Source organism: Eulemur rufifrons, chromosome 6 (genome assembly GCF_041146395.1).
Source record: "Eulemur rufifrons isolate Redbay chromosome 6, OSU_ERuf_1, whole genome shotgun sequence".
Classification (NCBI taxonomy): domain Eukaryota; kingdom Metazoa; phylum Chordata; class Mammalia; order Primates; family Lemuridae; genus Eulemur; species Eulemur rufifrons.
This window is the reverse complement of record NC_090988.1, coordinates 89,042,848-89,151,438: the sequence shown is the minus strand read 5'-3', so window position 1 is coordinate 89,151,438 and position 108,591 is coordinate 89,042,848. Positions and strand designations below refer to the sequence as shown.

Sequence of the window (108,591 nt, the reverse complement as noted above, 5' to 3'; positions counted from 1 at the left end):
CCCGTTGACCGGTACAGTGACAGTAGGGGCAGTGAGGCCGGCAAGCAGCCTCCGTGTCTACACTCCCCAGTGGGCAGAACCTTCCTGATTAGCGGTGGGTTGGACCCAAAGACCTTCAACTGGGTGAGACCAAGCTCCAGTGAGTCATCGGTTCCCTTCCCCAGCCCTGGTGAGGTCCCTGGGAGGGACAAGGGCTGAAAGGCTTAGGGACTTGATGGGGGGCACCCTTCCCAAGCCCTGGAAGAAATTTTCACAAATGTTCGGCTTTTTCCATGAGCTCTGGGAGCACTCACCACCAAGCCCCCGACCCCCCTAAACCCACCAGTCCCTACAGCCCCGTCTTTCTCCCCACATTCCTACCCCCAAACAAATTTCCACAGCAAACTCCCTGGGAAGGGGCTTTTATATATTAAAAAAGAAAAGCTTTTATTGGGAAAAGAAGTTGGTTTATTTGTTTCTTAGTAATGGTATCATTGTGGGGAAGAACAAAAGGGGGTACTGGGAACGAAATCCCTTGGGGGAGGGGGGCTCGAGCTTCCCAGAATCCCTTGCCCCTCCGGACTCTGGGCACTTGGGCTGGGGGTGGGCAGTGAGCGGGAAGAGGCAGGGCATGATTGATAAAGCTAAGAGTAGACAAAAGGCACTGGTAGGTCATTTCTCCGGCATGCGGGGAGGGCAGGGCCAGGCCCCAGGTAAAGCCAGGTGCTCCTTGGCATCCAGGCCTGGCCTCTAGTCCTTCCCCTTCCCTTTCTTGGCTGTAAAACAAGAAGAAATACCACATTAGCAGTTAGGGTGACCCAGTGGATACTCCCACTACACAAACACTAACATAAAGAGAAGAAAATTCTACCCCCTAGTGGTCTTTGATCAGCTGACCCGGAAGCAGGTGGGCTGGGGCAGCCATTATGGTGCTGGACATTCTCAAGGCCCCCAGGTTCCTATTTTCACTTGAGATCAGAAAACCTTCAAGTTCCCAGTTCCAGTCCTGGTCACAACAGGCTGGACAGCCTCAGGCCCCTCACCTGAGAGGCAGGCAGATTCACCTCTGCCCTGTTGGCTTCTCTGGGCTAAGTCAGGAATGAGCTAGGTGAGGCAGCAGTGAAATCTTTCCTGTTCTACAAAGGGCAGAGGGGACCAAATGCGCCCTCCGGCTGGAGAGCTGACAAAGGCAAGCACTTCTAGGACAATTTTCCTAGCTCTTACGCCAAATGCTCCAACAGAACAGTCTGCATGTGTCCCTCCTTTGGCCAGAGAGGATTTCTCTCCGGAGCACCTTAGTGGGCCACACTCTTGCATGTGCCCACCTCTAAGATTTTTCCACAGACTGGAGTGATGTCAAGAAGTCACTGGCCAGGACCGAAACTTCAGGTTTAACCATTCCCCTCGCAGGTGGGGGGCAGCCCTTTGTGGCAACCCCCCCTTGCCCCCCTTGCTGACCTTTGGCCTTGGCTTTGGTCTTGGGGGTGCAGGGCTTGGTCACGCGGATGGTCTCCTGGCACTGGGCATTGTAGCGCGCCTTCTTCAGGGTGCCTTGGCGGACTTTGGTGCCTGTGCCCCCATCACACGCCCCCCAGCTCTCAAACTTGTACTTGCAGTCGGCTGGCGGAAGAGTGGCCCCGTCAGAGCCCGGCGGCCTGTGGCCTCCCTCCACATGTCTGCCCGGGTTCCCATGAGGCTGTGGCCCCTCTCCTGCCCTCCGCCCGCCCCACCTCACCTCCAAACTCTTTCTTCCAGTTGCAGGGCACCCTGCACCGGCTGCGCTGGGTCTGGGTCCCGCAGGTGCCCTCGCGGAACCCCACGCCGCAGTCCTTGCTGCTGGGGGTGCAGGGCCCCCAGGTCCACTCCGCGCACTCGCTCCCCGGGCCGCCCTTCTTCACCTTGTCTATAAAGCATGGGGAACAGAGCTCAGGACCCGGGGTGGGGCGCGGGGAGACTCCCTAGGGATCGCCTTCCTGGGGTTCCGGGCTCCGGGCCTCACCTGCCCGTCCCCAGCCCTCCTTCAAGCAGCCCCCCATCACCTTTCTTTTTGGCCACCGCGGAGGTGAGCGCCAGCAGGGCGAGGAGGGCGAGGAGGAGGAAGCCTCGGTGCTGCATCCTGGGGGGAGAGCACGGGTCAGAGTCCCTCGCCCGTCCCCTTCCCCACTGGGGGCCAAGTGCCTGGACTTCCCACCCCAGCTCGCTCCATTTTCCAGGCCCAAGAGTGGGACCGCTAAGGGGGCGGCCCCTCGCCGCTAGTTGGGGCGCCCCGCCGGGAGGTGTCTCCCTGGGGGATGCCTGGAGCCCAGGACGCAGCTCAGCCCCCCACCCCCGCCTCCAGGCCCGGGTCGGCAGCGGCCGGGGCCGGCAAGGGGCAGCCGCGCGCCCTCCACCGCCCCGCGCGCTCACTCGCTCGCTGCCCGCGCTGCTTCGCTCCCTCCCGCGCCGGGCCAGTCCCGCTCCGGCCGCCGCGGCCCCTTTTGTCTCCAGAACCGGTCTGAGCCGGTCACATGGGCCCCCGCCCCTTCTCCGCCCCCCACCCCAGCAAGGGCCCGCCCCGCCCCCTCCCCTCAAACCCGCGCCGCCCCCCGACCCGGGCGTCCCCGCCTCTGCCCCCGCCCCGCGCCCCCGGCGCTTCTGCTGCGGCTTCTGAGCGCCTCGCTCCGCCGGTGCCCCCGCCCTCGGGACCCGGGTTCTCCTGGCGGCCCATCCTCTGAGCCCAGCTCTCCCGGGCCCAGGCCTCCGTCCCGGCCCAGCACACGCTGCCTTGGCCCAGTCTCGGGCTCCCCCGGCGCCCGCCCTCTGCCCCCAGTCCCGAGCCGTCCCCTTTCCCTGCGGACGCCAGCGGCCCGGGCCGCTTTTGGGCCGCAGCTCCCCAAGCCTGCAGCGGAGCCTTAGATGGGGGCCAGAAGGGGCACCGAGTCCCGGCGGGTCACAGGCCCGGCGCCCGCGAGTCCCCGGGGCCAGTCTCACCCTGTCGGGGCCCCGCGTCACCTCCCACGGCCTACTTTGCCCCCCAGCGTCCCCTCGGGTCGTTGCATCCAGTGGGCAGGGAGATGCTCTGCTGTGTTGGGGGGAGCTTGGGACCCCGAGCCCCGGAGAAAGCCGGGGGCTGGGGTGGGGTGCAAAGGGCGCCAGCGCTTTCTTGGAGCGCAGGGTGGAGGGGCGGCGGGGGGCGTGGGGGAGGAGCCCGCAGCCTGGAATGGGTGAAGCTTGGAGCTTGACAACAGCCGTCTGAGAAGTTCCAGACCCGGCCTCTGCGGGCGCTGAGCTACCCACCCCCTCTGACCCCGGGGCCTCAGGCCCCACCTCACCCGGTCTCCCTAAGCAGGGAAAGCAGCCGAGGCCTGGGGGAGGGGGCGTGCTCAAGGCCACGGGGCAAGTGGGCCATCGACAGGCCTCGCCCCCGCCCCACCTCTCTTTCACTTTCATTGTTACCGTCCCCACGGGAAGCGGGAAGCCGGAGGAAATCGGCTCCGCCCCCGGCCCCAATGAGCTAGGCAGCCGGGCAGAGGTCAGGAACCAGGCAGGCCCTGGGACCCCACCCCAGGCTGGAACGCCCGCGTCCCCCAGGAAAGGGTCTGGGTCTAGTGTCCAGCCCCCCGCCCTGAGGATAACGCAGCAGCCCCTGCTGCTTCTAGAAGACCTCTGCCACAAAAGAAGAAAAGCAGAAAGGAAAAAAAAAATCCACTTTACTGAGTCACACCCAGCTGTAAACATGTCACCATGAGAGCCCCCCCACCCCAGGCCCCACAGTCCACGAGGAAATGACCGGGTAATGGGGAGGGTCAGGGTGGGTGCCAAGCGGGGCAGCGGCAGGCAGATGCAGCAGGCTTGGAGTTTCCGGGAGGAGCCCTGGGGAGGGTGGGTCGGGCAGGAGAGGGGGCTGGGTGCCCTGAGACCGGGTGCCCTGGGAAGCCTCTTCCTGAAGGCCTCCCTCCCTCTCCGGCCCCTGAACTCCTCCCAGGGCATCTGCTGCGGTGAGGGGGAGGCCACCCTGAGATGGCCCTGCCCTGGTCCCCTCCAAACGCCTGTCCAGCCCAGCCATTTCCTGTTCCCCTGTGAGCCTCCGGGTCCGGCTGGGGCTTCAGGGGGACAGGTGAGACCCTCAGCTCCTCAGAGTCCAGCCCTAGGTCTGGGCGGCTCCTCAGGGGACAGCACGGGGCTCCTTCCCTGGAGCATGGGTCCCCCCGTGGCCATCTGACTGGAATGTGGCAGTGAGGCGGGCAAGGAGGGAGCTCATCCTCTGGCCCGACTGTCCCTCCTGCTGCCCAGGGGCCTCTCAGCTACACGGCTGTCTCCTGGTCCTCCCGCTGGATCATCTGGTAGTGCTGCCGGTTCTCCAGGTAGGCGGCCAGCTCTGTGTCCTGAGCCTTCTCAGCCCGCTGCCGGGGAGTGTCGCCCTGGATGAGGGCAGAGCGGTGGTCAGCAGGGGGCCCGAGTCTTGTGCCCCCTAACAGGCTTCAGAGAGGGCAGGGAAGGCCTCACTGGCCCAGCCCAGCTCCCCGCCTGCCGGCTCAGGTTTCTCTGGACTGTGTTAACGGAAGGCCAGCAGGGCAGCTTCCACTTCCCAGGGGCAGCCCCACCCCAAGTTTGGGAAAGGCTGCCTGCCCATGTCCTGCTCACCTGCTGGTCTGTCTTCATGAGTGAGGCCCCGGCCTCCACGATGTAGTGGCAGATGGTACGCTGGCCCAGGGCCGCCGCCTGGTGCAGACAGGTCTCCCCGCTGCGGGAGCAGGGGCTGGGTGTGGACCCCATCTGGTCCTCTGGGCCCCACCGGCTCCCAAGGGTCATCAGAAAGGGCAGGAAGTTTGGGGCCCAGGGGCAAGGGGAGTGGCCCAGAGGATGAAAGATGTGGCTAGGAAGTTTCCGGGCTCTGACCTGACCAAATGGGAGGGACTGGAGGAAGACAGGATGGTTTCCAGGGTAACCAGGGTCCTGCACTGCCCAGATACTCACTTTTCCTCCACGGCATCAAGGATCTCTGGGGGAGCTAGAGGAGGGGAGGAGTGTTCAGAAAGGCCTGGCAGCCCCCCATCCTCTCGCCTTGCCCCCTGCCCCAGGCCCCAGTAGCACAGCTCACCGTGGTCCAGCAGGTAGCGGACCACTTCCTTGCTGCCGGTGCTGACTGCGTGGTGGAGGAGCGTGCGGCTCCGCTCATCCCGGTGCATGAGGTCACCCCCAGCTCGGTGCAGCTCCTGGAGCTGAGGGCAGGAGGCAGGGCAGGGCTGGGCCTCCAAGGGCCACCCCTCCTCTCCCCCTAGCTCTCACATGGGCCACAGGCATGTACACCTTGTCTCTGGGGAGACAAGAGGCCTCTCTCACCCCGGGGGCCCATGGGCTCCCCTGTAGCACTGACAGCCAAGCCCTGGAGCTAGTGGTTCCTTCTAAGACTCGCTGCTTTCTGAGAACTGGGGGAGGCAGCCCCTACCGGGAGACACCTATTGTGGCCTGGACAGAAACGGGGCAAGGTGGAGTGGGACGATCACTTTGGAGGCCACACAGAGGGCCAGAGCAGACAGATGACAGCACCTGAACAGGTCAGCTCCTGGCCCAACCCAGAGGTCCCACTGCCCAGGACCTGAGGGTGCTGCCAAGGGGAAGAGGCTGGAGCCCTGGAGCTGGTACCTTACAGAAGTCGTTCCTCTTGGCAGCCTCAATCAGCTCTTCACCTGCACAGAACACCTGCCCGTTACTCTGCGGGCGGAGGCCCAGGCTCGTGTTGGCGCACAGACACACGTGGGATACATCACAGGTATGTGCAGAGAAGTGTGCCTGCCAGGGCGAGTGTGCCAGGGCCGGGCTGCCACGTGAATGTGACCACATGGAGCGGCAGCTATGTGTGTGCGAGGCTGTGTGCGGGCCCTGCCCCACCCTGCTGAGCCTCACGCCTCTGACAGGGCGGAATGGGGGGGCCCTGGTGGGAGAGGCCTCACCTTGGGGGGGGGCAGCATCCCCTTGCAGTGACCTGCAAACAGAGCAGGATGAGATGTGACTGGCGACAGCACGGGCCCAGCTGGTGTCCCTCCCCAGCCCCAACTGGGGTGCCTTCATTCTTCCAGCAGTTTATTGAGTGCCTACTACATACCAAGTGCTATTCTAGGCACTGGCCATACAGCAGGGGACAGACAGGTGGAGAACTGGCTCTCACGGAGCTTACAGTCTAGCGCAGGCAGACACGCAAGTCAACAAATAAATAAGGTGTCCTGAGAGCAGAACAGGGCAGTGCAGGTGGACAGTCTTGGGGAGAGTGGCCCCTTCGTGTGGCATTCTGGGAAAGACCTCTCTGAGGGGGACACAGCCCAACTGGGATTGGAATGGAGGGCAGCAGGGACAAAGTCCCAGGGAAGGCCAACCTGAGGTCTCAAAGGACCAAGGCAGGTGAGTAGGGCTGGACTGTGGGGAGGGACACACACCACTCCCAGGTGGCCGGGGGGCCAGGGACAGCCAGGCCCAGGCTGAGCCCAGCGCCGTGACCGGAGCTGAGGAGAGCCCACAGCTGCGGGCTGCTGATGGAGAAGGCTCTGGGCTGGGGAGGGGCCTGGTCCCACCTGCATTTTCAGGAGGCCACAGGGCCAGGGGGCATGAGTGAATGCGGGGATTCCGGGAGCTGGGGCCAGGGCGTGCTGGCTTGGACAGGCTGGTGGCTGTGGGAGGGGGGAGTGCTTGGGGGTAGGGGGAGGGTTGCCGGACCTGCTGAAAGGTCAGGTGCAGGGGGGGAGGAGAGGAGTCAGGCAGGGAGCCTGGGTCTGTGGCCTAAGCAGCAGGGTGAGGTTAGGCCAGGGGCTTATCAGGGAGGGTTTGGCCAGGTTCGGGCTGACGCCATTTAGCCACCTGGTGGAAGGGCTGAGGCTGAAAGCCAGCGGATGGCGGGGCCAGGGCACCAGGACTCACCGGGGTGTGGGAGAGCAGGGTGAGGTGGGGAGAGGGGAAGTGGGGGTTGGGAGGTCAGGCCGGGCTGATGCCCCCAGCAGCTCAGGGTCCAGGATATAAATCTCGTCCTGCGCAATCTCAGTCACATAGTTGAGGTGTTCCTGTGGGGGGAGGTCAGGCTGGGTGTCAGGGTGCCCAGTGGTGGGCGCTAAGGGGCAGCGAGGCTGGCAGACCTGAGGAAGCCCAGGCCGTGAGCATGAACTCGAAGGAAGCAGCCAGGCAAGAGCCCCTGCCCACCCTCCCCCGCTCCTCTCCATTCCTGCCACCTCTGCCCAGTCCTTGGCCTCCATACTGGCCCCTTGCAGCCTCGCCCCACTGCCAAGCCTTCACCCGGGTGCTCTGGCACCTGGCCAGAGGTGCCTTCTCTGTCCACCTGGATGGCACTGTGCTTCAAGGCCCTCCCGCCCACCCAGCAAGCCTTTTCTGGGTACACCAGCTCCCTTTTCTGTTGGCACCATGCCCACACACTCCAGCCTGGAGGGCAGGGCCACACTCTGTCTGAGGACACAGACAAATGTGGATGCGCAACGGGACATGTGGACAGAGGTGAGCCCGTCTGTGGAGCTAACGAGGAAGGCTTCCCAGGAGGGGTGACCCGGGCTGCGGAGCCAGCTGTGGCAGGAGCAGGCACTCACCTGGGCGCGGTCGATCCTGTAGAAGCGGCTGGCAGTGGTGGCTACAGGAGAGAGGGCTGGCTGAGGAGAGAGGTCTCGCCCAGGCCCCCCAGGGAGGGTGCAGGACAGAGCCTGGGACGGCCAGGGGCTGACCCTTCAGAGCATACTCACCATCCAGGAAGCACCACTTAGGGGACAGTTTCTGGCATGTCGGGGACTTGGCTCCAGCACCATCGGGCTCCTGTTGAGAGAAGCAAAGGCCGAGTTGGGAGGGAAGGGAACTTGGAGCAGGTGGGGGCAGCACAGAGGTGGCTCCCAAGGGCAGGCTCACTCCGGGAGGACAAGTCCAGGCCTAGCACCCGGGGAGGCTCCTGCCCCCGCCCCTTACCTGCTGGAGCCTTTCGATGTGGGCGCGGCAGAGCTCCAGGTCGCTGTCTCCGGGGACCACCACAGTGCCCAGTGGCACAGCTGGAGGAGGGAGCAGCTGTCAGGAGTGAGCTGCAGCCACCCCTCTGCCCCCAGGGGACCCTGCAGCTCCTCAGCCGCCACCTGCCCCAGCCCTGCTGCCACTCACAAGCCTCCTTGAGCTGCTCCTTGTCATAATGCAGGGCCTCGTAGTCGTGCATGCTGACCCTGCTCACCTGGATCCGCAGCTGCTCGGGCACCGGCTGCTGGCTGTCGGGCAGGGTCGAGAAGAGGGGACTCAGCAAGGGCAGAGCCAGTCCTTGGCCAGGCAGCAAACCAAGTCCTGAGAGGACGTCCTGCCCACTCCCGACAGCCCTGGGCAAAGAGACTGTCAGCCCCCTTCCTTTTAAGGGTGAGGAAACCAAGGCCCAGTGGGGGCCGAGTCTGGCCTTAGCGCCCACGGCACGTGGCAGCAGGGGCGGGACGTACTCGCTGTGCAGCGGGGCAGCACTCCGCCGCTTGGCCTTCTGCACCATGGTGGCCTGGTTGCGCAGGGCGATGCGAATGCGTGAGGCTGCGAGCTTGCAGGGCTCACCGTCCACCTGCACCGGGATGGCCTTGGACGTGGTGAGCACCACCTCGCGGCACTGCGTCAGCCGCTCACCGTGCCCGCCCACCTGCAGCGCAGCCTGGGGGCACAGGAAGCTCAGGTTAGGTGGCCCCCCAAGCTCTGCTTCTGCAAGGGAGGCTCTGGCCAGAGAACAAAGGTGAGAGTGACCCCTGGACAGAGAGCAAAGGGGAGGGTGAGACCTCAGCTGGGCAGCAGGGGGGACAGAGGCAACGAGGGTGCTTCCCCCTGGACATAAAAAGGAGAGAGGCTGAGAGTCACCCTCCAGTCAGAGAGGGGACAGGCAGAGCAGGGAGGTGACGGTGAACTCTCCCATCCTGGCCAAGGGGGGAAGTGTGGGTGACTCCCCTCCCAGCTCCAGCCGTACTCCGAGGCACTGTGGGCACAGGGCCCACTCACCAGGGATGTCATGGTGAAGCCAATGACCTCGAGGTAGCCGTCATCGTGCCGCTGGGGCTCAAAGTCGTGATGCTCCCCGGGGTGGCCCCAGGGCATGGTGCCTGCGCAGTACCTGGAGGCAGGGCGATGGGAGGGCTGCAAAACAGTCTCTGCAGGGTGGGGACAGCAGGGCCCCCCAGAGCCCTCCCCTCCTCACCTGGGGATGTTCAGGAAAACAATGCACTGGGGTTTTAGGTCCTGAATCTTGGGGGTCAGGTCTGTTCCGTCACACTGGAGGCAGGAATGGGGGAGGAAGTTGGGGGCCACATGTGCCGAGGTGCCTCCCTCCCTGCTAGGCCACCCGCTCTGCCTGCCGGCTCAGCCCTACTCACCACCACCCGGATGTGCTTGGCCAAGTCCTTGGAGCTGCCCATCAGGAAGTCAGAGAAGGCTGTCTGTGGGAGACAAAGGGTGTCACCATCTGGTGACAGAGCTCTTTCCTCACTACCACCCAGCAAGGCTCCTGCGGCCTGGTGCATACAGGTGGGCAGGAGCATGTGTGGTGGAATACAGGTGGGCGTGGGGGGTGCGGGCAGACCCCAGACTCACCCCGGCATAGAACATCTTATTCCGAAAGCGGCTATTGAATTTCTCTGGGTTGGCCTCTGGGTGGAGACAAGCAACGGGGACAGTTAGCCGTTGTCAGCCTACCGGCACCTCCCAGGTTGGGGCAGCGAGGTGGGGCTGGGAGTGAATGACTTTCACTGGTTGGAACGAGTCTGACCCTCCTCAGTCTGACCCACCCGCCCTGGCCTCCCCAGGCCTCAGCAGGAGGCTGCCAACCTCGAGACTCGTGAAACTCCAGGGTGACGTGGGCATCAAAGCCCAGGCTGAAGTAGTTGTTGAAGACATCCAGGGGCAGCTGGAAAAAGGTCATGGGACCACAGTGAGGGCTGGGCCTCACAGATGTCCCCCGCAGAGGGGTCCAGCCTCGCCACGCCCGTTCAGCCCGTCTGTTTTCAGAGGCCTTTCCCACAGTCAACGACATCCACCAGACCTCTGCCCCCAGCTCCTTGGGGTGGGGCTCCCCCAGGTGCCGGTGGCACCTCTTCCCCGCCAGGTCCCCAGCACTTCTTCCCCGCACACCACGTGCTGGGCTCCGTGAGGGGACTCTGTTTTGCTCACTGCTGACGGCAGGGTCTGGCAGGGAGTAGGTACTCAGTAAGGATTTGCTGAACCCAAAACTGTCTCGTGAGGTGAGTATCATCATTCTCATCACGCAAAGTAAGAAGCAGAAGTTTAGAGAAACAAAGAGACTCAGCCAAGGTTCCCAGCAAGTGGTAAAGTGGGGCCCAGCCCAGGCCTCCTGGGAACCCCGACACCCAGACCTCAACCCCCAGCCGACCCACCCGGTCAGTGGCGCCCTCGTCTCGCTCCTCAGGCCCCGCCTCAGGGTTGGGCTCAGCACGGAGGTCCCAGCGGTCCAGCTGCACCACGTTCCCCTCCTCTACGTGGGAGAGGATCTTCGACACGGGCTCGTCTGTGTAGCCCTGCGGGGAGGAAGCAGGGGCTGAGCCTCGGAGACCCCCTGCTGCACCACCCACCCCTCCCGGGGGTGCTTACCCCACCCCAGTTGAGGGTGCGGGCCAAGTCGTTGCCAGTCCCTAGGGGCAGGATGGCGACAGGGGGTGGCGGCTTTAAGCGCAGCTGGTCCAGGGTGGAGAGGATCCAGCCGACCTGGAGGAAGGCAGAGCAGAGGAGCCAGCTCAGGCCCAGCGGGGGCCAGGGCTTCGGCCCCATCCCCACGGCCTAGGTCCACGGGGAGAGCTCACCGTGCCGTCACCCCCGCAAGCCAGGATCCGCAGGTTGTGAACTTTGCGGTACATTTCCAGCCTGGAGTCAGGGGAGACAGGAATTGGGTCAGGGGATGCACACTGTACCCCAAGAGCCAGGCACACCCCCTCCACGGTCCCCCACAACGCCTTGGGCAGTACTTACGCCTCCTTGGGCCCTCCCTGGCTCAGGTCAAAGACTTGTCGGGGATTGAGATACCAGAGGAAGGACTGGATGATCTTAGCGCCCTGTTGGGGGACAGGGAGCCAAGAGGTGTGGGAAGGGGACCAGGGGGCAGGAGAGCAGCGGGGGAGGGCAGAGTAGGAAACGCACAGGGACAAGGCTGTGGCCATGGGACCTGGTCCAAAAAGGGTGAGGGGCAGGGGCGGAAACAGGACTTTCTCAGGATCCCTGGGAAAGAGGGACTGGGGCAGAGCCAGAAAGGGACCCTGGGGACAGCAGCAGGCAGGTGGCTTGACCCCAAGCCCTACCCGAGCTCAGCTGAGAGGGAAGGCTGTGCCTACCTGGTTGCCCCCACTCTTGGGGTTCACAAACACCAGCAGGGGCTTCATGAGGGGGGAAGGGGTGGGCCTGATGATGAAGGGTCTCCAGCGGCCCTCCTTGGAGACACAGAGAGCCTGTGAGGCCCTTTCCTGTCCTGGAGACCCTACCCCCATCCTCAGTAGCCCCCTGGGTGACACTTTATCACCTTGGTACACCCTCGCGTACCAGCTCTGGGTCAGACCTCATGGCAAGCCAGGCCCTAGACAGGCAACTGGGACCTAATCTCCCGCCCTCCTCAAAGGCCCCAGAACCCAAACTGCCCCCCTGAGAGCTGGCAGCACCAGCCCCGGGGGCTCCTAGCTCTGAGAAACTCCCCCCTCTCCCGTTCCCCTTCCAACTCCTGCCCACCCTGGTCTAACCTCAGGCCCTTTCTTGCTAGACTTCCTCTTGAAGGATGCTCGCTTCTTCTTCTTGCTGGCCTTAAGGGTGTTCTGTAAGGGAAGCAGAGGCGTGGTGACAAGTGGGTAGGCTGGGGTGGCTGGCAGACCCCAAGCATGGGGCTTTGTCAAGGGCGCAGGCAGGACTCACCTGGGGCCTGCGGGCACGGAGGATCCAGGTGGGTGGGATGACCACGGCCGCGTGGACGCCCAGGGAGCAGGGCTCCTCTATCTGCTGCAGCATGAAGCAGGACACCTTGCTGTGGTACTGGAGGACAGGGAGGGGCCAGGCTCAGCTGGACGCTTGAGCCTCGGGACCCAGACCCAGTGCGGGGCAGGGGATGGCCCTTGGGGGACAGAGGAGCACACTCACTGCTTGCTTGCACCAGGAACAGCTGATGGCCACAATCTCCTTGCTGTGGAAGGCGAACTTCTGCTGGAAGCCCTGCGGGTGGACAGGACAGCTGGGGCACCAGAGGCCTAGAGCAGCTGTCCTGGCCCCTCTCCTGCTACCAACCTCTGTCCGCCCAGGGAAACTGAGCACATTTTTTTAAATTAAAAAACCTATAAAAAGGTCTCAGAGCAGGGATGCTTAGCCACGGGCTAAGTTAACTGGAAAACACTGGGCGCACACACATTCTGCTGGCGCGTCATAAGCTCACTCCTGCCTAACTCAGATTTTCCCTCCTTCCTGCCCCTCAGGCCTGGCCAGGCCCCCATGTGCTCTTAGTCAAATTGGTTGCTCCTTTAGAGCACCTGTCACATTCATTCCCTGTTCATTCCACCAACTGTCGAGGGCCTCCTAAGTGCCAGGTGCTGTGCTAGACGGGGAGAATAAATGGAGGCGTGAGTCTCTGCTCCCTTTTTTTTTAGAAACAGGGTCTCACTGTCACCCAGACTGGAGTGCAGTGGCACAATCATAGCTCACTGCAGCCTGGAACTCCTGGGCTCAAGTTATCCTCTTGCGTCAGCCTCCCAAGTAGCTGGAACTACAGGCGTGCTCCACCATGCCTGGCTAATTTTTCTATTTTTTGTAGAGATGGGGTCTTGCTATGTTGCCCCAGGCTGGTCTCACACTCCTGACCTCAAGTGATTCTCCCACCTCAGCTTCCCAAAGGGTTGGGATAACAGGCATGGGTTGCAGCCCCTGGCCACCTGTACACCTTTGAGAGCCTCCCCTTACTGAGGGACAAGACGAGGAGTGGACAAAACAACTGTGCTAGGGGAAGGGCATCTGGTGAGTCTGTCTCTGAGTCACACTGTTCTCATGCGATACACACTCAACAAGTATCTGCAGAGTTTAACAAATAAGCAATGCTACATGACCCTCAAAATGGTCACTCGTGACTTCAAAGCAGGCCAGACACACTGCATTAGCAGAAAACTTTCCACCCTGTCCTGCTCAGCCCAGAGACCAAGAGCAGGCCAGGGTGTTTTAGGACTGACTTGGCACCGCAGCCAGGCCGCGCGCAAGTCAGCCCTGGGCTCTGCAGTCTGGGCGCAGTCAGTGACGGACAGGCCATGCTGGACACACAGCATGGGCAACAGGTAGCGATGTCTTGGGCAGGGCCTCTCACCTTCCCACAGTGCCGACACTTGCCGTCCTGGCGTCGCCTGTGGACCCAGTGGTGCCGTACAAAGGTTGGCTGGGGGAGGAGGGGAGAAATATCACTGGGGTGGGTGAGGGGTGGCCGGGGGCACAGCCCTGAACATGGTCTACACCTCTCCGTACATCAGTGATGAGGGCTGGGGGCTGCAGGAAGCTCTCCACAGTCCTGTGCAGAGCTGAGGAGGGGCTGAAGACGTCTCTCCACAGCCGGGAGGGGAGGCTGCGACTCAGGGGGACAGAGAGCTGGGAGGCACAGGCTGCCCCACCCCTCTGCAGGCAGGGCCAGCCAGGCCTCCCATGGAGACCTCAGAGCCTCAGCTGGGCAGCTCTCCCACCCAAGGGCTGCCTGGGAGCCGAGCCCCCTGGTGGCATTCAGAGGCACTGTGGAGAGGTCCACTCGGGAAACTTGGGGTGTCCCTGTCCCTCACCACTCTGGGCACTCACCTCACGGACGTTCCTGGAGCCTGATTCACGGAAGGATGGCTTACAGCGGAAATTTATCTGCAAAACATTGCAGCAACCACCAAAACGTCAGAACCTCCCTGCAGTGTCAGTATATGGGGACCCCTCCAGGAGAGGGTTACCCAGCATCATCCTCACAAGGTAGAGATACCCCCAAATCATCCTGGGAGCCCTCAGAACATAAGACACCTCCTCTCAGAAGCCCTCCGGCATCCCTGTCCTCCCCGCTAGCCAGAAGGAACCTTTCCTTCCTCTGCCCAGGACCCCAGGATGGGGAAAGACTGGGAGTTTCGAGTCTGTCTCCCCACTGAAATGGGGCTGCGGTTAACCCACCCTGCTGGTCCTCCAGCTCCCCCCACCCAGGCACACGCAGCTGATCCAACCCTTCCTTTCAGACTTGTGGCTAATCTGTTGAACCCTGGTTCGATTTTTACCTCAATGATGGGTCTACAATGCTCAGGGCTGCATTTCTTTTTTTTTTTTTTTCTTTGTTCTTTAAAGATGGATCTCATAGGATGCCCAGGCTGGAGTGCAGTGGCCATTCACAGGCATGGTCATAGCTCACCGTAGCCTTGAACTCCTGGGCCCAAGCAATCCTCCCACTGCAGCCTCCCAAGTATTAATAGCGGGGACCACAGGTCCGTGCCACTGCACCTGGCAGGGCTGCATTTCTGTCTCCCATTTCCTAACTGTCCCTACTTCAGCCTTAGAAGAGGTGTCGACTCACTCTACAGTCCAGCAGGCTGGGAAAGCAGCTAGCTTCGCTCAAGCTATTCCTAGTCTCAGGTTTCCTGTGTGCCGGCCTAGGTTCCTGCAGGCTGGGAGCCCTGATCTTCCATGCAAACCCTTCCACCCTCCACCCTGACTCGCCCTCTAGAAGTGCAGCAGACATGTCCCCAGAGGCAGACACGCTGTGGACAATGGTCCTTGGAGAAGGTTTCTACAGAGGCAGCGTGTAGGGGACTAGCCCAGCCACAGCTGAGCTGTGAAGCTTCAGCAAATCAATGGCCTCTACTAAGTGCTAGTGTGGACATGGGGAGATGGTATCATGGCTATCATTCATTAATTCATTCCATCAAGTGATGGTCAGTGAGCCCCACTCTGTGCCAGGCTTGTTCTAGGCGGGGGGCGGTGGGGACATTAACACATGGGGGGAGCCAGGATTCAGATGCAGGCATGTTGGCTCAGGGTCCTTGACTCTCCATCACCATGCATGCTGGGTCACTCCTGGCAGGAGATGTGTGTGCGTGTGTGTGTGTGTGGGTGTGTGTGGGTGCGTGTGCACGCGCGCATGTGCTAAGGGGGCTTGGGTACCCGAAGGGGAGGAGTAGGAAAGGCCGAACAACCACATTCACCTTCTCCAGCTGCTCGATACAGGGGGTGTGCACCACGATCTTGCAGGCTGCGCACTTTCTCCGGGACACTGATTTCTGCTGAAGGACAGAGAGGGCCCCTGAGGCACCACGTAACTACCCCCGACGCTGCTTCTGGGCAGGCTCTGTGTGCCAGGAACCCCAGCCTGGCGCCTGGCATCAGGACAAAGCCCCCACCGCCCTCACCTTCTTGGGGCAGCCCACGGCGGGGCGGCGGTGCTCAGGCCAGGGCGTGTTGCCGCCTGTGGGGAAGGGCTACAGGCTCCACCACCAGGGGGCGGCATGCGCGAAGGGCGCACTCACCAGCATCTTGGCTACACAGTACTGCTCCCCAACATAGCAGAAGTCTCCTGACACGTTGGTCTCGAACCAGATGTGCTCCCCATACGTCGCTGACTCCTACGGCACGCAAGCAGCATACTCAGTGCATGCCTGCCGCCCAGCCCCACCACCTGCCCGCACAAGACAGACCTTCTGCTCCAGACTTTGTCCTGTTTCCCCTACTGTCCCCACTCTTTAAGGCTTGGCTCAAATGTGGCCACCTCCAGGAGCTCTGCCCACGGGTCTTCTCCCAGATACCCACAGCACCTCCACCCCCCACCGCACCATGGCCCAGAGCCCAGCAGAGTTGGTTCCCAGCGCTGTCCAGGCACTGTCCCTCCCACCACCAGCCACTCACGCTCCAGTCCACGGTGCTCCGGATCTGCCGCTCTGACTCGCCACAGGGGGCCCCAGGGGCAGGGGGAGGGGGCGCCAGGTGCGCGAGGCCCGACTTGGTGATGGCTTTCCTACAGAAGAGGAGACAGCTGAGGCTTGGAGCCTGAGCACTTCCTGACTCGACATCCTCCCCCACCACCTGGGATCTCTGCCCTCACCATGACCTCGACCCAAGGCCAAGGCAGGGACAGCAACAGGGAGGGTCCAGGAGCCTCACAGCAGCCCCAGAGGCTGAGAGGACCCTGCAAGAGCCTCTGCCCTTCAGCGTGCGCTGACTTCAGGGCACTGCCCAGAGCTGTTCCTAAGTGGGGTACCCTTGGGCCACACAGAGCTTCAGGGCCCCTGCCCATGCCAGACCCCTCGAAGGCCACACCACTCGCCCTGCTGGTCGCCGCTATACCTACGCAAGCAGGGCGCTCCAGGTCTGGGGTCCGGCTGACTTGCGCCGTAGGGCTACCTGGCGCCTGCGGGACAGCGGACGCACACGGGCAGGCATCACGGGCCCAGCTGGGGTGCCTGAGGCTCTTCGGCCCCCGGGGACAGGTTGCTGGCCTGAGGGTCGACGCTGGCTGAGGCGCCGATAGTAGCCATGTAGGCCCCAGATAGCGTGGTCATATACTGCGTCCGCGGGGAGCAGGTGGGAGGAGCCTCGGCGCAGGCAACGGGGCAGGGGAAGCAGTGGCCAGGCACCCCGGTGTAGGGGTGGCCCTGGTGTCGTGGTGCCTGGCTGGGTGGCACTTGATGTGCCAACTGCCACATCCTCCTCCTGGACGCCCTCCTCTTCCTCCATGCCCGCCAGCCTGGCCAACAGCAGGGGTGCACCCAGAAGCTGGGCCTCCACAGTGGCCAGTTGCGAGGTGGGCACCTCCTTCACAATGAAGTGGGGGTTGCAGGCAGGGGGCACGGTGCTGGAGCGCCGGCGGCGAGAACCCCGGGCCCCCACCCCGCAGCTCAGGAGGCAGCCCTGCAGCTGCGCACTGGAGCGGCGCCGCTGCGCCAGCGAGGCGGAGGCCTGCCCGGCCGGGGAGCGGCGCCGGGCCTTGCCTGTGGGCAGCCCCACGCCACTGGGCCGCCGCTTCCCCTCTCTGGGGCCTGGTGCCTTCCGCTGGAAGTGTCTCCTAAAGAAGGTCTCCATGGCAGGGGCAGGCACGTGGCTGTTGGGCAGAGACCTGGAGCATCAGCAGCTGGCCCGTGCTACACTCATGAGCAGAGAAGGGACACTTGGGAAGTAGGGAGGGGGTAGCTGTGGCCTCTGACTCCGTGAACGGGTTGCTCTCGGGTGCCAGCTGTTGGAACACTGACATTCTCCCCAGTTGCACCCTAGGCTGTCCCAGGAGTCCTAGGGAGGAGGGTGCTTCAGGCTGCCCACCCCACCTTCCCCTGCCCAGGCACCATAATGCACAAAGCCCTGGGCCTGAAGGACTTCGCCCCCCCTTGCCAGAACCCGATCGAAAAGAAAGAAAAGGGAAATTGGGAGTCGAAGCCTGCCTAGACAGACTGTGGGGCCTGGGGCAAGGTTTTCCCTCTCATCGGGCCTTTGTTTTGCCACCCACATCGGGCAGGTCAGGTCTCCCCTCCTGGGATACGGCATAAACCAAGCTATGTTGACAAAGCGAGGTTCTCTGCAAAGGAACTCGGTCCTGACAAGACCCTCATACTCTCTCAGTCCCCAGCCTTGCTCAGGCCAAGAGTGGTGCCCAGAAACGGAGAGGGTCTGACGTCTGGTTCAAAAGTCAAAGGCCCTGGGGAAACCAGGCCTCAAAGAACCGGAGAGCCGCTGGCTCGGCAGGGAGGGGGCCGTGCCAGGTTTGCTTTACTCAGGCGGATGCGACGAGAGGCTTAAGCCACAAGAAAAGCCTCTGGATTCTAGGTGTGTGCACATCTGTACGTGTGAAGGGCTGATGGCAGGAACTTTCTGGTACTCGACCACTCTGTCTCACCTTTCTGAAGGGGCAGAGTATGGACACCCTACGTTTGAAGTGCTGGGTGATGCCTGGAAACCCGTCCCGCTCTGCCGTCGGGGGAGCCTATGACCTGCACACCATCCTGGGCCCTGTTGCTAGGAGCCCCAATGCTCACAATTCCAAACACTGAGCTACCCAGAGCTCCCTCCTGCAGGAAGCAGGAGCAGTGGGCACTGTCCTTGCTGCAAGGGACGACTTGGACCTGCTCCCTTCATCAGCTCATCTCCTCCCTGCCCCTCCCTTCTTCACAGGCCGCAGGCATCGGGCTCCTGTGCCCTCACCTCTCCTAACGGTGGGGGAAGGGCAGGAGGCCAGGTATGATTCAGGGTGGCGACACCCCAGGTGCTGAGGCCCCCTGCGTCCCACATCAGGGGCTCTCCTGGGCCCTGGACCCTGAGCCTGGGGAGAGGCTGATAGAGGGATGAGTCCTAGCCCCTGGCAGCTACCGAGGTTCAAGCCACAGCTATGGGACAGTGCTGCCTGGGGCTGGCAGGAGAAATACTTTGGCCTGCTGAAGGCCTGGCAGAAGTTAGGCGTGATGAGTGGTGCCCTGGGAAACCGTGGGTGTGAGGGAGGATTAAGGTTGAAATGGTAGCTCTAGGAGTCAGGTCAGGGCTGCATGTCCAGCACCTTCTCCTTCCTCCCACCCTGCTCCTTGATTTGCTCCTGCCCTGCAGGCCTGGAGCATGCAGCTTCAGGCTGGGTGCAGGGGTGCTGAGAGTGAGGTGGATGGCCTGCAGCCTCTGCGTGTCGGTGACCAGCGCTTAGGGCAGGCAGCCATGCCTGGGGAAGCAGAGTTTGAGGCGGCCCCGTTATGGGTCTCTGCCTGTTAAGAGTCTCCCGCTGCTGCAGATGACAGGAAGGCTGGGGCAGTGGTCTCATGACTCCAAATGGTGCCCCACTCAAACCAGACCAACTGGGTAGGAGGGGAGCTCCAGGGTAGGAGAGCAGGCACGTAGAGAGTGCTTGGCTTCCTCCTAGAATCAGTGTCATCACGGCTTTTACTGAGCCTACCACGTGTCAGGCACATTTTATAAACCCCAGCAACCCCAAGGACTAGGTACTGGCTTACCCTACATTCCTGACGAGGAAACAGGGATGCAGAGAGGTGACATGGCTAAAGTCCAAGCAAGTCCGTACGGGGCCAGTGTTGGAACCCAAGTCCACCTGATGGCAAAGCCTGCACCTCAGAGGCAGGATGGGGCATGCGGTCTTTCCTCTTGGGCCTCAAGGCCGGGACAGGGTGGGAAGGGAACCGTAGGACAACAATCCCGTGTTCTGAAGCCCTGCTATGTGACCAGCGCTGGGCTAAGCGCGTTGATCCCTATCACAACCCGAGCAGGGAGGACCAGCCACTCCATTACAGCGAGGAGGAAACGGAGGCTCCAAGAGGTGCAGTAACATGCCCACAGCCACATGGCCAGTCAGTGGCAGCGCTGGGACCTGAACCCGGGTCTGCCTGACCAGAGGTCTGCTCTCCACCTGGGACAGAGGAGCCGGAAGGCCTGGCTGCCCGCTGCCGCCACGGTGTCCGCTTTCCCCGCCTGTCTGGTCAGGCCGCCCTGTGACAGCTGCCTGGCCTGGAGGAGATTAGTCACCCGGACACACCGCCTGATGCTAGTGTCACCCAGAAAACAAAAGGCCACAGTGAGTGTGGGGGAGGTGCTGCTGCGCTCTGTGGGTAGTGGTGAGGGCTGGGCCCTGCCTGCTGCCCCAGACACACACTGACAACAGGGCGAGGGCACCCCGGCGACGTGGGGGCCACTCGCAGGTGCTCCCGCAGCACCAGCCCCACGTCCACATCTGTCCAGGAGTCTCCTCAGCTGCCTGACGTGCAGTCCCTGCCAGCAGAGAGCAAGGTAGGCCAGGCCAGGCCAGTGCTGCATGACCACATGCAAAGCCCTCTCCTCACGGGCCTCAGTTTCCTTATGTGTGCAAGGAGGCTGTCAGACTGGGTAATTTGACATTTTATGATTTTATGACATTTATGTCAGGCACTCAGGCCTCTGTGCTCCCAGTGTCCCTCCCCCTTGGCCCCACGTTTCCTGTTCCTCTGGTCTCCATAGAAACTTCTGTCCTCTGGTCAGCAAGTGCCTGACTCCTGACTTCCTATCGCTGCCGGGGCTGCTCCTGGGCCTTGTAGAAGCCCAGCCTGGGCCTGAGGCCTCGCCCGTAGCGCAGCTCTGCACAGCGGCGTCTTCTCACCGCACGCTGTCACCTCCAACTCTCCACACAGTACATGTAAAGGTCACTGGAGGAGGCCCCACAGGGCTCTGACACCAACAGCACAGCAAAACGGCTGCCCCTTGGCCTCCTGGTGGGGAGCCTGTCACACCCCAGGAGGACAGGATGGGAAAGGACTCATGGGCCCCCATCAACCTCCAGGTGGCTACCGGGGCCTGGCAAGGGCAGGGCCTGTGGGAGGCCAAAGGATGCTACGACACAGGCACGGTGGTGTCTGGCCACACACCCCTGAGGGACAGTGACTATGGCTGGGGGGGGGGGCAGTGGGCTGCTGCTTCATCAGCTACTGGCAAGAGCAGACAGGCCTCCTAGCGTCCCAGCCCAGGCCAGCTCACACCCTGTGCTAGTTCAAGGGCTTTGGAATCCCGCAACTGCCATGGCTACCCTGGGCTCCTCCACTAACCTGTGAGCCTCGACTGTCTCATCTGCAAAATGGGAATCATAACAGCTAGCTCAGAAGAGTACATAAGGGAGGTTCTGATGCGATGATGAAGGTGGGTACCTGACAATACCTGGCAGAGAGCAGGGGCACGACAGTGCCCAAATCCATAAGGCATGAGATAGTGCCACCTCCTTGGTTTTGTCTGTCCACAGCAGGGGTGGGAACCCAGAAAGGGAAGCAGGAGTGCCCAATGTGGCCACCACATGAGGAACAGAGCCAGCTGCTGGTGCCACCTGGGTGTCTGCTCGTGCTGCATGGAATGCCCTCTGCTGCTGGTACCGGGCTTGGCCCCCAGGGACTCTCTGCCCCCAGAGGTGCTCTCACGGGCCACCCGTGGGGTTCAACCAGAGTGCTCGTTCCATGCTGCGGGCAGGCCCCCGCACACACCCCGCTCACTGAAGGCTGGGCAGGCTGCACGGTGACCCCACCTCCAGCAGGACACAGCAAGGGCCTGGAGCTGCCTCCCCAGGGGCTGCCGGCCAGAAGCCACCTCTGCTCCCACAGTCCCCGTGGGAGGGAGGAGGTCGGGAAGCGGGAAGAAGGCTGGCACATGCCAGGCCAGCCTGGGGCTGGGGAGGCAGGTGCTGATCTCCCAGGCCTCAACTCACTCTGGGGAGCCGGTCAAAACCAAAACAAGCAAACAAAAACGTACACGGGAACAGGTGGGCCAGGCTGGTCGATAAAGAAGGCAGCCTGCCCAATTAACACCGACCTCAACAGGGTCCGCCCTGGCGTGAGCAGGAGTTCAACCCCTACCTTCCCCTTTTCCATCAGCTTCTGGGGCCTGGCAGAGCGAGAGACCCTCACCAAGGGATGGCGGTGCCTAGGCCCACCCTGACCCACCGGCTCCCCAGACCCACCCACACAGACACAGGAGGGGAAGCAAAGGGCAAGGAGGGGCTGGGGGAACCCCATTTTGACCTGATCTGGAAGGCAGGGCGCAGGTGGGAGCTGGGGTCCCTGTGGGCCAGGCTACGGCTCCAGCTCCGGGCTGCCGGCCTCTGCTGAGCAAGTCCTAGTTTGGAGCGTGAGCTGTAGTGGCTGCTGCTCTGCCCCCTCCCCCTCACCACCCTCCTCCCCCATCCTGAGACAGCCGTTATGAAAATAACCCGATTGGTAACCGGCTGCACTTCCTCTCCCAGAGGCGGCTCCGGCCCCGCGGCAGGCAGGCAGGCAGCCGGTGGGCGGGCAAGCATAGGGCGTGAGCAGCGTCTCCTGGCTCCTCTTCCCAAAGGCCCCAGAGCCAGGCTAAACGACAGCCCAATAGCCTTCCCTCCATCTGGCCCGCTACAGCCCAGCCCATGCCTTGGCTTGGGGGCAAGGTCTAAGGAGGGAGAAGTCGGGGCTGGCCACCAAATGCCCTCTCACACCCATGGGACAGGTCTTCTGGGGTCGGAGGCAGCTAAGCACACCAGCTCCAGACAAAACAACCACAAAAATAAATATCCGTGGAGTGTTTCACAACTTAGAAAGCACTTTCCACCAGCATTATAGACAGGAGGCTGGTGGTCCCCCTCTGCGGCAGGCATTACCGTCCCCACTGAACAGACAGGGCACCTGAGGCTTGTGGAAGCCTGTGATTGCCCGCGACCCAGAAGTAGCTGAGCTGGGACTCCAGAGACTGGGTGTTCTGGCCCTGCCAAGGGGGCCTTTCAGAGCTGGCATGGCCCTGCCAAGCTCAAGAAAGCCCAGGAGAGGCCAGCCCTGTTACAGACACCCTGCCTGGAATGCCACCCCCAGCTCACAGTCCTGCCATGGCTCCCTGGGGTCTAGAGTGGCAGCTGTCAAACTTCCTGATGACCAGACCTCATTATACTTTAAACCTATTACATGTTAACATAAATAACATACTTTTATTAAAAAAAAACCATATTTTCTAAAACAAAAAAATTAACGAAAAGAGTAGCATCGTTTTTACATTTTTTGCAAATCTCTTTAATGTCTGGCTTAACAGAAGAAGGCTGGATTCTCGCCATCTACCCCTGCATTCAGTCTGTGGCCACAGGCTGCTGTGGTTGAAGTACACGAGGAAAATTCTGCCTCACACTGACAGGTAGTTATAAAAGTGAGAACTATCTTAACAGCCTTTTCAGATAATTATAGATCTTCTTCTATGCTACTACACCAGGACAGGACAAGTTAGTTGCAATGTGGCAACTGAAACATCTTAACGGTTAGTTGCAATGTGGCAAATGAAACATCAATGAACCTTTCGCTGGTCTATCTTGCATTTTGAATTTTGCAACATCAAGTATCGGTCACTGGAAAATACTGGTTTACTAAGTTACGCAGACCTGCCAAATGTTGACACATTTCATTATACAATATCAAAAAATCACATTTGCTAACATCACTACTGATCTCATCAGAAAAGTTTTTAAGTCCAGGGAAGCTGTCAGGCTCTAGAAGGTGGATAAAAGGTTTTAAAAATTCTCATTTTCATTCAAAAGCTCAAATTTTATCATTGGCAACAGATATTGATGCTGTTTTTGAAGTCACAGGCTCACTTCATTCATTTTTGACAAAATGCCCAATACCCAAGTCTGGCTAGTTTGTCAGGTGTTCAGGTAAAAATGGTGTTCTTAAAAAAAGCAACTGGTACAGCCTGCAACTACATCACACAAGAGCTTCCCTCATCACAGCTTGGTTTGCAGCAGAAGTGCCTTCTGTATGTTTCACGTTTCTTCACACAAAATATTAAAGAAGACATATACTCAAGGGTCTAGACTTTATAAAATTAATTTTTGCTACTTTAAAAGAAAATGTAAGTATGGAGTAAGGAACACAATGCTGGGGCCACCACCTTGATTCCTGTGGAGGTTGCAGCAGTTCCACCCACCAGGGCTTTTGCACCATCCACACATGAACCAGGGCAGCTCTGAAAATATGAGGATGAAAATAGTTTTGACCTCACCAACTCCCTGAAATGGGCTAGGGCACCCCCAGGACCATACTTGGAGACCCACGGATTCAGAGTGTATTCTAAATCCTCCAGCCTGGCAGAAGTGGCTCCTGCAGCATGGTGCTAACTCAGCTTCCGGTGCTGTGACACAAACCCTTGGTTCTAACCAAGCCAACCTATTCTCTGTCCCCTAGTCTGGCTGTGCCCAGCTCACTGCTGTGCCCCTGCACCTGGCATGTCTTTTGCCCAGAATACTGGCCTCCCTCTCCACCTGGCAACAAAATCCCACCTGCGCGCAGCTGCACCAGCCAATAGCACATCACTCCCACCGAGAGCTCCACCCTACCCATCTGACCCCTCTGCCGCTGGACCCCTGGGACTGCTTCTTCTGAGTTCATGTGTCCTGTTCCTCAACGAGAACATAAGCTCCAGGGGGACTGAGGGCCAGGTCAAGTGCAGCTGGGCACGCCCAGCATAATACCTGGCAGTGAGTTCAGTGTTTACCGCTGATCAGCTCAGGAGGAAGGAACAGGGAATTCCGTGGGGCAGGGGCCAGAGCCTCAAGAGAAGGGCTTCTTCCACCTTCAATACCGCACCAAAAGGCTGACTACAAGGTCCCAGCTGGCCTAGGCCACTTCTCTTTTTGGGTACAGGGGATGGCAACAGCCTTGGTTTTCGTGGCTACTTTCCTCTTCTCTCCAGAGGATCCCAAGAGTGACAGCTGGAGGCCCCTTTCTGGGCTGGGTGCCACCACCCACTCCACATTCTCTAGGGCTTTCCTTATGAAACCTGGACAGCAGGATTTGGTGATATCAAGTCACAAGGTGAGGGTAGGCGACAAGGAGGGGGAAGAAGGGGCTGTCTCAGATGCTTGGGACAGGGCTAGGACCCCAACTCAGAGCTCCTTGCTGAGACATGCTGAGTCTCTTCCTTAGTGTCTCAGGGCCTGGCCCCAGCTGGGCCTTGGAGAGCTGCTGTGGGATGAACGATCATTCCTTCAGCGCCTCCCAGCCAAACCATTCTCCTGCTGCCACCAGAATGCATCCTCCGGCACCCACTCACCCTTTACTGACTCTCCACTGCCAGCTGAGCAAATGCAAAGACCCGGGCCTGGCAGCCGACAGGCGTCCTGGTCCCCTTCCTGTCTTTCATATTTTTTCCATTTTATTTGACGAATACTTAACTCACTCCACCAGACACCGTTCTAAGTGTTTTACAAATATTAAGCTATTAGTCCTCGTAAGAATAGTTGGTATTATCGTCCCCCCCCATTCCCTGTTTCCTCATACTACAGATGAGGAAACTGAGGTGTGCCGAGGTTAAGTAACTTGCCTGAGCTCGCAGTGCACGCCTCAGTCCGTGCTCTCAGCCTCTCACCCTCCCTCTAGATGCTTCTGTCAAACAAAACACGGAGGATAGCTTTTCATGCCTCTGCACTTGGCACCTGTTAGTCTCTCTCTACCTGGAACACCATCCCCTCTTCTGCGGAATGACTTCTCCCTCATCATTCTCCTCTCATCTTTTAAGAGTTGGTTCGGACGCTGGCTCTCCCAGGAGGGTTAGCTGCTGCCACGCTCAGGCCCCTCCTGGTTACTCTGGCCCACCAACACTGGTTTACAAGTCTGTATCCCCCACCAGACTGTGAGCCCCGGGACCTCACAGGGCTCCTAATTGCATCCCCAGGGGCTGGAAGTGCCCGGCGTGGTTTGAAGAATGAATGGAGGGAAAAGCCAAAGGCCCAAGCTTAGCAGTAAGGATCAAGCAGGGGCTCCAGGCAGGCGCAGCCCCTGAGGCCTTCCTGCTAGCACCGGGTGGACGAGCTGCAGCCAGGGCTGAGCTCTTGTGTGTCAGAGGCAACAATGAAACCCATCCCTGATGGGAATGCTGATGTCTCCCTCTGAGTCTGCGCAGGGGCCCTTTTGTTACATGCCCCCCCCAGCCCCCACTCTTCTCTCCTGGCCTTCTCCTGTGTCTGCAGCGACTCCCATTCCCCATCTGCCAGGAGAAGCAGTTCTCCCTTATCCCCTCATTTAAAATTTAACTCCCCACCCCAATCCCCTAAGAGACCTTCCAGGAATCAGCTATCAGATCCCAGGGCCCCACCCAGCCCCCCAGGCTCCCATGCATCCTACACAGGGACAAAGGTCTTTACTGTGGATTTGGACTCAATCAGAGGGGTTCTGCCTCTCACAGCTATATGACCTCAAGCTGAGCCTTTTAACCTGTTTGAACCTCAATTTCTTCATTTGATAAATGGGGCTAACACCCACCAACAATCTCATGGGATTGTCCCAGGTTTGAAGGAGAAAGTATTTTTTCACGGTAACCAATTCTTCAGTTTACCAAAAGTTTAAAGAAAGAAAAGAAAAAAAAAAAAAAAAAACCTCCAGAGGCCTAAAAATTAGGACAACCACTTTGGAGCACAATTTGGCAACATCTAACTAGCTAAAGATATACACACCCTGTGACCAAGCGCTGGCGGATAGAACACACAGGACTGCTTGCAATGGCGAAAAACTGCAAACCACCTAAATGTCCACCAATGGGAGACAGGGCAAATAAGCTGCCGTTACAAAAAAAAAAAGAACGGTTAAAATGGATTCACTAGAGCTCATGGTTAAGATGGTAAAATCTCTAAAACAATGTTGAAGGAAAAAGTAAATTCAGAATGATATGTCCGCTACGCCATTGAAACCAAGGTAAAATCATACAAAACTGCCCTGTGTGTCTCTAGGGATGCATACCTATAGAGGAACATTTTAAACACAGGCACAAGAACAAACGCCAAAATCGGGATTGTGGTTTCCTCTGGGAAAAATGACATGGGGGCCTCCACCTCCATCTAAAGCAAACGTGGGGTAATGATAACATGTGACCAAGCTCCGTGGTGGGTATTATGTTAATCTGTATGCTTTTTAAATTGTAAAATATTTAATGCTTTTAAAAAGATCTCAAAATAATTTAAAAAATGCCCCTAGAGGGAGACCAGCTCCCTAGGGTTGCCCTGGGTCTTCCATGGATAGTTTCAGCATCGATTCCCTATGCCGCCTTCGTAATAGGCAGGCCACCCCTTCGGGGCCGGAAGGAAGGTCTCCCCACAAGGGACGCCTTCCAGAGGTGGGCGGGTGGCAGCAGGTTGTGTCAATGGGGTGTCCGTGTGGGCTGCGGAGCAAGAACCAGCTTGCCCCCTTTCATAACCGCCCCCGCCTCTCTCTGCAAAATGTCAGCAAGCTGGGGAAGGGGGGGCGGAGAGACAGGCAAGCTGTTAACCCGCGAGATGCTGGGGGGCGTGGGCGGTGCAGGCCCCGGCTCCCAGACAGCTATTTTGGTGTGTGCTGTGATGGGCCTCAGCCCTGGCAGGGGGAGGCCTCCACGTGGGAGCTCTGGGCTGGCGCTCTGCCAGGAAGGGGGAGGGCATGAGAGCAGAGGGGGCCAGTGCCAAGCACAAACGAGGCTCTCCCTCTGCCCTCAGGCCACCCACAGACCCCTGGGTGACATTAGGGGCTCCTTTGAACATTTCCCTTGGGCCTTCTGCACCTTTGAAGCAAGACAGAAGGTCACAGACCTGCCCCTCCACTCCAGACCCAGCCGGGGAGCCACAGGACAACCTGCTCCCCGCTGTGGATCCTGGTGGCCATTCTCCCTTGGGGTCCAGGAGCAGAACACCTCATGGGTCTCATGGCACTCACACAGGAGGCAAGAAGCTTTCACTAAGCCCCATGGAGAACCCCATGGAGAACTCGATGCCCTTCTTAGGCCCTGCCAGTTTGGGGACAGAAAATGAAAGAATAGAAGAAAAGAGTGCTAATAAGTAGGGCAGCCTGGTGTCAGGAAAAACCCTTGGGTTGGGCTCCAGGGTGAGCTGGATGATCCAGGGCCAGCCCCCTGACCTTTCTGAGCCTTGGTTTCCACATCTGTAAAATGGGAATAAAACTAACTACAAAGTTGTTGTCAAGATTACACGAAATTGATGGATTTACAAGCTTCTGGCAACTGTTAATCACGAGAGAAAGATGAGCTGGAATATCGCTCACCTGGATGCAGGTGAGTGTAGGCTCATTTCCTAGTCCTCTCCCTCCTGGGCCACAGAGTCCTTGGTCTCATTCAAAGCTGCTCTCACGACCTAACCATGTCTCTGCTGTCTCAGCTGAGGAAGGGGGCAAAGAGGAAAGATGGCAGAATGACAGCTCTTCAAGGGCATTTGGCCACTGCTCTGGCCTACTCTTTCCCACCTGCCACCTGAGTGCCAGGTAGGCCCTGTGCCGAGAACCACAGGGGTGCGGGGCCCCCACATGGCACACAGAGAAGGTGGCTGAGAGCAAGGAATGAGTGCTTGGCACCACCCAGAGGTGCTCCAGGAACAAGGGGAGCCAGGATGCAGGTGTAGCAGCTGGGAGGAGGTGAGGTGGGGGCAGACTGGAAGGTGCCAGACGAGGATTTCTCAGGAAAGCAGGGGAGGCTTGGGGTCCCGTGATGTGGCACAAATGAGCATGGCCCGGGAGGGAGAACACCGGCGCTGCAGTCGCAGTCCCAGACAATCCCTAGCTAGCTGTGAGACCTTGGCTGAGGCAAGGCAACCTGGCTGCCTGCACCTCCATCTTCAGGGAGGACGGGGAGGGGCGGGGCCAGGGGACAAGGAGGCACACACCCAGCCTGCCTTCTGCTGCATTCTGACTGGCTCCACTCTGGCAGCCAGAGTATCAGGTAGCTCACCAGAGGGAGGTGTCTTCGGTCCACCCACATGGGTCTCTGGTGCAAGTGGACTGGCAGGAAGGAGAATCTTCTCCTCCCACAACGGCAGCTGTCGCCCCCTTGTGTCGCTCCAGCGACACTGCAGGGCAGGCTCCAGGGTCAGCGCCTGGACCTAACTCTCTCTTGCCTTAGTGCGATGGAAGGGACCCAGATCCCTGCTTCTCCGAGGGACCAGTACAGGCTAAGCCTCAGGGCTAACCTGCCCACCCCTCCTCCTCTGCGTGGTGAGGTCACTGTGAGTTCTAGGGAGACTTCCAGGAAGCCCAGGAGGGTAGGCTGTTTCTGTCACTCTCCCCAGCCCCAGCTGCCCAGGGCCAAGGCTTCCTCTGACTGGGGGTCACTTGGTCCATCCTTGTCCTTGCCTGAGAGGACACCAACTCTCGTACTCTCTTGTGCCAATTGAGAATCCTGGGCTGTTCCACGTCCTGGATTTGACCTTTTTGGAGTAGGGCATGGAGACAAAATGGCAAGAATTGCCCATGCCCTCCCCTGACGGTGTGTGGCAGTGGAGGGAGAATCCCGGCCTTGGTCCCCAGCTCTGACACCTGACCTTGGTGGTGCACAAACGGCAAGATGAACACAGCTCAGCCTCTAAGGCCCATTTTTCTTTCCCAAACTGGCTGGAACCCAAAGACTCTGGCTTGTACCTGCCTCCCACCGCCACCTGGGCAGCTCCCAGCATCAGCCTGGGCGAAACAAAACACTCAAAGAAGCTTCCTCTTGCTCCCAGACATCCCGGCGCCACGGACAGGGGTTCTCACCCCTGAGTGAGAGGCGTCCCTCAACTCGTCCCTCCCCACTCATTGCAAAACCAACCCAAACAGGGGCTGCTTCTGCCGGGCACCCTTTGCAGCCGTGACTTCAGGGCCTCGTTCACCGGGCCATTCGGCATCGCCTCTAAATGGGACCTATTGTCTCACACCTGTTCCACAGGTGCGTCCCTGCCCTCTGGGAGCTTGTGACTTTGAGCTCAACGAAGGGCAGGGGATGACAGCCCAGACATGCAGGCTCCCAGGGGCTCTGAAGGCCAAGGCTCCTTATGTCTACATGTGCAAGCTGCCAGGTAATTTCTGATGCCCCTGGGGTGCAAAACCAGCTAATCCGCAAGCTGTGTGACCTGCCAGGATCAGGCTGCTGGGACCTGGCCAGAGGAGAAGTGAGTCCTCCCTCCATGTGGGTCCTGGAGGAGAAGACAGAGTCAACTTCCCTCCCACTTATGCTGGCCCAACCCTTAGGTCAACAGAATCTGAATGTGAAGGTCCCACCCACCCTCCTGGCTCAGAACCGGATACCCTGGGATTGGAGCAGGGCCTATACCTCCTCTTCCTTCTCCTCCTCAGGGAGGGGACTGGCGGCTCCCAGCAAGAAGTGAGGTGGGATGGAGTTGGGGGTGGGAGGAATTCACATGCTGGGGAGGATCCTGGCTCAGATTTATGTCTCACTAAGCTAAAAAAAAAAAAACAGAAAAGAAAAGAAAAAAAAAGGGAGATGGCAGACTGCTCCCCAGATTCCAAGAGCATGACGCCAGTTGTTGGGGGCAGAGATGGGCTTTAAGGAAGATGCCACAGAGACTGCTATTCAGAGACTGCTCTACCCAACTGGCCCAGGGATGGCAAACATGTGGCCCATATGCCATCCCAACCCCCTGCCAAGCCCACAGCAGACACTGCTAATTGTCCATGCAACTCTCCCAGTGAGCCAGGATCTGAAGGCAGAATTCTCGACACAGCTTCAGCAGCCTTGATCCCCCCTTCTAGGCACTGGCTATTCACCTGTCAGGCCCCAACTCAGCCCCAAGGTTTGAGGTGTGTCTGTGGGTGGGCACAGCAGGACGGAGCTGGGTTAAGAACAGGCGTGGAGTCTGGGAAAAGATGGAGGGTTGGTTTCAGCTGGGGCATTGAGGACTTTTACCTGAGGCTGACAACCAGCAAACAAAGGTAGCAGGACCAGCCAAGCAGCACTAAAGGGGTCAGAGCCCAGAGCAGGTACACTGTTCCAAACTTCTAGCTCCCCTGTCCCCAATCAAGTTAAGGGGAGGGAGGCCAGCCCCAGTTGGCACTGGTTCTCTGAGCTCCCAGGCCTGTCAGAGGAAAGCCTTCCCACCGCCCCACCCCCGCCCTCTCTTCCACTCTACTGGGTTCCCTGAGTGTATTCATTTCTGAAGGCCCCACTGCCCCCAGCACAATGCTTCCGAACAGGAGATACTCCTTACGTGCTTCCAGAGGAGCACTTTGATTTTCTTCTCACTGGGCATCCCATCAGAGCACTTACACTCTCCAGGGTAACGTAATACTGTGCTGCTCAAACTTGGTAGCACATCAGAATCACCTGGGAAGCCCTAAACAATGCCCAGGCCCCACCTCCAGACCTGATGAGTCAGACGTGCCCAAGGTAAGATCTAGGAATCTGTATTTCTCAAAGCTCCCTAGGCCATTGCGATGTTGTTTGGGACCCTGGCACAGAGAAAGGGATGTGGATTTTGGCATCAGACCAACTTGAATTTGGACCCTATCTCTGCCTCTTACTTGTTAGGTGACTCTGGGAAAATCACTCCTTTCTCTGACCATGTGCTTCTCTCATCTATAAAAATAGAGAAATTACACCTGTCCTGCTTATTTTAGAGAATTACACAAAGGTACCTGTTGGTTCTCTTGTTTCTTGTTCATCCTCCTGAATGTGCCTAAGGCTCATCCCTGTATGCACAAACCTGTGCCCTTCAGAGGGGCATAGCCACAGGTCAGAAGCGCCTGACATTTTGGTGCCCTGTGGGCAGCAACAGGAAGCCTCTGGCGGAGCCCCTCCCTCCCCCTGCAGAGCCTGTGAACACTGGAGGCTACATCCTGCAGAGCTGGGTGTAAACTGCTCCATCTTGCAGGGCTGTGGGTGACAAAACAGAGGTACTGGAAGCTTCGTTCCCTGCCCGGTTTTATATGACATTGAAGCCTGCGTGGCTTCACAAGAGCCCACGGAGCTCCATCTGCCAGTGTAAGGATCCAGATCGCCGTGTGGGCTCAGCGACAGTACAGGTGCAAAGAGCAGAGCCCTGGCTAGGGTAAGGCAGGCAGAGGGCATAGGTCAGCAACAAAGGTATGCACAACAGGAGAAGACCGCTCATGTTATCGGTGGGTAAAGTCTGCCCCGGGAAGGGGCAGGGCAAAGCTCAGGGGAGGCCCAATGCCATGAAGCCGGGGCAGCTGCAGAAAAGTGAGAGGGAGGCCTTGGGCAGACTCCAAGTGGTCAGAGTCCAGTCTGAGGTGGCTCTGGGTCCTTGGCTGATTGGCTGCAAACTCCTCGGCCACCAGAGAGGGGAAGGGGTCAGTCAGGAAAAAGCTCAAGGAGCCAAGTGGGTACTCCTGGGGCCACACCGTCCCTTACCTTACACCAAGGCTGCGAGGACAGGCAGCGGCTCACAGCCAAGACCAGAACACATGCCATGAACCGCCCGCACTCAATCTTTCCACACCCTCCCCCCAGTTCCTCACTAGAGTCCTGGTCAAAGCTCTGTCACAGGCACAAGATGGTGACATTTGAAGTTCTGGGGGAGGGGGCGAGATGGAGCTTGAACAGACAGCACAGATTCCAGACTACAGCCCGCCCCATCCCTTTCCCAGCAAGGACCAGAAGTGGGTAGGGGGAGAGATGCTGACTGCCTAGCAGAGGTAGAGGCTGGGGTCTCCCTGCTAATTAAGAACAAGGTAGAGCAGATGGTCAGGCATCCCCAAGCCCAAGGAGGGGCTTAAAATGCTGAGCAATTAAATCAGTGGCCAGTGCTTGGGGACAAGCCATGTGTCGTGACAGTATCAGCGGGGCCCCGTTCTGCAGATGCCATGCAGTGGCAGTAGGCAACCGGGTCCCACGGAAGCCCAAAGGGCAGCATGATCTCCACCTCAAAGGTGCCAGGAGGCTCACAGTGATCCTGTCCTATCAATGCCAAGAGGTGGGTGACCAATAATGGGGACCCTACCTGCTGGTGCCAGGTGGTTGGGGTGATTCTGTCTCCTTGCTGGAGGGTTGGGAGCTGACCCTGCCACGGTACTACAGGTGAGGCTCACTGAACTGCTGGTGCCAGTGCCCAGGTGACCGGTACCGCCAGTACCCGGGTGGAGGGGAATGACCCCCAAGCGGTGCCAACGCCAAGACAGCCCGTATCGCCGGTGCCAGGAGTAGACTTCCACTCGATGTCAGTACCGAGGTGGCCCGAACCGCCCGTAGCCGAGGAATGTCCCCCAGAGCCAGGCGCGGTGCCCGTCCCGCCGCCGCCCCGCTCACCTGTGCCCGAAGAGCCGCAGCCCTGGGAAGCGCCGCTTGCTGAGGCGCCGCGGAGCCTTGTCCGGCTCGGGACCCGCGTCGCGCTCGGAGCCGCTGGACGAGGCGGAGGCCGACTCGGAGTCGCTGCTCCGGGCCTCGGGGCTGCCGTCCCGCGGCTCCATCCGGCCCTAGCCCCGGCCGGCGGCGGGCCCGCGGGAGACGCCCATGCCGGGCAGGCGGCCGGGGCTCAGCACGCCCGCTCCGCGCCGCCCGCCGCGGCCATGGCGCGCGCTCGCTCCGCCCGCCCCGCGCCGCGCGCCCCCGCGCCCCACGCCCAGGTGCCGGGGAAGCGGCTCCCGCCGCCGCTCCAGGAAGTGCCGCCAGCCGCGGCCGCAGGACCCCGCATAGCTGGCCGGGCCGCTGCCTGCCCGCCGCCGAGCACGCCCCCTCGGCCGCGCGGCGGCACCGGGCCCGGGGCGCCCTCTGCCGGTCGTTGGCTGCGCCGCAGCCCGCCGAGGCGGCCCGCGGGCGGAGCCTAGAGGGGCGGGGCAAATGAGGCCCCGCCTCCCAGCCCAGCGGCGGGTCAGCCTGGATCCCACTGACGCTCCCGGCCTGACAAGCTTGCACTGCGCGCACCCAGACACACGATCGTTCCCTCCTCTAGCCCTCCCCCACCAAACAACCTACATGCTCACGAGTACATCCGCGAGGACGGCTGTCCCCACCTCCCCTCCCACATCCACACACAACGTACTCCGCTCGCCCACACCGCGTGCCGCCTACTCACAGCAGCTCACAATCTCCACCCTTACCCCTGGGCTCTCCCAAATCACACCCACGGGAGCAAGAGTCACACAGTGCTCCCCATGGACACAGAACAAACACACCCCTCACACACAATTATGCTCACGCATTATTCAAACTAACACTTCCCGCCCAGCCTCTCATATTCCGTGTCCAAAGTCACTTAATGACCCTCACACACCGACAAAGAACTCACACGTTTCTCATACAAATTCATCCTTCCGCAGCTATTCTCGATTGTTTCCAACCCTCTCACCTACTCCTAACACATCGCATTTTCCCAACACAATATTCAATGGAACCTATAGATCTCATACTACAGGAATCACCTGCACACTTCTTACACACTCATAAACACACACACATAAGCACAACAGGTATGGACTACCACATTCATTCTTAAATACGCCCCCGAGAGAACATACACATCTTTCCGTGTACAAATACCCCCCAGGACAATGGTTACAGGTTAATGCATCCTTCTCATATACACACATACTCTTATCCAGAAATACACGTCTTCGCACACATACGGACACACCTCCAAAGGCAGCAGCAGTTGTCCCTCTTCACAAGTGCGAGCAATTGGAACCAGAGCAGTTGCCTGTGGGGGCACAGCTATCATTCATGCTTGGGCAGTCTCTGATTGCCCCAGCAGGGATGGCAAAAGGAAACCAAGAAGCTGGACAGTGTGGTCTTTCTCTTCCCCAAACCCTGCCCCTTGGTGAACACCAACTGCCCACTGGTTCTGTTTGTACTCTTCTTTGCTAAGCCACATCCTGGGTCACCTTCACTTTTACCCTCTCTTCTGGTGTTCTGGCAGCCCATTTTCCAGCTGTGGCCAGCCACAAATAGCCAATGCTGGGGGCTGTGACCTGTGGGCCAGACTGTGATTTTGGGGAAACAGCCAGCACCCAGAGGCCCATAGCCTTCTCCCAGCTTCCTTCAAGTTTCCTGCAGGCCTGGAGATGGGGCCCAGCCCTCCAGACAGCAATGGTGCCAGGGTGGCCAGAAGGGCAGAGAAATCACCAAGTAGGCCAGACACTGGCCTCCTGCAGTGCATGGGTCCCTTTGGGGAAGTTTCCCAGTGGTTCTTACTCCAAGCTCTGAGGGGAGAGATCATGGGCAACTAAAGAGCCCACTGAGTCTGCACAAGGCCTTACGGCTGGTTCAGAAGCCTTCAGCATCCCATGCCACACTCTGTGGGAGCTCCTCTGTCCAGATTTTCCCGCTGCTAGCTCCCTCACCTCCTGGCCTCCTGCGAGCTCAGCCCCCCACCACGCTGCCCCCAACAGTCCCAACATCAGTGCTTCCCCCACCCTGCCAAGGACTCCCTTGCCCTCCTCTGTGCCTCTGCAGAGCTGCTGGATAACGGATGGGTCACCCCACTTCTGCTACCTCCTCCCCCAGATAAGGCTCAGAGAAGGATGGAGGTCCCTGTGCCCACTCTCATGCGACCCCCTTGTACCTACTGTGTCTGGGGTGCCTCCGCTGGGATCTGTGGCACGTCCCAGGAACGGTAGCGCCACATCTGCCTCAGTGCCCCCGGCCGCTCCCCTTCTTCCGTTCCCAGCGCCTCCGCTGGGCCCAGAGCTGAAGCCTCATCGCAGCTTCCCCCCGCACTGTGGCCAGCCCCCAGTGCGCTCATCCTGCCCGGCGACTCTCTTCCTCTTTCGGCACTTCCTGACCCAGGGGGCCCTGCTAGAGGCCGGCTGGCCGCCTAAGCAGAGGACCATGGGGCTCGTAGGCGCCTTCCGCTGGCTGGGGCAGGAGACTGGCTGGGGCGAGGAGCTGCACGGGAGGGCAAGGGGCAGGTAGGGACAAGCCCAGCCCAACAGTCAGGAGACAGCCCCAAGAGTCAGAGGCTGCCAGGCAGCCACCAGGCCTGCCTGGGCTGGAATCCACACCTTGGCCCCAGTCTGGTTTTCCTCTCCGCTTAGCCTCTCCGATTTTCACCTCTCGCTCCTGGCTGAGGTCTACCACTTTGTGATAACCACCAGGTACCCTGGCTGGGGGTGCCCAGCCCACATATCGCTCTCTCTGCTTGGCACCTCTATGTACATCACACCGTCTAACACAGGCTTGGGCACACGGAACAGTGGTATATGAACAGAGCGACAAGGATGGAGCCTGAAGACATGGGTTCATGTCCCATTTCTGCCACTTACCAACTGTGTGTCCTGGATTGGGTCATAAACCTCTGAGTCATGTAAATCATTTTTGGAAAGGCAGGCTATAAACAGATCATTAATGAATACATGTGTCAGGGAGCTTTTCTGAGCCTGGGTTTTCTCATCTGTAAAATGGAGCTCATGGAGTTATATGAGAGTTAAATAAGAGCTGAAAGCATTTACAAATTAATTCGTTCAATAAATCCTTATTGAGCATCGTCCGTTCCACAGGCACTGTGTCGGAGAGCGTAGCAGCGAGCAGGGAAGCAGGGCTCTGTCCTCACGGGGTTAGATTCTAGTGGGGAAGACATCCAGGAAACATAATCCACGGACAATATAACGTCAGACATATGGTATAAAGATAAGCAAAGCCGAGAGGAATGAGGAAGAGAGTGATGATGGGAGTGCTAGTTAGGTAGGGAGCTTGGCGAAGTCCCCTCTGGGCAGGTGACACTTGAGAAGGACCTGAATGCATGGAGAGAGTGAGCTGTGTGCCTGTGTGGGAGAACGGCATTCTAGGCAGAAGGAACAGTAAGAGCAAAGGCCTGGGCGAGGAAGGGGCTTGATGTGTCTGGAGAGGAGCAAAAAGGCCAGCCTGGCCAGAGAGCAGGGAGCTGGGGGCTGCCGTGGGAGCTGGAAAGATTTCCAAAGGCCAGACTGGGCTGGAGTTCAAGGCCATCGTGAGGATTTGGTGCATACATACCAAGGCATATACTTACTCTTGGGGTGGGTTCTGGGGAGGAAATCGTACCTTTCTCAAGCATTCTTTAATCAAACTGCTCTATATTTAGTTCTTTAGTTGGATACGTGTTTGTTACCCTAGAAAGGCTGTGACTTTCTCGAGGACAGAAACTGTGTCAGTTCAGTTCAATAAACATTTACGCTACAGAACCTACAGATATAGGATGTACATGAAGCTGTTTGGACCCTTAGAAAGCTCCATCTGGTGCTGTAATCACCTTTGCCTCCCTCATCACTGGAATGTAATGTTTTTCAATAAATATTTGTTTCATAAATGCATGCTGTGTAATGAAATTAATACTCAGGAACAATAAAAACAACAGCTAGTATCTCTTGAACACTTCTGTGCCAGACACCTAACTGAATATGTAAAGTAGCTCATTGAATCCTCTTACTGAACCTAGGAGGTCGATCTTGTTATTTTCCTCCTTTTACAGATGGGGAAATCGAGGCATGGAGCTGCTAAGCTTACTAGTCCAAGGTTACCCAGCTGGTAAGTGGTGGAAGTAAGAATCGAACCCCGCAGTCTGTGCCCTTAAATAAGACATCCTGTTGCCCCTCTAAGGTTGGGGACATGGCCAGGTGATGCCCCTGAAGTGCCCCCTTTCCTAAAGTTCTCCCTCCAGCCTGTCATCTCTGAATCCCTCAAGGTGCGTGCTGAATGCTGTGGCCCATCAGAGACCCTGGCGTGTTCTGGAAGGAGGCTGTTGCAGGGCCCTGCCCTCCTTTCCTAGGCATTCTGCAAGTAGCTTGAGCAGTTAAACAGAGGAAATGGGGCTGGGTTTGTTTTCCATCTGAGGCTTCTGGCAGCCCTGGAGCAGCAGAGAGCAGGAAATGGAGTTCCTGGAGGGGAAGCAAGCAGGCTAGAAGCTTTGAGAGGCACAGCGGTCCTGACTGTGGGACCCGGGCCACCTCCAGCTTATACTCCTCGAAGCTGCCAGTGCCAGTTCTGCTTTCCAGGTGGGGTGGGGAGGACATGGCTGGAAGGGACAGGTGCACAGGGCTGGGGAGGATGCCCTTGGCAGTTCCTAGGACAACATGTGCCAGCACTGGGGAGCTGGGGACCCCTCAGAATCCACCCAGGTACACACAGGAAAAGGAATCTGGGTAAGAAAATTATTCTGGGCTTCGTCGAGGCCCCAGAGGGTGATGTGTTCTACTTTCCATGGCCTGGATGAGCAAGTGGGAGCTGGGGAAAAGAAATGTACCAGGGCATCAAACACTCAACCCACGACCTGGACATCCTCTGCCCTCAAAACCCGCCAAGCTAGCCTCCTTGGGCTGACCTTCAAGGCTCCTTATGCTCTAGCTCCTCTGGGTTTTTTGCCTCTTTGTCTGGCCTTCCCTGCAGAGATTCTGCTCTCAGCTCATGTTGTGCTGGTGCCTGCCTCATAGTAGGTGTTCAATAAACCTTTCTTCCTTCCCTCTTTTTCGCACTCCCTTCACATGCCTCCCTGACCGCTGCCATTCCATTCTGCCTACGCTGCTCTCCTTGCTGGTCTTCCCTTAATATACAGCCAATCAAACTCTCCACCCTTTGAACCCCAGCCTAAGCAGCAAATATGGGAAGGTAGAAAGCGCTCCAGACATGGAATCCATTGGTTCACCTCCAGCCCTTGCTATGTGACTCTGGGTCATTCATTACCCTCTCTGGGTTGGACCAGATGATTTCTAAGATCTCTGCTAGATCTGACAGTTTCATGTGAATCTTTTTCCAAGATCTCCAGGCTTTCCCTCATTCACTTATATGACAAATATTTTATAAACACTGACGAGGTGTCAAACACTGCTTCTGACTCAGCACTCCCACCCCCGCTGACTCACCTCTGACACTCATTTTTGTTCCCAACGATATTCCCACATCGTTTGACCTTTCGTACACATTAGTCTTGTCTCCTTACAAGATTCTTGAACCCTGGACTGCTCCTCAGTCAGTGCTGGCTACACAAGTCTGTGCCCAGTGACTTCCTATGGAAGTCAAAGTGGGTTGAATATAGGTGTTCAGAAAGCTAAGAAGAGAAGGGAAAACTGGCTTCGTGTTTGCAGGAGCGGCTGTGGTGAGACACAGAGGGTTTGTAAAGTATAGGCCCCTCCCCAGCAGCTAGGCCTGTGATCCTGGCACCTGATGAAGCCCTTGGGAGCAACCCAGGGCCAGAGATTACCTGCTGACCGCTGGCCCCTCCCCGGGTGCTGGGCCTCTGCCCCCGCAGAGGAGACAGATGTACTTGAGTTGGGCTGCAGGTGCTGCTGGCTAGTGACAGATGGAAATTTGATTAGGTGCCTTCTGGGTGGCCTCATTAAAGTCATGAACAGGAGGAAATCTGGAAACCAGGCTGGAGACCCCTAGGGCAAGAGAACTGTGGTACAGTGCTGGCAGCTCAGCAGTCAGAGGTGGTCCTTCCAACCACCGTCTCTCTTGGAAGCTGTCCTTTGGTGCCTCCCAGGTGCCCAGGCTGGAGGTGAAAGAAGAGGCTTGGCGTCTCTCCCCTTTCTCTGGGCCAGCTGGATCTGCTCTAAGGAGATTGTTTCTGCCCCCAGCCTGGACTACACCAGCCCCCCAGGGCCCAGTCAGCAGGCCTCCCGCCCTCCAAACCTCCCACCCCCATCTGCAAGGTCACAGCCTTGACTGCATAACCACCTTCTAGCCCCTCACCGCCTGTCCTAGCACCTCACCTGGGAATGTGCGCCCTTAGCACAGAGCCCAGAGGAGAGATCCGTGAGGATGAAAGTCTGGGCCCTTGGAAGCCCGACCAGTGTAAAGGGCTTTGGAGAGGAACAGATGTGCATCTGGATCCTGGCTCTACCAGTTACTGGCTTCTGCCACCTTCACAAATTGCTTAGCTTCTCTGAAGCTTAGTTTCCCAGTGGCCCTCAAAGCCCCACCTACTCTGTCACTCTGATTAGCCTTTCTTCCTCAGGAATCTGTAGTCTGGGAGCCCGCTCCAGTGCAGTGGGGCCCAGCAGGGTCCAGCCCCAGTTCCTCCCCATCCTCTTTGTATGTAGTGGAAGAGGTTTACCCCAGCCTGCACTGACCCTTGTCCTTGGGACCTGGACCCCTGAGGGGCCTTTCTGAACACTCTGCTCTGAGAATGCACCAACCAAGGCAAAAATGAGACTCCAACCTAGGCTTCCGGATGCCTGGCCCCTAGGCCACCATCTCGGCAGGACACCAGAGAACCTCTTCAAATGCCATTGCCCCAACTGGCCCTCCCAGCTCCCCTCTGAAATGTCCAAGTGTCCTGTGCGCCCCTGGTGAGGGCTTGGGGGACATGAGCCACTGGGCACATCCCAAACTCCTTATGCCAAAGTGGGGTCCGATAAGACCCTCTCCTGGGATCCCAGTTCCCACACGTTGACCCTCAGGACGAGCCTGGCCCCATCTCGGGGCACTGCCCTCCCTGGCCTTTGACTCACCAGGGGAGGAAGGGCCCTGAGGGGAGGAAGGAATTCCAGCCTGGGCCTGGGCCTCGCCCTTCCCAAAGGAAGGAAAATGGATGGACCCTGGGCTTCCGGCTTCCTCTGGCAGTGGTCCCCTCCCCCTGCTCCCACTCAGCTCTCTGCCCCCGGTTTTTGCATTTTTAATTCAGGACAGAATGTGATCTCTTGCAGCTCCTTGCTTTATCCTGTTGCTATTTAAATTACAAATCGGCCCCATCTCCCTGTCACTCTTGGGTTATTTTTAGCTTCTGGTAAATAGCAGCAGAGAGAGTTGGATCAGGTGCCCCTCCCTCAAAGAGCTGTGTGCCCGTAGCCGAGTGCCCATGGCAGGGGGCTCCCTCCTCTGCCAGCTGGCACCCACAGTGCCTGCCCTCCAGCCCCTACCCGGGGGGCAGGCAGGACGGCATGCCAGGACATGCACACATGCTCAGCCCTTGCCCTTGGTCCCTGTTAAGCTTTGCCACCCCCAGGTCCTACCCGCCTCCATTGCCCTGGGCCAGCCTCCTTTAGGACGCCCACAAGGAGGTCCAACTACACTGGCAAAAGACCTAACTTGTGTTTCACCTCTGCTTTGAGTCAGGAACTTTGCATCTCTTATCTTCCTGCATCTTCCCAGCCGCACTCTTGAGTAGGTATTATAGTTCCCATTTTCCATAGGCGGAAACGGGGTCAGAGGTGAAAGTGACTTGCCCAGCTAGGAAGGGGCAGGGTTAGAATTCGAACCCAGGTCTCTCTGACCCGGAAGCGTGCGTGCCCATGCATGGCACTGCCTCTCTTAGTAGGATGCAGGTGCCACTGTGCCCCAGCCCAGGTTGATTCCCAGTGTCCTCCATCCGCCAGTTTCCCACGTGCTTGTCCTGTCCCCGTCCACTGGATCAGGGGTTGGCAAACCATGGCCCATGGGCCACATCTAGCCTGCTGCTTGTTCTTGTAGAGCCCAGGAGCTAAGAAGACTTTTCACATTTATAAATGCTTGGGAAAAAGCAAAAGAATAATATTTTGTGACTGTGGAAATTACATGAAATGTAAAGTTCAGCGTCTATAAATAAAGTTTTACTGGATTGCCCGCACACTCGTTCATTCACACATCATCTATGACTGCCTTTGCCTTATAACGGTAGAGTTGAGTAGCTGTGACAGATACTGTGTGACCTGCAAAGCCTGAAATATTTACTGTCTGGCCCTGGATGGTGTCATACTTCTGTCCGGGGAATGGACCACGTCCCATATGCCCAACTCAGGCAGGGCTTGGCTCTGGGGCCCAAATGCCAGGAAGCCCCCTGCTGGCCACCCCCCAGTGACTCATCTCACATTTGACATCTCCCTTTTTTTCCTGGCCTGCCCCTTTCCCTCCTTCCTTCGGCTTCTTCACAGGTGAAACCAGTGGTTTCCAAACCTGCTCAACTATCAAAATTACCAGGGAGAGGTTTTTAGAGTTGAGACATCCAGGCTCAATCCCAGACTACCTGTAGCAGGATCTCCAGGGATGGGGCTTAAGAATCCACTTTAAAAGAGAGCCTCGTGTGATCCAGTTTGGGAACCACTGGGCTTAGCTCCAGAGGTTTAAGTTCTGCATCTTTGAACTGGTCCTTTCAGACCAAACAGCATCCCTCACACCCTTCTGGCTTTTCCTTAGCTGGAACCTTCTCCCCAGTGGTCTTCTGAGCCCAACTCTGATTGTTTATGTTGGGAATTACCTTTCCTTCCCCCCAGATGCAGATGCGAGATGTCAGGAACTGCTGCCCTGCCCTTTTTGACTTGGTGGGAACGAGATCCCATTTAAACCAAGCAAGCTCCTACCCCAGTCAAGTTCTTCCCTTGCCTGTTTTCCTGCCTTCTTCCGCCCCAGGTGTCTGCTGGCACAGACCTGCCATCTCTCCATCCACCTAAAGCAGCTGCCAGGGCTGCCTCCAGCCCATGCTGGCACTGGGAGGCGGAGGATAAACCCCCACATCCCTAAAAGCTCCTCCTGTCCTGCCGAAAGCCCCCATCCTCACTTGCGTCAGAAGCAGCCAGGCCTCAAGCCTCCTTCCGCTTCCACCCCTCGCCCTCAGATTTTTTTGCCCCCGCATTTCTGTCTAAAAGCCTTTTCTCTCCGTGAAGGGCTTTCAGCTGCTTTTCTTAGCAACTCCTCGCAGCAGGGTGGGAGGTTTATCTTCGAGCCAGAGCTGCATGAAACTGTGGCATGCGGAGGAAAAGGGCCGCTGCTGCCGTGGGCCTGCCAGTCCCTACCCCCACACCCTGGCCCGTTCTAGTGACAGCAGAATCTGTCATCAGGCCACTCAGGACTGCGGCCACGCGGGACGGTTGAGCTGGAAAGCACAGCTTGTTCCTCTGGGGTCCCCTGGGCCTGGAAGGGTTGCTGCCTCTCTCCCAGGGCCTCTCTGCCCTCTACCCATGGGGCTCTCCTTGCCATGATGCCTTGTCCAGCTCTGGGCTCTTGACCTGACCCCCAGGGTGGGAGGAGGTGCCCTGCCCAATCTGCCCAGGGGTGACCGCCGGAGCCCACCCTGGTGCTGTTTTCTGCAGCCCTCACACAGGTGACATGGAGGCCTCTTATTTCCTTCATGGCCAGAGAGCAGCTACAGGCTCCTCTGGCATCCCTGGTGGCCAGTGGCCCCAAGTTTGGGCTACAGAGGGGCCTCCATTCTGGAAGCCTAGCCCTCGCAGCTGTGTGTGTGTGTGTGTGTGTGTGTGTGTGTCTGTGTGCACACGTGTGGGTGCAGCATCTTCCATTTTAGTCCTTTATTCTCTGCTCCCTGACCTCTAAGCCTCTACCCTACTCTGGCCTCCTTTCCAACTCCAGATGTGCTTTGTCCTGGACCCACAGCCAAGGCAAATCTTGGGGTTATCCTCCTAAGTTACAGGTGAAGAACTGAGGCTCAGGGAGAGATTTTGTCCAGCTCAGGGACACATGGCAAGCCACTGGCAGAAGTGAGAATACAAAGCAGGTCTTCTGACTCCTGGGCTAATATTTCTTCCAGGATTCTACATTGCCCTATCCTCTCTCAGTCTCTCTGCACTCCCTCCTCCTCCAGGGGGACTATCTCCTCCATCTGCAGCCAGAGGCATGGGATGGATGACGCACTCCTCTCAGCATGGTGTTCTGGAAGGACCTGGTAATGGATCCAGTATACCATGATTCCTTGCATTCCCCAGAGGGTGAAGGCAGGGCCCAAGGAGCCTGACCTACTTCCCATTTACTCTGAGCATCTCACTTCAGGATGAACGAAAAGTACCCTCCCCTTCTCCTCCATCCTCCCCCAAGTGCTGGAGGCCCCATGGCCCTGGAGCCATTAAGAATATCGGGGCCCTTCAAGCTCCCAGGGCTAAGTGTTTTATGAAATGTCTTTCCAGAAACCCCAGGGAGAGCCAGGGCAGTCCCAGACACACCCCCTCCCCCCCCCCCCCCACCGTGTGGTTGTGAGCGGACAGGAAACTTGTCCTCTCCAGCCAGGCTGATGGCTTTAAGGACTACAGATGCCCCAGTGTCCCTGCCGGACTCTCCAAAGGAGGTCACTCTGGGCCAAGGGCTTCAGAGGGGCAGCAAGTCCAAGTTAAGGCTGTGGTGGGGGAAAGGAAGAGGAAGGTAAGGTCTGTACTGGGCTGCCCCAGCCCCACCTCCACACCCTCCCCAGCTCCGCCCACTGTGTAACTTACCCACCCTTATTCTGGGGGGCAGTACTCCCTCATAAATATCCCACCCCAGGACATAAAGGTGACCTCTGGTCCTACTCCAGCTGGTTCCTCCAGGGGACCCTCTAGGCACAGGTGGCAGGACAAGGGAGGCTGGGAATCTTACAGTGGCAGAAGAGAGTTTAATTAAGATGTTGGGGACAGGGAGATTCCCTCTGCCACCAAGGTTGCCAATGAGGGCCTGTTGTGGCACAGGGGCTCATGAGGGGACCACCATCCCTATCTCTGGGCAGCAGGGTCTCCACCCTGGTGGCAGGCAGCATCTCACTCACTTCCACAAGCCAGTGCCTAGCACGGGGTCAGCCCACAGGAAAACTCAGGGAAGACCTGTTGAATGAATGTGTGTGTAGGGGGCAGTTCTCTCTCTCAGAAGATCTAGGGGGCATCTCCTGGCTCTCTCCCGCAGATAGAGGTTTGTAAGAACCATGTCTTGGCTATTTCTCTTCTTGGGGCCTGGTACAGAGCCTGGTACACAGTCGACACTCAGTAGTTCCATATTGAATGAATAGGGCGTTCACGGTTCATGCAGAGGAGTCCCAGAGGTTTCCTCCTTCCCCCTGCACACACAAGGCAGAGACCCCTTGGTGGTCATTTCTGAAGCCCCAGCGCCGAGGGCAGCGCCAGGCAGGCAGCCGGCGCTCAGTGAACGCTTGCTCAGTGTTGACCGCAAGAGGGGTGGTCCCAAGGGCTGCGCTCCCCTCTGCCCGCATCCTCCTTACCTGTAAGACACCTGTTTTTGCAGGTGCATCTGGCGGAACCGCTCCTCCACTGGGGGCCCAGCGGGCATGCCCCGGGGGCCCTCGGGCCAGGGCTGCGGGACCTCGGCCTCCTCCCCCCGCCGGCAGCGCCGCCGCACCACCTCCTCCTCCGCTGCCCGGCCGGCCCCGTCCCCGCGAGGCCCTCCGCTGCCCGGCCCCTCGGCCATCCTGCGGCCGCCTTCTTCCCGCAGCTGCTGCGGCCTTTCGGGACTCCCCGCTGAAGTTCAGAGTGGCCGTCCGCCTGGGCCGGGGGCGCGATGCTGGAGGGAGGGAAGCGCAGGGTCCAGCACGTCCCTCGCGACGCCGGCGCTCAGACGACAGGAACCTCGAGATGCTGGGCGCTGCGCCTGGGAAAGGCCGGCTGGGATCCTGGGGGCGGGGGTCCTCGGCCGGGTCGGGGTGCTGCGTCGTGCGCGCTGGGGCGCCCCCCGGACGGCTGGAGCCGGAGACGGAACCCGAGCCCGAGCGGAGCAGGAGCCCGGGCGGCGAGCTTGCTCCTGCAGCCGCCGCCGCTGCCGCGCACCGGAGTGTCACCTTAGAGACACTCGCCTACCCGTGGGGTCCGGGGGGAGGGCGCCGCCCCGCCCAGCCAACCTGGCTCGGGGCGCGGAGGGAGTGCGCTCGGCCCAGCGGGCTGCAGGCACTAGCCTTGCTCCGGGGCAAGGCCTGGTGTGCAGGGCACCGCCTGGGGCCACCTCTGCGCCCCCGCCTCGGTACCCGTACCGGCAGCTCGGCAGCTGCCAATCATCGCCCCGCCCGTCACTCAGGCGCTGTGATGTCCCCCCCACCCCCCTTGGTCCCTCGCTTTCCGGCTTCAGGCATTCGTCGCTGCAGCGGCAGGTGGGGGTGGGGGGCAGGGGCGGTGACACGAACCGGCTTTTTAACCCCGTCGGCGCCGCAGGAATTTAGAGACACACTTGGATTTGGGGAAGGGGCACAGGAAGGGAAACATACCCAGGGACGCCTTGAATTTGGGGATGGACCCGATCGCGGGTAACACTATCTCTAGGCCTAGAGCTCTTCCTGTTCATGCCTGGACAGGGACCCATATGGGTGGGTGCAGGGCGGAGAGCGTCCCAACCCCGGAGCCCCTCAGCCCCCTCAAGGCCTCAAGGCCGGGAGGCCTCCTATGACCCGAATCTCTGAGGCTTCAGGGCCAGGCTCTGTCAGAAGATGTCATCAGCCTCCTGGATCAGAAGAGGCTGATGGGACAGGGCAGAAGCCAACTCCAAAAGGTCTCCTTGGGGTCCATCTTGGATTTCCCCACTTCTTCCCCCACCAGATTCCCTGGTCCCTCCTTGCATCCTCTCCTCTTGTCCTTGGGGGGTTCATCACCTGAACCTACATCTGGCCTGTGGTGGGACCCTGGTCAAGGTGTCAGATCCAATGCCTCCTGTTCACCGCCCAAGTCTCCCCTTTCCCTCGGCCACCACAGCATCTACTGTCTCCCTCTGGCATTTACTGGCTCCCCTTGCCTGTCCTCTAGCCTGGCATTCTAGGTCTGCCTTGATCTTCCCACAACCCGAGGTCCAGTCCCACCCATTTCCTTGCACCTCTCTGTGCTCCTAGTTCTGGGACTGGCGTCAGGCCCGTGCACTGTGGTTCAGGTTGTCATCTCCATCTGAAATCTCCTTCTGTTGATGTGTTTCAAATTCTGAGGCTCCACTCAAAAGCCTCCTTGTCTTCCAGGAAGTCCCTGGATGAAAGTCTCCCAGGCGAAAGGCTCTCCCTCCTCCCAGGCCCCTTCACCCTCTGTCCTAGATGTCTAGTCCACCATGTGTCTCCCCTTTGCTCTCTGACGCTATGACGCTGTGACGGTGAGTGTGGAAGCTGGGAGGGGCCAGGCTCCCAGAGGTATAGAATGTGCTATGAGGGGGACAGCCATGCCGCTTGCGGCTGCTCCAACTCTCTCCAGCCCTACGGTGGCTGCCGTGCTCTGCGTCTTTGCTCAGGTTGTTCCCATTGCCTGGAGCAGGTCCCCTCCTCTGTCCTGCCTATGGAAGGCCTGTCCATCCTTCAAGGTTCATCTCGAGTGCCACCTCCCCCATGAACGCTTCCCTGACATCCACTACAGATGCTACCTTCCTCCATCAACCCCATTACGATTTCCTGGGCCTCTTTTTGGGGCACTCCCCTTTATACTTAAACAATAAGTAACATCTCATTTGATCCTCACCGCAGCCTGGGTGGTAGATATTATCGCTTCCTCCATGTTACAGAGGAGGACACCGAGATGTCATTCAAGTGATTTATTTTGTTCAAGATGGCTCAGGCAGTGAGCGATGGGACCAGGATTTAAATCCAGGGCTTCTGGCCCCAGAACCCACATCCTCTTCCTCTTTACCACGCTGCCTGCTGCACGGTAGCAGCCTGGCATTGGCTGGCTTCCCTCTAACCTGGAGGCTCCCAGAGGGCAGGGACGGGCCTGCTTCAGTTCTGCCTCCATCTCTCTCGTGTAGCAGTCCCAAATGGAATTGCATTAAACTTCTTGGCCACAGTGGAGCTTCCTCCCTAGAGCCAAGATCTGGAGAAGTCCTGCTGCCTGAGGGGGTGGGGTGGGGCACTTGGGACACCCCCTTCTTCCTCCCCGCCCAGCTGCCCTTGGGATTGCCCTTCCAGGACTCTTGGCTCCTATTCTAAGCAGCCGGCCCAGGGTAGCTTCCTACACCATGAATTATGGCAGTTCTGGCTGGGTTTGACATTCCCGCACCAGCTGCCTAGCTGCTGGGTTTCCAGGTTGGTTTTTTGTTTAGCTTTTCCCTGCCGAGCTCTCCCCACTCAATCCTTTTTAAAGTGAGGCTTCTTTCCTCTGTCCTCACCACCCACCCCCACACAGGCTTAGGACCAGCTGCTGACTGCATTATCTTTTAGCTGTGGCTCCGCCCTCCTCCCCCCAGGAGAAGGGAAAAGTGAAAGCCCCTCGGCTGACCGGCCTGGCCACTGTCTGCCGCCTCTCCCAGCTGCAGCGTGCTCCTCTGAACGGCTCCAGCCCATTCATTATCTCTGTGCTCAGAAAATAATTGCTAATGTTTTTTGAGTGTTTACTGCCTAACTGACCTTATGTGCAAGCTTCCATTTATCCCTCATTGCAACTTTATGAGGGTGGGGACCATTTTACAGATGAGGACGCAGAGGGTTGGGGAGATTAAGGAACTTGCCAAGATCATACACTTAAGTGCAGCACAGACGTCAGTGTCCAGGCTCTTAACTGCCACTCTGGTGACAAAACAACCAGGCTCCTCTGAGCTGAGTTCCCACCCCTTGGAAAGAGGCACCTGTTACCTACATCAGCTAGGTGTCTAGTTTGGCCAGATGGCTCCTGAGGTCGTCCAGCCCCTCTGGGACTGGAACCTCGCCCTGGCCCAACCCAGTTCCAGGCATCGCCCACAGCTGCTCTGCCTGCTGCAGAGCTTTGGTTTCCAGGTATAACAAAGGGTTTGTTGTGGTAATCTGGCAGGGTGGCTGGCACTGTAAAAGCCATCACGGACGTGTGGCAAAGCAGGCTGCCGGTGCTGCCAGTGGAGCGTGTAGGCCGCAGCGCCATTGCTAGGGATGCATTGGGGACACCGTGCCCCCTTAGGAGCAGTGACATATGGCACAGAGGAGGTGGTGTGTCAACAGGTGGCTTGTGCAGGGGACTGACTTTGCATCCCAACACAAGCTGGCAAGACCACGTTGGATGGACTGGCACAGGGTGGTGGTCACAGATGACCACATTTTGACCAGCTTGCCAAACCTGGGCTCTCTGTCTGTCTGGGTTAGTTGCTCTGGGAAGCTCCTGTGTTCTTGGATCTGGGGCAGTAACATAAAGCTGGGGCGGGGAGGGGGGCCTAGAGGAGATGGGCAGAGGGGTTGGGGAAAGGGCTGGAGAGGAAGCATGAACTCTGAAGCCAAACAAACCTCTATTCAGATACCAGCTTTGACACTTACTGGTTGCATAACCTTGGTCATGTCATTTCACCTTTCTGAACCTCACTTTCTTCATCTGTGAAAATACTCACCCCTTAGGATTATTTCAGTCCCCAACTGGGATATGTAGAGTTCTCAGTCCAATGCCTCGACATGGCAACAAGACACAAATGGGAGCATGCTGGGTTTCAAGCCCTTTGACTTAGGAGCCGTGTCTTGTTTGAGCTTCATTGTTAGTGTGGTGCCAGGCACAGAAAGGACACCTGTGAGTGTTTGCTAAATGAATGAATGAATGATGATGGTCATACCAAAAGTCAGTTTTGTCTCTCATTGTTCTGAGTGACTACTTCGAACTGTCCCCTTTCTCCCCAATGCATCTCCCATGCCAACCCTCGCGTTGCCCAAGTCCCACCCCTCACAGTCACTGGGAGTTCCCTCGGTTTCCTGCCTCCCTGCTTTCTGCAGCCACAAAATGCCCTCCCTTTCAGCCCAGGCATCTGCTGTCTGAGGTGGACCTCCCCCCTGCCCCCTGGATCCCATTCCCACCCCCCGTCCATCACTCTCTGTCTTCCCCCTGTCTTCCTTCTATTGGCTCTTTGTCTTCTAGAAATAACCATGCTTAGCGCTCTCCCATCTGAAAAACAGCCCTGATCTGCTCTGGATCCCACCACATCCCCCTCTGGTTGCCACCCTGTTTCTTCTGGAGGAGTTCTCCTGTGCCCCATCTTCCCCGGCCTTCATTTCTGACCCTCCTGTCCTTGCTTCCCCCTGGGCTGTCCCACTTCTGCCCCAGTCCTTCCCTGACAGGGCTCCTACCAAGGTTCCTGGTGACCTCCTTATTGTCAAAATGAACGGCCACTTTGCCTTCTCATCTTGCCCGACCTCCCACATGGCATCCGACACCGCTGACCGCTGACCGCTGCTCCTGGAAGCTCTCTCCTCCAACAGCTTCTGGACGCTCACCTCTCCTGGTTCCCCCATCCCGACCTCCCGCCCCCGACTGCTCCTTTTCTGCCTTCTTGTTCACTCCTCTTCCTCCCCTCTCAATGTCTGTCGTCCCTGGAGTTCTTTCCTTACCTGACATCCGTTTATGCAGACTGTAACGTACCACCCGGATGCTGACAATTTCCTGATCTCTGGTTGGGATCCCTTTCTCCTAAGCCCTAGACTTACGTGTCAATGTGAACGTTGTACAGGCAACTCAAATGCCAGATGTGCTCAAATGAATTCTAATCTTTCTTTCCAACCCTGATCTTCCTCCTGAATTCCCTGTCTCGGCGAACGGTCTCATTATCCACCCAGGCCTCCAAGTCAGACACTTAAATGTCATTGCGGGCTTCACCTTCGCTCTTGCCCCTCACAGCCAATTTGATGTCAGAGCCTGTTGGTAATTCCTTCTAATTATCTCTGGAATCATCTCATCTTCTCATCCCCCCTGCAGAGCCTCAGGACAGGCAATTTCGATTATCTCACTCTCTGGCTTGGAAATATTCAGCGGCTCACCTTCAGGACAGAGTGTTCTTTCTTTAGATCTCTGAAAGGGCCGTACTTTTCTTCAGGGCCCGGACTAGGGTAAGGCAAGCTGGTGCGTAGGGTGCAAAATTTAAGGAGATACTCTTTGTTAGAGTGGTACAAGCGCCCACTTGTCTCACCCCAGTTTTGCTTTTCCTAGCTCCATGCCTTTCCACTTGCCATTCTCTGCCCCCAAAATACTCTTACCCCTGTCCTTATCTTACCAACAACTCCTACCATCCTTTAAGACTCAGTTCAAGGCCAGGTGCAGTGGCTCATATCTGTAATCCCAGCACTTTGGGAAGCCAAAGCAGGAGGATTGCTTGAGGCCAGGAGTTCAAACTAGCCTGGGCAACATAGCAAGACCCTATCTCTATGAAAAATAAAAAAATTAGGCCGACCTGGTGGCATGTGGCTGTGTTTCCAGTTACTCGGAGGCTAAGGCAGGAGGATCAATTGACTCTAGGAGTCTGAGGTTGCAGTGAGTTACGATGACACCACTTCACTATAGCCCAGGCAACAGAGCAAGACCCTGTCTCAAAATAAGACTCAGTTCAAGGGCCATTCCCTCCTGGTTGCCTTCCCTGACCCCCACATCTGAATTGCATGATACTTTTCTGTGTCCCTTAACATCCTCATGCATACCCCTCCATCACACTGGCCCCTGTGTCTGGTTTACTCAATTTTCCACCCCCAGGCTGTCAGCCTTTGAGGGAAGTTTGTTGAATGACTAATAGAAGGAATGGATGACTCAATCAGGAAAGGGGGTGTGCTAAATGTTATTGCTAATAATAATAGCTTGAGATCCAGAGCCCCACCGTTAATAGCCTTGCTGTAAAGATCTGCATTTTCCAGCAGTTAAAATGATACCCAACAGTGAGGTCCCTGTCACTGGAAACCGGCAAACTGAAGCAGCAGGGGAAGGAACACAGAGGCCAGTTGTGAGTTTTCATAATTCTGTCTGGTCTCCTCCAGCTTTTCTCCCGGTGGGTGGCTGGTGCAGGCACCATCCCACCATCGTGCCTGTGTGATGAGGTCCAAATGCCATAGCAGGGCATTCGTGACCCCTCTGGATCTGGCCCCTGCCCACCAGCCAGCCTCCACTCTTAGCATCCCCGTCCTCTACCTTCCCACTATTGTGAACTATTTGAATTTTCTCGACGTTTTCCTGCTCTCTCCCACCCTGGAGTCTTTTGCCCAGGTTGCTGCTTCTTTCTGGAACTCCCCTTTCCTCTTTCCTGCCTCCTTCCACCATCTTTCCTGTCACTGCTGCTTTAGTCTGGGCGCCACTCTCCTGTGCACCATCACAGCACCGGTTGCTTGGCCCTTAGCAGGTTGCGTTGCTGTCGCCTCCAGATGCACAGCTAATGTTCCTCGGAACTCGCTGAGTCGGGTCCTGTTCACTTACCTCCTTGAGTCCCCACGACAGCCTTGTGCTACAAATGAAGACTTGGAGGCTCGGAGAGATTCAGGTGAGAGAGTGTCTTAGTTTCCTACGCTGCGTAACAAATTACCACCAACGTGGCAGCTTAAAACAGCACACGTTTGTTATCTCAGTTTCCACGGCTCAGAGCGTGGCACAGCTTAACTGGGTCCTCTGCTCAGGGTGTCACAGGGCTGCAGCCCTGGTGTTGTCTGGGCTGCATTCTCGTCTGGAGCTTGGGATCTTTGTTTGTTCAGGTTGTTGGCAGAATTCGGGTCCTTGCTGCTCTAACACCGGGGCCCTCGGTTCCCAGCAACCACCCTCCTCTTCACAGCGTGGCTGTTTGCCTCGAGGCCAGCAGGGGGTGCTCTGTCTGTTCAGGAAGGGCCCAGTCCCTCTGTTAATGGCTTTCGCCTGATTAAGCCAGGCCCACCCAGGATGATCTCCTTTGTTCTTGTTTTGTTTTCAAGACCAGGTCTCACTCTGTCGCCTGCCCCGGCTGGAGTGCAGTGGCATCATCATAGCTCACTGCAGCCTCCAACTCCCAGGCTCAAGCCATCCTCCTGCCTCGGCCTCCCACAGTGCTAGTGTCATAGACATGAGCCACTGTGCCTGGCCATATCTCCTTTTTTAATGAACTCAAAATCAACTGATTTGTGACCTCAATTACATCTGCAAAATCTCTTTACTTTTGCCCTAAAAGGTAATCTCATATTCACAAGTCCCCTCCCTATTCTAGGGGAGGGGATTCAGCAGGGCGTGTACACCAGGGAGGGGCTCTCAGACTCCCTATTAGCATTCTGTCTGCCACACAGGGCTAGCAAGTGGCAGCTCCAATACTCAAATGCAGCTCTTCTTCCCCTGAAGTCTGTGCCTTTAATCCAGCCGAGGCAAAGGATACAAGCAGGTCTTAGGAGGACCAAACTGGGTACGGGTGTAACATGCCTAGCATGGTGCCTGGCCCACAGTAGGCCCATACTGTCCACAAAGCCGAGACGGTGGCCCCTGTGCCTCCACACTCGGCAGCAGTAGGTACCCGAGCAGCAGAGTTCTTTGACTGTCTAGTTTGGATTCTACACCTGGCTGGAAGAGGGAGCTCAATGGAAATGCCTTCTTGCACCCCTCTACCCGCCACGCCCCCTGCCGGGATATAAAATAAACTCACTCTTCTCACTCCCACTCCCGCAGGCCCCCTCAGTCCTACTCGCCCCCCACCGTGAAGAAAGGCACAAAGTCAGGAAATTGATGCTGCATCTTTTTTTTTTTTTTAAATTTTGCCTTCTTAAAGCATGTGCTGAGCTAATGGAGGGAGCAGTTTGGCAATTAAAAGGCCCAGCGGCTTGGGCAGCAGCAGGGGGAGGCCAGGTGAGGGTGGGAGGGTCCCTCTGTCCTGGGCCAGGGAGCAGCAAAGCCCGCACTAACTTCATAAAATATAAAACAAGGGAGGGGCAGAGGGAGGAGGGAGATTTGTAAAATACAATATCTTAGGGGATTGGCAATAATAAAAAATAAGGTTCATTATTTACAAACAATTTCTGTTCTTGGTCTCTGTACAGTGGGAGGGGGTGGGGGCCGTGTGGGGGGCACGCTGACGTGTCTGGCTGTGTGCCTGTGTGGGGCAGGGGGGCAGTGGTCGTGTTGGTCACTGTGAGAAAGGAGGAGGGGCGGCCAGTGAGTGGTTCATCTGAGGACGGACGGTTGTGGGAGGGAGCAGTGAGAACAGAGTGGTTGGCCCAAGGGAACAGTCCGAATGTCAGGCGGAGAGGAGGCTCCAGCCAAGATGCGGGGCAAAGAGGTGCCCCGCATCTTGGGAGGTGGAACCCTTTCTCCTGGAGGGGACGCTCCAGGGGCAGGGGTACGACGAGCCGGATCCGGGTTAGTGAGCGAGTCAATGCCTCTTCTGGGTGCCGGGGGTGCGTCCTGGGTCCTGGGTCTTGGCACGGCCTAGGAGAGTTTGATGGTGGTGTTGGGACCCAGATCCCTGGAGAGAGAAGAGAAGCCAGGGATGACTGTCCTGCACGAACCCTCTTACCCCTCTGCAAGCTGGATCCGCACACGGTGGGGTGGGGCCTTGAGAGGGTGTGGCTGATGTGGGGACCAGGGGTGGGCCGAGGGCAGGTGGAGCCTGGGACCCCAGGAGGGTAAGGTGCCACCTACCCACCTGTCGTGGAACCACTCCTTAGGGTGGGAGAAGTTGGGTTTGGTGCCATTTCCACTGATGTCTTCAGGCCAGGCCTCGCTCAGGTACTTGGTGGTCTCGTGGGTGCTGTCCAGGTGGTCGTGCTGCAGGTGGTCCTGGGGTCGCTGCTCCGCCGGCCCCCCGGGCTTGATTTCCCAGCTGTCTGGGGGCTCCCTGGGCAGCAGGGCGTGGTGACCATCTTCCCACGAGCCCGCCCCCTCGTCATAGAACAGGAGGCTCCGGGAGGGCACTGGAGAGGGAGCGCAGGATGAATCGTGGGTGGCCAAGGATCCCCCTATTCTGGCCTCATCCATGGCCTAGCAGTTAGGGACTCCGGCCCCGGATTCTTACAGGCTGGGATCTGGATCCCAGCTCTAACACTTCCTGGCTGTGTGACTTCAAGGAAGTCACACACTTTATGCTTGAACCTTTCTGAGCCTCAGTTTGCTCATCTGTAAAATAGGGATACTAGAACCAGCCTCACACAGATGTGAGGTTTAAAAGAGGTGATGTAGGGGAAGGGATTGAAACTGTGTTTAGTAAATGCTCCGAAAAGTTAGCTCTTCCTAGGCGGAGGGTACTGGGTTTGGGCACCTGGGAGCTGGGTTCTAAGCTCACCACTTACTTTCTGTGAGACCTGGAGTAAGTCTCTTCCCCATTCTGGGCCCTAGTCTGCCCTTCAGGGAAATGACGAGAAAGGAAACAAACATTCGTTGGACACCCACCAAGTGCCAGGCGTTATGCAAGGCCCTTAAACCTACGTCAAGGCAGGTTGCTAAAGTCTTACAGAAACCCTCAGGAATGAGGTTTCTTTAGCCCTGCTTGCCACAGCAGGTGACTGAGGTTCCAGGTACTCAGGTAAGTTGTTCCACTCTAGTTCTCACTGAACGTAGGAGGCAAACCCGGGTCTGCCTGGCTCCAGAATCTGCCAGCTCCCTACCAGCTCTGCCAGCCATGACTTTAGAGTCCGTGTGAAAAGCTGTCCCTGGAATTGTGCAGTGTGCGAGCTCTACACGCCTGCCTGCTCCGAAGCCATCTGCTTCCTCAGATGTGTCTTCCTCATTGTCCTGCCCAGACCTGCGTTCCCTCTGAGGAACTCATTCATCCCCTCACTGAGGCTTTCTCCGTCAACCCCGCCCCTTCCATTCCTTTCTCTCCACTGGCTTCTCTGGCCTTGGAAATACAGACATGTGGCTCTCAGGACCAGGCATGGCTGGTGCCCACCCCCCTAGCAACCATCCTGTTCTCTCCTTCTCAGGCTGCACTTGTCCAGGGAGTGGCTTTCACTCTCCGCCCCCCACTTCCTCTTCCCCAACCCTCCCCACTCGGGCTTCCTCCCCTGAAGGCCCTCAGTGTCTTGCACATCCTCCCCGCAGTATCCCTCCTTCTCGAAACTCAACTCAGTCCTCCCTGATCTCACTCTCTCTGACCTCCCATCTGTTTCCTCTTCCTCCTCCTGCCGTGCCAGATGCGTGGTTCTTGGTAAGGGATGGGCAGCTAGGAAGTTCCTCTGTAGGTCCACCTGAAGGCTCCTCTGCCTCTGAAACCCATACTGTTCTCTGTGGCCCCCACGACAGTTCTCCCCTTGCCAGCCTCATAGTGAACCTCTTCTCTGCTCCTGTGAGTGCCTCCAAAAGGGAGCGCGTGTGCTCATTCAGTAAGCACAGACACTGCCGAGCGTCAGTAAGTGCAGTATCGCAACTCCCATTTTCCAGACAAAGAAATGAAAGCTTAGAGAGCTTAAGACATGTGCCCCCAGGTCACACAGTTAGCAAGCAGCAGTTACGACTGACTCTAAACCTCCGCACTCCTAACCATTGCACCTCACAATCTCTCGCGGAACTGGCAAACACCTGGACCCACGCCACCACTGCCTTCCCTCTGTCCATGGCACACATAACCAATGGATCATGACACTCCTTCCTGTTGACGCTGAATGGTGCCTCAGAGTATTTCTTAACACGGTGCTTCAGACAGCCACCACCTTATTGGAAATGGCCCTTTAGCTGAAACTCCTTTGCTATTCCTGTTGTGAAATACTGATGGTGCTTAGGCGATGTCCATGACCACTGGCACCATAAAACGTGGGGGCTGAGGCTGGAACATTCCTCTTATCCCCTAAACCCAACTCCCACAAGCCACTCCTGAAGCTCTCTGGGAGGCAGGCTGGGAGTCAGCAGCTCTGTATTCTAGTCCCAGTTCTACCACTAACATTGAGCAAATCGTTGACCCTCCTCGGGCCACAGTTTTCCCATCTGGAAAAGGAGGAGGTAGAATGAGATGATGCCAACTCCAAACTTGTCTCCTCTCTTGGGTTTGGCTTCTGCCCAGAAGTTGGGACTGGGGGAGGCCAACCTAGAGAACTAGCAGGATAGGACGGCACTCACTCTGACTGGCCGTATAGACGCTGTCTGCCGCCGTGGGGTCTTCTTTCACAGTCTGGGAGCTGGAGGAGAACTCAGGAAGGCAGGGCACAAGGGAGCCCAGCACCAGAACGAAGCACAAGGCTGCCACCTGATAGCAGGGAGAGAGTGGCGTCAGATCAGGGGCAAGGAGGGGCTGAAGCCCTGACCACCCCAATGCTCCTCCCCCAAACCAATGGGTACAAAAATCTCAGTATTTTTCTAAGAAACCAGAGAGAAGTGGTCCAAGTGAATCCCTTGCAAGCTGGGGGAATTGGGAAAGGAAGAACGGAGTAGGTGGGGCTGCGACCAGGGAGTGGGACATGTCACCAGGTCACATGCTCAGCAGGAGGAGCTAAGAGTCAGGGAGTGCACACTACCCCCCTGTCCATATCCTGGTCCTGCCTCTTGGAGCTGGAGCATTTCAGAGGCCCGGGGAAGTGCTGACCCCGGTGACAACAGGCTGGACATGTCCAGGGGAGGATGGAAGAGGAACTAGCAGAGGCCTGCGCCACACCCTGGGCACCCTCTGGGTTTCTAGGGGTTTACTCAACCTTTTCACCACCACTCTTCCCTGAGTCTCCCCAAGCCCTTCACTCTACAGGGCTGTGGAAGCCACCTCCTCACAGGACCTGCCCTGCCATCCCCTAGCTGGTTCACTGGAATCACCTTCACACCCACACCGAGTTAACTGGTCAGGGGAGGGGGCCTTGCAGAAGGCTCCATGGGCTCAGAGAAGGCGGTTGGGGTCTGTCTGAGCCAGCCCACTGGGCACAGGATGGTTTACCCCAGTGACGCTGCCACGATATCACCAATCCCTCAGAGCTCTGCCCACCCCCTGAAAAGCCAGCCTAGGGAAGAGCTGTCCTTCCGTGGGCCTGTGGTGGACAGAGGCACCTACCATGAGGCAGGTCCCTGTCTGGGTGGCTGCCATCTTGTAAGGTCTGGAGATCTTGTTGGTGACCAGAGTCTGGAGTTTCTGCAGCTGCTGGAGCAAGGTCCTGAGGAGGGCACAGTGGTCACCCGGCAGGCTCTGACCCAGCAGGCATCGCTGCCTCCTAGAGCTCTGCCAGGGGGCGGGGGCACCTGGGCTGGCTCCAGGCTCGGTCTCCACACCAGGTGCCCATTTCGGTCAAGACAAGAAAGGTCACCTCCCGCTCAGCTCCTCCGCAGTGTGGCTCGCGGTGGATAGCTGGGTCACCCTATGGACGCTCAGGGGTGCCCTGTGATGCTGCTGGCCTATGTGGGGGGTTGGAGGAGGGAAGGCCTGTCCCCACCAGGGCTGAGGACAGCCTTCCTTTCCTTAGCCCGCACCAGCCGAGGATACATTGAACTTCCCCCCTGGGCATCCCACAACACCCTGGGTTGATAGGAAGGACCTTTTTGGCACAGTGCCTGGTATGTAGTGAGGGTCCAGAAGAGGGTAGCTATTGTCTTTGTTAATATTGTTAGTGTTTTTGCTTTTATTTCAGCACTTGTAACACTTTGTTTATTTATAGATTTCCATGTCAGTATCCTTCACTAACTGTTGACTCCCTCATGGTGAGGCCTGGGTCTCACCCAGTGTGAAATCGTCTGGGTGCACATAGAGGGGTGTTGGGCACATGCTTGGTGGGCAAATGTTTAATCATCTCTCTCCACTCAGCAGGCTGGTGGGGGTTGCAGTTCCCAGAATATACAGCAGGTGGCGAAATAGCTCCAAGGGCTTGGCCCTATTTGGAGTCAGAAAAGAATCCCGGCCAGAATTAGAGGGGCGAGATTTGGGGGGTGTCAAGTGGGATTCTCCAGGCCAATCAAGGGACAGAGGAGTGGCTGGATCCCGCTGGAGAAGCTGGGGGAGAGGAAGGAAGGAAAGAAGGAAAAGGCTTGTGTTGAGCACCTGCTACATACCAGGCTGTTGTCTATGTTACTGTAATTAATCTCAGCAAATAATTCTTAAAGAACTACCATGGACTCATGGCTGGGCACTACCAAGAATTCAGAATAATAATAATAGTAATAAAAGAAGAATAAAAGCTAACACGAACTGCACATTCTTAAGCGCCAAGCACCATGCTGGGTTCTTCACTGGCACCATCTCATTAAATCCTCACATTAATCCTACGGCATCATGCTTCGGGGCCCGGAGGGGTTTAACAATTTCCCCAGGGGCACAAAAAAGGCAGAGCAGGGCAAGAGCCCAGAGCTGTGATGTGACTTTATGTAGCTGCTACATGCCAGGCACTGTGCTGGTCTGTCTGCACTAATATTTCTCAAACTTAATTGTGCATGTGAATCTCCCAAGGATCTTGTTAAAATGCAGTTTCCAGCTCAGTTAATCTGGAGAGTCCTGAAATTCTGCATTTCTAACAGGCTCCCAGGTGATGCTGGTGTTGCCTGACTGCAGAACTGGCTTTGAGTAGCAAGGACCTACACCAGTAGTTCTCAAACTAGGGTGCATCCGAATTACCCGGAGGGCTTATTAAAACACAGATTGCTGGGCACCACCCCTGGAGCTTCCGATTCAGTAGACCTGGCTTGGGACCTGAGAATAAGCATTTCTAACCTTCCCAGAGGATGCTAGCGCGGCTGGTCTGAGGACCACACTTTGGAAATGTCTGCTGTGTACGCACTTACGCAGCTCACCGGCCCTGTCAGGTATCTGGAGTTATGCACAGGGAGGAGAAATGGGAATGCAGGGAGGGGCAGGACTAGGTCACAGGGACTATTTCTGGGTCCCTGTCATCCTAAACTTGGTTATCTCTCCTTTCTCCCTCCTCCCAGAGCCAGGCATGGGCTGCAGAAGGGCAGGGGGCAGGAGGAATGCAGGCGGCACCACACACCTGTTGGCATTCTCCAGGGTCTCCACCTTCTTCCACAGCTCGTTGTTCTCTGATGTAAATGTCTCCACCCTGTAGGGGCCAAGCAGGCGCAGGCTCAGGGGCAGCCCCCGGACTGACTACAGCCCCTCAGCCCAGCCCACCGCCATCCCACCCCCTGTGCCTCTTGCCTCTGGTGCCCCACGAGTGAGGACTGGAGAGGGCAGGTCAGCGGAGGCAGTGGGGCCCAGGCCCCCCACCTTCCCGGGATCCTTACTTTTTTTCTAGACACTCCACATACTCCTTCTTCTTACGGCGGCTCTCCTGGGCCGAGATCTAGAGGAGGAGGCCCCAACAGAAGGGTTACCACTGCCACTTCCACTTCCTGCCCCCCAATTTCAGGGCTGGCATCGCCAGGGGAGCAGAGGCCTCCACCCCCCAGGGGAGCCCTCTGAAGCCCCAAGGGCCAGGGCTGGGGGCTGGCTCAGGTTTTACCTTGTTCTTGATTTTTCTCCGGACCCTCTTCAAGGCCTTCTCCTCAGCTTTGGTGAGGGGGAGTTTCGTAGGGATGGGGTAGCCCTCAGCGATCAGGGTGCGCTTCTCCTCCTCGGTCAGGAGCAGTGGCCCTGATGTCCCCTGTAATTTCTGCAGGATGTAGGACATGGTAGTTAGGAATTGGACAGCCCTGGGTTTGCACTCAAGTTCTGCCACGTACTGTCTATCTGACCTGGGCAAGGCACTCAACTATGAGCCTCAGTTTCCTTATCTGAACAGGGGGCGGCCTGAGTTAAACCCAGGAACAGGTATCAAGTGCTAGGACGGTGCTGGGAGCCCCGTATGTCAGACACTCAGTTCGGGGGCTCCCTGGATCCCCTCCCCCAAGTCCACAGCCTCCAAGCTCACTTGCCCAGGGCTCCCTAAACAGCACCCCTCAGGTCCTGCCTTATAATCCTGACTTGGGAGGCTCCACGCCCACCCCAGGGCTCAGGGCCCAGCTCCATGTTTCCCGGGGGGTTCTGGGCCTCCTGAACACTGCTCCCCAATCAGTGCTTCTTGGAGGCCACCTGGTCTCCCCCTGGGGGCCAGGAAGGTCAAGTTCTAGTTCTGGTTCTGCAACAGTGTGGGCCCGGGCAGGCCTCTCCAGCCTCATCTCTCTGCCTTGGCTTCCTGTTCACCTTGAGGCAGGATGAAAAGATTCTCCTTTCCATCTGCCAGGCAGGTTCCTCTCTGAATTCTGACAGGGCTGGGGATCGGGCTTGGGGCTCCCCAGACCCTCCCCACTGGTCGGTGTGCTGGGGCAGATTTATTCAGCCCACCCCCAGCTCCTTACGTGAGGGGCAGTGAGGAGGGGGGAGGTGGAGATGGCCGTGGAGGAGCGGGCCATGGGCCGGACAGGGCTGGAGGGGGGCAGAGAGCGGGGACTCTGGGAGCCGTCGCTGTCGCTGCCGTGGCTGCTGGGGGGCGTTGGAGGCATCTGCACCAAGTCCTCTGGGGAGAGCAGGAGAAACCAGGTTAGCAGGGTTGCACCCCAGCTCTGCTCTGACATCGTGAGTTCAGCATGGCGTGGGCTTGCACCAGCCCTGACCTCGTGGAAAACAGACTGCCAGGCCCTTGACCTCAGCTGCAACATCAGGACCCCTCTGTGGTGTCAGAAAGACAGCTGACGTCCCAGAAGCCAATTCCTGAGTGCCGCCCTGTCTCTGACACCACAGTGGTCTGGTTCCTTTGGGCCTGGTCCTTGACATGACCACCATAACCACCCCAGGTTGCCATGTCAAATTTCAGGGTAACAGCAGGCACTGGGACTTCAGCAGACCAGCAAGGAGCCCAGCTCTCCCCGATGCCGTCCTCTCTGTGGCCATGGCACCAGGAAGACTGCAGGTGTCAGGGAGAGGTGCCAGAGAGGCCCAGGCAGAGCCAAGGACCAAGAGCCTAGATGCAGAGAGAGCTCTGGGACAGCTCAGAATGCCCAGATAATTCTACATGTGGAGACCCGGAGCTCCACCGCGCTGCAGCGCAGGGCCGAGGGGGGAGGAGGAAACACTGCATCCTTCCAGGCTCGCACAGGGCTGCCTCCTGCAGCAGTCCTCTCTCCTTCCCGTGGCACTTATTTGCCTCTTACGGATGCCACGGTGTAAAGAGCACCGGACTTGGAGTCAGGGAGACCTGAGGTCAAGTCCTGACTATAGCACCTCCCAACTCAGTGACCTTAGTTATGTTTACCTAACTTCTGTGAAACGACTCCCAGCTCAGAGCCGCAAGGATGCAACGAGCTAATGTACCTGCTTTAGGCACCAAAGCATGTTCTGCAATGTAAGGTGTGTTAACACGAGTCTCTTTCTACCTTGCGTGTGTCCTTGTGTGCACCTTCAGGGTGAAACGTTGGCCTTATTCTCTTTCTAAACCTTGTGGCACTTAGCCTAGAGCTTGATACACAGTAGATGCTTAATCAGTGTTTGACGAATTAATGGGATGGGATTGGAAAGATTCTATTAACCCTTTCTCTTTCTGGCCAACTCCAAGAAGCTTCCTCTGTCCCCTTCTTCCCTGTCTGGCCCGGGGATGTGCTCCCAAGGCTCCCTGGGGATCTGTCATCTGCACATCCACATCACTGCTGTGAAATTGGTGGTTTGTCTGTGACCCTCAATACTCTGTTATCTACCTGGGTACAGGGACTGTCTTCTCTCTCTGATTCCCCAGGGCCTGGGACTGGGAGATGCCACCCAGTGGACTCTCAATGGATGGCTCTAGAGTGGGCTTTGGTTGGTGAGTAGGTGGAAGGGGGATTAGCAGAGAGGGCACAAGGGTGTTGGTCATAGTGATGGCAGTGGCAGACTGGGTAAGAAGGGGACTGGAAGGAGAGGAGTGTGGATGGATGGCGAGTGGATAGGGGGAGGAGAGGATAATCTGGGGAGAGGTGACAGTGTCAAGGGACAGAGCTGGGCTGGACCAGGGAAGTAGGGATGCTGTCTGCGCAAGACTGGAGGAGAAAAGAGCACCTCCCCTGGACACACTTACCTGGTGTCACTTTGAGGAACTGGTTCACCTCCTGGGGTTCTGCTTTGATCACTGGCAGCTGAGTCATCTCTCCTGGGGCCTGAGGAAGAGAGAGGTACATACAGCTCCGTCAGCTGCCCCCAGGACTGTCCCTACCATGCCATCCCTCCACCTCCCTCCCTAAGGCTGGTGGCCTTCCCTGCACAGCTGGGGAGGTGGCTAGGCTCAGGGTACTGGGCACAGCCCCAAGGGAACAGAGGCATGTTCTTGTACTTGGAGAAGCCAAGTCATGCTTAAGAGAATAGTGGCCAAGTAGTCTAGTTCAGACCTAAAGCTCAGAGAAGGAGGCTAGGGCCTCCTGTGGCCTCTGAGGCTGGGGCCACCTCCCTGCTGAAGGCTAAGCCCGCACTGCCTGTGAAGGCCACGCAGGCCTTGGTACGCCGGTTACCATGAGGACGAGCGGTAATGTCTGGCACGTTCTAGCTGTTCAGTGAATGGTAACAACAGTACAGAAGAAGCAGGCATTAACTGGTTGGGGCTCAGCGAAAGCTTCCCGAGTAGATGTCTGAAATGAGTCCCGCAGTATAAGTAGGAGTAGAATCCAGACAAATCCAGACAAAGGAGCTTGAAGCAATGAGGGCCCCTAATGGGTTTGAAGCAAGGGCTGGATGGAGTCAGATTTCCATTTTTAACAAACATGCATTTCTATGTATTTATATTCCAACTTGTTCCAGAAAGGACTTCAAGAACATGCGTGGCTCTGTCCATGTGACTACCAGCACGTATGTAAGTGGTGTTCTCTTTGAGGAAGGCATGGTGTTGGGTGCTGGATTTCGGGACCATCTCTCTGCTCTGGGTCTGCAGCCAGCAGAGAGATCACGATATTGGGGGTGGGCCACAGAATCCTGAATTTAGGCTGATGAGTCAGAATCACAGAAGGTTCAGGTTGGCAGGGACCTTGGAGATTCCCTGGTCTGTATCCCAGCTGAGCCCTCAAGTGACAGACGAGGGGTCTGCAGTGCAGAACGGTGGGTTGTGCAGGTCATTGTTGACAATGCCAACTCCTGGTTCCTGTGCCTTCAGCTGGGGGTCCTGACCTCATTAGAGTGGAAAGTGTGGGCTTCGGGGTCTGGCAGGCTGAGTTTGGAAGGCAGTTCAATTATTTCTGACAGTGATTTGGGGCAAATTGCTTAACTCCTTGAACTTGAGCCTCAGTTTCCTTTTCTGAAGCCCATACCCAGCCTCCACGCCCCAGCTATTGCTGCTGTCACGCAGCCCCTTCCTGCATCAGCAAGGCCTGAGGAGTCCCTGAGCTAGTCTTGGAGATGGTCTCGAAAGATGCTGCATATTTGCTGCCAGCCCTTTGTCAGTGGCAGGGCAGGGAGGGGCTGACTTTTCTTGCCTTTGGCCACCTCCAGTTAGAGCTAGTGAGCTACATGGCCAGCAGGGGGCAGAGCCAGCCAAGCTCTGACTCCGGGGATGCTAAGATGACCCTCATATCCTAGAACCTTAGGGCCAGAAGCACCTTATGGGAGTTCAAGTGCCCATTTTACAGAGAAGGAAGCTGAGGAAGAAAGAGGGACTGTAACGTGCTCAGAGCGCAAATGGGGAGCCGAGCTGGGACTCAGGCAGGGCCTCTCCTAGGAGCCAGGGGTCTGGGCCTCACATTCCGGAAAGGTCGTGGATTTATAGCTGAATGCTGTTATCTATAGAGTCATGGAATGGGAAGATTACCCTGAGAGCGTGGGTTAAAAAATATTAATCTCGGCCGGGCGTGGTGGCTCACACCTGTAATCCCAGCCCTCTGGGAGGCCGAGGCGGGAGGATTGCTTGAGATCAGGAGACCAGCCTGAGCAAGAGTGAGACCCTATTTCTACTAAAAATAGGAAAATTAGCTGGATATGGTGGCGTGTGTCTGTAGTCCTAGCAACTTGGGAGGCTGAGGCAGGAGGATTGCTTGAGCCCAGGAGTTGGAGGTTGCAGTGAGCTACGATGACGATGCCACTGCACTCTATTCAGGGTGACAGAGTGAGACTCTGTCTCAACAACAAAAAAAAAAAAAATGAAACTGAACAATCCTCCTTACTTCCCCTCTTCATATTTAAAAAAATATAAATATTTGGCCGGGCGTGGTGGCTCACGCCTGTAATCCTAGCACTCTGGGAGGCCGAGGCGGGTGGATCGCTCAAGGTCAGGAGTTCGAGACCAGCCTGAGCAAGAGCGAGACCCTGTCTCTACTAAAAACAGAAAGAAATTATACGGACAACTAAAATATATGTAGAAAAAATTAGCCGGGCATGGTGGCGCATGCCTGTAGTCCCAGCTACCCGGGAGGCTGAGGCAGTAGGATCGCTTGAGCCCAGGAATTTGAGGTTGCTGTGAGCTAGACTGATGCCACGGCACTCACTCTAGCCCGGGCAACAAAGAGAGACTCTGTCTCAAATAAATAAATAAATAAATAAAAAATATATAAATATTAATCTCATGGATGTAAACAATTGAAATATAGCACAATTTTTGTATTTCCATGTTGGTCTTTTTTTTTGTAAAATCCTGGAGCTTTGAGAAAAGTAGCCTGGGCTGTCTCCACTTCTGAGACCTTGAACCCAGCTCCTGATGGCTGCCCAGTCCTGCCAGGCTCCCTGCAAGCTTTCTTCTGCACACAGTGGGGCCTCAGCTTACTTCGAGGGTGCTGTGGCTTGTGCCCATTGTAGGATGGTGAAGGGACAGGCAGCGGGGTAGGCAGAGGCCTGGGCTGGAGTTCTCACCCTCAGTCTTGAGGTTCACATTACCTGCAGCTCACAGAGCTCTGGGGCCTCAGGGCCTTGGATGTCTCTTCCCACAGACCCCCCAGCCCTCCCCGCTCCCTCAGTGCCTACAAACAGTCCCCAGGCTCACCTGGTGGGGGATGGGCAGCCTGGACAGGGGACTGAGGCCCAGCAGCGGGGTGGTGGCCATGGCGGCAGCAGCAGCCATGGCTGAGGAGGTGGCCAGAGGATCCACGGACAGCTCCGGGCTCTGCTCCTGCTTCACCATGATGGAGCACAGTTTGTGTCCCAGCGCCCACGCTCCATGTTCCACGTCTGGGGGAAGGGGGCAGGACACAGGTTCGGGGACTCCCAGGGTGGAGGCTCAGCCCCACTCCTGGTCCCTGGAAGCTACTCTGGACAGGATTGGAGATGCTAGATACACCAGGAGGTAGGCAGGAAAGTTGGGGTGGGGGACACTTGTGGGGTGAGAGGGTAGGGTGGGCAAGGCCAGAAGAGATGGGGGCATCCTCTTCATTCAGCAGCTTACAGAATGGGCTTGGACACCAGACCTGGACCCCTCTTGATTGGCTGTGTGAGTTTAGGCAAGTTGCTTAACCTCTCTGAGCCTTAGCAGCTTCGTCTGTAAAATGGGGAAAGGAACTAGACATAGCTAATAGGAAGGGTTTCAAGATTAAATCGTATCGTGCACATAAGACACTTAACACAGTGCCTGATGAGAAGTGAATGTTCAGTAAGCGGTAGCTATTGTTAATACAATTATTGTTATTCAGGAAACACTTGCTGAGCATGTCCTAGGTGCTGGGGATCTAGCAAGAGTCACAGGCAGGTTAGTGTAGTTGCAATGCAAAGGGAAGGGGACTATGGGGTCAGAGAGGCCAGCGGGGTGGCTCAGCTTTGGAGGCTGGGTTCAGAGCTGTGACTTCACCCTAAAGATGATGGGGAGCCACTGAAGAGTTGTTGGCATGCTCACATTTATAATTTTAAAAAAGATTGCTCTGTCATCTCTTGGGGACGGGCCTGGCTGCAGCAGGCAAGATGGAGGCAGGGAGACCTGCAGGAGGTGTTGAAATCATCTGGACATGAGAAGATGAGACTTACAGGCAGTGGCAGTTTCCATAGAGAGGAGGGAACTTACTGGAGACAACTTAAAAGGAAGCACCCACAGGACCTAGTGACTGGGGGCATGTAGGGGGTGGGAGGGGAGGAGTAGGGGTGAGGCTCAGGTTTGCTGGGGGCAGAGTCCACCTCCTGTCCACCTAATGGGCCTCCTGGCCTCACCTGGGCAGCAGGGCTGGCAGCCATCACCCCTTTTCCTGGTGGGCGCCCACAGTCCTCCACCCAAATCAGCCCTGCTCACGGTGGTCCCAGTGCCTGGCAGCCAGAGAAGCAGCAGGAAGACAGGGCTGAGGGAGCCAGCATGCAGGGGAAGGGCTGGAGGGGCCTGCTGTGGGTGGGGAGAGGGGTCGGCCGCTGCCTGATCCCACCTCGGAGGCCAGGCCCCACCCAGCTGGGAGCCCAAGTGCCCCAGCTGTGGGCCACAGGCTGCCCCTGGGCTCCAGGAATACCCACAATCTTCCCAAATTACAGGGCCAGGCAGCTGGCCTCCGGGAAGCTGCCCCCTGCAAAGGGCCACAGACAAATTACTTTAAAAATAGACTTGGGGTGGCCGAGGAGTTGCTGGGCAGCAGGGGTGGACAGAGAACCTGCAACACGGGAAGGCCTACCCCACACCCGTGCCCTTCCCCAGGCTGGGGCCTCCAGACACTTGGCTGAGGCAAGGGCATGGTGGGAAGCTGGGACCTCGGCAGCCACTTAACCCCTGGAAGGTGTCCCTGCCCCCATGGGATGGGGGAAGGTACAAAGGCCTGTCTTTGCCCCTGGGGAATCTCAAAGACCCTCAGAAACAGCTCACACGTCTTGCGCTGAGCACAGCACCAAGCCCTTGACACACATGAGCTCGTTTGTTCCTCCCAACAACGCTATGGGGCAGGTCCTGTCTTTCTCCCCATTTAATAGATGAGAAAATGAAGACACTCACTCAAGACCATTGTCCTCTGGAGGGAAAGAGGAATAAGAATAGCGTTCATTGTTCTTGCCACTCATAGTATTAATAGGACTTTTATGTGCACAATGAACATAGCCAATAATTGTGGACATATATTATGTGCTGGCACCAAGCTGGGTATTTTACATATATATTTTTTAATCCTGACCAGAACTCTCAAGGTACATATTGTGTTCATTTTATAATTGAGGAAACAGAGGCCCAGAGAGGTTAAGCAACTTGCCCAAGACCACCCAGCTGCTAGTGGAGGCACCAGGATACACACCAAAGCCTGGCTGGGTTCCCAACCCAATAGCCCAGATGCCCCTTGAGGCTGGCCATCGTGGTGGTGGCAGGTTGTGCCGCTGAGAATCAGAGGGCTTGCTCTTACGTCTCTGTTGTGCATTCTACTGCGTGTGTGACCTAGACAACTCAGCTTTTGTGAAGTATCAGTTTTCTTATTGGTCAAATGGGGATTATGATAACAGTGATTCCTCCCTTACCTGTCAGTTTTGAGAAATAGATGTGATAATTCACATGAAGGCAATTTATAGACTAGAGGGTGCTATAGAAGTGTTTATTGTTATCCTCATTGGTAGATGAAAATACCGAGACTCAAAAAGGTTACGAGCTGTGTCTGTGATCACCTAGCCAAAAATGATGGCGCCAAGATCCCCCATATTTGAAGAAATGCCCAAAGGGGCCACTTCTAGGTGGGGATTGGTGTGGTCTCTAATGCTGATTACCTGAGAGGAAGGACTTAGGGGGATCTTTGCTTTAAAGGGCAGAGTTGGAGGAGAGTGGAGCTTTAGAGAACCCCACCTTCAGGAATAAAGGTAGGGTACAAGAATCTCTCCCAGGTGGCATCTCGGAGGACATCACAGTGTGAGGAGGTGGTAGGATTCTAGAGTCTTTGTAACTTGCCCACGTTTGTTATTTAATCCCCCTACTGTTTCTTCTGAGTCAGTGGTTCTCAAACCTGAGCCTGTGTCAGAATAACCTAGAAGGCTGGGCCCCACCCACACGGTTCTGATTCAGCAGGTCTGGGGTGAGACCTGAGAATTCCTAACAAGTGCCCAGGTGATGCTGCTGGTGCAGGAGCCACATTTTGTGAACCACTGCCCTAAGTCAGTGGTTAAGAAACCCTTTGGGCAGGGCGCGGTGGGCTCACGCCTGTAATCCTAGCACTCTGGGAGACCAAGACGGGAGGATCGTTTGAGCTTAGGAGTTCGAGACCAGCCTGAGCAAGAGCGAGACCCCCATCTCTACTAAAAATAGAAAGAAATTAGCTGGACAACTAAAAATATACAGAAAAAAATCAGCTGGGCATGGTGGTGCATGCCTGTAGTCCCAGCTACATGGGAGGCTGAGGCAGTAGGATTGCTTGAGCCCAGGAGTTTGAGGTTGCTCTGAGCTAGGCTGACGCCACGGCACTCTAGCCCGGGCAACAGAGCGAGACTCTGTCTCAAAAAAAGAAGGGCCCACATGGGTGTGCTTTGAGGGAGAGCAGAAAGGCACGAGCAGCACCCTCTGAGCGGGGTTTGTGGGTGGCTCCTTTGGGAGCCTCTCAGGTGCCCACTCTTGTCGCTCCCAAGCATCCTCCCTCCTGGGCCTGTGCTGTCCCTGGGCCCTTCCGCCACTTACCTTGGGTGGTGTCCTCCATCTTGATGGGCGCAAGAGGGCTCTGAGGTGCCGAGTCGCCGCTCAGGGAGTAGCTGTGCTCAGCCTGGATGCCTGGCATAGGGGAGTCCAGTTCCATGTCCAGCAGAGGGCTCTTCTCATCCAGCACAGGGTCATCAAAGAAACTGCTGAACAGGTCGTTGGAGAAGTCCTCCATGTTTTCCGCAAAGTGGTCCAGGTGCTCAGGAAAGTGCTGGGGGGAAGAGGGAGGGAAAGAGGGGAGTCAGCTTAGCTTGGGAAGGGGGTGAGGTGCAGCTGTGGTGGTACCCCACCCCTGCCACCACCACCACTGTCCCTGCGACCTCCTATCACTGTCCTCGCCACCATTGATACCACCGCTCTCATCACCAACCTCCCCACCGCCAACGCCACCAACACCAGCTCTTTTCATTTCTGTCACTGCATCACCATCGTCATCATATTTCCTCTCCACCATCTCCACCGTCACCATCGGTACACTCAAGGGCGAGCTGTGGATGGGGTCAGACCCCCAGGACAAGGCAACAGGACCCTGGGCTCTGTGCCCTTGGTCAAATCACTGGCACTGCTTGAGTCTGTTTCTACATCCTTCATAGACTGATGTGAAAACCAAGTAAAAGAACAATCGTATGTCTGTGCCAGCAAGTTCATTCCAAAGGCAACATAAATGACTTGTGTGTGATCTTTTGCTGGGATGTGGGGAGGGAGTGATGCAGGGTGGTGGGATTCGTGAGGCCTCAGCTACCTCATCAGCACAGTCCCCATCTGTCCACGTGCCTGTAGTGTCTCCCCTTCCTGAGCCATTCTTTATACAGAGAGATTAGGTTCTGGAGCCACATGACTTAGGTTCGAATCTTGGCCTTGATACTTCTGGCTATGACTCAGTGCTGTTCAAACTGTGGGTGGTGACTCACTAATGGGTTGTGAAATCAATTTAGTGGGTCATGACCAGAATTTAAGTAAAAATAAAACAGAAGAAAACTGAGCAGAAAATATCAGAGTGTACCACATATAGCGAAGTTTAATACCTGGCGAATTTTTTGTCTCAGTTATGTGTATGTGTGCACACCCATGTGTGTACTTGCTAATAAAGTAACATATATTTCTTAGAAACTAAAAAGTCTGAAAAATCTTGGTCTCCATGATCCTGGGAAAGTTAACCCCTCTGTTCCATTTCTTCTTCTGTACAGCAGAGCTGATAACAGTTTCTATCTGCTAAGATTATTGTGAGCATTAAACAAGTTAATGCATGTGAAGCACTTAGAACAGTCCCTGGCATATAGTAATTATTCAACAAACATTATTGCTTATCATCAATAAAGCACCCCAGTGGCTGACATATAGTAGTTGTTTGTAAGTAATTTTTTTCCCTCTGAAGAATTATAAATGTGTAAAGAAATGTGATCATTGTTCATTCATTATTTATTGAATGAGTGAGTTTGCTGGTGAGCTGGAAGAGATGGGGTGGGATGGGGGTTGCTTTAGGCAGTGGAGCCCCACCTGGTGAGTGATTAAGGACTGGCTTTGGGGATTGGCTTAGGGTCTGGAGTTGTTAGCCCTTTCTGGCCTAGAATCTTAGGACCTGTCTCAATCTAGATGGGGTGAGCAGAGAAGCCCTCCATCTGAAAATAAGTTTCAGGGCCACATGAATCTGTCACATGGAGCAGGGAATGAGCACAAGCTCTAGAGTCTCATAGATTGCTTTCAACTCCTAGCTTCATTATTTGTTGAGTTACTTAACTGCTCTGTGCCTCAGTTTCCTCATCCCTAAGGGGGAAATAACAATTCCCACCTCATAGTGTTGTCATGAGGATCAAATGTCTGTTAGTTGCATGGTACTCACCTCACAGGCTTATGAGGATAAAATGAGTAAATACTGTATATATGAAACACTTAGAACAGTGCCTAGTGTGTAGTAAGTGCCTGATGATTGTCAGCCATTGTTATTACGAAAACTGCAGCCCCTAAGCTCTGGGCCTGAGCTGAGCTAGGAAACAACTCGGGATTGGGTGGAGGGGAGGTGGTTTGTTCTCTCTCTCCAAAGCCTGATCAGAGAATCCAGGACAAAAAGAGGTCAGAACCCCATTGACTCAGGTACTCTCCCCATTGCCCAGTTTGCCATAAATCATAACCATCATCCTACATTTTTGTTGTGATTTGAACCTTCTAAAGTGCTCTCATATGCATCATTTCATTTAATCTTCACAACTACCCAATGAGATGAGGAAGTTGCATATCTGCACTTGACAGATAGGGAAACTGAGGCACAGGGAGCCAAACAGAGCAGAGAAGAGTCCACCATCCCTCACTGCCTAGTCCTTCCCCAGCGGCAGTGGACATTCCCCTGTGCACTAATTGCCTGTTTGCCAGACTGTACACTCCCAGAGGCAGGGTCTGTGCCTTGTTTACCTGCTAGATCCCAGCCCTGGCTCACCACAGACACTCAAAAATATTGGTGGAGGAGGGACAAGGCCTTGTACCACAGAGGGCAACACCATCAGTAAATCACTTGCCCATCAGTGCCTGGGGTGAGGCAGAACCAGGAGGTCAGAGGCCTCAGCTGAATGAGTCTCTAGGAATAACTGTGATCCAAGATAGAAGCCTTTTGCAGGGTATAAATCCTCCCCACCCACCTACCCAGCCACAGCCAGAGCTCTGCTAGCCACACCCTCGCAGAGCCCCTCTGGCCCAGCTGGGGGCGCTTCCTCCCAGCCCTCTCCCGCAGGGTCTCTCAAAGGCCTGGTGTGGGGCCCAGTGGGAGGGGGTTGTGAGGAGAGGGAGGGGAGCCCGTGAGTCAGCTGCTAAGGTATTTCTCCAGCAGCTGCTTCTCAGGCGATAAGGGTTTGCCAAGCCCCTTCCAGGGGCCTGGGAGAGGAGAGATGCTTCCTCCCGGCTGGGCTGGGGTCCCTGAAGGCCTTGGCTCCAGGCAGATGAATCAGGTTCTTCCCGGAGACCCTTTTAGGGTGGCCACAGGAAACTGCTGAGGGAGCTCAGCTGGCCCCCTTTTGTGAGCAGCCCCCACCCCACCTGCTAGAAACAGCAGCCAAAGCCCAGCAGGATAGAGCTTCCAGAGCAGTGGGAGCCAAGTGGAAGGGGAGGGCGGCCAAGGGGCAGGCAGGGTGGGGGTGGGGGACACTCAGACGCTCCGGGTCCTTCTTGCTCAGGGCTTCCTCGGGTGCCAGTGGACGGTGGGAACGTCCATCAGCCCCAGGCCCACCTCCCCTTCATGGGAGCACTGCAATCAGGGACTCGGCTTAGAGAGCTTTGTAGCCCCATTTCCATTTGATGCCTGGCCTCTCACTGCACCTCAGTTATGGTTAGTGTATATTATCAATTTAGAGGACAAGGGACCTGAGGAAGCTTATGGTCCTTCCTCCGCCCCCCCCCCCCCATTTGCTAATGAGAAAACTCAAGTCCAGAGAGGGAAAGCCATCTACCCAGGGTCACAACGTGAGTTGGTGATGTCGAGGGTGGGGTTCTCCTCAGCTCTGAGGCTGCACTAGAGTGTGCGGTACTTTCTTGTTGTCTCTCACTTCTTTCTCTATACCCATCTCCCCGCAGCCCTGGAAAGCCCACTCTGGAGACCTCAGACCTCCCCAGCCCCAGCACGGTCTTTCTTCCACCCCCCACCCCGCTACACCCAGCCCTCCCTTCAGTTCACAGACAAAAAGTGCGGGTTTAGATTGTCCGATGCAAATGGGGACGGGTAGGGGGGAGGCCTGTTGCCAGGAGCCCGCAAACGGCAGGGGTCATGTGTCAACGTTCTGAGGGGGTAGGGTTCTACTGGGGGTGAGCGTTCTGCGGGGGTGTCTTTCCAGGCAACGGGGGTGGGAAGCCAGAGAAGGAAACATTATGATTTGTTTCCCTCCTCGTTAAAGACTTTTTCCTACAGTCCTGCCAACATAAGCTCCTTCTCGGCCGCCACGCGCAGCCGCCGGCGGCTCCACTCTCTTGAAACAGAGGTCCCCGAGCTCTCAGGCTCACAGACCCGTGTACCCCTCCTCTCGGCTGCACCCTCTCTTGGAGCCCGGCCTCAGCCTCCCACCCTTAAAATTTCAGACAAGGATCCGGGTGCTGCGCGCCCAGCGCAGCCCACAAATGGTTAATCCGGGGCTCGGGGCCGCCACTTGCCGGAACGGGGCCTGCTCATTGGCGGAAGCTGCAGAGCTCCCGGCCAATGGGAGGACGCTGCGAGCAGCCGCCCGCCGTGGCGGGGAGGGCGCCCGAGGAGCGTCGGGCTCTCGCGGAGGTGGGTCCGGGCCGTGGCCCTCGCGGCGTCTGGGGCAGCGACAGAAATGGCCCGGCAGTCCCGCGGTGTCCTAACAGTCTTATCAGCAGCTTGGCCCCGCCCCCGAGCGGGGGAGTGGAGAAGGAGGGACTAGTCCTAGGTTCCCGACTCAAAGGGCGGGCCGGGCCGCGGTTCTTAGGTCCCCCTCGGCTCTTCCCGCTCGGCTCCTTCCGCCCTTCTCGAATAATCCTGTCGCGGGCGCCTTGAGGGTGCAGCGGGTCTCTGTCCCTGGTGGCGGGTCCGGGACTCTCCTGGGGCGGTGATAGGACCGGCTCAGGACCCCCTTTGTCCCCCTCCCTAAGCCCTTCGCTGGGGTCAGTGCGGAAAGAGTTCTGGGGACGCCGCTGCCTGCTGGCAGGGTGGTGTGTGGGAAAGGGTCTCCCCCTATTTGAGGCGGCCTCAGCGCACCCCTTCCCTCAGGTCCCGGGATCCTCAGCGCCAGCGGCCCCATCCCCGGCTTCTGCCCCTCCCCCGGCCCAGGCTGGTTCAGTGTGTGCTTGGGGAAAGGAGGGAGGAGACCAGAGTGGGTCCAGGCTGAGCTGTGGGATAAGAGGTGGGGGGAATCCTGAGCCCGGACATTCCTTCCGAGAGAGCGAGCTCTGGGGAGAGATGGGAGGAGAGTCCTCTCACATTTCCCCCTTTCTTTCCCGCGCAGGCCTGGCCCACAGGACCTCCCCCACCAACACACACTGACCCATACATTCCCGGACAGTTACTTGCCTCGTGGTCACTAGAAAATTGCCCCCATTTCAAGCTGAAGGGCTACCAGTCTGAGTCACTGCTGTGCCCAGAGTGGGCGTAGGGTCAAGAGAGAGCAGGCAGGGGAGGAGGGCCCCTGGGTCTCCAGTTGTCAGTAGACTTTCCCTGTGCTTAAGCATCACCATCTAGTATTCAGGGGTCCTAAGGGACCCAGGACTTGCCTTCCCAGAGACTCCAAGGCCATCCTGTGAAGGGGAAAAGACACTGGATTCAGAGTCCCCAGTTCAAGACCCAGCTCTGCTCTGAGATCTGGGCTGGGACAGGTGGTGTCTCCCCTCAGGGCCTCAGTTTCCTTATCTGTTGCAGTCTGTGTTCCTGTTGAAGCAGGGGTGGCAGGGACAGGGTGAAGTGAGTTAGTCCTCAGACTGTGGGCCCTTTTCCTCTGACCTGGCCCCTTTGGGGACTGGAAGGAGTGAAGCCATTTCTGATCCCCAGGGCCAGCCCCTCCCTGAGCCTTCCTGGCAGGGCATGGGGGTTAAGGGGAGCACATTGTTCCAACCTCCAGCTTCTCCCCCATCCCTCATTCCCCACAGGCCCAGGGAAGGCAGCTGCTGAGGTTTCATATTTTCCCCCCACAGAGCCCAAGTCCAAATAAGCAGAAATGTGTGTGTGTGTGTGTGTGTGTGTGTGTGATGCATGTGCACATGCTACACAGACACTGGCTGAGAGATTGCTCTTACACAGGGAAACCCTACCTCTCTGACACCACAATGACAGACAATTCTACGTACAGGCTTGCACAGAGGCTATCACACAGACACGCCCTCACAGGCTCACATAGGCTGACACTGTTAGGCATGGACACAAACTGAACGAAGACACGCTCTTCAATTGTGATCAGATAGACACTGATTCACACACACAAACACACACTCACACACACATGCAGTTGCCCCAGACTTGGGCTCAAACAGACATGGTCATGCACATTCTCACACAAACACAAGCAACATCTCACACGACCACAGAACTACATGTTGACTGCACCAAGCCGTGTGCCTGAGATGACTGAGTCATGTGAGACCCAGTGAGGGAGATTTGGGAGTGCTGGGCTTGCCTGGGACTGGGACAGTGAGGCTAGGGCTGAAGGAGGGGCCAACATGGGGACTGAGCTTTTCTTTTTTTTTTTTTTTTTTTGCCTTATAAAAGCTTTAATAACAGTAACAGTAAAAGCACATAGTAACAGAGCCTCTTAGAATCACAGTGGTGTCCAAATCACTTCCACCATGTTTTTCTTTTCTTTTATTTTTGAGACAGGGTCTCACTCTGTCATCCAGGCTAGAGTGCAGTGGCGTCATCATAGCCCACTGCAACCTAAACTCCTGGGCTCAAGTAATCCTCCTGCCTCAGCCTCCCATGTAGCTAGGACTATAGGCATGTGCCACCATGCCTGGCTAATTTTTCTATTCTTTGTACAGACAGGGTCTTGCTATGTTGCTTAGGCTAATCTGGAACCCCTGGCCTCAAGCAATCCTCCCTCCTCATCCTCCCAAAGTGCTAGGTTACAGGTGTGAGCCACCTCGCCTAGCCTGGGACAGCTTTTCTGTGCCAGCGTGTGCTGTAGAAAGGAAGAGAGAGAGGATGGGGCAGGCTGGTGCCCACCACAGGCTGCTTCTGTGCAGAGTAGGGTCCTGGGGCAGGTGTGTGTGCTCTGCAGACCCCTAGTCCTCTTAGTCTGGCCAGCCAGTTTCCCTTCCTGACACTGGTAACCCTGCCCTGCTCAGGCCACAGGTCCCTCAGTTTCCCAGCCAGCCCCTGGCATCTTCTGACCAGGCAGCCCGTGTGCTGTGGCCCAACCCTAGGGCAGGCGCCAGGCATAGTCTGGGCAGGAGGAAGCGATGGCAGCGAGTGCCGCCGCCCAGGGCTGGGATTAGCTGTGTCTGGCACCACCGAGGGCAGAGCAGCCCGTGGTCTGGCTGCTGGAGATGTTGGTCCATAGGTAGTGGCCAGCGGATCCCTGTGGGACAGTTTAGGACACTGGAAACCAAGTGCCAGGGCTGGCACTGGGGGCTTTTGGAAAATTAGGGCATCCAGTCACATTCATCTATTCATCATTCATGCATTCATTCAGTATTTACTGTGCACCTACTGTGTGCCCAGCTCTGCGGATACAGAAATGAACAAGGCCCAATTCCTGCTCTCAAAAGGCTTTCTGACTACCTCAGTTATGAAGGTAGTTGTAAGTCTTGAACTCTGATACCTCCTCCACCTTGCACCAAGAAGGATCTTCTAAAACCCAGAAGCGACTATGTCATTTCCCTGCTCAATAGCCATCGAGGACTCGCTACTGCCCTTAGGATAGAGTCCAAATTCCTTAGTGTAGCTTGAAATGATTCAGCCATGATGCCTCTATATTCTTGCCCATACCTCCAAATGCTAGCATCAGTCCCAGCACACGGTAGGTGCTCAGATGTTTGCTGAGTGACTGACTGACTGAGTGGGTGAATGAAGGACTGTGTCAGTGAGCTAATGGACTGAGGCCCTTTTTTCTGCAGCAGAGCCTCCAGGAATGGCTGTCCTGAATTCCGCTCCAATGCCAGCTTGCTCCTGCTCCAGGCAGTTTCCATGTGCCTGGACTCCTTTCCTCAGCTCCTCCCTAGCGGGACCGCTGTACCCATTCTGCAGGTTGTTCTTTCCTGAGACCTTTTTGTTCTTAAGCCCCAGCCAGATCAGGTACCTGGGCAGCACAGACCCCACTCAGTGCTGGAGGAGCTGCCCCCAGGCGTAGGCTAGGTTTAAGGGTATAAACAGAACCCAGTGGCCAAGCAGCGGGAGCTGCTCTCCTGGCCCCGGGCCCGCTGGAAGGCCCTCCCCGGCTGGAGCCTACCGCCTAGCTCTGGCTAGAATTCTCCTGGCCTCTTCCCTCTCCTCAGTGCACTCAGCATTCAGCCCTGGCTTCCTCAGCGGTCCCGGCCTGTCTGAGTTGTCCTCAGGTTTTATTTTTGGAAGGAGCGGTATTTTCTCTCCTTATTTACTCCCTTCTTTCTGGAAAGGTGTGGGAACCCTGGGCTCGGCTGGGGATCAGGCTATGACTCCAGTCCCCGGGGTCTGGACCTCTCGGGGCCTCCACGGGAGGGGCCTCCAAAGACTTCTGACCCACCCGATGCTTCAAAGCCAGCTGCCTCTGCCCTCCTCCCCCACCCATGTGTGACTAATGGCTGCCCTTGCCCTTCTTGAAGAGACCCACGGTGGCCAAAAGAAATCATGACACTTTTGGAGCTGAAAGGAATTTTGGCATCATTAGGTCCACCCCCTCTTATTTGCAGAGGCAGTGTGTTCAGTGGTTACGAGCAAGGGAGGCAGACAGGCCTGGTTCTAATCCTGGCTCTGCTACATACTGTGTAGCCTTTGGGCAAGTCACTCAACCTCTCTGAGCCTCAGTGGCTACTATAAAATGGGAGTACTTCTATCTACCCCACCGGTTGCTGTGAGGATTAAACGAGATAACATTTGTAAAGTGCTTTATACAATGCAGGACATGTAGAAGGCTCTCATTAAATGTAGCTATTATTGTTTTTATAGACAAGGAAGACTAAGAGCTGGATGGGAGTGGATTTGCCCAGGATCACACAGTTCAAGGTAAGCAGGTACTGCCAGACTCATTCATTTGTCTCTATCTCCCTTCCAAGGAGAAGGGAGGGGCTGGCACCAGCCCAAAGGAAAATTTTCTTGAGCCAATCAGATGGGCAAACCCCTGGGTCTTCAGTGTCTGTCTCCTCCTGCAGTGCCCAGCCCACCTCTGCGGCAGCCCACATTTTCCTCCATCGCCCAGGGGCCTCTTTCTTGCTCACTGAGGATGAGGGGTCTGGGAGGAGACCCCAGCACTCAGCCCCAAGTGGACCCCAGGCCAGTAGGACTCTGAGAGGAGGAGGGAGTGCTGGGTCCTGACATCACAGAGTGGAGAAGCTGGAGCCACAGCCATGTGGGCCAGCTGGGGCCCTTCCAGCACGGCCAGATGTCTCAGGAATGTGCTGAGCTGGGAACTACCTCGCTCCTTCCCTCACCACCCCCAAGCCCTCATCCCCTCAAATGCTTGCTCAAGCTCTGCCTCCGCCCCATACCCTGCCCTTCTTCTTTCATCTCTCCCCGGGACGGCCTCCTGTCCACTGTCCCGCTGGTACCTTGCCACAGTCCAGCTCCCTCTCCATTCTCTGAAGGAACTGTCAGAGGCAGGAGCCCTTCCCCTCCTGTAGACCCCATGGGCTGACACGTGGGGTGGAGGGAGATGGGCGCTAACTGGGAGGGAGGGTTCTGAGCAGATAGTGCATGCCAGATCCCAAATGTGGAACTGATTTGCAGGCCTGGAGAGAAAGGGGTGAAGGCTTTGGGCGGCAGAGGGCAGGGCCGGGCCTCCTCTCCAGGAGGATGGTGAGAGGGGCTCTGGGCATCTTGGCCCAGCTGATGGGTGGGAGGGAAAAGGAGCGGGGTGCCATGCTGGGCTGTGCTCAGGAGGAGGGTTCAGATCCTTCTAGGCCACTGGGGTTAACAGGGACATGCTTTGTCTGATAGCAGGACCCCCCATGGAGGGTCCTGAGTGATTGTAGGGGGTGGGGGAAACCTGTTAGGGTACTGGGGTTGGGCCAGGAGGCAGGACATGGTTCAGGCTAGAGCTCCCAGCCCTGAAGAGGAACAGTCTGTCCTTCTGCAAGGGCGGAGTTGCCTTGGGCCTCCCCACGCCAGCCTGGCCCCAGTGCTGGGGATGAAAGAGCCAGGCGGGAACTGGTACTCCTTGCCCAGCATGAGAGTCACATCAGGGCATGGGGTGGAAGTCAGAGGAGAGAAGAGACCTGGGGTCAGCTGCTGTCTCAGGCTGCCTTGGGCCAGGGAGGGCCCACAATTCTGTCTCTCCTGTAGGAGAGTCCCTGATCTTCCAGACAGGCTGACAGCTGACATCCCCCTTAAGGGACTCTAGACCTCCCAGCACTGAGACTGTTCAGAGGAGCTGGGGACCACCACCTTGTCCAGCTCAGAGCTATCATTGGCTCCCTCCTGCCTGCTGAAAAAACTCCCAGCTCCCTTGCATGATATTAGAGCCTGGCATAAATGGATCTCAACTTCCCACTGGGGCCAGAGCCTCCTCATCTTTCTCTTCCCTCTTGCCTAGTTGGACTGAGCACTCCCAGTTCCTTAAACCCGCTCTGAGCTTCACTGCTACAGCAGCGCCTTTGCTTATACTATCCCCGTGCCTGGAATGCCTTTGTCCTTTATCTCCTCATTCCAACTCTTCCCACCCTTTAAGGCCCAACTCAAATGCTGCTTCCTCCAGGAGGCCTTCCCTGATCACTCGGCTTGGAAGGGTCCCCTCCCTCTCTGTACTTATAGACTGTTAGGTCACTGGTAAATATGCCTTGAACTCGAATTGTGCACAATGGGATCCATCTCTCCTTCTAAGCTTTAACCTTCTTGAGGGTAGGACCTAGGACAGATTTCATCCTTGAGCCCTCTGCGGGTCATCACACAGCACCTAACATACACTGTGCCTAATAGTAATGATAATAATTATTATAATAGCTAATGTTTATGTGCCAGGCACTACTCTAGCTCCTTGCATGTAGTATCCCATTTAAGCTTCAGAAGATTAAGTAGGTACTATTAGTACTCTCCCTTTACGGATAAGAAGCTGAGGCACAGAGAAGCTAAGTAGCTTGCCCGAATTCATTCACTTAGCAAGTGGTCAAGCCAGGACTCGAACCCAAGCTCTGACTACACAGCTTGTGTTCTTAAGCACCCACGACAACTCTGGTTGCTGAAGGAATGAGCCCGCTGCCCCATCCCAGCACCTAGTACAGGGCCAGATAAAAAGTGTGGACCCCCGCTCTATGCACTGGGTTTACCCCGGGGCCCTGGTTTTCTTCTGCCCTGAACAGCCCTCTCCTGATGCCCAGAGAGACAGAGCCCTGAGAAGGGGACTGAAGCTTTTGGATTTAGCCAAAGGAAAGAAACTTCCATCTCCAGAGAGGTGAGACAGATAGGAAAATAAAATCCCTGTGATCAGGGCTCAGCAGGGCAGGACAAGGTAGGACATTCCTCCAAGGGCTGTCCCATGCAGAGGGCCTTCCTTTTGGGCAGTGACAACAACGAGAACAAAAACAGCAGCAGAAACTATTGTTTCTGTGCCAGGCGCTGTGTTAGGCCCTCCACAAGAATTTCTAATTGAATCCTCATAAGAACCCTACGTTTTACTGTCACTTTACCATCGTCCCTACTCTGTGGGTGAGGAAAATATGCCTGAAGAGGTTAAAGCACCTGCGAGAGCTCAAACTGATGACAAGTGGTAAGGGCCAGGATTGCTCCCGGGGCTGAGCAGTGCCAAAGCCGCCCCCTCAGGCGGGCTCAGCCCTGCTTGCCGAGTTATCCACCATCTGACCTGCAGGCCTGCTGTCTGCTCGGGCTGGGCCTGCGGGTGGGCACCCGGCTCGGGACTTTCCTGTTCAGAATCTCCCCGGAGTGGGTAGATTCAGGGTCTACAGATCACCTCTTCCCCAAACTCCGGTGGCTTCGAGAGACCAAGATATTCAGAACTGGGTCTATTTCTTAAGCCAGGTAGTGAGTTCCCAGGTGTCCATTTTATTATACTTTATAATTCATAGATATGCATTATATATATATTCTTTTAGTGCACAATATATTTCACAATAGAATAGGCCATCATGATAAAGTGGAAGGTAGAGGTGGGATTTAGGCTAAAATTCACTATTTGAATGAATGAATGAATAAATAATATACAATTAAAAAAAGAGGACCATCAAAGCTGGAAGTGTGGAAGTGCCCTTTCTTTCCCTATATGTCCTCTCACCTAGTCAGTCCTCTATTATCCCCTCTCTTCTCCACTCACTCTCTCTCCCTCTCTCCATCCTTCCCTTCCCTTCCCTTCCCCTTCCTTCCTTCCTTCCATCCTTCCATCCATCATCTATCCATGCATCCATCCATCCATTCATCCACCCAATAAATAAACATTTCCCGAGCACTGTCACTATAGCTACACCCAGGGAATAGCCCAAAATAATTAACTAGCAATCCCTGCCCTTAAGGAACTCAGTCTAGTTCAGCAATGAGGAAGCCAAGGCCCAGAAAGGGGAAGTGATTTGCCCAAGGTCACACAGCACACTAGGGAAATGGAGATGAGGGGTGAAGCCTTTCCAAGCAGAAGAAAACTCATGGCTCCAGTTTGCCTTCAAAGCCAGCCCCCTCTTCCCTGCTGAAAACTGCTCCTGGCTCTCCGTGAAGGCCTGAGGAGCCTGCCTCCCGCCACTGCTGCTTTCATTTTTGTTATTCTTTTAGAAAGGGAGGAGGGAGAAGTGGCCGCTGCTGTCCAGCTGTTATGTCGGACCACACATCCCAGGCCAGATGTGTCAGCCTCTCTGTGATGGGTGAAATGGATTCTGGGCCACGAGCCAAGGACCAAGGAAGAGGCAGTGAGGGCTCTGTCCCAGGAGACTAGGGGAGGAGGCACACTGAACCCGGCAGCAGGGAAGCCCATTATTGCTCTAGCTATCAAGTTGCCTTGTAGATGATATGGTGTGTCCAGGCCGTGGGGATCAGGATCTTTGACATTCCAAGGAAGTCGATACCTTTGACATAGTTCCTGCCAGGGGCAGAGTTCTGGGCCATGTCCTGCCTCTCCCAGCTTCTTCTGAACCAGACACTCCCAGCCCTACATTTTCCCCAGTCCTGGTCCATGGTCCTGCCACTTACTCTTCCCCTGGCCTGGTCAAGGGGGTTACATGGAGTTCCAGCCAGAGCAATGCTCACGGTCTTGACTTAGCTCCACCCAAATCTTCCTCTTCCATTCTGCCCCCTGGAGTGCTGAGAATTCCAGAACAGCCTGTTCTCCAGCATCTGGATCTGGTTTTTTGAGGGAGGTTCAAGGGCAAGCCAGGTCCCAGAGAGAGATGCTCTGGGAGAGCCTCGGTACCAGGACTTGTGGGAGGTACACAGTATGGGGAGGAGAAGACACAAAACAGGGGGGGCTTTATCTTCCCCTCTGCTGGCACAGTGGCTGGGCCAGGCCAGACATAAACAGACCCTCCTGGGGAGTCCTGGGACCTACTGAGAGCAAAGGTCCAAGTCCCCAGAAGGGCTGGGGAGCAATATTTTGGGTTGAATATGAGAGGGCTCCGCATGGGATGTGGGATCCTGTCCACAGGATCTGGCTCTGCCCCTAAAGTTCTAGGCATGCAGCGTGCCCTAAGGATGGGAGTGGGCAAGGATGAAGGCAGGGCCCCTCTGATATCCAGGATTCTTTTTTTTTTTTTTTTTTTTTGAGACAGAGTCTCACTCTGTTGCCCGGGCTAGAGTGAGTGCCGTGGCGTCAGCTTAGCTCACAGCAACCTCAAACTCCTGAGCTCAAGCGATCCTCCTGTCTCAGTCTCCCGAGTAGCTGGGACTACAGGCATGCGCCACCATGCCCGGCTAATTTTTTCTATATATATTTTTAGCTGTCCATATAATTTCTTTCTATTTTTAGTAGAGATGGGGTCTCGCTCTTGCTCAGGCTGGTCTCGAACTCCTGAGCTCAAACGATCCGCCCACCTTGGCCTCCCAGAGTGCTAGGATTACAGGCGTGAGCCACCGCGCCCGGCCTGATATCCAGGATTCTGAATTTTCCTTCCCTAGAGGGCAAAGCTCAAACCAGAACAACAGTGGGAGAGAACTAGCTTCTAGCTTCTTCCTCCTTGACTCCCTCCATAGGACTGTACCCTTCAACAGAGTTAACATGTCCCTCTCCTTTCTAAGTCTCAGTTTTCTCATCTGCACAAGGAACAATGATGCTTATACATGCTCAGTGAAAGAGACACAGCCCCAGTCCTTCCTGATGAAATGCCTTCCAATAACTCCTTTGCCTCTAGGGGTGGGGGGAAATTGAGGAGGGGGGCACACAGGTCACCTTCTCTGAGAAACCTCTCGTGACCTCTAGCTTGGCTCGGCCTCCCACCATGCTCTGCCCCATCATGGCGCCCGCTATGATGTTGATACTATTTCCCTCTCTGTCTCGCTTGGTTGTGCATGACTGGAGGGCCAGGTGTGTTGTCTTCATTCGGGTAACCCTGGCACCAGCATAGGTGCTCCTTTAGTGCCCAGTTGCTGAAGGAATGATGTACGTATCAATGAATGAGCAAGGGAATCCCCAGTTGGTCCAGGGAAGCCGGTGGGACCTCACAACAGATTGGGGCGCAGATGGCACTTCTGTGGGACCCAGTGTCCCTATCACCCTCAGTGCTGGCCGGGCCAGGACTTTGAGAACACTAGGGTCCCTTTAGGAATCGTCAGTATACTTCTTGAATTCTCAGGTCTCGTTTTACTTTTTTTTTTTTTTTCTTGAACAATTTCCCCCTTCCTTTATAGGGACTGCCCCAGCCTCAAATAATTTTTTCTACAAATATAGCAAATCCTTAAAATATAGCAAGGTCCACTATAATATGACCAAAACTTGGCTTCTGTCCCATGCTCGGGCCCCATCTCAAATAGAAGCGGGTAAACCTCTTATCTCGGTGGGGTTGATAAAGAAGCGACTGTCGCGCTCCTGTGGGGCTTTCCCAGATTGGTCTGCTGCGCACAGCAAGGTTTGTTTCACAGTCTTTACTCATATGCTTTTTGTGATAGTACAGACCACCTGAAAAATATCAATTTTCATTGATTCTATAAAAATGTAACTCCACATTTTACATAATTGGAAATTTTAGAGCAGGTTATTGCATTGTGGTAGAGTTTTACTGTACTGAGCACCCGTCTTGTGCCATGGTATCGTGCTCGGTTTTGGCAGCGTACAAAACTGATGTGGTCTCTGCTCTCGTGCAACTTACTTTCTCATGGAGGAAATAGACAATAAACCAATAAAATAACTGCAAACTGGGTGCAGGGCTGTGAAGAAATCAAAGGACTAAAACAGAAAATAAGAGGGGGTCCCACTTTAGGTGGTCAGGGAGGCTTCTCTAAAGAGATGAAATTTGAGCTGGGACCAGAAGGCTGAGATGGAGAGAACTGGAGGGAAAGCATTCCAGATGGCAGGAATGGCATGTGCAAAGGCCCTGAGGCAGGACTGGAAAAGGCTTAGTTTTAAATTGGGTGAGTGTGGATCCAGGAGTCCTAGAGCAATCTGAAGAAGAAACTGGGGAAGATGGAAGCCCTAGAGCCAGTGCTCTAGAGTGAGGCCTGAGCTACAAGTTCAAATCACCTGTGGGTCAGCCAGCTCTAGACCATCCTAGACAAGGGGCTGCAGGGGCCTGTGCCACAGTATGGGGATGGCTCAAGGCAATGACAACTCATTGGAACCATGCTCTCGCCTTCCTGAACCTCAGAGACAGTGTGGGCTGCAGGACCCTGATGGCTGGAAGGGGATGGGCTTAAGCACCCTTTTCCCTCTTCCTGAACAAATGTGGAGTCTGGCCTGAGCCCTATTTCATTCATTCATTCATTCAACAATGGTCTGTGAGGTCTACTCTGCCAAGCACTGTGCTGGGCACTGGGGATATAGCAGTGGACAAGACAGACAAAGCCCCTTCCCTCAGAGAGCTTATTCTCTCCACAGTGGGGGCAGCAAAAACAAAAACAGAACCAAACCTCTTCCCAAAACAAACTCCACGGTTTGGTGGAAGAGTGGGTATCTGGGGAGGTCCCCGTTCTGAATAGGCTCCCTGAGATATGGGCTTCTCCCTTCATTTTTCTTCATTAGATTTTTTCTAGTGGATTCTACTCTGAGCCCAGAGTGCCTTTGCCCTTCTGTCGTCGTCCTCTTTCCTGTTGGTGAGAATTTAAACAGACACACACACACACACACACACACACACACACACACGTCCCCTTTTAAGGGCTGTTAAAGGCCCACCCACAGGCATAGGAACACCCAAACACACATACTTCTCTAATCTCCCTAAATCTCCCAAAGGCTGGGGGCAGTTGTAGCTCTCTGCTTCCCCAGTGAGCTCAGGAGAAGCCAGGCTGGGGGCTTGGGGAGCAGTGATCAGCCTTACTCTCCGTAGCCCACTTCCCCTGGGCTGGTCCCTGGGTCCCCGTCATTCCCACACCTGGCCTCCCCAGCTGCTGGGAGGTGAATGAGTGTGCTGGGCAAACATCCTTGCAGCTTCCTGCTGCTCCCCTCTGAGACAACAGAACTCTTCTTCCTTCTGCTTCTCCTCCCCACCCCCTCCCAGCTGGGGCTTCTCTGGGATCCCAAGCCATTTCCCTGTAGAAAAGCTAGTGTCATCCCTCCTCCTTAGCCAGAGGAAGGCGGTGAGAGCGCTCAGACCAAGTGTCTATAGAGACATGACCTCCCTCTCTGCCCCTTTATCCCAGTTCTCTGAGCCCAGACCCTCTCTCCTCCATGCCCAGGGGCTGAGGGATCACCGGGTGCAAAGGAAGAGGGCTCAAGGGCGGCCACATCAGGAACTGTGGGAGAGTGGGCGAGGGGCAGGGAGGAGAAGCACCCCCCCACCCCGAACCTTTGGCAGGAAGGGCAGCCCCTTCTGAGGGGTGTCTCTGAGAGTCACATAAACAAGATTGCAATAGCATGAAGGTATCCTCAGAGAAGAAAAAAAAATAAAGCACTGTAGCCACCTCTGAACACACCTGACTTGCCTGTGTGTTCAGTCTCCTGTCTCTGTCCAGTGAATGCACATTTCTCGCATAGTTGTATTCGGGGGAGCATCATTTTGCTTTTTACGCGGAGCAACAGAGCACATGTTTTCCACGTGACTTTATGGCCTGTGTCTGGATTTTAAAAATTTGTTTCAGAGACAGGGTCTTGTTCTGTTACCCAGGCTGGAGTGCAGTGGGGTGATCATAGCTCACTGTAACCTCCAACTCCTGGGCTCAAGTGATCCTCCCACCTCAGCCTCCTGAGTAGCTGGGACTACAGGTGCATGCCACCACACCCAGCTAATATTTAAAAAAATTTTTTTTTGTAGAGATAGGATCTCACTATGTTGCCCAAGCTGGTCTCTGACTCTCAGCCTCAAGTGATCCTCCCAACTTGGCCTCTCAAAATTCTGGGATTACAGGTGTGAGCCCCTGTACCACCCTGTATCTGGATTTTTAAGGATAGTGAATATCCTACTCTCATTTTCCAGACCAAGAAGCACACAGATACCATCCCTACTCATCCTTAACTCTGGAAACATTTTCCTATCCTCATGCAGAATGAAAAGGGAGCTGGGGGTGGAGTTGGTATGGGATCCCAGCTGGAAAGGACCTTAGACATGGAAGTGGAGGCCCCAGAGAAGGAAAATAACTTGCTCAAGGTCACGTAATAACTAACTCCTAGCTGAGTGGTTCTCACTACCACCCTGTCCAGTCTCTGGATTAAGCCAACTGTGTATTCTTACATGCAAGGCACTGGGCCACGTTAATCTTTACATTAATTTTCTCATTAAATGTCTACAATAATGCTATGGGGAAGGCTCTAATATCCCCATTTTTCAGATGAGGAAACCAAGGCCCAAAAGAAGAAAAGTTGCTTGTCTGAATTGCCCAGCTGGCTGGTGGCAGAAACACAGCCAGAGTCCAATTTCCTGATTCCTAGTGCAGAAGTTCTCTCTCTCTCTCCCCTTAGACACCCTTTCCTCTCCCCTGCCTCACTGGCTTTGCCGGCTGGAGGTCGGGAGCCTCTCCAGCAGGGCTTCCCCTCCCGTGTCCTGGGGCTGCATACCACTGTCTGTTCGTGCCTCCTTTCCTGCGCTGGACCAAGGCCCAGATGAGCAGCTGGGGATGCAGGGCTGAATGGAGCAGCAGGAAGAGGCTGCGGGCGGCGAGTTCATTCAGAAGAAAGCCCAACTCAGAGCTGCCAAGGGCTGAGGGAAGCTCGTAGTGGGGCTCTACCACCTTCTTTGACTTTGGGGGTCTGAACTTTGACAAATTCCCTTCCCTCTGACCAGCATCTTTTACTAACTCCAAGAGGGGTGTGTGGATCCCCAGATCCTTGTAGGTTTATTCATAGGATCTATGCCAGAACCATTCTTAGAAAGACTTCACCCAACCTTTCTCCATTTTACAGACAAAGTAACTGAGGCCCAGAGAGGAGAGCCGGTGGCACAGCCCAAACTCACAGGGGAAGCAAAGCCAGGACTAGAACCCAGGTCTCTCCACTGCCAGTGCAAGTCCTCTCCCTTTGTCCCCTTGGCCTGTCTGCAGAATTGTGTTCCTTCGGGAATGAGGAACCTCAGTGCAGGGTGACCAGGATGTGCTGCCTAGTGGAGAACAGGGAGACCTCACACCCCATGCCTCCCTGACTCAGGCTCCTGTCCCTTGGCTTGTTTCCCCACCATCAATCTAGTGACCTGGGACAGTTTAGGTGGAAGGTGCTCAAGTTCTCTAAGGACTTGGCTCTTGCCTGGCCAAGTTTGTCTTAGTCCCAGGAAGTAGAGACCCTCAAGTGCTTGGGCACAGGGTAAGTGTGAGTGTGTGTATGTGTGTGTGTGCTGCATGCACAACTGGTGGCTCCCTGAAGAGGGGCTAGGTTCCCTCAGCAGTCCACTAGGTTCCCTAAGCAGTCCGCATTTTATCTGGGCAGGCCCTTCTGAACCCAGATATTTTCTACAGTTCTGAGCCTGTGCCCCTCCCCCATCAAGGCCTTAGGGCTGAGCCTGAAAGAAGGAGGGAGGGAAGAAGAGAAAAGCCACGTTTCCTTAGGGAGGGAAGGGAAGAGAGAAAAAAAGGAGAAAGACAGGGACAGAGACAGAGACAGGAAGACACAGGGAGAGGGAGACAGAGAAAGTCGGTGAGACATGAGGGACAAAGAGACAGAGCAGCGACCTAGAGACATAGAGAAGGGTCTCCCTCCTCCCCAGCGATCACCCTATGCTGCCCTGACTCGCTGAGCTCCGGTCCCTCCCTGGGGGGTCTTGGGCCTGACTCCCTGCAGCTGCCAGGGCAAGCACCCTTAAGTTTCCGGGACTGGCTCAGAACCTGGGTCTGGCTCTGACCCCCTAGGGGCGTCGGGTCTCTGGCCCTCTGAACGCTCCCCTGTGCGCCCCCCAGCGGACGTCCAGCCTCAGAGCTACCGAGGCCCAAAGGGGGCACAGGACAGGGCGCTGCCACTTTGCGCCCAATCTGGTCCTGGAACCCTATAGTGGGTGGGGGAGGGCTAGAAGACGTGAGTGGGGGCATTGGTGTCTCTTGAGCTCATATCTGAGGATCGGGTGGCCCTGACGCCTCCAAGTCCCCTTCCCCTAGAAGGTGGAGGCCAGTATACCCACGGATTGAACCCCGAGGAGGGGCGCGCACTGGCTCAAGCTCCGAGGCTCAGGTTCAGGTTCGGAGTCAAGGGAGATGTCGAGGAACCTAATCGCCAAACCTCAGAGCTCTAAGCACATGTCCCTCCAGGAGACCCTGCACCGGGCCCCCTCCCCCGCTCCTGCCCAATGATGTGTGGTCTGGTCCTTTTGGGGGCCCAGACGCGCCGTGAAGAGGGGTGCCGAAGAGGGGTGCTGAGTGGTGGAGTGGGAACGCAGACCCTTCATCTTACCGCATTGTTGAGAAAATCCGACTCGTTCAGATCCCCCAGGTCCAGGAAGCTGGATCCGGGGAACAGCCTGTCGGCCGGGAAGGGTTCCAACACGGCGTCCATCGCGGCCGGCTTTCGGGACCCCCTTCGACTGGGCTTCCCTCACTCCAGGGCGGCGGCGCGCCCAGCCCAGAGCTCCTGTCTGAGCGCTGGCAAGCGGGCGGGGGGCAGGTCCGGGGCGCAGCCCCGGGGGAGGGGCGGGCGGAGGCGGCGCGGCCCCGGGTGGGGGGCGCGGGGGGCGCGGGGGCCTTAGGGCAGCGGCGCGGAGCGGGCAGGGCTTAGGGGCCCGGGGCGCACCGTGGGCATTTAGCCGACTCCTCCTCCTGCTGCTCCTCCCGGGGCACAGCTGGCTTCCATGGGGAGCCCGGGGGTGGGGCTGAGGGCTTGAGGAGCCCCCCGGGCAGGGTGGGAGCCGGGGGCGGGGGAGCTAAGCGCTCCCCCGAGACTGGGTGGCTGCTGGCCGCTGCGCTGTCTCGGCGTCTCCCACTGCACGGCTTCTGTCACTTTCCTCTGTGTGGAACTGGGAACCCCTGGCTGGTTAGCCCAGCTGGCCGAGGCGCCACGCCCCCACATCAATATTCACGATAATTTAATATTAATGAGAAGAGGGCGTGGCTCCAGGAATCGTCCCTCCTCTTTTAAAGAGACACCTGTAACCCAGTCTTCAGCAATCTCAGTTCCCTCAACGCTCAAGGTGGGGGCTTAAAGCAAAATGGTCCTGAACAGATAACAGTGTTCCTTGGAACACGGGCATCTTGATAAGGTTTTATCAACCACTGTCCTATAAGTTGGTGAGAAAGCTGAGTTATTTCCATTCTTCCTGCTTTATGCCTGAACCAAACCAAACCCAAAGTCAGGGATTTCCATTTCACAGCCCCCTGGACAGTCTCCCCCTCAGTGGATGGGGAGATTTTCACCTTATTAACTCTCACCTCTCAGCTCATATGTTTCTTCCTCCAGGAAGCCTTTCCTGAACTCCCAGGCTGGAGCAGTTACCACCCCTGTATACACTCAAAGGACATGTGTGCTTGCCTCCACTGTTGCATCTAATGTGGTATTGTCATTATTTGATCACTTGTCATTGTTTGCTCAAGTGCCCCACTGGGCTATGAGACTCCTCAGGGCAAAGACTGTCCCGAGCTTCCCCGAGTGTGAAAGGGCTGGCTGAACAGCAAGAAATAGGTGAGAACTCCTCTTCTTACCAGTCGCCAAGTCCCCCTCCTGGCTCTGAAGAGCAGGAAGGTGGAGCACAGTGGCTGTGGAGTTGAGATGAGCCAAGGTGCTGGCTGGTTGCAACCTCCAGTCACCAGACACTCCCAGGCCCCCTGGATCCATTACCTAATCTGCTCCTGCGTACAACTTAATCTCTTGAAAGGGCTGATAAACAATCACCAAGCACCTGAACAAATGGAGGCGGTTCAGAAAGGCGCTCCCTGGGAGGGCTGGGCACAGTTTCCTGCACAGAAGTCATTAATAGGATTAAGTGTGTCCTCTCTGTCTGGGGCTTTTAATTAGCTCAGGAACCGAAAGTCCTTTCAGAAGTGGAGATGTCATTGCAGCTAAGACATGGATGTCATCGAAATTGCTCTCAGAGCCAGGGTGGGAGAAGGGCTCATGCCGAGGCTGAGACAGCGGTTGTTTGCTTGCCTGGGGTGGTGGGCAGGCATGTGGCTTCTCCTCATCTCATGACTCAGTTGACACAGTTCTGGCTAGTGAAGTTCTGACCCTCCAGGCTGTCATGTGACTGTTAGCTCCCAGGCCTCTTGAGAAGCTAGGATTATAGCCCATGCTCTGGGGCTGGTTCACCAGCAATGCAACTCTGAGAAGTTAAGGTGGGCCAAAGAGAAATCAGTTCACTCTCAAAACAGTTGCTGGAAGAATTAGGGTGCTGGGACATGAGTGTTTTCCCCAGATGGCATCACATCTGGCCAAATGGGGAAACTTCAAACCCTGATATGTGGCTGATTCTTCTCGAGGCAAGGGAAGTGGTCTTTGGCTGGATGAACAAGCCAGTCTGTCATGAGTGAGCTTGTGACAGCAGGTGTCTGGAGTCCTGGCTCCTGAGCTGGAGTCCCTGCAGGCTGCCACTAGGAGCAAAAGTGCCCCTCTGCCTGAGGTTGGCTGGAAATTGTGCCTGTGTTCCTCCCAGCCTGCTCTGTAATTAGAGACACAGGTACCATTTAAGTGATTGGGGAAGATTATATAGTTTTAGATAAGTAGGATTAGAGTGTCCTCTCTTTCCTTATTCTTACCCAGGTGAACACCCCAGGAAACCACTGAAAATAATCCTGGGGAGACATTCTGGTTCCAGCACCTCCTGTGGAGTCTGAGTGGCAGGATCTCCCAAGAGAAATCTTGGGGACAGTGGTGGCAGGAGGATGGAGGGGGAACAGTTAGTGTGGAGCCCAGCACCTAGAGGAGTGTGATAACTTTCTTTCTGGAATGAAGGGGGATGCAGAGTCCAGCAGCGATGAGGACAACAGGGGATTTATTCACACATTTTAGAAGTATTACTGAACGGGTCCTAGACCAGGCACTGGAGACACAGTGGTGATTAAGAATTTACATCCCAGAGCAAATGTGGGAGCACAGGGTGGGTGGATGAAAGCATGGATAAGAATTTTTAAGAAGATAATTTCAGATTGTAAGAAGGACTGTGAAGAAATCAAATAGTGTGAAATGACCATGTGTGTAGGGAAGGTCTCTCCAAACACGTCATGTGTGAGCTGAGAACTGAATCAAGAACTGGGGTCAAGTATGGGGCAAAGTGGAGGGAAAAGCATTCTGGGCAGAGAGAACAGCAAGGAGAGGAGAAAGAGAGAGAAAGGCCTGGCTCAGAGGGGCAGGAGTGAGATGGTGAATGAGAAGCGCCAATGCCCTACATAGACCCGGTACTTATGGTCACACTGAGGCTGAGGCTCGGTTCTATGCAAGCACTGGAAAGAATTGTGCCCACCTGAAGCCTTCTGTAGAGTGGGGACAGCAGCACATCCCTTATGTCTATTAAAGATTTTCCAGGAGAGGGAATGAGATGGCTCCTTGGGTCTGAAGTCTGGGTTTTGACCCAGTATGGAGGATTTGCTCCATCCCTGCCTGCCTACGAGCCTGTTCCCACAGCCCAGCCCCTCTCAGACCCCTTCTGTACATCTGAAGGAGTCAGGGGGCAAAGGCCAAGGTTGATTCTGCAGACACCACCTCTACACCCCCAAATATTCCAGGTCAAGAAAAGCACAGACCACAGCTGTTCCTGTTATGAGCTCAGCAATACTCGATTGCTGTTCCAGCTGTGAAGCAAAAGCTTCATGCATAATGACATCCCAGCACGGTCAGTGACAGTCAGTGACGCACAGGAGAAAAAGGACAGAGATAAGCTTCTTGCCTGTCCCAGACACTGAAGATCAGGTGGAGAGGGAGGCTTCTGCTAGGCCAGGCTGAGCTGTGAGCAGCAATAGTGTGTGTGTGTGTGTGTGTGTGTGTGAGTGTAGGGGTCCAGGGCTTGCTGGGGACGGCCACAGTTTGACACCCCTAGAGAGTCACTGCCTTTCTCTGGGTCTCTGTTTCCACAGCTATAAAGTGGGGGAGGTGTTGATGCCCCCTAGGGTCTCATCCTCTCCAGGGATCTTCCAAATGTGCCTTTTCCAGGACAGGGCCTGGGGACCAGGGGCAGGTAGGGGGAGGGTGAAGGGCCTACCCCCTCAGGCACTCTGATTTTCCAGGCTTCTGCCCCCGAGCCTCCACGAGGGTACAAGGAGGGTGTTTACACTCGGCAGGCAGGCCCTGGGTGGTGGTAAGAAGGTCACCCAAAGTAAACCTGCCTTGTTTGCCTGGATCGTAAAGGGAAAAACGCCTTGGCACACTCTAACAGGAACTTCTGAGAAATGAAAACATATTCATCCTGGAGATTAGGCTGACTTCCGGGGTGTAGACGGGGCCCTTTGTTCTCTGTGGGTCCCTAAATTGGGCTACATAGCTGCTCTCCCTGAGCCCCCCACTGGGGCTGGACATGGAGCCCCTGGGGTGGCACCCTGCTAGGAGGGTGGGGGTGGGCTTGGCGCTCTCCTCTCCACCCCTTGGCCTGTGGTCCCTTCTCCACTCCACCCTGAACCGTAAAAATACCTGACATTTACTGAGTACTTGCTGTGTGCCAGGCATTAAATACTTATATTATCTCGTTTAATTCTTGGAACAAGCTTGTGAAATAAGTATCATATTTCACTGATTCTGAGATGCACATTTGTTTGCACATTTGAACACCTCTGAAGTCAGAGAGTGTCTTACGAACGGTGGTATGTCATAGTTTAATGGACAGTGTTCTTTGCCTTTTTAGTGTATGTAAAATAATGGTGCATCATATAATTGATGACATCTTAGGTTCGATGAAATATGATATTATTATCCCCAACCTACAGATGAGAAAACCAAGGCTCAGAGAGTTTATATGACATGCCTTCCTTCATTTTACAGAAAACCAAGGCCTGGGGCCATCGGAGGCCTATCTTAGGTCACCCAGATTCAGGAGGCAGAGATGGGACTGAAACCTGGGCTTCGAGCCTCTGCACCCAGGGCCCTTTCCACTCACCCCAGATGAACTGAGTTTTCTCACTGGGGAGAGGCAGGAGCTGCGGGGAGGGCCTTCCAGGGCCTTCCTCAGCAGTGAGTGAATCACCAGCCACCCTGACTTGGAGAAAGGCCTTAAAGATAGATATTTTTTCTTCTTTAAATTCTCTGAAGACTGAAGTTCCTTAAGGACTAAGAAAACACTTGCCTCCCTTCCAACTCCTTTTCCTGGTAATTATTTTAGCTTCTTTTTCCCTGAATTTCTGCTCTACGGTCCCATCCCTGGATGGGAGGCAGGCCCGCCCCTTGGCCGTCTGTCCGCCTGCCAGCTGGGGAACAGCTCCACCCGCTTCCTGCTCTGCTTCCTCCTGCTCCCAGTTCACCCTCCACCCCACCGCCCCACCTCCGCCTCAATCACCTGCACCAGCTCTGCTTCTAGACGTCTCCATAACCCAGGCCACCTGGCTCCCTCCCACAAAGACATACACTCCAGCCGTACTGTCCTTCATCCCCCTTCCTCTCCGTGTCTCAAGTAATGGCAGAAAAATCAACAAAGCCAGTTGTTTCTCCCGGGTTGGTGAGCCTCACACTGTCAGGGACACTCCCCTGCAAATCCTGCCCCACCTAGGCTGGCAGAGCTAGAACTGTGGGGCTGAGAGGAAGGACAGGGGCATGGAAAGTTGGAGGCCTGCCTCTGCCTATGATTTACTGGCCAAGTGCCTGTCCCCACCTTGTCACCCCCACCTCCCCCCACCCCGTGCCTTGGTTTCCCCAACCTCCAAGGCTGGAGAGGCTGAAGTGGCTTTTTTTTTTTTTTTTTTTTTTTTTGAGACAGAGTCTCGCTGTGTTCCCTGGGCTAGAGTGCCGTGGCGTCAGCCTAGCTCACAGCAACCGCAAACTCCCGGGCTCAAGCAATCCTTCTGCCTCAGCCTCCCGAGTAGCTGGGACTACAGGCATGCGCCACCATGCCCGGCTAATTTTTTTCTATATATAATTTTAGCTGTCCAGATCATTTCTTTCTATTTTTTGTAGAGATGGGGTCTCGCTCTTGCTCAGGCTGGTCTCGAACTCCTGAGCTCAAATGATCCGCCCACCTCGGCCTCCCAGAGTGCTAGGATTACAGGCGTGAGCCACCACGCCCGGCCAGGCTGAAGTGGCTTGTCACCAGGAAGCAGGGAAGCAGCATGGGCATTTAAATCAAAGGCTTTGCTAAAATGCACCCTATCACAATTCAGTTCAGTGGGGACTGATAACAGTCAAATTAAGCCAGGGACTTAGATTCGTCCCTGTAAAATGAGGATTTTAGACAGATGGTCTCTGAAATCCTATTCTACCAGCTCTGAGATGCTATGATTCTGTCTTCCTCTGCCCAGAAATCAAACGTGGTCCTTGTGCGTGAGGATCCCAGGTGTCCCCTGGGCAGCGATTGGCCAGGGCCTGTGTGTGCAGCCCATGGTGGTGTAGCCGTGTGTGCACACGCCCACCCAGGATGACCCAGTGTCTGGAGGTGTGGATCTAAGTGTAGGGCTTCCGCCATTTGTGCACGTGCACACGCCTGTAGAGGAGAAAGCGCCAGCTCACACCTAGCAGCGGGCCCGCCTCTGTGTCCGTCCCTGCCAGCGCGTGCGGCTGCAAATCTGGTTTCCATCTTCTCCCAATAGGCAGCAGGGCTGGGGGAGACTGAGTGGAATATTAATTGTGCTTTTGCACGTGGCCAAGCTCCATGAATGTGGTGGTCGGAGGGAGCAGCCTGGAGCTATGTGGGGAATGAGGGAGAAGCCACAGGAGCAGGCCTCCCTGGGGTTTACAGCCCTGCTGGGGAGGAGGCAGAGCCCTGAGACCCAAAAGGGTGGCTGGCAAGGGGAGGGCAAGGGCGAGAGCTTCTGCGCCCAGGGATCTGGGGACAGCAGGGAAGGCACAAGCTAGGTTTGGGGGGCTTCCTACAGTTGCTAAACCCAGAGTCTGGCACATAGTAGGTATTCAATAAGTGTTTGCTGAGTGACTGGAGAGCTGAATGTCGCATGCCTGTAAGATTTCACAGTGCCCCTTCCCTGGGAGAAGACAGAATAGGAGGAAGGAAGGAAACGGGCACATTTTAAGCACCTACCATATGCCAGCCAGCCTGAGGGGCACTGTCAAGCATTTTATTCCAAACTCACAAAGACCCTGGGAGATAGTATGACCCTCATCTGGGGAGGGGCCCACTGCACACACATTCCCACCCCCCCACCCCCAACTTGCCCCTTTAGGAAGGCCCAGGAAAGAGTCTTTACTCTAACGTCAGGGCCCAGAAAGGCTGGCTGCTTCTGAGCAGTGGGCCTATTTTTATGATTAATTTAATAGACACTCTGGATTTTATAGTGCATTGCATTCCTTCTTTTCTTGGGCTGTGAGGAAGCTCAGAAATGAGTTTGCTGAGGTCTATACCTCTTGCAACAGAATCTCATGGAGGTTCATTTCACAAATTACCTGCATCCTACCTTCATCTTATGTTTGTATTCCCTTTTCTCCATGTCCTTTTTCCTATTAAAAACCATCTAATTCCATTGTCTGTAGGGTTTCTTAAATGCCTTTAGAGGCGAGACAGAGATACACAAATAGTTTTACTGTCATAGGTGAAGAAAGTGAGGCTCAGAGAGGTTATTTGTCCAAAGTCACACAGCTATTAAGCAAAAGGGTTGGAAATTTGATCTTGCCTCTGTGTGACTTCATCTTTCTGCGGCGTCAGACTCTGGGATTGGACAAATTGCATAGTAATCAGGGGCTTTCTGGAGAGTTGGGAGGAGCCTGGGGCCTTTGCAGACTCAGCCTTTATCCCCCACTGGCCCTCTCCCCCGCTCCTCCCTTTGAGGAACAGGTCCAGGTGGGGGCCCCCAGCCCCAGTCCTGCAGAGAGTGGGTGCCCTGGGCACACTCCATCCTCAGAGACCAGCTGCAGCCTCTGGGGCTGAGCAGAACAAACAGAAAACCAGCAACCTCGGCCTTGGCAATCACTGGTTAAAGCAAATATATATTCCAGATGCTCCGAGGAACATTTCTCGAGTCTCCAGATCTGAAGGGTGGACCAATTCTCTGGAGAAAAATGAATGGATATGGGCCCAGGGGAGCCACATTTTTTCTCAGCTCTCTGGCAAGCAAGTGCCAAGTGTTCAAGGATCAGGGTGGGGCGCCCCAGGGCTGTGTGTTCCAACCCAGTCCCTCAACTTTCCCCTTCAGACCTGCCCACCAGGGTTCTCTCTCCTCTGGGGTGAAGACTTAGGGTTTCTGGGGGAGGCCTTACATGTACTCATCAGTGAGTTCATGTCTTATAGGAGCTGGCATCACCCAGGTGCTCCACAAACCTGGGGACCCTAGGGAAGACAATGAGTCTAATCTAGAGTAGAAGGTAGCGTTGTTCTCAGGGCTGCAGCTGGAGGTGCCTCAGAGAATGACCATCTCTGACACCCAGGGGAGACTGGTGGAGAGACACAGAGACACAGAGCCGGCGACTAAAAATTCCAATCCTTGGGGGCTGTCCACATGAGCCCTGGGCCGGGTATGATGGCTCCCGTCTGTAATCCTAGCACTTTGGGAGGCCGAGGCAGGAAGATCGCTTGAGCTCAGGAGTTCGAGACCAGCCTGAGAAAGAGCGAGACCCTGTCACTACTAAAAATTGAAAAATTATCGAGGTGTCATGGCATGTGCCTGTAGTCCTAGCTATTCGGGAGGCTGAGGCAAGAGGATTGCTGAGCCCAGGAGTTTGAGGTTGCAGTGAGCTATGATGATGCCACGGCACTCTAGCCTGGGCAACAGAGTGAGACTCTGTCTCCAAAAAAAAAAGATGAGCCCCCAGGGTCTTCAACGTGGGACACCTCTGGACACCAGCATGCATGGCCTGGAGAAGAAGTAATCATAGAAATATGATTTTCACAAGCTGCCACTTACTGTGTCCCCATTGCTTTTCAGTGCTCTGCCAGTTTGCAGTGCATACCTGAATCTTCTGAATCAATAAAGAGCTCTTATAAATCAATAAGGCAAAGATCAGCCATCCAATGAAAATATTGGCAAAGAATATGAACAGTAAGTCTGGTACAATATAGCATTTATTGGCTGGGTGCGGTAACTCACAGCTGTAATCCTAGCACTCTGGGAGGACTATGTGGGAGGATTGCTTGAGCTCAGGAGTTTGAAACCAGCCTGAGCAAGAGTGAGATCCATCTCTACTAAAAATAGAAAAATTAGCTGAGCGTGGTGGTGCACACCTGTAGTTCTAGCTACTTGGGAGGCTGAGGCAGGAGGATCGCTTGAGCCCAGGAGTGTGAGGTTGCTGTGAGCTAGGCTGATGCCACGGCACTCTAGCCCGGGCAACAGAGTGAGACTCTGTCTCAAAATATATATATATATATGTATATCATTTATCATGTCCCAGGATCTGTACTGAGCACTTCCTGCGAGTTTTCTCATTTACACCTTGATACAACCCTTGGAGGCAGGTACCCTGTTTTCTTGAAGCTCAGAGAGGTGGAGTAACTTGCCCAAAGTCACACAGTGACTTGGTCTGACTGCATAGTCTACGATCTTTGCTCTTGAGGCCTGAGTTGAGATGGTAGCACCATTTGCTGGAATCCAGGGTCTCAGGAAAACCTGGCAAGAACAAGGAAAGGCAAATGACAGAGGGGCAGCCAGCTGAGGTAGAGTCACATCTACCAGCAACTTGGGAAGAATCCCAGAGCCCTCAGTTGTAGGTAGAGTTTCCTTCATTTTTTTTTTTTTTTTTTTTTTTGTCTTTTTAAATTTGTTGAATAGATAATGCATTCACATGACTCAAAAAAGGAATACGACAAAAAGCAATCCTCCCATCTCTGGGAGGGAGAGAACCACTAAGTTCCCACCCTTTAACCAACACAGAATTAATTTTATTACTTTCTTGGACATCCTTATATGCTGTGTGTGTGTGTTTATGCATGTGTGCATACATATATGCATATAGATATTTCTCTTTTTTTTTTTACTGAAAAGGAGGGTATTATACACATTGTTTTGCATCCTTTTTTTTCACTTAATCTATTTTGGAGATCTTCCTTTATTAGTACCTAGAGAACTTTCCCATTCTTTTTTTTAAATAGCTGTGTAGCCATCCATTGTATGAATGTACCATCATTTATTTACCTGTCCCCAAATGATGGCCATTTGGATTGTTTCTGGTTTTTTAGTGTAACAAACAATGCTGCAATGATAGACTTTTTCAAACACTGTGTATCCGTAGGATAAATTCTCAGAAGTGGGATTGCGGGTAAAAGAGAATGTGCATTTGTAACGTTGATAGATATTCTCAAATATCTTGTGCTAATTTACCCTCCCGCCAGCAATATATGACTTTGCTGGTTTCTCTACAGTCTCTCAAACTGAGGGTATTATCAAACTTTTGAATTTTTCTAATCTGATAGATAATAAATGGTTTCCAGCGGGTTGTGGTTTTTTTTTTTTGACAAGGTCTTGCTCTGCTGTCTGGGCTGGAGTGCAGTTGGGTCACCAGAGCTCACTGCAACCTTAAACTCCTGGGCTCAAGTGATCCTCCTTTCTCAGCCTCCCAAGTAGCTGGGACTACAGGTGCACACCATGCCTGGCTAATTTTTCTTTCTTTTCTTTCTTTCTTTCTTTCTTTTTCTTTTTTTTGTAGAGACAGGTCAGAGACTATTTTACTCAGACTGGTGTCAAACTCCTGGGCTCAAGTGACCTTCCCACCCCGGCCTCCCAAAGTGCTGGGATAACAGGTGTGAGCCACCACTCCTGGCCTCCAGTGTATTTTTAATTTGCATTTTATTGAGTAGGATTTAGCATCTTTTTTAAAATTTCAGAATATGACGGGGGTACAAACGTTTAGGTTATATATATTGCCTTTGCACTGCCCGAGTCAGAGCTTCAGTGTGCCCAAGATTTAGGATCTTTTTAGATTTGCTAGAACAATTTATGTTTCCCTTTCTGTAGACTCTACTCATATTCTTTGACCTCCTTAAAATTGTTGGTTGGTCTTGTCTTATTGATTTCTGGAAGCTTTTTACATGTTAGGGAGATTGTGTTGTGCTTTGCAAGGGCAGTGGGGTCACATTTTGCATCCCCTGTGAGAAAGTTTATAGAAGTAGATTCTTCCACACTCCTCCAATCTTCTCATCCAAGCCCAGCCATCTTTTCAAAGAGCACTTATTGAGTACCTCTTGTGTACCAGGGTCATTGCTGCAGCACCTGGGACTGGAGGTGAATAGACAGAGCTCTCAGGCTGCTTGCAGTCCGGGGCGGGGGCGGGGGCGGGGGGCAGACCCATAATCAGACAGGTTGCGGTCCAGTGTGAGATGACCTGTAGCTCAGGGATTTGCTTCAGGAGCACTGAGAGGAAGCAATAGCCTCTGCCTGCAGTGGCTCTGACATGTCTCCACCTGGGGCTGGCTTCGCCTGCCTCCACTCTCCCTGTGGGTTCAGCCCTCAGCCCTGATTGCAGAGGAACTCTGCTCCAGGAAGAGAGCTCCCGCAGGACGTATTTCCAGAGCACTTACCATATGCTGAGCCTCCAAGTGCCCGTCTTGTCTACTCTGCCTCCCTGCGGCTTCCTTCCCCTGCCCTGCTCTGGTCCTCACCATCTGATTCTACCTTGTCTCGTACTGCTTGCCACCTGTTTCTAGTGTGCATCCTCCCCTGCTCAGAGGACTGTCATCGCCTTGCTGGCAGGAAGGGAGATTTTCCTTTGGGTTTCTTCCCCTTAGTGCTTGGCAGCTGGTGACACTCAGCAAAGCCTTGCTGGATGATTGACTGGCTGATGTTAAGGAAGTCTGAAACCATGGCTCGCTTGAATTGGGCTGTGTGTGGCGCAGGTGAGACTGGCACAGCTTAGACACAGGCATGGACAGTGTGCCAAGCTGAAACCCTGGCATCCGGGCCCAACCAGGAAAGGGTTAAGCTTGCTGGAGTTTTGTGTATGAAATGGCACTAGAAAAAAAAATGTACAGACTAGCAATTGAGCCCTGTCTCATCCTGGTTCAAATGACATTGTCTGAGCTTCCCCAGCCTCGCCTCCTGCACTAATTACAGACCTTCCCTGGGGAGGAAGACTGGGGCTAGGAGGTCCTCATTACAGGCTCCCATGCTGGAGGGAGCAAACCCCAATGACCAAACCCTATGACCAAACAACTCCGGAGGAGAGGCCCAGGCGTTCCTCTCCTGAGCCTCCCTGATGCTGCCTGGCTGGGAAAGGGTTAAGAAGCAGGCATAGCAGGAGGGATTGGCCAATATTTAAAAAACGAGGAGGAGCCCAGACCCATACAAAGGTGCCCTCCCGGGCCCCAAGCCCAGGCCTGGGTCCCCTTCTCTCCTCTTACTCCCCAAGATGGCCACTGCCAGGGCTGTGTCAGGGCCTCCCCACTGTGGTCGCCTGCCGGCTGCCTCTCCCTGTGGCCTGTGGACTGAGCCTTCTTTAATCTTCCATTTATCTTGAAGCCTCACCCCTCCAAGACTGGCTTTGATGTGGGGCCTGTTCCGGGGGGAAATCACGGGTTTCTGAGGCCTGGTCTGGACTCCGCCCACTGCCCCCAGCCCATGCGGGGCCCAGAGGTCTCCTGACCGGCAGGCAGAGCCAGACCCAGAGGGTGACCTTGGCAGACAGGGCAAAAATTTGGGGCCCTGCTCTTCAGGCAGACGGAGGGACTGCTTCTCAGGCCCCAAAGTGAAGCAGAGGGCTCAGGAGTAAGAGCTTGGTTATCCCAAATTATTTTCACACCTGTCCCCCCAGTAAGATAATGAGCACCAAAATAACAACAACAACAACAACAATATGAACAATGACAATAATAATAGTAGCTACCGTTATTATGTGCCAATTAAGCTTCAGGCACCAGACTAAGCATTTTCTATTTATAACATCATCTAATTGCCTTGAAGAAAAGTACAGTTGAGAGTGACAGGGCCACCATTTTGGACACTGTGGTCAGGGATGGCCTCTGCGAGGAGACAGAGACCTGAGAGGTGGGAGGGAGCCAGCCATGTGTCCCTCTGCAGAAAGTGAGTCCAGGACAGAAAAGAGAAGGCAAAGGTTGGAGGGAGGAGATACTTGTCTTGCTCCGGGCATGGCCAGGGACCAGTGCGGCTGAGGGTGGGGTGTGGGGTAGACAGGGGTAGGAAATGTGCTGGATACGGGAGCAGCATCTGGGTCTCACGTGGCCCTGCCAGGGAGTTTGGATTTTACTCTGAGTTGATGGGAGCGTATGGAGGGTTTGAGCATGAGACTGACTTGATCTAGGTTATGTTTTGAAACTGAGACTCCAAATGTCAGGTGCAGAAGTTAGCACTCAGCTCAGAATCACAGGGTTAGTCAGTGGGGAAGTTGAGATTCAAGCACAGGTTCTGTCCAACCAGAGAAACTGCATTTGCTATCATGCAGTTGGCTCCCGTGAGGGGCAGGGACCGTGTCCCATTCGCCTTGGTATCCCCTGTGCCCAGCGGGGGGCCTGGCACGAACTATAGCCCCAGCAGATGCCTGGGGAGTGATGGATTCAGTGCTGGCACCTCCACTGCCCAGGCAGTGGGGTTGGGCAAGTCATTTAGATCTCTCCGAGTCTCAGTTTGTTCATCTGAAAAGAGGGGAGAAAACAGTGTCTGTCTAGTTTTTAGGGCCCTGCCTGGTGAGGATAAAAGGGTCTGTGCGTGTGAAATGTCAGAAAATGCTGTGCTCTCTGATTTCATCGGTCCTTACTCCCATGTGGGGCTCTTAACGTGACCACTTACAGGGTCAGACATGTCCTTGTGACTGCCCGCCCTATCCCACGGGGAAAGGCACACTCATGTCACCTATCTTGTGTATGCATGTATGTGTGTCTCTTCACCTACACTGACAGCACCTAGACTGCAGCTGTCTTGGCCTCCTGGCCTTCAGAAACTTGACCTCTAGGGATTGGGGAGAGAGAATGGAGACATAGAAACAGTCCATTCAGGCTGCTATAAAAAAACTACTATGTGATGGATACCCCAATTATCCTGATTTGATTAATTCACATTGTATGCCTATATCAAAATATCACATGTGCCCTATAAAGATATACAACTATTACATACCCATAATAATTAAAAATTCAAAACATTTAAAAAAAAACTACAATGGACTGGGTGGCTTACAAACAACAGAAACTTATTTCTCACAGTTCTGGAGGCCAGAAGCCCAAGGTCAAGGTGCCAGCAGCAAGGTGTCTGGTGAAGACCTGCTTTCTGGTTCATAGACAGTGTTCTTTTCATTATGTCCTCACGTGGTGGAAGGGGCAAGGGGTCTCTCCCAGGCCTCCTTTATGAGGTCACTAATGCCAATCATGAGGGCTCCACTGCTATGACCTAATCACCTCCCAAAGGCACTGCCTCCTAATACTGTCACCTTGGGAGTAAGGATCTCAGCATTGGAATTTGGAGGGAGAGACACAAACATTCAGACCATAGCCAGTGGCTTCCCCCTCTCCCCCACCCAGATTAAAGCTCCCTGGAATTCCCATAGCTCCTCTACTCCCTCTGTTCTAGCTTGTGGTGAAAGGTAGGGGTACTGTCTGTGTACCTGTCATTCTATCCCACCTGGCTGTAGGCCCCTTGAGGCCCAGGACTGCTCCTTGTTCTTTGTACCCCAGAGAACAACACAGTATCTGGAGTGTGACTGGTGCTTACTTAGTAAATGATTGATGGATGAATGAATGGTCCATAGTCCCTCGAGTCAGAGTGGCTGGAGTTATGGGGCTTCTGGACTCTCCTTTTGCCAAGTCACTGCTCCTCTCTGGGCCTCAGTTTCCTCTTCTATAAATGGGGTTTTTGTCTTCATTCATTGATTTATTCACTGAGTCACAAACATCTCTTGTGAATGTGGTAGTACTGTGGTATGTTCTGGGGATACAGAAATTCGAGTTGGTGCTACCCTCAAGAAGCCGAAAGGGGTCACAGGCATGGATAATAATTGCAATGTAAAGCGATAAATGGCTTTATGGAAAGTACCAAAGTGGTGCAGAGGAGGGAGTGGTCTGCTCTGCACTTGCAGGCAGGACAGGAAGGTCTAACAGTATAGGGGATTTCACAGTAGAGGAGGTTCTTGATGTGGTCTTGAGGGATGAGCAGGTGTTTCCTAGGTGAACAGAAGAGAAAGGGCCTTCAGGGTAAAGGAAAGAGCAAGACACAAATCCTGGAGGTACGGCAGAGCTTGGCACCGTGGGGACACTGCTAACAGTTGGATACGGCTGTAACTCATCAAGGCCGGGAGGGTGCAGTGAGATGTAGGGTGCAGAGGGTAGCCAAGGACTAGATTGTTGGGACCTTGTTGGCCACTCTAGGAAATTCTAAGAGTTATCCTGAAGGCAAATAGGAGCCATGATGGATTTAAGAAGAAAAAGTCACCTGATCAGGATTGCGTTTTATGTAAACCACTCTGCTGTGGCGTGGCCATAGATTGGAGGTGAGCAAGACTCTAATCAGCCAGCGAGTTCTGAGGCTGTTGCTGCTCTCCAGGCAGGATATGATGAGGCCTGAGCAAAAGTTAACAATGGCGAACAGCTATCCAGTGCTTACTATGTGCCAGCCAGGCTCTGTGTTGAACATGCAAATATTGCATTTCATCCTCATAGCAACCCTGTGAGTAGGCACCATATTTTTATCACCCCGGCATTACAGACAGGAGGATGGGGGCTCAGCCGTGCAGCTAGTACGTGGCAGAAGGAGGCCTTAAACCCATCCACCCTGACTTCAGCACCCACTGGCCTAACCACTGTAATGGTTAAGTAATGAAGGCAGTGGGTGGAGACAAGGCTGGTGTGCAGAGCAGGTTAGGAGGCGAGCACACCAGGACACCCGGAGACTGGAGTGAGAGGGAGGAGAAACCAACAGCTTCTCAGCCAGTGGGATCAACAGTGAACCCAGGAAAACCAGTAGGTTTTATGGCCCCTATACCTGTAGGTCTAGGATTCTGCGACAGTGTCCAAGCAGGGAAGATGATTCCAGTGTATCACTGTTCCTGTGACCATGGGCCTCCCCATGGGGCGATGACACAGGCCAGGCTCTATCAGAAGTCTCTACTGAAGCCGCAGTCATCACTGCCTATACCTTGCAGAAGTTCTGCGAAAAAGGGCCTCAACCCACAAATTCAGGCCCTGGGAGAACACTTTCGTGGTTTGCAGGGTCCATCCTTGGGCCCTGAGGCCTCCCACACCTGAGTGAGGCAGAGTCCCATGAAGGAGTGTGGCCTTTGGGCCAGAGCTGAGAAAATGGGATCTGCTTCTTATTAAGCAGTTTCCAACCAGCAGTGTGGAGTCTGTTTGTGCTTTCTCTCCTGGGCCATGGTTTGAACTGCTGGCCTCCCCACTTACCTCTGTGGACTTTTCCAGACCCTGCAGCCGTCCGGGCCAGCTGTCATTGGGAGGTCCTCGGACCGTGTGCAGGGCTGCTGAGTCACCTGCCAATTCATACCGTGGCCTCCACCTGGAGCTTTGCTTTGTCCTCCGCAGGTCAGGGCGTTGGTTTTCTTTTTTAATAAATAAAGCTAAACCTGACTCACAATTCAAGAGAGGCCACAGCTTGTTCAGAGCCAGCAGCATTACCATGGCAACCGCGCCATCCATGAGCACTCCAAAACATCATTATCAACAGCGACCCCGCATCTTCCTTCTCACCTCCCGGCAGCCTTGGGCCTCCACAGCTCCCTGATCCGTGGGGGTCAGCCCAGGCCTGGGCTCCCCCAAAAGCAAGAAGTTGAAGTTGGGAGCCTGAGGTTCCCACTCACCCTCATCTTACGGGCCTGCCACTTGCACATCCTTCTGGAAGGAGCTGAGAAAATCTCTTTCGTGCTGGGGCAGGCATTAGAGGTAGACATTAAGCTGACATTTTGGAGCCCCCAAATCTGTGATTTCTATCGGGAGGCTAAAAAATTGTGTGGTGGGTACAGCTGCAGAGATAATAAGGCCTAGAATTAAAATGCGTGTGTGGATGTTAATAATAGTAATAATGGTAATAATACCATTTGCTGAATGCCTACCACTGTGAGTCAAGCAGTGTGTGAGGTTCTTTACATACCTTGTTTCCAGTCCCTTGCTGTAATTACTTACCTAGAGGCAATTTTAATTAATAAATTAATTTTAATTAATTTAATAATAATACCTGGCATTTATTGACTGCCAGCCACTCTGCTAAGCTCTTTAACATTTAATTTCACGTGGGAAGCTCTATGATTATCCTCATTTTACAGATGCGGAAATTGAGGCTTATAGAGGTTAACTAATTCGCCTGAGGTCACTCAGTTACGGAAGGATGGAGCTGAGCTTTGGGTGCAGGTCTGTCTGAAGGTGTCCCCATTATTTTGCTATAGCCTAAGGCTCAATCGAGGTTCAAGCTGCATCCTGAGCAGATAAAGGCTCAGGTCTGCTGGTTTAGGAGATTTCCTCCAAGAGCCTTGACTGATATTTCTCCCCCAAATGGTCCCCAGTCATCAAGGCCATCTGGAGATACTGAAAGATTCCAGACCCACCAACATCTATTATGTCAGATTTTGGGGTGTGGGCCCCAGGATCCTGTATTTTAGGCAACTTTCCAGGTTGAACTCTAATGTTTGAGAACTTAAAGTTAACTGAGTCCCTCAAGAGCAGGGATCATGTCTTCTCTGAGATTTCCTTAAGGGCCTGACACGGGCCGTGGCCCTGTGTAGGGTCTCAAAAGCATTTGTTGAGCCCTAATGAAGAATGAATGAGCACCATGGAGTCCCTAAGCCTTCCTGGGCCAGGCCGTCCCTTGGCTCCTAAGAGTTTGTGGATTCCTCCTACTCACTTCCCACCATCCCCTGACACTCCTCCATTCACCCACCTGGGGTGGCACTGCCCGCCGGCCCTGCCTACTCCTGTGGTTTCCCCTGCAATGGGAGCAGCAGGGTACACCTGTTGACAAAGAGCTCTATTTGTTAGCAGGAACAAACTCAGACCCTTAGCCAGCTTTCCAGGCAGATACTGCTCTGACTCCCCAATAAAATATCGTAGGTGGGCACCCACAGGGTAGAGAGGAAAGCTTGGAATCTCTTCCTCTGACAGATTTTAAGCATAAAAGAGGTTTATGTGTCAGAGCCGAATATCAAGTAATAAGATCTGTAAGTGATGCTACGTACAGATTATGGAACATGAATCAGCCATTAAAAATTAAGAATTTCAAGGCTGGGCAGGGTGGCTCACGCCTGTACTCTTAGCACTTTGGGAGGCGCTGGTGGGAGTTCAAGACCAACTGGGTAGCATAGACCCCGTCTCTACAGGGAAAAAAAAAAAATTTAAAAATTAGCCAGGTATGGTGGCATGTGCCTATAGTCCCAGATACTTGGGAGGCTGAGGCAGGAGGAATGCTTGAGCCCAGGAGTTCAAGGCTGGAGTGAGCTATGATTGTAGCACTCCAGCCAGCCTGGGTGACAGAGCAAGACCCTGTCTCTAAAAAACAAATTGTTTTTCAAAGAATATTTAATGATATGGGGAAATGTTCACCAAAAATAAGAGAAGAAAGCAGGATACAAAACTACATACACTGGGAAGATGTTTGTAATATGTGGCAGAGACGCCAGTTGTTCCCCAATATCTGTTCTCCCCTTTTGCCATAGTAACAGAACCCCCACTTAGATACATACCCTATTTCCCAGCGGCTGTGGGACTAAGCTCTGGCTAGGGGATAAAAGCAGAAGTGATGTATGTGAATTTCAGGAAGTGTCTGTCTTAGTCCACTGCTAGAGACTGGGTAATTTATAAACAGCAGACATTTATTGCTCACAGTTCTGGAGGGTGGGAAGTCCAAAATCAAGGCCTCAGCAGATTCAGTGTCTGGTGAAGGCTTGCTCTCTGCTTCCGAGATGGCGCCTTCTTGTTGCGTCCTCACCTGGTAAGTGGGACAAGCAGCGTCCTTGGAGAGAGAAGCTGCTCTCTCCCGTGCTTCCTCCTCCTTCAGCTTTCTGGATTGTGAACATGAGCAGCCATTTTGGATCATGAGGTAGAAGCCACATGCTGAGGACAGAGGGCATCAGGTTAGCAGGAGCCAGGTCTGTGGTATTCATGGAGCTGTGGTGCCAGCCTGGGCTGCTTAAGGCTGGAAGTCACTTACTAGAGAGGGAAATTAACATGCTTAAGCTACTGTTACTTTGGGTTTTCTGTCATTTGTAGCTGAAACAATCCTGATCAATATAAGATATATTGTTAAGTGAACAAAAAATGCAATTTAAAAATAGTATGAACTGTTTGATTCCAATTTTATTTCAAAATGCATGTTTATGTATATTTCCCTATGTATATAAAAAAGAAGACAGGAATGTTAAAAACTAAAATGTTAGCAGAGGTTATTTCAGGGTGGTAAGCTACAGAGATTTTACATGTTCTTTTGTTTGCTTATCTATATTTTCTAATTTTTCTATAACAAAACTACATTACTTTTTAAAATAAGAAACAATATATTTTCATTTATTTATATTTTTAAATTGAGATTGGGTCTTGCTATGTTGCCCAGGCTGGTCTCAAACTCCTGGGCTCAAGTGATCCTCCCCCCTCAGCCTCCCAAGTAGTTGGGACTACAAGCATGCACCACGATGCCCAGCTAAGAAAAAATAGTAAAAGGCATACATGGTGTTGTCCTAATGAGATCTATATGGATTGTAATAATTAAAAAAAAAAACACCTCACTCATGATTATATGGAAAAAAGACTGAAAAGTATACCAAACAAAGGCACGAGAAACTGTTCAAAATACATTGTTAAGGGAAAAAAATGTTATTTAACGATATGATTCTGTTTCTTTCTCTTTTTGGTAAAAAAGAATGGCATAACATAAATATGCTAGAGAAAGAACCAGAAGGAAATAAAACAATATATCAGTGGGCTGGTTCCAGAGGAGAGATTCTGGTGATTTTTATTTTCCCCTTTATACTTTTGGTATTTTCCAATTTTTTTCCAGTAAACCTGTGCTAATCTTATTTACTTAAAAATGTTTTTATTTAGAGAAATTTTAACAATACAGAAAATGTGTTCCAAAGAATAATAAAACACACACACTTACATCCCCACTGCCCCAAATGAAAATGATTAGTATTTTGTTATATTTAATTCCTGTCTTTATTTTTAAGAAATAAACAGTAACATAACAGTAAAGTCCTATTTATGTCTGTCTGTCCTGCTCATTAGAAATATTTAAATTAGAGAGAACTTGCCCTGTCTGGGATGGCCCAGTGTGAAGCTATGTGAGGTCAGGGAGACATGCTCAGGGCCTTTTAACTCCCTTCCACCTTCAGCCAGAGGTTTGGCTCTAAGTGACTATTTCCAGGACGGAGGTGGCCTGGGTACAAGTGTGCCAGATTTGCCTGGCACTTCCCCTGGAACATACAGCGGCAGGCAGGGCTAGAAGAGGAGGGTCCCGGTGGAGCACTTCCCTCCTGAGGTCAGTTGATGCCCAGCTAGTGTTTACAAAGAGGGTGGGGCCTGAGCCTCCCAGCTCTGTGGCCTTTGCTCTTGGGGGAGCTGGCCCACGGCAGGCCACAAGCAAAGGACGGAGAAACCGCTGTCTCCTGCAAAGCTCAGAGGCTGGGCCACAGCCTGGGAGGATTCTGGGAAATGAGGGCCCTGCAGCTAGGTGGTAAAGTGGTCAGTGGGGGTTACGGGATCTGCAGGAAGAAGGAAACAAGCGAAGAGGTGGAAGCACTCAGATTTACTAGGCACCTACTGATGGGAAGGCATTATCGCCATTTTACAGATGAGGAAACCAAGGGTCACTTGCCTAAGACCTCACCACTCCTATAGGTCCAGGCTGAGAGTCACACCGACTCCTTATGCCACACCAGGCACTGTCGCATGGGGCTATTAGGAGGGAGCCATTCTGCATGCTCAGAGCCCTCAGCAAGGCCTGGGGTCATTTTCAGGTTGGTTTCCAGGAGGTGGTGGGATCTGGGGACAAGATGTGCTGAGGCAGCCTGTCCTCACTTGGCGCAAGTCCACAAGGCTGTCGGTCACCTTCTGGCTTGGAAGCTCAGAGGGGCTGGGACGTCTGAACTGATTTTGGAAGAGTTCCCTGCTGCCCTCTCTTCTTGACTTTGTGGGGAGCAAGGGTCTTAGGCCCACAGCCAGCTCCCCAGGACAGTCTCTGAGCATCACGAACCCCTCCTGGAGAGACTGGCGGTTTCTATCAGACAAGGTTGGTTGGAATGCTGGTTCGGCCACATTCTGGCAATGTGACCTTAGGCAGATTCCTGAACCTCTCTGAGGCTCAAGGCTTTATAAAACAGGGCTGTTGTTGATGATGATGGTGATGCTAACACACACAATCTCTTCCAGTGGTGGGAGGATTCCATGCACAGAAAGCAACTACGTGTTTCACACACAGCCGGGCATATGGCGCATGCTCAGAAGGAGCAGGTGATGCCGTGCGGCCCCTGTGCGTCTCCCTCCCAGCCTGTCTCAGGATCCTGTCTTCACTCCACCCCCTTCACAGGTGCTGCTGCTCTCCGAAGGCCTCATAGACAGGTTCCTCTAGTGCTGCCCATGCTAATACCATTGTCAACAATAACGACAACTGCTGCTCCCACTTACTGTCCACTGACTCTGTGCCAGGCATTGTGCCAAGTTTTTTTTTTTTTTTAAATTAATTTTTTTTTTTTTTTTTTTTTTAGAGATAGGGTCTCACTCTATTGCCCAGGCTGGAGTGAAATGGCACATTCATAACTCACTGTAACCTTGAACTCCTGGGCTCAAGGGATTCTCCTGCCCCAGCCTCCTAAATATCTGGG

At 55.1% G+C, this 108,591-nt stretch overlaps 3 protein-coding genes across 12 annotated transcripts; all 3 read right to left on the bottom strand.

The window, feature by feature from the left end:
• Nucleotides 1-431: 431 nt before the first annotated feature.
• Nucleotides 432-2,475, bottom strand: MDK (midkine). Its single transcript, XM_069469875.1, has 5 exons — nucleotides 2,386-2,475; nucleotides 2,019-2,095; nucleotides 1,715-1,882; nucleotides 1,438-1,599; nucleotides 432-755 (listed from the first exon to the last, which is right to left on the bottom strand). Exons 2-5 carry the CDS (start codon nucleotides 2,092-2,094, stop codon nucleotides 730-732), a joined length of 432 nt encoding a protein of 143 aa, XP_069325976.1. The 5' UTR covers nucleotide 2,095; nucleotides 2,386-2,475; the 3' UTR covers nucleotides 432-729.
• A 1,172-nt stretch (nucleotides 2,476-3,647) lies between these two features.
• On the bottom strand, nucleotides 3,648-44,558 carry DGKZ (diacylglycerol kinase zeta). 8 transcript variants are annotated; one of them, XM_069471281.1, is made up of 32 exons: nucleotides 21,441-21,543; nucleotides 16,274-17,023; nucleotides 15,832-15,940; nucleotides 15,456-15,551; nucleotides 15,135-15,209; nucleotides 13,762-13,818; nucleotides 13,286-13,354; nucleotides 12,082-12,153; nucleotides 11,860-11,976; nucleotides 11,691-11,762; nucleotides 11,292-11,387; nucleotides 10,933-11,015; nucleotides 10,767-10,827; nucleotides 10,558-10,671; nucleotides 10,344-10,484; nucleotides 9,778-9,856; nucleotides 9,544-9,599; nucleotides 9,327-9,389; nucleotides 9,152-9,225; nucleotides 8,956-9,067; nucleotides 8,418-8,617; nucleotides 8,098-8,198; nucleotides 7,912-7,991; nucleotides 7,695-7,764; nucleotides 7,545-7,585; nucleotides 6,871-7,010; nucleotides 5,913-5,944; nucleotides 5,605-5,648; nucleotides 5,060-5,180; nucleotides 4,936-4,969; nucleotides 4,603-4,702; nucleotides 3,654-4,379 (listed from the first exon to the last, which is right to left on the bottom strand). In XM_069471281.1, the coding sequence occupies exons 2-32, from the start codon at nucleotides 17,002-17,004 to the stop codon at nucleotides 4,263-4,265; spliced, it is 3,357 nt and encodes a 1,118-aa protein (XP_069327382.1). In that variant the 5' UTR covers nucleotides 17,005-17,023; nucleotides 21,441-21,543; the 3' UTR covers nucleotides 3,654-4,262. The 8 variants fall into 8 exon arrangements, with proteins under 8 accessions (XP_069327385.1, XP_069327382.1, XP_069327383.1 ...); XM_069471284.1 differs by lacking the exons at nucleotides 16,274-17,023; nucleotides 21,441-21,543 and adding an exon at nucleotides 34,698-34,993 and having other exon boundaries at nucleotides 3,648-4,379; nucleotides 15,135-15,212; nucleotides 15,456-15,548; XM_069471282.1 differs by lacking the exons at nucleotides 16,274-17,023; nucleotides 21,441-21,543 and adding an exon at nucleotides 43,991-44,558.
• Nucleotides 44,559-52,348: 7,790 nt separating this feature from the next.
• On the bottom strand, nucleotides 52,349-87,384 carry CREB3L1 (cAMP responsive element binding protein 3 like 1). Of its 3 annotated transcripts, none has more exons than XM_069469871.1 (12): nucleotides 87,229-87,384; nucleotides 67,709-67,937; nucleotides 64,148-64,332; nucleotides 61,271-61,349; nucleotides 59,583-59,740; nucleotides 58,748-58,897; nucleotides 58,530-58,588; nucleotides 58,277-58,345; nucleotides 56,356-56,455; nucleotides 55,440-55,566; nucleotides 53,031-53,302; nucleotides 52,349-52,854 (listed from the first exon to the last, which is right to left on the bottom strand). In XM_069469871.1, the coding sequence occupies exons 1-12, from the start codon at nucleotides 87,328-87,330 to the stop codon at nucleotides 52,762-52,764; spliced, it is 1,623 nt and encodes a 540-aa protein (XP_069325972.1). In that variant the 5' UTR covers nucleotides 87,331-87,384; the 3' UTR covers nucleotides 52,349-52,761. The 3 variants fall into 3 exon arrangements, with proteins under 3 accessions (XP_069325972.1, XP_069325973.1, XP_069325975.1); XM_069469872.1 differs by having other exon boundaries at nucleotides 53,035-53,302; XM_069469874.1 differs by lacking the exons at nucleotides 61,271-61,349; nucleotides 64,148-64,332 and having other exon boundaries at nucleotides 53,035-53,302.
• Between the last annotated feature and the right edge of the window lie 21,207 nt (nucleotides 87,385-108,591).

Coding starts and splice junctions, on each gene's coding strand:
- MDK (XM_069469875.1), bottom strand. CDS start 2,094: ATGCAGCACCGAGGCTTCCTCCTCCTCGCCCTCCTCGCCCTGCTGGCG. Junction 1,883..2,018: donor CGCGGTGGCCAAAAAGAAAG/GTGATGGGGGGC, acceptor CATGCTTTATAG/ACAAGGTGAAGAAGGGCGGC. Junction 1,600..1,714: donor CTGGAAGAAAGAGTTTGGAG/GTGAGGTGGGGC, acceptor CTCTTCCGCCAG/CCGACTGCAAGTACAAGTTT.
- DGKZ (XM_069471279.1), bottom strand. CDS start 17,004: ATGGAGACCTTCTTTAGGAGACACTTCCAGCGGAAGGCACCAGGCCCC. Junction 10,828..10,932: donor CAGGGAGGGCCCAAGGAGGC/GTAAGTACTGCC, acceptor CCCTGACTCCAG/GCTGGAAATGTACCGCAAAG. Junction 7,765..7,911: donor ACATCGAAAGGCTCCAGCAG/GTAAGGGGCGGG, acceptor TTCTCTCAACAG/GAGCCCGATGGTGCTGGAGC.
- CREB3L1 (XM_069469871.1), bottom strand. CDS start 87,330: ATGGACGCCGTGTTGGAACCCTTCCCGGCCGACAGGCTGTTCCCCGGA. Junction 58,589..58,747: donor GGAGAAAAATCAAGAACAAG/GTAAAACCTGAG, acceptor CTCCTCCTCTAG/ATCTCGGCCCAGGAGAGCCG. Junction 52,855..53,030: donor AGTGGTTCCACGACAGGTGG/GTAGGTGGCACC, acceptor TTCTCTCTCCAG/GGATCTGGGTCCCAACACCA.